At 36.3% G+C, this 110,165-nt stretch overlaps 4 protein-coding genes across 6 annotated transcripts; 2 read left to right on the top strand and 2 right to left on the bottom strand.

Annotated features, from left to right (window-relative positions):
• Positions 1 to 6,390: 6,390 nt before the first annotated feature.
• bpnt1 (bisphosphate nucleotidase 1) lies at positions 6,391 to 23,411 on the bottom strand. Of its 2 annotated transcripts, XM_021468396.3 has the most exons (10): positions 23,343 to 23,411; positions 21,850 to 21,977; positions 21,253 to 21,357; positions 19,202 to 19,309; positions 19,023 to 19,071; positions 16,119 to 16,184; positions 11,589 to 11,680; positions 11,302 to 11,499; positions 7,105 to 7,210; positions 6,391 to 6,986 (listed from the first exon to the last, which is right to left on the bottom strand). In XM_021468396.3, exons 2-10 carry the CDS (start codon positions 21,967 to 21,969, stop codon positions 6,835 to 6,837), a joined length of 996 nt encoding a protein of 331 aa, XP_021324071.2. In that variant the 5' UTR covers positions 21,970 to 21,977; positions 23,343 to 23,411; the 3' UTR covers positions 6,391 to 6,834. The 2 variants fall into 2 exon arrangements, with proteins under 2 accessions (XP_021324071.2, NP_001002354.1); NM_001002354.1 differs by lacking the exon at positions 16,119 to 16,184 and having other exon boundaries at positions 6,605 to 6,986; positions 23,343 to 23,403.
• Positions 23,412 to 26,449: 3,038 nt separating this feature from the next.
• Positions 26,450 to 27,092, bottom strand: saysd1 (SAYSVFN motif domain containing 1). The gene is given in 2 exon segments (NM_001082920.1): positions 26,450 to 26,764; positions 26,848 to 27,092. Coding segments are annotated over 2 exon segments (495 nt in total). The 5' UTR covers positions 27,028 to 27,092.
• Positions 27,093 to 28,408: 1,316 nt separating this feature from the next.
• On the top strand, positions 28,409 to 58,615 carry mysm1 (Myb-like, SWIRM and MPN domains 1). Of its 2 annotated transcripts, none has more exons than XM_073932752.1 (20): positions 28,409 to 28,599; positions 30,800 to 30,872; positions 31,505 to 31,575; positions 31,678 to 31,743; positions 32,680 to 32,752; positions 32,878 to 32,976; positions 37,403 to 37,829; positions 39,468 to 39,681; positions 42,681 to 42,811; positions 42,897 to 43,000; positions 44,578 to 44,655; positions 45,049 to 45,134; positions 46,159 to 46,213; positions 48,566 to 48,616; positions 48,702 to 48,776; positions 48,857 to 49,045; positions 52,741 to 52,873; positions 53,086 to 53,191; positions 55,826 to 55,883; positions 57,111 to 58,162. In XM_073932752.1, exons 3-20 carry the CDS (start codon positions 31,559 to 31,561, stop codon positions 57,429 to 57,431), a joined length of 2,283 nt encoding a protein of 760 aa, XP_073788853.1. In that variant the 5' UTR covers positions 28,409 to 28,599; positions 30,800 to 30,872; positions 31,505 to 31,558; the 3' UTR covers positions 57,432 to 58,162.
• Positions 58,616 to 59,746: 1,131 nt separating this feature from the next.
• On the top strand, positions 59,747 to 94,726 carry oma1 (OMA1 zinc metallopeptidase). The gene is given in 8 exon segments (NM_001423841.1): positions 59,747 to 60,533; positions 63,372 to 63,600; positions 64,959 to 65,132; positions 66,081 to 66,188; positions 73,625 to 73,753; positions 75,807 to 75,881; positions 78,655 to 78,804; positions 94,150 to 94,726. Coding segments are annotated over 8 exon segments (1,545 nt in total). The 5' UTR covers positions 59,747 to 60,117; the 3' UTR covers positions 94,414 to 94,726.
• Positions 94,727 to 110,165: the final 15,439 nt, after the last annotated feature.

Raw genomic sequence — 110,165 nt, 5'->3', positions numbered from 1 at the left:
TACTAGCATTATTCTAGCATGAATTAGCATGTTACTAGCATGATTTTAGCATGAATTAGCATGTCACTAGCATGATTCTAGCATAAATTAGCATGTTGTTAGCATAATTCTAGCATGAATTAGCATGCTACTAGCATGATTCTAGCATGAATTAGCATGTTGCTAGCATGATTCTAGCATAAATTAGCATGTTACTAGCATGATTTTAGCATGAATTAGCATGTTACTAGCATGATTCTAGCATAAATTAGCATGTTGTTAGCATGATTCTAGCATGAATTAGCATGCTACTAGCATGATTCTAGCATGAATTAGCATGTTGTTAGCATGATTCTAGCATGAATTAGCATGTTACTAGCATGATTTTAGCATGAATTAGCATGTTACTAGCATGATTCTAGCATAAATTAGCATGTTACTAGCATTATTCTAGCATGAATTAGCATGTTACTAGCATGATTCTAGCATGAATTAGCATGTTGTTAGCATGATTCTAGCATGAATTAGCATGTTACTAGCATGATTCTAGCATGAATTAGCATGTTGTTAGCATGATTCTAGCATGAATTAGCATGCTACTAGCATGATTCTAGCATGAATTAGCATGTTGCTAGCATGATTCTAGCATGAATTAGCATGTTACTAGCATGATTTTAGCATGAATTAGCATGTTACTAGCATGATTCTAGCATAAATTAGCATGTTGTTAGCATGATTCTAGCATGAATTAGCATGCTACTAGCATGATTCTAGCATGAATTAGCATGTTGTTAGCATGATTCTAGCATGAATTAGCATGTTACTAGCATGATTTTAGCATGAATTAGCATGTTACTAGCATGATTCTAGCATAAATTAGCATGTTACTAGCATTATTCTAGCATGAATTAGCATGTTACTAGCATGATTCTAGCATGAATTAGCATGTTGTTAGCATGATTCTAGCATGAATTAGCATGTTACTAGCATGATTCTAGCATGAATTAGCATGTTGTTAGCATGATTCTAGCATGAATTAGCATGTTACTAGCATGATTCTAGTATAAATTAGCATGTAACTAGCATGTTTCTAGCATGAATTAGCATATTGTTAGCATGATAGATAGATAGATAGATAGATAGATAGATAGATAGATAGATAGATAGATAGATAGATAGGTAGATAGGTAGATAGATAGAAAGAGGTAGATAGATAGATAGATAGATAGATAGATAGATAGATAGATAGATAGATAGATAGATAGATAGATAGATAGATAGATAGATAGATAGATAGATGGATACAGACAGACAGACAGACAGACAGACAGACAGACAGACAGACAGATAGATAGATAGATAGATAGATAGATAGATAGATAGATAGATAGATAGATAGATAGATAGATAGATAGATAGATGGATACAGACAGACAGACAGACAGACAGACAGACAGACAGACAGACAGATAGATAGATAGATAGATAGATAGATAGATAGATAGATAGATAGATAGATAGAAAGATGTAGATAGATAGATAGATAGATAGATAGATAGATAGATAGATAGAAAGATGTAGATAGATAGATAGATAGATAGATAGATAGATAGATAGATAGATAGATAGATAGATGGTGTATGAGCATGAGTCAAACAAGCCAACCCCCGCCTCTCTACGATGTTCTGATGCTGAGATATAGCTGGTGTCATATCGTTGCTAGGTTAGTCTGTTTTGTTGCTATGGAGTTGATTGACAGCTTAGACTGATGATGTATCAAAGCTTCTTGCCAGTATGAACAGTTAAAAACAACCCCCATGTCTCTATCACACTGCAGCATGACAATATCAGTCTGAACCTCTTTAATGGCAGTCTATGGGACAGTTGCTAGGGTGCAGTATCTGGTTGTTAGGGTGTGGCTAGAAAGTTAAAAGGCCATCGGTGATTGGCTGCTGGCTAGACTGAGTTAAATGAGCTCAGCCATTAGTCTGTAGGACAGTTTGATGCAGAGTTATGAGCTCACAAAGTTTGATCCAATGTAAAGTCAATGAGAGTCTTTTGCAATGGAAGTCTATGGGACGGTTTCTAGGGTCCAAAAGTGGTTGCTAGGGCGTGGCCAGAAAGTTTAAAGGTGATCAGTCATTGGCAGATTGATGGTCTGAGTTAAATGAGCCTAGTTAGAAGTCTGTGTGACATTCTGACGCGGAGTTATGAGGTCGCAAAGTTTGATCCAATGTTACGTCTATGGGATTTTTCCGACGGTCCCGGGACGTTTTTCGGGAAACCGAAAGTCGGATCAGTCGGAAAAGATATAGCAACTCGAGTCAGAATAGTTCGGAGGTCTGACCCAAGTTTGATGGTCATAGCTTGAAAGGCCTAGGACGAGATAGAGTTTAATTTTTAGTCTCAGAAGAAGAATAATAATATAGAATAATAATAATAAGTTTAATAGGATAACAGTAGTCTGGCTTGCTACACAAGCCAGCCTAATTATCCATTTCTTCAATGTATAACTTGTACATTCTGTTTAAAGAGCAATGAATAAATGATTTATTTATATATATATTTTTTGTTAGATTACATTAGGTTATAGTGAAAGCATTCGACTGCTTTCCTAACTGTTTCAATTGGGACAAAACTACTTGTGTTTGAAAAAAAAAAAAAACCCCAACCAAGATCAACATCTTTAGAGATTATTATTAATAACTATGTTGATATGTCTGTTTAAACACGCACCCAAAATCCAGACTTTTGCTCCGCTTCAGATCACGAGTACAGAATCCGTTTGGGAAACTGTCTATTTATCACTATGGAGCGCGTCAGCTGACGGCCCTGCACATCTATATGACTGTTTTGAGGATTGAATATGAAGGGGCGACGGCACCTGTAATGAAAAGGAAAGGGAATCGCGCAGTTTTTATGTTTATTTTAAAGTGTTTTCATTCCTAAATAAAGCGAAAGCACAGAACATACTTGATTTTAAGAGCAAAGAGCGGCCCCTAATGGTTCGGCAGTATGGGTTGCGTATAGGGAGGCTTGACTCTTTAAATGTTTATTTATTTGCCACCCTTCAGAAAAAGACTAAAGACACGGGAGAAACACGGGAAAATAATTTTACGGGATGATAGCAGGATAGAACTGAAAAATACGGGAGAATCCCGGGAAAAACGGGAGGGTTGACAGGTATGGCATGTAGCATGTGGGCCAAACATGGCTCGGGTTTGGCAGAGGTGGCACACAATATTTGGGACAGATGTAAAATGTAGTGTTTTACCCAGATGTTAATCAATATGTGGGGCATGGAAGTTTGTCCTATCTTGACCCACATTTAAAAATAATTTTAATTATTTTCAAATAAAGAATAAAACTTCTATCAGGTCGCTTTAAGAAAAACTACGCTCATAGCACACCTAAAGATTCATTGGTTTTTCAATTTCATTGCAAACGTGACACACAAACATATCTGGCCCAGTTCAGGCTCAATTATGCGTTATTATTCTGGCCCAGATATGGTCTATTTTTGGCGCGTGTCTGGAATCCAGACCTTGTCCAGTCATGTACCGGATTTCACTGCAGCATGTAGGCCAAGCAAAAGCTGATTGTGTGGGCCAAAGCTGGGCTAGAGATACTTTGCTACGTGGGTAAGTTCCTATTGGGCTGGTTTAGATCCTACACTGAAATTGGAACTCATTTTATTCCCAAAAAGAACTTCACATTGATCCCATTTCCTATTGCAAATGCAACAAAACTGTAGTTTCATCAGTGGTTTTAGGAACAGTGAACACTTTCCTCCAGTGCGAAAACCACTATTGTGTACCTTCCTGAAACAGATCTAATACCTTCTTCTTTAGACCTGCTGTATTTTTATTTACTTGTCATATGTAAAAGAAGATTTCTGGTACATTATTCAACATCTGTGTTCCAAGAAGGATTCAAGCTAAACAAGCAGTCAGTAAATGATGTATTATGAGTGAACTATGCCTTTAAGTCTTCAAACTGTTGAATAGATGGTCTGCAAGCTGCCAGATAAACTGATAATCCAATATGGGGAGACGGTTCTGATAGTACCTCAGGTAAGCCTTTTTCATATCATGCATTAATAAAAATATGACTTTTTTATTTTTATAGAAGATTTTTAAGAGTTTATGGACTTGTATATTATTAATTTGAAATAAAGATGTCTTCTCATCCAACTTGTGGTCGTGTTTTCAATCAAATGGGGTTGCAAATGGACTTATTTTAATGAATATTGTAAATATACATGCGGTCTGCCTGAGTAAGAGCTTGAATTTAAACTAGCAGATGAATAAGTCACTTTTATAGCACCACACATATTACATACTGTACAATATGACAAAAATATTGTAGGGAGAAATATTTCTCCCTAAATGGATTCTAAATATTGACATTAAGTAGAATCAATTATTGTAGCCCATCCACTGAACCACAATCTAATTCATCATTCATAAATGTTATAGTTAATAATAAAATTAACATTTTAGTGTAATAATTGGTGATATTAAACTCATTTAATTGCTTTACAGTATATGGAAAATACACATTTCATAACACGTTTCACAGCAGAAGCATTCAGATTTCATGATGCAACACTTACACAATCATCACAGAGTGAAGTTAAAAAAGTAAAGACAATAATGACCCCTGTCAGACATTCATTATATATATTAATATGGTCTAAATCAGTGGTTCCCAAACTTTTTGAAAGCATAGCTCCCCTTTGTAGGGCTTTTTCCCCATATGGCAACCCAATTCAACTAAAGTACATCTGTATATATGTATACAGTTGAAGACAGAACTATTAATCCCCATTTATTTTTTCCCCCAATTTCTTAACATCATAGTTTGCCATGATGACAGTAAATCATATTTGACTAGATTTTTTAAGACACTTCTATACAGCTTAAAGTGACATTGAAAGGCTTAACTAGGTTAACTAGGCAGGTAATTAAGCAAGTTATTGTATAACAATGGTTTGTTCTGTAACTATCAAAAAATATAGCTTAAAGGGGCTAATAATTTTGACCTTGACATGTTTTTTTTTTTTTTTTTTTATTAAACCGGCTTTTATTCAAGCCAAAATAAAACTTTTCTGTCTTTCTCCAGAAGAAAACATTTTCAGACATCCTGTGAAAATTTCCTGAATGTGTTGTATCATTTGGGAAATATTTAAAAAAGAAATTAAAAAAAATAATCAAAGGGGGCTAATGATTCTGACTTCAACTATAAAATAAAGTATAGATGAACAAACAACAAGTGACACAAATGGTTACATGAAATTATAATGAATGCATCACAACAGACATAATATGGGGTGAAACAACCCAATCAAAAGAATGATATATGCAAAGACTGTTTTAGAAAATCAGTATTTAAACTTTGTTTTATGTCATATATCAGTGTTTTTTTTCCAGATGTATGTACTTTTTATTTTAGGGTGTCTAAATTTGAAAAAAAAAAAAATGTACAATTCTGTGGAACCAATTTTGGCAACCACTGGTGTAAATCATTGGTTCCCAAAGTTTTTAGCCAAAGGCCCCCAAAATAACAATGCCAGTGACTCACGGTCCCGCTCTATCCTCGGAGGTGGTTAAATAAGAACAAACGGTGCACATACAGCAACAGGCCTATATAAACTAGAGCATGTTGATAACACAAAGTGCAACAGTCTAACAACCATGTATATTTTTATAAGAATGTATTCAATTGTTTAATGTAATTTAACACAAAATGCTTACAGCACAGAACACGTCTATTCTTGGTTTAATTGTGGATCCTTCATGATCAGTTGTAGTTTGTATTTTTTTTTATGCATGCCAGTACCGTAAAGGTGTCAAAGTTTAATAGGGTATATGCCGAGCTAGTGCTGTTCCCATGCTGATACACTTCCGGTGGCCTGTTATTGTGAACTTTTTTCCATTTTATACAGTTCCTTATACAGCATCGATGTTGTAATGTCATTAAAATACATTCAGTTAAATAAACTTTAGCATTTATTTAGTTGCTCAAGCGCAAAACGAGACAAATAGCTGTTTACTCACACGCGCCCGTCAGAATCGGCAGGCTAACGCAGAAGCTCCACTGAATATACTGGGGTAAAATAAATCCTCATATTATAAAGACATGGTGGGGGAAATGTAATTTAATGCAGTGCTTCTTGTACAATCTGAGACCCACTTTAAATCGGATATCACTCAGCTAGTGAAGATCGCTGATTTTTAAAGAAAACAGACCTTAAACGCACCGGATTTTGCATTGCCATTCAATTCGCCGGAAGAGCTTAACCCAGGTTACTGGCAAATTAAAAGTCCTATTAGCATGCTTCGGCATATACCCCATTGGTGTCATAAAAATCAATCTGCTGTGTTATTAATCTTTTAATTAATTAATAAACACCCTAGGGGTCACAATCCAACGGGAAAAAAGTTTGAAAGGCAGATGGCTTTTTTTTTTTGTTATTTACATGTTTTATTTTCTGGATTTTATAGATAAAATATGGTAATTCTAGCAGTTTAATAATATGTATTTGATTTTTAATAGAATGTATTTGAGTTTCACTTTGGGAACCACTGGTTTAATTAATAGATGGTAAAACACGAAACAAGAATTTTTTATTTATTTATTTTTATTTACAGTATAAATGCACATTGGCGGTTTATTTCAGTTACTTGTACCTGCAACATTATTACAAATGACATATTTGTTTATTTGGTCCCCCAATGAAAGCTACTCAAAACAAAATGATTAAAGATTTAAATGAGAAAAAAAATAAAAAATAAACATATGTCATAGCTCTCAGGCACATAGGTTTTGAGTGTGACTGTGTCCATTAATGGTTCAGTCTGTGGGAAGAGCCTGTTGGACGGCCTGCGGCACTCTGCTTAAATAGTACTCATGATTTCTCAATGTTGCCAGAACTCCAGCAGAATTCATGTGCTTCACATTGGCATCATATTTGTATGTATTCCCATGCATGTCTGTCAGTTTACCTGTGTATATATATAAATATATATAAAAACACTCAAAACTGATATATTTAACTTTAATAACTTGTATTTTTAAGTGGGGAGATGCAAATACTAAATAAATAATAGATGAATAAATTACCTCCAACTGCGTGCAGAATAGCCTCAGGTGCACAAGTGTCCCACTTTTTACATCCTAGACTGGCAAACACATAAGCGGAAGCCGTTCCCTCCACCAGCTGGATGATCTAATGAATGAAGATCTGATTAGTTACATTTCGAAGCCAATATTCCCTTTCATAAAACAGAAGGTGAAAACAACCCAGTTGACTGATTACTTCAAACAATCGTGCATCCACTAAACACTTGAGTCTTGGTTGAAAGACGTTTGACTGGCGGTGAAGCAACACAACTGACAACATATGAAACATGACAGTAGTATGTTTACATCCAAAGACGCTAATTAAATTTATGCTCAAAACTGGAATAATGGCATAAATCATTTGTGAATAGAGCACCAATTCCAATTATTAAGTCAAAGAGAACAAAATAGTCACTTCCTGATGAACTGGTGCCAAATATTGAAAATAATTATGGAGTTTTCTACGTTAGGAGAAGCCACTGTGGGCCTTTTTTCTCCTGTATAATAGATTAATAAGACCTCAAAAGACAAAGCGCAATGAATACATGGTGGCTTTCATGGGTGTGAGACCAATGACTATAAAATATGAACGATGCGATATCGCCTTTTCCCATTGAATGCTTGAAGGCAGGAGTGTCAAACTCAATTCCTGGAGGGCCGAAGCCCTGCACAGTTTAGTTCCAACCCTGCTCCAACACACTTACCAGTAGGTTTTAAACAAGCCTGAAGGACTCAATTAGTTTGATCAGGTGTGTTTAATTAGGGTTGGAACCAAACTGCAGAGCTGCGGCCCTTTTGGAGCTGAGTTTGACACACCGGATGTGCCGTGACACGGGACGCACATGACAGTTGAAAGTACAACACACCAGATGCGCACATTTGCATGCGGTTTAAAATGAAACTATTCAGATGGTGTGGCAGAAATATGAACAGTGTCCTGAATCGTGGCTTGGCGCCGCGGACAGCCGCCGACATGCGGCACTGGTGTGTGTACCCTGATAGAAACCTATGTTTAGACTTCTAAAATGCATGCCGCTTCTGGTGTGTATCCCCCTTTTTGAAGGCAAAATGCTTCATGATGGGCACAAACTGTCGCAAAAGACTGCTGAAATTGAGCCTGGCCATGCGCAGAAGAGACTACCAGATGGAGCCAGAGGTGGAATTAAGCTTCCAAGCAAACGCTTGTACGTCAAATTAACCACGCCCCCTGAACTTCTCACTTGACCACCGTTATCTGCACTACAACAAAGGCTTGCTAATGTAAACATAAGCACTTACATTTAAAAAACACATAATAATGATAATAATATACGATTTAAAAACTGTGATGTAAGCTGTTATAATTTAATAAAAGCAATCCATATTAGAAATGCAGAAATAAACGATTTCTCATACACTCAAGCCTGAGCTAGACTATTATGAGCACAAAAATATTCTCTTATAACAGGGTTGTTGGTATTTGTTACAAGAAATAACACTTGTAAGTTTTTTATTTTTAATTACCAATCATCAGAACCATACACACCATAGCTAACGATTTACCATGCGGGAAAAATCGTGCGTCTAAAAGATAAACACAGGAAGATTTCTAAATATCAACAGGTTATTTACACATCCCATCCCTGTACTATATAAAATAATCCTCATCAATTTGTGCAATAAACTTTGCATTATTAATACATCAACTGATGTCTATCAGCTGCTGAATCGCTTGTATATTGTTTATGATTTTTTGCCACCGTTTTCATTTGGTTTATTCCATGCATTCATTATATCTGGCAAAGAGGAATTTAAATTCATTTGAATGTTTATTATGAGTTTTTAAATTAAAAGCCAACGATACATGATGTATATAAATAATATAGAACATTTACAGCTCTATTTGCTATTTAAGATTCGGTTTCTAGAACGTTATTATGAATTAGCAAATTCAGTAGATTAACTCAATAACATGCGGAAACTCAAAATGCAGAGACGTCCTTTAAATCAAGTTCAAATAACCTTGCAGGAGATCAATGTGGAGATAGGCTAGCATTAGTCTTTTCTTCCTAATTATTAATTCAGACCCATAAAGAGAATTACTATGCGTGTATCAGCAAACTAATGAAGCCTGATAAAGTCCTGACCTTACAGAATGAACAGTGTTCCACCAGATCATGTATGTCAGAAAGTATAGTTTACTGCTGAACTAATTTTTTCATGGTAGCAACACTTCTCTCGAAGCTTTCGATGTCTGCTTTGAGAAACGATCAATCAGAACTCTCTATCACGATGACATGCCCAGCATTAAATTACTGGCTAAAAACATACTCTTTACAAAGATGAAGATCTGCACCTATATCAGTGTGATAACCAGTGCCTTAATTAACCAGAACCATCTTTTGGAACATTTTATTGCAAATGTAATTAATCTTTTTTTATTTGGGCTCAAGTCTCCTTCATTAACACGGAGGAGGCAGGCTTTATGACTTGTATTACAGCCAGCCCCAGGGGGCGACCTAACGGCTGAGACCTTGGCTGTTTCTCAATTGCAAAAACGCAGACAACTGACTTGCGTTCTTGTTAAGAACGGTCTTGCCAGGTGTTCCCTGAAAAACGTACTCAGGAGACCATGAGAACGTGTCCTGTGAAAAGTGAACGGGTTTTAAATGGAAAATTATTTTAACATCACAGCATTCATAAAACGATTTACTGTTTTTCCCCTTTTCAAAATATATACTATGCATAAAAACATTATAAATATACGTTGCACAATTAAATAAAACAGATTTTAATACGAATTTCAGCAAATAAACACCCATACATGTTTTTTATTCCTTTATTAAGATGTCCATGGTGAGGTTTACTTTGACCATTTAATTTAGGGAAACTCCTGAGATAAATAAGTTATATCTCTGAACTTCAATAATAAACCTAAATAAAGTGCAGCGCTTCTCACCTCCAGTCGCAATGACTTCTGGGACTTCTAGAGCGAGATTGGTGCTCAAGTCTGCATCGATGCATACTCGATATCAACAACACATCCACAAGAACACGAGGACGCAAGACCGATGAGGAACGCATATTGAGAAACAGCCCTTCACTCAAAAGCAGGCGTGTGGCACACTTGCTTGAGACGCTCTTTGGGAGCGCAAATGCTCAAGACAGTGCTGGAGGTAATAATATAATAATAATTCTAAACCACTGTGATGACATTACGGAGTTGTTTTAGAATAGCCAAAACAACATTTCAGATATCATCTTAGAATGTGGGTAGTCCACTGGTTAGTGCTTCCATCTTAGTTTATGCTCATTTTCTCCTATCGAATGAAAAGTTTATCCTACCCCAGCATTTTCTAAACGTATGAGCATCTTGGCATCTCTATTAAGCATTTTCTTTTTTCACATATCCAAAATGCACATAAAGATAAGTGGTTGGAAAGAGACAACAAATTTAGTGAGTACATTTTTAGGGTGCTTTTACATCTAGACTTTTGATTAGGAACCTGGTGCATTGGCCTAGGTAGCGTGATTCGTTTGGCATATGTGAATCCAGCAATCGCATTTAGATCTGTGCCAAAACAATCGGTCCGAGACTGCCTGAATGATGTGGTCTCGGATAGATTAAAGCAAACTCTGGAGTGGATCCTGAACTATTAACAAGAACTGTTTATCCGTTACGAACTGCAGTCTTGGTTTATCTGTTATTTCTCTCTATAATGTAAAGACTATAATCCAATGGCTATGTATTCGAACGTCTTCCCTCTTGTTTATATTTGGTGACAATGTCGCTTATAATGTCTTATTGCTCATTGTCATAAATTAAAATAAGGATGGTTGACAGCTAAGCGGAACTCATAGCGGGAAAATAAACTGTGGAACTGACCAATATGAGGAGAGTTTACTAACATGTGACTTGTTTTAACTATATTGGTCCATTTACAAACATTGTAACAATTTGAATCCCTGTTTCGGAACAAAACATTCAGTCTACAGGTGCTTAATCTATACTACTCAACGATGTACATTTCGTCATTAAACATAACGTTTTCATAGCCTATAGCTTAAAACAACTTGACAAGTATGTTGCGCTAGTAACAATAAATGTGTGTGCTCTGATCCACTCATCTAACGAATTAACAGTTCAATATCAAAAAGACAGTAATATTAACAATGAAAAATGATTCATCAAAGCAGTACCAAAGGTTATTATCCCACCTTATTTCCAGCTCCGCCCACTCTGATGACATCATGAGGCTCCATTGCTTGAACTGTGTCGATCACAAGTTTATTACTATGCGACCGTGTGGTCGTGATGATTCTTTTACCATCTGGGACCTCCTTGAGTTGAAACCCGAATGCACCCAAACCCAACACTCCCCATAATGTCCGGCCTAGAGTAGCACCAGCCCCCGCCTAATTGAACAGAGAGACAGAAGTTAAGTAATGCCAAACCTCCATAAAATACAGAGCAGTAAAATGTATGACCAATCAATCAGTTGGACCTGGTAGTTGTAGAAAGGTTGATTGATGACTCCAGCAATGGCTGTTCCTGCATGAGCAATACCTATGAGGACTGTCACATGATCCAAGAGCCCTGCAAGCAGACAGCATTACTTGTGTGTTTATTTGTCACTTAAAACATTACAATATTTTAACCCTACTATGATATTATATACAAGTCATGGCCCTCTATTTTATCATTGTAAAGGCAGTATGGAAATTAAGATCTTTAAGGGTGTTTTCAGATCTGTGGTTCGGTTCATTTAGTCCTAATCAAGGGCAACAAATGATACATTGTGGCATTTTCAGCCATTTTTGGGTACTTTTCAATTAGGTCCGAACCATTTGAACAAAACAAAACAAAATGCAGTCATGTGACAAAATCCACATCACTCATTGGCCAGATGTTATTGAATGCATTTCCTAAACTGCTTTTCGATTGGTCAGAATTAACCTGTGGGAAAATGGCGATGGAACTCTCGCAAGTAAACAAACTGGCAGACACAAAATGTCGCTTTTTACTATGGAGGTACAACTGATTGTATCTCTGCTCATAGTAAACTATAGGCAAAGGTGCATCGCAAGTCACTTTTGGAAAAGGCGTAAATTAGTTTTGCTAAATGATTATCTTCCGGAAATATTACCAATGATCCATCAGGTAATGTTTTTCCCCCTCTCTCTGTTAAAAATTGTTGGTAAAGCGCTGTAAACAAGTATTTTTCCTCCACATCCTATAATGCACATTGGACTACAGCATCTGGATTAGTACAAAGAGGCACAGTACTTTTAGTGGTTGGGTTTGTTCTAGTTCGCATCCTGTTCTCACCACAAACAAACCTCTCGAGGGGTTTCCTTTAAAGAATACAGAAACCACCTTAAAGAAGGCTCGGTATGCTTTTTTGGTCCGAGTAATCAAGTAAATCAGTGAACTAAGATGATGTTATTTTGGCACTGTTTATACCTCATTTAACAGATCATAGCAAATCTAGGTGAAGAAGACACTTTCCCATTTACACTCTAAACCAGGGGTGTCCCTGAGGTCACTGGAAACCTGAGGAACTCAGTCCTGGAGGGACAGTGTCCTGCAGATTTTAGCTCCAACTTGCCTCAGCACACCTGCAGGGATGTTGGAAAGCCTTGTAGGAGATTGATTAGCTAGCCCAAGTGTGTCTGATTGGGGTTGAAACTAAACTTTGCAGGACACCGGACCTCCAGGACCGAGTTTGGACACCCCTGCTTTAAATGTCAATTTCACTGACTAAAATGCTAAATTCTATGACTTCAATTTAAAGTCATCATAGAATGAAAGTTAACATTGTTCTTTTTTCCCCAATGATGACGCATATCCACTTGGAACCATCATGAAATGCTCTTGGGCAGATAATGATTTCGTCCTTTGTGAATACAAATATTATGGAGGTCAATGGCTGTTATTCCCCCCTCCCTCTTTGTGTTCAACAGAAGAAAGAAAGTCAAATCGGTTTGGAACAAGTGGGGGATGAGTAGATAGTAGTAGTAGTGCTAACCGTCGAAAAATAAAATACTTTGGTGGACACAACTTTACATACAAAATAAAATTGTACTTTGAATAGAAAGTCACCAAGACCAAGACACCAATTATTTTATGTTAAATAATGATGTTTTATGACTTTATCATAGCACCCAACTGAACGCAGTGCTAAATAAGAAGCAGGAAGACTAGGCTGGACTGCCAAATTCCAGAGTTCAGGAATCGCTGTCACTTTGTTGCATTATGGCTACTAAAAACAAAAAGAAAACTGACACAAATTAACATTTATCTAAATGACACTCTCAGCACCATCTAGGGCTTGTAGACAATTTCCCAAGTCAAATTTAAACATTTTAAAAAGCTCTTTCCAGATTAAATTTACAAACTTATCCAGCACTTAAGTTTATATGCATACTTCATTATAGATGCTATGTATTATTAGTAGAGTATTCTGAAAAAAATAATACTGGCATGTTTGCCTTAAGCACAACAAGGAATTATTGTCATTTACCATCTTAAATGCCATTTACTCACATTTTCAACGTGTCATCTTTAATCATAAATGTACATTTAATTTAATGCTACGCATTGTTTGCTTATGAAGCTGTAATCTCCAAACAATTTGAGTTCTCCCACTGTTTAAGCAAAAAGTGCAGATAAAAAAAAGACTAAATAATACATTAAACACGTGTAGAGATTTATTCATTCATTCATTTTCCTTTTGGCGTAGTCCCTTTATTAATCTGGGGTTGCCACAGCATATGTTTAACGCAGTGGTTGCACCATTCACATAATATTCAGGGCTCAAAATTAAGGATTTACCAAATTTATCTCTGACCACACTAAATATAAACAATTAATTATTTCTTAGCCACAAAATGTAAATGTGTCAAATCAAGTAAAATATAGCTGTATACTATACTTTTTATTTACATATGCACAGTAATCTGCCCTGGCTAAAGGTCCCAGATCACCAGTTAACTACACATAAATAGGGAGTTAATCTCCCATTAAAGCAATGTGATTGTAAAAAATGATTATTAAACCATATTAACGCAAAAGAAAGTAGGTAAAAAAAAAAAAACGTGAAGTAGTGAAAGGATCACACTCACGGTTAACGTTAGACCCATAAATAATCTGTTCAAAGAATGGTTAAAGCGAAAGCAACCATTGCTGCTTACAAAAAGACAAATTTGGAACTCTTGAAAGCAGCAGGACTGTGGGTGCATGTTCATCACTTTTTGTCTAGTCTATTTGAAAGAGAACCGATCACATCAGTTGTGATTCTAGACACAGCCACTTCATGCAAAGAAACAGGAGCGCGCACGCATTTTAAACAGTCACACACATCACCTCAGCTGTTAACGCGAGTGATCATTCTCTCATACCACATTCACCTGCTTTCTATTACTCGCACGAGTTCAATTATTTTTGTCAGTGTGTTGCTTCTTAATTCTAAGATTGCCTTTGCATGCATATTGAACCATCCTTATTGTTAAACCCTGCTTTTAAGAATTATTATACTGGGAAAAAATTTTCAACTAGCCAAAGTGGCAAGTGGAAGTGTCTGTCTTACCCGCCAATGCTGAAATTTACCCACATTTGGTGGGTGTTAGTGTCAAGCCCTGCTGGTAAACACTAGATTAAAATTCAAGCATTTTTAAGGATTTCCAGCACCAGCACGAACCCTGAACACTGGAAGGTTTACTAATATTTTACCACATTTTGTGGAAAAATATGAAAAAGCTCATGCTGTTAAAGCAGGTTTGCAACATATTTCTCCTTCATTCCCCCATCTTTCCCTCATAAAGTTCATGCCCATTCATTTCATCCCTCATAATGTGTCCAACAATTTATAAAAGTTGCATAAACTAACAACTAAAATGGAAGAAAGACACTTACCATTTTATTATATAATCAAAATACACCTCCCAACCAAAAAATGTCACTTTTTTGATTTAAGTATGCAAATATTTAAATTAGTTCACCCAAAATTCTGTAATTAATTACTCATCAATACAAAAATCTGAAAGCTTTGTTTAGTGTCCGAACACATATTAAGATTTAGTTTCATTTAGATCAGGGCTGTCCAAACTTGGTCCTGGAGGGCCGGTGTCCTGGATATTTTAGCTTCAACCACAATTAAACACACATAAACCACCTATTGAAGGTCTTTCAAGGTATACTAAACTTCCAGGCAGTTGTGTTGGAGGAAGTTGGATCTAAATTATGCAGGACACCGGCCCTCCAGGACCGATTTTGGACAGCACTGGTTTAGATGAAATCCAAGAGCTCTCTGACCCTCCATAAACATTTATAGTTGCAGCAACCAAAAACTTTCTCGAAACATTCCATGCGTCTTCAGTGGCTAAATTGTAATCATCTGAAGCTGATGCACACTTTATTCAAAACCTGAAAACACTAGATTAAAATTCAAGCATTTTCAAGGATTTCCAGCACCTGTACAAATCCTAAACACAACAATTTTTGGGCTGTACTTAGCAACAAAGAGTACAAATAAAGAAATACAAAACAGTGCTATTGCTTAAAGATGTAGTGTACCCAAAAATAAAAATTCCAAACCTATTTAAGTTTTCTTCTTCTGTTGAACACAAGGAAGATTACCTAAAGCAGGGGTGCTCAATCCTGTTCCTGGAGATCTACCTTCCTGAAGATTTCAGTTGCAACCCATATCAAACACCCCTGAGCCAATTAATTAGGACCTGAACACCACTAGATAATTACAGGCAGGTGTGTTTGACATGGGTAGCAACTGAAATCTGCAGGAAGGTAGATCTCCAGGAAGAGGATTGAGCACCCCTGACCTAAAGGATGTAAACAAACTAAAAAACTGCCGCTGACCTCCACACTATATTTTTGTTGTAACATTCTTCAGAACTGACATTTTAAACCAATTCAGTGAATGTAAATGGTGAGGAAATTGTCATTTTCAGAGTGAACTATGACTATAATTTTAAGATGACATCTCATGCCCCAAAAGAAAAGCATTAATTCACCGTACGGTTAGGTGTTCTGTGGGGCAGCACTGGCTTCTGTATGTAAACTGGGCTGTACAAAACCCTTGCAGCTACAAGAGAGACAGGAGAGCAAAGAGAGAGAGAGAAATGTGGGAAGAGAGAGCAGATTGCAATGAGACATCAATAGAGGAGTGTTGGATAAATGGAGGTCAACTAGAGGTGGGTTTAGAAAAAAAGAGAAAAACAAGACAAATATGAATCAAGAATTTTTTACAGTTCTGACCAATAGTGCACTGCAGAGGGAAGGGACGAAAACAGATACAGTTGAAATTTCTCAAGTGCTGTTTTTTTTTAATGGAGGGATTTCTTTTCAGCATATTTCAAACATAACTGTTCGATAACTCATTTCTTTTGACTTTGCCATGATGACAGTACATAATATTCTTCTAGTTATTTTGGAAGATAATAGTTCAGCTTAAAGTGCAATTTAAAGACTTAAGTAGGCTTTAGGTTAATTAGGATTAGGAAAGTTATTGGAGGACAGTAGTTTGTTCTGTAGGCAATCTGAAAAAGATATTCTTAATAGGGCAAATAATATTGACCTTAATATAGTTTAAAGAAAGCTTTTCTCCAGCCAAACTGAAAGAAATAAGACTAAGGGCCCTATCATAAACCCAGCGCAATGCGCGACACAATTGTTGTTTGCTAGTTTCAGCTCGGCGCAAAAGTCGTTTTGACGTTTTGCAGCACGCTGTTTAAATAGCAAATGTATTTGCGCTCATGTGTATTCTGGTCTAGAAAAGGAGGTGCTTTAAGGCACATTGTTGGCGCGTTGCTATTTTGAGGAACCAAAATACACTGTTCAATAGACCAGCTAAGAGGAGGTCTAAAGTCCAGCGCAGAGCGCGTTAGTTGTGCGCCTAGCTTAAACATTGCTTAATGCACACAAGATGTACAGCAATACACAAATATCTTTACAAATGGAAAAATAATTGAAGGATTAACATATTACAAAAATTATAATTTTCTAGCCTACATAAATGTAAAAAACATACTTTCATGCGTTCTTTTTGGGGGGCATTTTTAGTTTATTCATGACAATTTGATTTTGTATGTTATTATTATTAGCAGTATTATTTATTATATGCATATTTATATTTGTTGTATTAAAAACAAGCTTAGATTTGCCCACCTGTCAGGTTTAGACCATATGGGGCACAGCATGTGTTTTAGGATATAACTCAGTTGTTTGAGCACACTTCGTTATTATTGTTCATTTAATTGTTTGCCGGAAATTAGAACTGAATTTAGAAATAGTTTTGAAACAAATCTTTGCGCTTTATAAACAAAATTAATTATGTATAGGCTAATGGATGTCTGTGCGTACAACACGTTTCTTTATCCATGAGAGTGAAAGTGAAAGAATAATGAAGAGGCTCATCTCTCATTCCTGTGTTGTAGATGCTCTGTTTAACTGTTTTGTCTCTAGTAAAGCGCTTAATTTTTCCACTTACAAAGTCTGCCATGTAAATAGCAAATGCACCATGGCGCGATGCAACTGACTCCTAAAGGTATTGGGAGATGAGACTCTAATTGGTTTATTCTCAAAACACACCTATAACTTATTAAGAGAATAAGCTGAACCCTGTTAGACCATGCGCGACGGCGCAAAGCGGATTTTCCACTCTTTAAATAGCAAAAGTGGATTTAGACACGCCCTGCGCTTTGCATTTTGCGCCTAGATCATCGAAATAAAGCCCTAAGACTAAGTATGTTTTTCAATTCCAAGAACGCAGAGAACGAACTCGCATTCTTGTGGAGACCAGTATTGCCAAGCTTCCTTGGAAGAACGAACTCGAAAGACCACGAGAACAGAGAACTGGTCCTCTGTGAGAAATGAGGTGCTGCATTCTTCCCCGGTTCTTCACTCATACAGCAAATTATTGTTATTGTTGATGTCTGCATCGATGTGACCTTGATATCAAGAACAGATCCGGGAACTTTCACGCGTCCTCCGTTCTTGCGACCTTGAGTTTTGGAACGAAAATTTGGCAGTTGATGATAATGTTACATAGGAACACAAGGAAGCAAGACTGCTTATTGAGAAACAGCCTAAAATTAAACAAATATAGGAAATACTGTAAAAATTTCCTTTAGTCTAATAATTTTGACGTCAACTGTAAATGTGATTTAAATCTGGTGTGACTCAGCTGAGGTCATGTCAGAGCTTTGTCAGAAAAATGTCAGGTCCAAAAAATAAATAAATAAATAAATTTCAATAGCGCAGCTGTGTATAAAGCACTGCTCACAAAGAAGTCGTGTTGGTGCTATTTAACATACATGTTTGGCTGATCAAGGTCATGTGTAACTAAGAGCATTCAAATAAATTTTATGAGCTAAGTTATTAGATTAGATTCAACTTTACTGTCATTACACATGTACAAGTACAGGGCAACAGTTAAGGTCTAACAAGGAGTGCAATAGCAGCAAGTGCAGAATATAGGCATAAGCTTTAAAGTGCAGTTATGGAAGAACTATGGTGACATTTACACATGAATGTACTATGAACATTAAATACAGGTTGTGTTAACAATGAACAGAGATTATAGGCTTCAAACTTGTCCATGTGGACTTTCATAAATGGAGTGTATCATTGCACACTTATCCATAGGTAGAACAGACATTTTTACGAGGACATCTGATTGGTGAAATTTTGTCAAGGAAATTTTAGGTTTGATCTTTTGACGTGTGCACCGTGCACAGATTTAGCCATCGTTAGCACACGCTATTACGCCATCATCAATTATTATCTTTACTTAAAAAAACTGACTTAATATTTAACCGTTTCATGTATTACTTAGTAAGTGTAATTAAAATGAGAGTAGAAGAAATGACACTATAGAGTCAGACCTGGATGAGAAATGTAGAAAGATCTTTCAAGCGCTCACCTTCCGTATACTCTTTAGTTCCATCGAGAGGGTCGACCCACACAACTAGCTGAAAAATACAGATGAAAATCATTTGAATACCAAACTGTGCTACATACATGTTTATATTATACCATGTTCAGCTAGTCTTTCAGAATAAAACTAATTATAACCAAATGAACATTCTCTTTCTGCCTTACCTCTTCCTCTTTCAGGCTTGCATACTGATCTGGACAGGACTTTTCTAGGATTAAGCTGTTCTGGCCGTTCTCTATCAGGTCATCTTCGACAGTCTCAGCAGGTAAGTCCTGCATGCATTATTATTATTATTTAATCAAAATATATCCAATACAAAATTAAAGTCACTTTTTTGATTTAAGTAAGCAAATACTTACTACTACTAATTACTACTAATATTAGTTTACCTAAAATAATGTTGTTGATTACTCATCCTCGAGTCAATAGAAAAATCTGAGAGCTTTGTTCATCTTGAGAACACATATAAAGATATTTTAGATAAAATCCAAGAGAGCTCTGACCTTCTATAAACTACAAGGGTTCAGAGACATTCATAGTTGCAGAAAAGCAACCGAAAGCCTTCTCAAAACATTCCACGTATCTTCAGTGGCTAAACTGTAATCATCTGAAACTGATAAAGTGTTGTTGGGGGCTTCAAATGATTACAGTCGAACCAAGTCACATGGAATGATTTGACAAAAAATAAGTTTTTGATTCATTTTCTGATAATGGATGAGAAGATTCACCACACAGATGTGTTAAGCACTTTGAGAGTTCAGAAAATTATTATTTTAAAACATTTTATTATTTGAACATCTTGGGACCATTGAAGGATAAGTGTTCTCTAGAATATATTGATTTGTGTGTTGAAGACTGGAACAAGATGAGACTAAGTAATTAATAACATCACTCTCATTTCTGGATGAACTGGTCCTGTAAGAATCTATAAGATCATTACTTCAGTGATTGTTAACTTTTTGGCTTGTGTCATTTAACATTAAATGATTTTTCCTTGAACAACCATGTTAGAATATGCATCTCAGTATCATGACAATTCCCAGATTCATCTGGCTCAAATTGTAAAATTAGGCTTCATTTACATATGAATTGACCACCAATTGTCCTGAACACCACTGGACGAATTTGCTTAAGTACACCTTACAGACTGTTTCCCCTCAGCATCAGGTCTAAGTTTATTTCCATTAAGATGTCTTGACCAAGGCAGAACTTGTATTTATAACAAAAGTATCTCCACATCAACCAACTCTAGTACATACAGGATGTACAGTTAAAATCAGAATTAATAATTGATATAAATTAGTTTTTAGTTTTAAATATTTCCCAAATTATGTTTAACAGAGCAAGGAAATTTTCACAGTATATCTGATAATATTTTTTCTTCTACAGAAAAGTCTTATTTGTTTATTTCGGCTGGAATAAAAGCAGTTTTTAACTTTAAGAACCATTTTAAGGTCAAAATTATTAGCCCTTTTAAGCTATTTTTTTTTTCGATAGTCTAGAGAACAAACAAACGTTATACAATAACTTGCCTAATCACCCTAACCTGCCTAGTTAACCTAATTAACCAAGTTAAGCCTTTTAAAAGTCACTTTAAGCTGTATAGAAGTGTCTTGAAAAATATCTAGTCAAATATTATTTACAGTCATCATGGCAAAGATAAAATAAAACAGTTATTAGAAATGAATTATTAAAATTATTATGTTTAGAAATGTGTTGAGAAAATCTTCTCTCTGATAAACAGAAATTGGGGGAAAAAGTAAACAGAAGTCAATAATTCTGACTTCAACTGTACATTGGTGTTCAGAACAACTGGTAGTCAATTCAATAGTTTGAGCCAGATAATGTGACTTTAAATGTGACCATGAGATACATATTCTAAATTAGTTGCTAAGGTGAAAAGCTATGCAGTGTAAATGTTAAGGTTAAACGAATTGTTGCCAAATGCATAACCAACCAGCATTTTAATCACTGTATTAAAAAATAAAAATAAATCAGAGAGTTTTAGATATTTGTTTACTTCATTACAAAATACACTGTAAATAATCTTGCTGCTTACATTTTTTAAGTTAAATCAAATGGTTTTTTTTTAGTCATCTTAACTCACATCAGTCAAACTGACTAAAAATAAGCTTTGTGTAACTGAAAAAAAAAATGTTGCTATAAATTTTTGTCATGTCATTATTTTACAGTGAAGGCTGAGAAACTTACACACCTCTTCCCCAATAATAGTGAGTTTAGGGAAGCTTTTGGACAAGGATGCACAAATACTCTTCTGAACAAGCCTGTCGGCCAGTGTCTGTAGATCATTGGCTCCTGTCTGTGATGAATAAAAGCATATATAAAAATACAAATATCTCAATCTCAAGTAGGAAATGTTAGGATTAGGTATGCCTCAATACATCAACTTTCTTTTTAACTTGTCACTGAGTGTATTTATTTACCATGTAAATGTGTGTAAATATATTTGTATTCAGTTGTTATATTAATTTCAGTAATATGGTGTACAGTTACAATACAGGTTGTAAAGTAATATTTTAGTAGATATATTTTGAACCCTGATGAATAAGTAACTAAGCCGAAGGAATATTACTGCAGACTTGCTTTGTTTACCAAACAAGTAAATCTAATTATATTTTGCATCATAAACCTTAAATAAAATTGCATTTTTTAAATTTAATATTTAAAGCTTTTCCAAATCATTCAGCACAAATACACATTTTGTCTGCACGGAAATAGCAAAAAAAAAAAAAAAAAAAGTCCACAGATTCTGTGTGGCCCTGATTACAGGACATGTTATTACTTGTCATACCTTTTCAACAATACCGAGCTCTCCACTTTTGAGCACTCTTCGGACAATTGTTCCAGCCTTTTCTGCCACAGCGTGAGCCGAAGCCACCAACCGCATCAACACTGCAGGATTGCTCGCCATTACACCACCTGAAACAGAAAACACACCTCACTGCAGTTCAGGAGACACACACCCTGCAAACAACCAGGGGAAAAGTCACAAGGCAACAGGAGTTTTGCAAGTCATCTTTATCTGATCTGATTTATCTGAATTTAATTTTTTACTTAATACAGATCTACAGATCAGTTTTTTTTTTAACCACATTGGACAAAAACATGTCCAAAACTGTACTTGTTATTATCATTTGAATAACCTTTAAGTTGATCTCTCATTTATGATTATGATATTTACACTTTTATGAGATTTACACTAAAATCATCTGCTCATATTTAACTCCTATAGGAAAAGATTTTAAACTGAAAATAAATTGTAAATACATATCTATAGTTCTAATGTCTAATAGGGTTTAATTTTTTTTTCTCTACCATGATACGTGACTCTGGACCACAAAGCCAGTCTTACGTTATATATTTTAGCAATAGCTAAATACACAAATGGGTCAAAATTATTATATATTTTTTCCTTTTATGCAAAAAAAATAAAAAAAGGAATGATGATGTTCCGTGAAGATATTCTGTACATTTTCTACTATAAATACATCAAAACTTGATTTTTCATTATTAACAAATTCATTTGGGCAACTTTAAAAGCTTTTATTTCAGTATTTTGATGTTTTTGAACACTCAGATTGCAGATTTTTAACATCCTAACAAAGTATAAATCTATGGAAAGTTTATTTTACCAGCAATTTGTATTACTTATGTCTGGTTTTTTGGTCCACTGTAACGTCAAATGTCAAGAATTTATTGACAATTCTCTAGTTTGTTTCATTTCAGTCTTGCTAAGCTAACCCATTCTCAGACTTGAGCGAAAATCCTATTTTTCCTGTAAATTTAATGTTAGGTTTGTTCAAAATATTATCTATAGGTTTAAATAATATCATAGTTAAATATAATAGGTTAAACAATAAATTAAGAAATTAGCCTACACAATGATGAATATTATACATATTCAATTGTGTAGCCTAATTTGTTTCCCAGCACTTGAGAGTTACAATCAGAGACATTTTGTCACATATCACAATGATAAAGTATCAACCCTGACAATACATGAACTGTGGTTAATAAGTAATATATGCAAACGTTGCTGCACTGGTGAAGATCCTGCTAAGCACCAAGACACCAATATCTGTTAAATTACCATGGCCAAAAGCTCACATAGCCAAATTTGTTACTTACAAATAGTAATAGGAGGTAATTTTAAATAACAGTAGTAGCTAAAATCGCTAACAGTTAGTTCAAAGCCATTACTCGGCATTCATTCCTGTATGTCATATAACACTTCAGCGAAGACAGATAATTATCAGCATTTATTCTGTATATTAGCGGTCTTACCTTTAATCCCAGTGCGTGTCCAGCAAATGTGTTGAGTTCAGGTTCAGGTTCAACACTGACAAAATCTTGACAGAACTGCTAAACAGGAAGGCGTCAAGTACAACAGCGTCCTTTCTCACGTGGGGTCTTAGTGCCCGTTGTGTGTTAAGTATTATGCTAGTGAGACACAGATATCATCTTTCACACATATGAGGAAAAACTCAGAGGAAAAACACACATAATTGACATGGTTTAAATTTCTATTCTGCAGTTTCAGTTTAGCTTAAAATTGCAATTTTATTAAGTTATTGGGCCTGTTAATATTATTATTTTAACAACTTAATATTTCCTTGACTTATTTAGGACCCTTTGAAAGTGCAGTTTGTAAATTCAAACCATCGAACTCCGTACGAACACCATTGAAGTCCACTAATAAAATTTACAGAATATATAGAAAATTCCTGAAAATTTGTAAAAAATCTTAATTCAACTGAAGAAAATGAAATTAACATCTTGGATGACAAGGAATTGAGGGAATTGTTACCAAGTTTTCATTGTGTAAGTAACCTTATTCTTTAACTGGCAAACAACACTAATATTTTAGAGCAAAATCAGGTCGAAATGGTTCACTTGGAGTTTGGAAGTGGTAAACAGTCTGGTAAACACTTAATCCACAATGCCATTTAGCTGCTGTATAAAATAAAGTGTAATTCTAATTTAAAGCAGAATTCACTGTATTGTATAAATGTTTTTTGTACTGTAAAGCTTTAACATAATCTACTGCATAGTGATGCAGCAAACAAACGTGAATTGCAAACATTCACATTGCTATGCTCTCTTAACTGCTGTTTTCTCACAGCTGTCATTTAATTGTGTTTATTTACACAATTGCACATATTACATATCAATCTAAACATGGCTTTAATTAATCTGGGAACCATTGGGATTTTCAGTAACAGTATATCACAACTTTCTTTACCCCTAACTTTGAGTACATTGTATACAATGAATCATTTTGCACAAAGAAATTGAAATGAATGTATCATATACAAATGTATTAATACATCTATTATCAATTTGAGTATTTATTTGTTTAGGCAACAATTATCTACTTAAAGTTTTTTTTGTTTTGGTCATTTATGAGTTTTAAAGTGCACATCTTCGAAAACAATGGGCTTTATATGCACTGCTAGAGTTAAAGCCATCTACAAACTTCCAGTTGAAACGAGCTGAAAGACCATTGCAACCACTAGCACCGTCAGTAGCAACAGGTTAGCGCAGAAATTCAATAAAAAATACTAGGGTAAAATAAACTATCATATTTTAAAGACATGGCAGGGGTAGAGTAATGAAGTTTGCCCTGTACGCTTGCAATTTTTAAAGAAACTTCTTTGGTGCAACTACTTCTCAATGCTATTTTTCAAAAAAGGTAATGATTCGCACTTATTAAGTAATTGCTTCATACTGTTTATTGTTACGTTCTTTGGATGATTTAAAAACATAGTTTTTAAAAACATCGTTTTTAAATCATCCGAAGAACGTAAAAAAAAAAAACATCGTTTTTAAATCACCCGAAGAATGTAAAAAGAAAAACAGTATGAAGCAATTACTTGATGTGTGCGAATCATTACCTTTTAGAAAAAAAGATATGGCAGGGCAAAATGGAATCTAATGCAGTGCTTCTCGTCCAATCTGGATCCACTCTCTATCAGATACAGTTAATACCAGAAGTTTCCATACACTGTATAAAAAGGCACATTTAAAAAAGTCAGATATTAATGTGACTAAACCTTTTTTGTCTTAGGTAAGTTAGGATGATCGAATTTGTTTCTGCTATGCTTAATAGCAGAATGATGAGAGATATATTTTTTGAGAAATTGTTATAACTTTTCTTGAAAGTCAGGTTTACATACAATAAGATTATTATGCTTCTGAAAAAAAGTGTCAAGGTTTTGGAAGTTTCTGATTGGCTAATTGACAACATTTGAGTTAATTGGAGCCACAACTGTTGAATTGTGTTCTTTTTTGTTGATTTCCCCATTTTGTCACAAAGGAAGCCCTCAACACACAGCTTCCTTTGTGACAAAATGGGGAAATCAACAAAAAAGACAGATTACAATGTGCTAAATTACACTGGGAAAAAGACAATTTTTTGTAGACGTGACAATTTTGTAATGGAAAGACAGTTCACAGGAAGCCTTTGGTGAAAAATTAAACGTCTGTGTGCATATAGACAATTCTACCGCCATTTGTTTACTCTAAAAATGTATATGCAAATATATTGATGTCACGTGCATGTATATATGTTCAGTCAGTAATATGTATGGACAAGTACTAGACAACAACACCATAAACTAGGATCGTTGTCTGCATGCAAACATCTTTACAAAAGCAAGGAAAAAAAATTAAATTTTGAGGTACATTGTCGTCATTTTAAGAAACTCTTAAAGGAATAATTCACCCAGAAGTAAATATTCTTTCATCATTTATTAAATCTTCACTAATCACAAGCCTTTAAGTTCTTTCTTCAGTTTAACTTAAAAGATGAAATCATTGATTTCCATTGTTGTTTTTTCCTATTATGGAAGTCAATGGTTACAACTTTCTAACATTCCTCAAAATATCTTCTTTTGTGTTCAACAGAAAAAAAAGGGTTTGGAACCATTAAGAGTGAGTAAATTCACCCATTTTCATTTTTGGGTGAACTATCCCTTAATGGGATTTCTTTTTGTCATTTGTTAAATCTGAAGCAACTGTTATCTGTATCCATTCATCACAAATTCCTGTTCTGCAATATTACAATTGAGCTCTAATTTAGTTTGAATAACAAAAGCTTTATGATCATTTATTATGAATAAGTGACAGTCTCAAATTCAATTGCAGGATGTAAAATGTGATTAAACTGTTATTTAGTCATTGTCACTCAGAAGTGCGTGTATTACGTCAATAATATTTAATAGTGTCAATATTAATTATTATTGTGTATTTCTATCAATAAAGTTCAGAATCTGCTTATGAGAATACATCACTTAAAAACCAAGATACATTAATATAATGCAAATAAGTGTCTCGACTCCCAAGCAGTTTTCTTTATTGTCCAGAGAAATTTCCTTTTAAACATGTTGTGTTCATCTATTGGCCATCGGCCTGTATCCCAGCTCTCCTTCTAGCTGTTCGGCTGTTAAAGTTCCCAGGATAGGCTGACAGTCAGGGTTAAACACAGAATATGCACTCATTTCTCCAGGTTGTCTGGGTTTTGGGGTCCGAAAGCCCTCGTAGAGCCAGTAAAATAATGATATGAGAAAAAATGCCAGCCCAAACCCAAGCTCTGCAAAAAGTCCCAACAGCACGAGCCACAGGAGCACTTTTAACAGGGTCAGATGAGGGGCCAGACGATGAAGCCTGCGGCCCAGTGTAGTGTCCAGCAAACGATTAATGTAATCCTAAAATGACAGAAAACATTACATTTGGTCTATCTGATACAATGACACGCATGGTTTTAATGTTTTGAAAGAAGTGTTCAGACCTCTGTGTGTGGAGCCTGAGGGCTGGTGTCTGGCTTCTGCTCAGGTTTGTCATCACACACCACCGGAGGAGAATCGTCGACTTTTGCTTTCATTTCACTCTGGATAACACATTCAGCAGGTTTCATCCCTTCGGTTTGAGCTTTCTTTCGGGCTCTGAATTCAGCCAGCTTGTGCTCCATGTTTCATACCTGAAAATTGACGGAAACGAGTCGAATAATGTCACAAATCTGTAAGTTCACGTGTCAGTATTTACCAGTTTACAGTTTTTACCAGACTTCCGTAATACGTTTTCACTGATCGTCCAATGACATTGTTTGTTTACAATGACGTCAAACGTGTTATACATCTAGGGGGCGCTTGGTGGCTCAAAAAAAGAGCTCCTTCATAAACTCTGATCGCATTTAAATTACTTTTGTTAGTTTAATTTTTGTAGTACCAATATTAAAAAAAGCAACTAAATAACACAAAACACATTATTGTTTAAAGATTAACATATATATATGGAAGCAAGCTCTATTTATTCTCTAGTACAGTGCACAGGTGTCAAACACAGTTCCTGGGGGGCCTCAGCTCTGCACAGTTTGGTTCCAACCCTAATTAAACACACCTGATTAAACTAATGGAGTCCTTCAGACTTGTTTAAAACCTATAGTTCAAGTGTGTTGAAGCAGGGTTGGAACTAAACTGTGCTGGGCTCCGGCCCTCCAGGAATTGAGTTTGACACCTTTGCTCTTGTAGGACATTCTTGATTTTAGTGAATCAGCAACTGAAACTGCTATAAGTGATAAAAAAAAAATAATTTCCTCCAAACTTCCAATAAAAACCCTGTTTGGACAATTAATCAGGGTTATCAGTGTGTAGACAGCTGACAATCGTAATGTATTTGCTTGCGTAATTAGTTGTTTCTTCAATTGTTAATTATTATTTTTATTCTCTTTATAGGCCTGCAGCTTAGTCCTTTATTAATCAGGGGTCGCCACAGCGGAAACTACTAAAAATAACTCAAACATGTGATAAATAAAATAAAAGAATAATAAAATAATACAATAAAGTATCAGAGCTGAATAAAAATAGACAATAAAAGCAACTAAGCTGAAAAGAAAATGAATAAATGAGATTGTAGGTAACTGTTTTGCTTTATTAAATCGCATCAATTTTAATTTTTGTTTTTGCTCCGGTGTAACCCACTGTCCAATGACATCCGGTACAGGTGAATTTGGTAGGCTATTGTCTGTAGTGTATGAGTGTGTACAACAGAGTCTAGATGCAGACATGATGCTGTCTCAGACCCTTCTCGGTGTGTATGAATGTTTCCCAGAGATGATTTGCAGCTGTAAGGGCATCCACTGCGTAAAACATATGCTAGATAAGTTGGCAGTTCATTCCGCTGTGGCAACCCCAGATTGACGAAGGGACTAAAAGAAATTGAATGGATGAATGAATGAATGAACACCTTGAACTAGAGGAGAAATACAATTTTAGAGTATCATAATCGCCCTCCTACCAGTGAGAGGCGCTGTATCAGTCACTTTTCTCTCCATACACTCGCTCTCCTCTCTTGCTTCCGGCACAAATATGGCTGATGAGTTGGATGTTGTTGACATCGAGGGAGATGAATGTGATGAAATCGTCGGGTAGGAGTTTATTCTCTCATTTCCATGTTTCTGGGAAACATCACCGACGCTTGCTTTAACATAATATACTCCATGGGCGAGGGAAAAACACGAGACAGCAAAGCTGACAGGATGAATGTGAGCTGCTGTAACGTTAGTTATGTGAACAGTTATTTGAACAGTTAACTTACATTATTCATATTTCATAAGTTACTTTATTTTAGCATGTTTGTTGCTAAGATAGTATTACAAGCTTATTTTTTTATACTTATGCACTAACATAATGTGATCTGCAAGAACAGTTATAGCACATTAGTCATAGCAGTTTATTTTACTGCTCTTTTCACTACAAAAAAGCTGATGAATATTTTAGAAAATAATTAAAAATCTGCCTTCTTTGTGTTTAACAAGGCGCCTTTACTTTAATTCACCTGCAGTATTAGTATGTTGGGCGAGACTTCACTGAAGATTGTAAAGATTGACTACAATACTTTTAATTCTTACATCTCGACCTAACACTAGTGCGATACATTTACTTTCCCTGTTTAAGCAAAGTATTCAGTATTCTTAAACAAATTGATTACATTTTTTTAACAGCTGGTAAAGTTAGATATAGCAATTTTTGTATGGTGTAATTTTTACTCAGTATAACTTTAGAAACTGTATTACTGTCATTAGACAGGTGACTCTTCATATCTGAGTCTTCAAGTCTGTTCTTAAAGGTCCCGTGAAATTAAAATAAAAAGTTTTAGCTCCAAAACAGTGACATAAATTGAGTTTAGAAATATAAAACTGATATAAACATCCAAAGCTTGCAGTTTGTCACTTCTGCTTAAATGAATCAATGATTCTTTTTCACGTCACCTCATACTTGAGTTTCTCATCAAATCTTCTGTTCAATCAAATGCTCTGTAGTATCTGACATGCCCTGTTAGGTCTAGATTGGATACGTGGCGAAATACACATCAATATATTAGCATTTTTTTATGACACTGTATAACAATAATATTTTTACAGAACTGTGACGGTTGGGTTTAGGGTTGTGGAGGGGGTAAATGTTAATAAAATACAATAAATGCGAAATTTAATAAACAATATAACTAATTCTTGTTTACTTCCGGCCACAACCTTATCTGATCTAGCAACAATCATGCCTTGCCTCCTTCAAGTTGCTTCTCATTTGATGTGCTTAGCTCTGCCAGTAAGAGCGGTTGAGATAGTGATAAAACAAAAACAATATTAGCTTTTTTTTCCCTACACCGTCTCTTAATTTTTACTTTGAGATTATGTCAAACATTAATTAAAAAATGCTATTTTTAAAAGCACTTTACAGGATTTTTAAAACATATTTATTTAGAACGGGTTTTTAGTGTCCTATGTATTTTTTTACATTTTATTATTATTATAATGGTGGGTCTTTTTTTTCTTTTCTTTTTTTAAATTGTACCTTTTTTTTTGATACCTGGCTTTTTCTGATTCCCTTTAACCATAGAGCAGCCAAGAAAAGAAATCACAGTAAGGATCCTGGGGTCTTCCTGACCCCAAACATTTACATACTAATTATATAGGGAAATATACATTTTCATATGATAAATTATACAGCATTTTTACAGTCACTTCTCAACTGCATTTCTGCAGATATTTTGTACTTTTTTAACCTTTTTTTATTACACAAACACACAACTACGCCATCATTTGTCTTATAGGAAATTATATTTTTATTAAAACAATCATTAAAATTCAGATCTAAATATAAATGTTTCTGGATATTGGTTTATATTTTAGGAATAGATTCAAATTAAATTTTATTTGTCACATACAAAGTCAAATACAGAAATTATTACACAACCACTAGTGAGCTTAAAAATAATAACAACATTCATTCATTCATTCATTCATTCATTCATTCATTTTCTTGTCAGCTTAGTCCCTTTATTAATCCGGGGTCGCCACAGCGGAATGAACCACCAACTTATCTAGCACATTTTTGCGCAGCGGATGCCCTTCCAGCTGCAACCCATCTCTGGGAAACATTCAGCAACACAAACACACACTTATACACTATGGACATTGAAGCCCACCCAATTCAGCTGTACAGCATGGGGGAAACCATGGCATAACAATAAGAATCTAAACTACTGCCATCTGAGGTGCAAAAGCAATAAATAGCTTGAATAAAAATATTGGAAATGTATTTAGTTAGATTACCGTAGAGTTGATTGTATTGTGTTGTATATTGGCATTATCAATTTTACATGTAAATTGTGTGGTATTGTGATTTGTGATGTTTTATTCTTTTGTAGTCTCAACAGTGTATGTTTGTATACTGTCTTCACAGTGACCTGAGCAGTGCTGAGATTCTCCAGGATCAGTATTTACAGTCCGCATGGAAGACAAACAGCAGTGTACTGGTATACATACATGCAATAATTTCTAAAAAACTTTCTCACCATTTACATGCACTCAAGTGGGTCTAAATCTTTTATGAATTTCTTTCTTCTCTTGAACACAAAATATGATATTTTGAAGAATGTGGGAAAGAAGCAGTGATTGGCATCCGTAGTAGAAACAAAATTAAAAATTCAGTGGCTGTTTTCCACCCTAAAATTCTTCAGTATATCCTTTGTGTTTAAAAAAAAAAGGGAAAAAAAGCTCAAACAGGTTTGGAACAAGGGGAAGTTTAAAAATGATGGCAACATTTCAGTTTTCTCTTTCTCTTTAATACATAAGAAAGATTTGCCATAATATGAAGGATAATATAAGAGTGTATTTTTTGACTATTACATACATTGCACATTATTTCAAGTTTAAATTTCACAGTTCACATAGTTGTCTTAGATAATCACAATGAGATGAAAAATCAATAATTGTGACAGGCCTACTTGCAATTGAGAAGTGGACCTAGCACCACTTTTTGTAGGTTGTGAAAACCAGCTTCGAAAGGGTGAACCTTGCATTAAGGTCCAAAATGTGCTTCATGAAATGACTCTGGAGCTATTTTTGATGTATTGTTATGTTTGTGTGCATGTGTGTGTGTGTTCAGCCATGGACTCTGGACAGCTCCATCAGCGATGAAAACAGACAGGTCATCGAGAGCATGCTGCTGGAAGAACAGTATCCTTCACTATTCAGAACATCACACCTATGAATCACATCTAATTTACAGACATGACCATTCTTCATTAAAAGCATGTGTTGTTTTCTTAATAAATAAAGGTATTATTTTGCCAGTAAGAAAGCACCAAAGGTGGCCTGGACAAATGAGAAGACTAAAGTCAAAAAGTGAGATTTATTTATTTTTATCCATTTATCTTCATGAATTTGTAAACAGCTACAATATCATTTGAAAGTACGAGATGAGAAGGATTTTTTTTTCTTCAATAAAACAAATTAACAGATTTAATTAGCAAGAACACATTTGATCTTATTTGATCCTAAGTTGGAAAACATGTCATCAATACGATTTAAAAAGGATAAATTATTTATTGTTATTAAATATTGGTATATTTAATATGCTGCTTGTTGAACTTTGTATTCAGCAAAGAGTTATAAAAACAATGTATCATATTTTCCACAAATATATTAAGCAGCACAACTGTTCTTAAGAATAAGAAATAATTAGAGGTTATCCTTTTTTTCAACAAAATAGTATGAGAATGATTTCTGAGAGATTATGTGATGATGAAGACTGGATTAACGTACTGAAAATTCAACTTTATTGTCACAAAAACATTTTTTTAAGATAAAAAATTATATTTTAAATGATAATATTGATAATATGGTGATGCAGTAGGTAGTGCTGTCGCCTCACAGCAAGAAGGTCGCTCGTTCAAGCCTCGGCTGGGTTAGTTGGCGTTTCTGTGTGGAGTTTGCATGTTTTCCCTGCATTCGCGTGGGTTTCCTCCGGGTGCTCTGGTTTCCCCCACAGTCCAAAGACATGCGGTACAGGTGAATTGGGTAAGCTAAATTATCTGTAGTGAATGAGTGTGTATGGACGTTTCCCAGAGATGGGTTGCAGCTGGAAGGGCATCCACTGTGTAAAACATATGCTGGATAAGTTGGCGCTTCATTCCGTTGTGGCAACCCCGGATTAATAAAGGGACTAAGTCGAAAAGAAAATGAATTAATATTGATAATATAATTTTAAAAGCTTTCTCAATTTAAACTTTTGAATGGTAAAATATAGAAATGCATTAATTTATTTATGCTTATTTGTAGGCCACTGGTAAAGAGTTCTGCAGCACAAACCCGTTGGGCGGAAGAGGAAAAAGAACTCTTTGAGAAAGGACTGGTAAACAAAACAAAACACAACAAAAACACACACACACACACACACACACACTAAATAAAAACTTTGAAAATAATACTTTACTTTTATAAGAGGAAATAAATGTAACTTTTTTTTATGGTTTCTAGGCTCAGTTTGGCCGCAGGTGGACCAAGATTGCAAAACTAATTGGCACTAGGACAGTTCTACAAGTGAAGAGCTATGCTAAGCAGTACTTCAAAAATAAGGTATGACTTTAGCCCACGTGACCCAATTTAAAAGACACATTTTATAACAAATAAGGACGTTCCTGTTAGATTGAAACAAATAAATTTTTTTTAAATTCAGAAATTCAATTCTCTATCTGTCATGTTTTTGATTCAATACAGTGCTCAGCATATATGAATACACCATGCTTTGAAAATGAATATTTCTATCCATTTCTCAGTGTATATGGGTAATATATATTGGTGTATTTGAACAAATCAGATCTATTAAACAGATATGTTTATTGAAATAATATTTTAATCACCGTACATCTTTAGAAATGGAAAGATAATACATTTAAATTCAAGCAAAATATTGCAAAATTAAGTTACAACCTACAACTTTTAGATATTTTTTGTTTATTTTTTGTGGGAGGTGTACTCATACATGCTGAGCACTGTATGTGTGGATATTAGGGGCAGTCCATTAACCCTTATTTCTGCAACTTTTAGTCTGTCATTTATTGAGTGATTATGAAACAAAATAGATTTTTAATAATATAAATTATAAATAATTTCTTTTGTTTACTTCTCGTTTATTTATGCTAGGATTTGGGAGATATTGCTTTTTAATCCATTTACCCTTAAAAATCAACATCAACACAGTTAGCTTGCTTAAAATATTGTGCTTTTACTAAAGAAATCACTTTAATACTGATGTAAATAGATGTAAGTAGTTTCTTGAAATAAATCTAGGTGTTAGATGTAGAACGCTGCCATCTGTTGGGTAGAGAAAAAACTGTTGTTGTTACAGTTTTAGAAATAATATGCTGTGACAGTTTGCTGTTAATTGACTAATCCGCCGACCATCAAAGATATAGTTGTTTTTGTTCTCGGGCAGGGCTCGACAATAAGGACTGCCCGATGGCCTGGGGCCAGCGCTCGAGACCTTCGGGCCAGTGTACAGAATGTTACTGGCCCGATCGGGCCAGTGCTGCCTTTTTGCCTGTCAGATCGAGCCAGAGCTGCGTGCTGCGACTGTCTGTCAATTGTGTGCAAATACAATCTTACGGTGCTTTAACACATAAACGTTATTTTTGGAATCTGTCTCGTTTCCCCCGTTAGTGCGGTTTGTTTGGCATATATCTAGCAGTTGCGCTCAGCGCTCGCATCCGCACCAAATCAATCAATCCGAGATCGCCTGAATGAGACAGTCTCTGCCCTATTGAGCGGATCGATTGTAGTGAGAAAACAAAACAATGCAACAAACTAACCACCCAGGCTATGTCACAGTGTATTATGATTGTGTAATAGCCATATATACAGCTATATGACGAGAGAATGATGAGCAGGGCGAGATGTCATTCTTACCGGTAAATGCGAAAGTGAAAGCATGCTGAAATATTACAGAGAGCTGTTTATCCAGCCTGATCTCGGTTTATCTGTTAGGAAAATTGACCGAAGTTAATATCTGATCATTTTTCCATATTTTAATCATATAATATGTTGTGTTAGGCCAGTTGTTTTGTTCATTTCCGCTCTGACAGCTCGAAAGACAGATCAACATTGATCTTCACGATCTGATGCAGTCTCGGCTCATCTGCTATGTCTCTCTATAATGTAAGCCTAAAATGCAGAATTCTAGCCAACGTTTCTTTAATAGATTGATTAATTCAATAGATAGATTTTTACAAAACCTGACAATTGAAATGAGGCTCTGTATAAGAAAGTCTGACCTCTCTGCTTTATATATGGGTTGTTAAAATTAAAGTGCACATTTTTGCTTATAAAATATTCTATACACAACTGGTCAAAAGTTTGGGGTCAGTATAATTGTTATATATGTTAAAATAAGCTTCTTCTGCTCACCAAGGCTGCAATTATTTCATCATAAATACAAATTGTGAAATGTTGCATAAAATAACTGTTCAAAAGTACTTTATCATTTAATTTATTCATTTATTCCAGTGATTTTAAAGATGAAATTTCAGCTTCATTACTCCAGTCACATGATCCTTCACAAATCACTAATATTAATTATTATTATATTTATTAATGGTAATAGTAATAAAAGCAATAATATCTGGAGTAATAATTTTATTTGAAACTACATACAATAAGAAAGCAGTTATTTAAAATGTTGATGAATATTTAACAATTTTTTTTTTACATTTAATAAATATAACCTTGATTTACTGAATAATTTTCCTTAAAAACATTTCAAAAATTACTGTAAATATATATATACTTGAAGTCAGAGTTATTAGCCCCACTTTGTTGTTTTTTTCTTTTTAAAATATTTCCTAAGTTTTGTTTAACAGAGCAAGGAAATGTTGATAGTATGTCTGATAATATTTTTTCCTCTGAATAAAGTCTTATTTGTTTTATTTTGGCTAGAATGAAAGCAGTTTTTAATTTTCTATGAACCATTTTAAGGTCAAATTTATTAGCCCCTTAAGCTAATTGTTTTTCAGACTGTCTACAGAACAAACCATCGTTATACAATACCTTGCCTAATTACCATAGCCTGTCTAGTTAACCTAATTAACCTCGTTAAGCCTTTCACACACACACATACGCGCACACGCACACACACACACGCACGCACGCACGCACATATGCACGCACACATGCACACACACACACACACACACACACACACACACACACACACACACACACACACACACACACACACACACACAGTCAAATAGCTATTAACTTTTTTTTTTAGGTGGGGCCAGTGAAAATTTTGGCCGGGCAAGTAAAAATCAGAACCACTGGCCCGATCGGGCCAGTTGAAAAAATCCTTAGCGTTGAACCCTGTCGGGTACAACATAAAATAAATGATTCAGAAAATGGGCAGCATGGTGGCACAGTGGTTAGCACAACTGCCTCACAGCAAGAAGATCGCTGGTTCGAGCCCTGAATGGGTCATTTGTCATTTCTGTGTGGAGTTTGCATGTTCTCCCCATGTTTGCATGGGTTTCCTACGGGTGTTCCAGTTTCCCCCACAAGTCCAAAGACGTGGTATAGGTGAATTGAATAAGCTAAATTGTTTATAGGGAAAACTGGGTAGTGCAAGAATCTGAACATTATTTTTAACATTATTATCTGTAATCCACATCTTTGGCAAACATTCGAGCTAAGCTTGTCACAAGGATCGATAAATATATTAACATAATATATATATTGACATGACTCCAATCATTTTGGTGGGAAAATATATATCCCCCATCATGTTTATCGCCCGTCTTCTTTGGAAGAAGTTGTCCAAATGACATAAAGCCGTTTTACAAAAACATTTGCATTTTACTGAACATTAAAATACTAAATCTGAATGAAATGTTTTTATCCCTTGAAAGCGTTTATGCCTGTTTCCATTATTATGCTGTTGTATAATCTTTATATAATATATGTAGCCGGCAGCTAGCTCACTGCAACTCTCATATGGTCGCCCACTGAAGCTAAGCAGGGCTGCGCCTGGTCAGTACCTGAATGGGAGACCAAATAGGAAAACTAGGTTGCTGCCGGAAGTGGTGTGAGGCCAGCAGGGGTCTGTGTGGGTCCTAATGCCCCAGTATAGTGACGGGGACTCTTTACTGCTCAGTGAGCGCCGTCTTTCGGATGAGACGTTAAACCGAAGTCCTGACTCTCTGTGGTCATTCAAAATCCCAGGATGTCCTTCGAAAAAGAGTAGGTTTTACCCCGGCATCCTGGCCAAATCTGCCTACTGGCCTCTGTCCGTCATGACCTTCTAACCCTTCCCATATCATAACTGGCTTTATCACTCTCTCTCCTCTCCACCAATCAGCAGTGTGGTGTGCAGTCTGGCAAAATGGCTGCTGTCGCGTCATCCAGGTGGATGCTTCACTCTGGTGGTGGATTATGAGTTATTCCCCCCATTGTGTAAAGCACTTTGAGTGCCCAGAAAAGCACTATCTAAATGAAAGGAATTATTATTATAATCATTGGCATACAACAGTATTACTTATCTCAATCATTTCTGAGACAGTATATTGCACAACAAAAATTATTATCATGATTGATCTGGTCAGTGTTCATTGAAGTTTGAAGTGTGATATTTCTGTTGCATAAAGCTGTACAGTCAAGCATGAAATGGTCCGTACACATGTTAAATTCTGACTTAAAGTTACTTTTATTTAACCAGGATTTTTTTTTTTTACTAGAAATAGCACATGCTTTTTCCAAAAGATAATTAGATGATGTACAAAAGGCATCATGGTGTAAAAAAAAAAAAAAAAAAAAAAAAAAATTATATATATATATATATATATATATATATATATATATATATATATATATATATATATATATATATATATATTTCTCAGCTTTTATTTACATCAAAAACTTTAGATCAGAATTTGCCAGGGATATGAATAATTTCTGTATTTTGTACTGTATATAAAACCTCGACTCTATATAATTTGTGTTTGACCTTCAGCCCAAAGCAGAACCAGCTGCTGAAGTGACCTCCGCTAATGTGACTTCGGTCTCCTCGATTCAACCTCACGTCTCGGCCTTGACTAATGCTGTGCGCATCGAGAGACTCTCTGACGATGAGGATGTCGATATTACAGATGACTTCAGCGACAGCGAGTTACAGTCTAAAAAGCAGCCAGAATGCTCAGTTTCTCCAGACTGCAACCACCACGGAGAACTCAGTCCAAGTTTATCAGATGCACTGTTACACCTTCCATCTGAAAGCACTGCTGCTGACGGACAGGCTGATCCAGATATCAGTGAAGACACAGAAATCCATCATTCCGAAATTGATTCAGAAGCAGTTGAGGAAAGTGGGAATCCTTTTATTAATTTAGACAGCCCAAGCAAACACAGCCTGACTGGAGAGGAGGAAACAGAATTAGCAGGTACATTGACACATCACCTTGTATTAATTTATTCTTTATTTATTAGATTTTATTAGATTTGTAGGACTGTTAAACAAACAGGAACAAAAGAGAAAATAACACAACAAATAATATAAAAAAATAAATAACATTACTAAATCTTAATTTAAAAACATATATACTGTGCATCCGGAAAGTATTGATAGCGCTTCACTTTTTCCACATTTTGTTATGTTACAGCCTTATTGCAAAATGGATTAAATTAATTTATTACCTTAAAATTCTACACACAATACCCCATAATGACAATGTGAAAAAAGGTTTTTGAAATTGTTGCAAATTTATTTAAAATAAAAAATCTGAAAAATCCCATGTACATGAGTATTTACAGCCGTTGCTCAATACATTGTTGATGCACCTTTGGCAGCAATTACAGCCTCAAGTCTTTTTGAATATAATGTCATAAGTTTGGCACACCTGTCTTTGGGAATTTTGGCCCGTTCCTCTTTCTAAGACCTCTCAAGCTCTATCAGGTCAGATGGTAAGCGGCGTTGTACACCCATTTTGAGATCTCTCCAGAGATGTTTAATAGGATTTAGGTCTTGGCTCTGGCTGGGCCACTCAAGGACATTCACCGAGTTGTTGTGAAGCCTCTCTATTGATATTTTGGCGGTGTGCTTTGGGTCATTGTCTTGCTGAAAGATGAACCGTCGCCCCCAGTCTGAGGTCAAGAGCACTCTGAAGCAGGTTTTCATTCAGGATGTGTCTGTACATTGCTGCATTCATCTTTCCCTCTGTCCTGACTAGTCTTCCAGTTCCTGCTGCTGAAAAACATCCTCACAGCATGATGCTGCCACCACCATGCTTCACTGTAGGGATGGTAATAATTTGGTGATAATCGGTGCCTGGTTTTCTCCAAACAGAATACCTGGCATTCACTCCAAAGAGTTCAATTTTAGTCTTATCAGACCAGAGGATTTTGTTTTTTATGGTATGAGAGTACTTCAGTTGCCTTTTGGCAAAGTCCAGGCAGGGAGCGGCTTCCGTCTGGACACTCTACCAAACAGGCCTGATTGGTGGATTGCTGCACAGATGGTTGTCCTTCTGTAAGGTTCTCCTCTCTCCACAGAAGAAGGGTGGAGCTCAGACAGAGCGACCATTGGGTTGATCACCTCCCTGACTAAGGCCCTTAGTCACTTCCCCGATCACTTAGCTTAGATAACACATGGTGAACGCACGGAAAATAAAGGCTCTTGCTTTTCCACTCCTTTATTTCAGACAATGTAATCAGCTTCTCTCCCATGGTCTATGACAAAACTTAAAATTCTGTGCGACTGCCAAGCTAAATAACGTATTTCAGATTTGTAAAAATGCAGACAGTGGCTTTTAGTGGATTTTTTTTCCAAATGTGTAGGCTGAGACACGCATTTCCAATGAGCTTGGTCCAAAATGTTTAACACTTGTGGCTTAAACTGAGTGCCATTGTGAACATGATGTAAGATCATGACAAAATTTGAGGGAAGAATCTGAATGAAAACCCAACACAAGTGGTCACGAGGTTTTTTAAAACACCATTGACAGATGAAAAGAGTTTTTTTTTTTTTACTATAGCAATCCATCAGCATGAGCACAACTGGTTAATGTGATCTTTTACTCCAGATAAGTGTGAATCAGGTGAATGTCTGGAGGAAGAAGTTGAAGACCAAGAGGAGGATGAAGAGGAGGAGCTCAGAGCTCCCGAACAAGAGGTTGAATTGGACTTGAACACAATTACTGAAGAGGAAAAGCAAGCCATCTCAGAATTCTTTGAGGGACGTCCATCCAAAACACCGGAGAGATATCTAAAAATCCGAAACTACATCCTGGACCAGTGGTGAGATTTCAGCTTTAAATGTTTCACGTTCTTCTGCTTGGGTTGAACAAGTATCATTAAGGAGCTACTTTTGTTTGAAATTTGTTTTAGATTTTGCTATTGTACTACATACTAAATATTTCTTTTTTATTATTATTTTGATTTCATACAAAGTTTATTTCTAATAAAACCTAAAAGGTTTTAGTTTACTGAATTATTTGAGTTATTTTTAAAGAGAGGGAATCAGTAAAAATTCTGAAAGATTAAAAGACTGGGTTAATTTATTTATTTGAAAAGTTCATAGTCACCAAGGGTGCATGTAATTAAAAAATATGCTTAAGCTTTTAATAATGTGTGAATACAATATTAATATAATTCTATATATATTTTAGACTGTTGTTTATTGCTGTGATGGCAAATTGAAATTTTCAGCTATCACTTCCCCAGTCTTGTTTAAATGATCATTCAGAAATCTAATATTACTATTAGACTATTTTCTGCTCATGAAAGATTTCCTTTTTAATATCAATGTAGAAGTTGTGCTGCCTATGGTTTTTGTGGAAACCATCATAAATGTATTTAATATATTGTTTTGGAACAATTTAAGGTATTTAATAACTCCTTTTAGCAATTGAAGGCATCTTTATTTAATAAATGTATTTAAAGTCTGTGTGAAATCAAAATTTACAATAATCTTGCTAGTGCACGTTGTTATTTAATTAGTCTGTGCAAGTTAATGCACTAAAATAAAACCCATAAAACTATTTAGTTTGGATTTTGGAATTTTGTGGTCCTTCTCTAATGACGTCAGTTTGATGCTTCAGCCACAATATTTTTAACCACACCGCTCTAACCATTAGTTTGGTATTAGGGAATGATGCGCAAAAAGAAAGCCCTCCTTCCTACTCAATATTCAGTTTCAGTTGGAAGTATGTGTTAGGGTTGGGTTGATAGATAATGCCATCGTCCATTGCCTATGGCCAATAGACAACACGATGCTGTGCCGGCATTGCCGATCCTCCGCCCTGCCCTGCCCCGCCCGCCCCGTCGCAAACCTGCTCGCGAAAAACTCAGGCCCCGTTTACATTAATACATCTTTGGGCTCTATTTTGACGGTCCATGCGCAGAGCGCAAAACGCAGGGCGCCAACGCTTTCAGGGCGTGTCAGGACGCGCTTTTGCTAATTTAAGGACGGGAAATCTGCCTTGCGCCAAGGCGCATAGTCTAAAAGGGTTGAGTTTATTTTCTTAATGAGTTATAGGTGTGTTTTGAGAATAAACCAATTAGAATCTCATCTCCCATTTCCTTTAAGAGTCAGCTGCGTCGCGCCAAAAGCGCATTCGCTATTTACGGGACGCAAAGTAAGTCTAAGTGAAACAAATTAGCATTTCACAAGCAAACAGTCAATAGTTAACAGTTTTTTAACAGAAAACTGTTAAACAGAGCATCTACTGCGTAAGAATGAGAGATAATGGATCACTTTCACTTTTGCTCTTGGATAGGGAAACCTTTACGCACAGACATCAATTAGTCTATAAATAATAATTTTGTTTGTTAAGCGCAAATATTCGTTTCAAAACTATTTCTAAATTCAGTTCTAATTTCCAGCAAACGAATAAATGAATAATAATAGCAAAATGTGCTCAAAAACCTGAGTTATATCCTAAAACACATGCTGTGCCCCATATGGTCTAAAACCTGACAGGTGGGCAAATCTAAGCTTGTTTTTAATAAAACAAATATAAATATGGATACAATAAATAATACTGCTAATAATAATAACATTATACAAAAGCAAATTGTTATGAATGAACTAAAAAAAGCGTCCCGGGATGAAGAAGACATAAAAGCAGTGGTTTTTCATATTTATGTTGGCTAGAAAATAATATGTTTTGTAATATTTTAATCCTTTATATTTATATTCCATATCTATTCTTATTATATCCTATATATATCCTTAATATTTCATTTTTTTTTTCATATGTAAAGATATTTGCCTATTGCTCTCTTGTGCGTATTAAGCAGTGTGTAAAAGAGGCGCAACTGTGCGCCGGAGTTTAGACCGGGTTAGTTTTGGTCTAATGAAAAATCTATTATAGTTTCTCAAAGTAGCAACGCGCCAGCGGTCCGCCTCAGAACGCCTTCCTTTTTAGACCAGAACGCCTATGGGCGCACAAATGAGCGCTAATGCATTTGCTATTTAAACAACGTAGCGCAACGCCTCAAAATGACTCTTGCGCCAAGCTGAAACTACCAAAAGACTACTGCGCCACGCCTTGCACCACACTGCGCTGGGTGTATGATAGGGCCCTTAGTGTTATAATGGCATTTAAGAACAAAAAGGATCCACATCCTTACCCTGTTTTACCTAACATTTCTGAACAGCCCTCTGTCCGATGAAAACGCACATCACGTGACCACACACACACAGCCACACACACTGTCATGCGCTCCTCTGAGCTCCAGAGAGCAGTGCACGTGAGACAGTTTATCAAGTAAGTACCGCTAGTTTGCATCTCACTATAGTTGTTAAACGTGATATTTAATTAATCTTGTCTTTATCCAACGACTCTTCAGTCTTCTGAATCTATCAGCTAATGTGTCACAGCATCAGTACACTGCTTTAGTCTTTTACTTTCACACTTGTACGTAGTAATTTTAGTGAAAACCTCAGATACTGTTGGTTGTGCACCTTTTTTACCGACCAACCTCCCGTGGAAAAAGTGATTGACAGGTTGTAATAAATAATAATTTAACCTTTACCTATGACGACGATGCCATTGTCCATCGCGATGATTCACATTAGACATCGTACGATGCCAAATTGGTCCACATCGCCCAACCCAGAGTACGTGCTCAAATAACTTCTCAGCGACTTCCAGTTCAAACAGTTTTTAAAAGTAACTCTTAGCATACCAACCCATACTGCACCGAACCTTTCCAGTGAATGGAAACGGGCCATTATTGACCTCAGACTTTTGATCAGTACAATAGGTTAAAAAAGTGTTTCTTTTTTTCAGGAGAAGAAGCAAACCCAAGTACCTGAACAAGACATCAGTGCGTCCAGGCTTGAAGAACTGTGGTGATGTGAACTGCATCGGTCGCATACACACCTACCTGGAGCTCATTGGAGCAATCAACTTCAACTGTGGTAAAGCTTATTTCTCAGTCGCTTCACTCCTTTTTCTCTAATTACTTTGCATTTTTCATCCTTAAATGTTCTCCTTCCTCTGCAGATCAGGCGATCTACAACCGTCCGCGGCTGGTCGATCGCTCTCGCCTGAAGGAAAGCAAAGACAGTCTGGAGGCCTATCATCTTGCACAGAGACTGCAGTCAATGGTGAGGCAGAGTTGCGTATGTTTGCATGGACACCAATCATCCAATTTTAATATGATTCAAGAGTTCACACTCAGCTGATGATTGATTATAAAGCTTGTTTGGCATGCTGTCCCAGTAGAGAGCCCTGACCTGATAAGATCCTCAAGCCCGGGGCTCCTTCTCGTTTGCAAGGCAAGGTTGATCTCGAGAACTCCCTTGCTGTAGTAGCTAATGAACAGATAGAGATTGCTCTTAAGAGATAACTACTTACTAGGAGCATGTCTATGGTGCCGATTTGGATTAGTCAATTAACCTAAATTGCATGTTTTTGGAGGAAACCGAGGGGACCTGGGGTAAACCCACATGAGCACGGGGAGAACATGTAAAATCTGCCCAGAACCATTGGCTGGCTTGGTAAAGACTAGAACCAATGAGATTCTTGCTGTAAGGCAGGGGTGTCAAACTCAATTCCTGGAGGGCCGAAGCCCTGCACAGTTTAGTTCCAACCCTGCTCCAACAAACTTACCTGTAGGTTTCAAACAAGCCTGAAGGACTCAATTAGTTTGATCAGGTGTGTTTAATTAGGGTTGGAACTAAACTGTGCAGAGCTGTGGCCCTTTTGGGACTGAGTTTGACACCTGTGGTGCAAGGCAACAGTGCTAACCACTGGGCCACCGTGCCACTCATTTAGGAAAGGAAGAGGAGTAGGGGTGGAAGGGGGTATTCTTCAAAAACGAAGATGGCTGTTTTATTGAACTTTGGGTATTTATGGTGACTTAGAAATTGTCTGATTGGTAATTATAAATTGGCGCCGGCTGCAAGCAATCATAAGCTCATCATCCTCTCTGAATTAGTTTATAAATAATCTTCACTTTAGACAATACTCTGAGTAAGAGTCTACCATGTAAACAGCAATTTTTTTTTCCTGATTCATTTAATCCAATTAAGGTCACAATTGAACTAAACAGAAATTGGATTAAGACATGCGGAGTATGCCGATTTTAGTCGCAATATTGAAGTGCAGTACACCACAATTAAACTATTACCGTCATGTAGGATTTTCACCGTTTTTTCCGACAGAATATTGCATACACATGGCCGTTTGACACTATTCTCTGCACCTACCGAGTCAGAGAATGACCACAGACACCTTCATTGCAAAATGCTGAGTTTTCTTTCCCCATACGGCGTGCAGTATAAAATTCCATTAAAATAACACTCTTCCAGCAGTTTAAACTTGTATCCAATATCTCATTTGTCACGGGGGCATGCATGAAATGTTCATGAATGAAAGTGAAAGTGCCAAACTGCAGTTAAAGCCAACAAATTACAAATGACACTCCAGAGGAAATGTGCATAGCCTAGTGTCGTTAATCGTATTATGTGCTAGAACATGTTAAACAGGATCATAAAAGGACCATTCAAAAAGCAACATATGTAAACTCCTTAATCATATTATTGTCTTATTCAGATTAAGGCAAATAATTAGATTACTGATGTCCCTGTAAACATAATCATTATCAATACTTAATCAACTTTTAGCGCAACTACTTTGGTATTTCTTCATCTTGTTAAATGATTGTTCAATTTTTTTGCAGAGGACGCGGAAACGTCGTATTCGGGATGTGTGGGGGAATTGGTGTGACGCTAAAGATCTGGAGGGTCAGACATATGAGGTAACGCAACTCAAAATGTTTAAACTATTTTCAGAATCAACGTATAATCTATAGAGAATATCTAAAGGTCTGATTGTTTGTGGCGTGAGAAGATTAGAATAAATTTGTAAAATTGGAATTGGAAAAAAAATTATGTATAATAAATATGATTATTGTTTACAGTGGTAGTATTACAGTATTGTTTTATGCATGTATATGAGGAAAAATGCAAAAATTAACATTTAATTGGCATTAAATACATTTTAGAAACTGTTTCGTTATTATAACTACTTTGTAATATTTATATTATATTATAACTATATTATTATACTCTGTTATAATTATACAATATTAATTTAACTATATATTATACATGTTTATTTATTTATTTATTTATTTATTTTTGTCATCCAGCATCTAAGCGCAGAAGAGCTGGCCATCAGAAGAGAAGAAATGAAGAAGAAAGGACCAAGACCATCAAAACTCCCCAAACAGAGAGGGTACACACACACACACACGCTTGCATAACAGAAGCCATTACTGCCCACAACTGAACATCATTAAAATGTAGTTGGTTGTTTAATTAACTTGTTTATGGGCCTAATCAAATCTGTGACATGTTTGGTGGGGGTGGGCGAACGAGGGAGGACTCAAGTGCAGGAACTCAAAGGGGTTAATTAATAATAAAAAAAATAAAACAAAAAGAAAAACTATGCCGAGGGGGGAAATAAAACAAAAGAAATAAACAAACAAACTTGGCTGGGTAGTCTGGCAGGGATTAGGGCTGGAAGACAAGACAAGACAAGACAAGACAACACAAGACAAGACAACACAAGACAGGACAGAACAGGACAGGACAGGACAGGACAGAATAGGACAGGACAGGAAAAGACGATGAAAAAAAAAACGAACTGGCACAGAACAGCAGACAAGAGGAGACTATAAGCAGAAATAATTAACAAACAAACCGGTGAACATAATCAACTAATAATGGGTTAACAAGGAGGGTGGGACTAGACAATAGACACAAAGAAACAACACAAGCCATGTGCTCACGTTAAATGGGAAAGAACTCATTAACCACGCATTCACATCAAACATGACACTAAAGCACACGGCCACAATCTAAATACCAGGCCACGTGCTTTAACAGCACCAACAGAAAACAAGACACGAGTACACGATAAATAAAAACTTACACATGCAACATGCATGTTTTATCTCAGCAGCAACAGAAACCGAAACCAACTAGACTGAGACGCTGAGAATGAAACACCACGCTGCAGACAGAACACACACGAGGGCAAGTAAGCAAGCGCGAACTGAGCCTCCTCTGGGGCATGCGCTCGCTCACTACAAAGACACAAATGCGCATCTCACAGACACAGACCAAAACAGGATGAGTGCCCAGCCCGAGAAAACTTGAGCTGGGCACGACATACAAGATGTCTCGAGCATACAAGACAAGACTAGTGGCTGGATTAACAAGAATCTGTACTGATTTCTTGATTTTGTCCTCCGCAGCTCTTTTGATCCATTCCAGCTCATTCCATGCAAGACGTTTGGAGAGGAAAGACAGGTAATTATCACATTTATTTTGATCATGGCTCTGTTTTTAACATAGAAACCAGTGTTGACTTTTAACTTAATTAAATCAACATAATTAATGTACAAAGAATTGATAAATAGTTTATCATCAGGGTCCCCACACTTCTTGAAAGTACTTGAAAATACTTTAGCTCCAACTTCCTTCAACACGCCTCCCTGGAAGTTTCTAGTATACCTAGAAAGAGCTTGATTAGCTGGTTCAGGTGTGTTTAATTGGGGTTGGAACTAAAATATGCAGGACACCGGCCCTCCAGGACCGAGTTTGGACACCCCTGATTTAAGACATAAGGATTCTAGGCATGGAAAGTACCTAAAAACAAACATAGGTCCTTGAAAGTGCTTGAATATAAAGTTTATATTGTTTTTTCTACAGTTTTACTGAGCTGCTTTTTAAAACTGAATGACAATCTTACATGTAAATCTTATACAAGAACTATGACAAATAATGCACCTGTTATCAATATTTCAGAGATTATATTTGAATAATACCAGTATTGAATTCAGTTAATTGTATTAAAGTTTTTTGAACATGTTTAAAACGGTCTACATTTATGAAAATAACACATTGAAAACAACATCTTTACTGTGATGTTTTAATGTAAATATTAAGTGTAAATGAAATGTTGACTACTGGAAGACTTTCATGTTGCTATACAGTATATGCTGGGGCTGTGAATTTAAAAAGTTGCTCAATTTAAAATTATTGGTGATTTCAAAAGTCCTTGAAAGTCCTTGAATTTGGTGTCCATGAAAGAGTGGGAACTGTATAGTTCATTATGTAGCTGGAATAAAGATTACATTAACATTTTTTTTATTAACTTGCACTGATTAACTGTTTACCTAAAGAATAGCAGTATGTTTTAGTTAGCAAAATAATACATTTATAAATTTAGATTTTATAGCATCTTAACTGAAAAAAGGGTTTTGTGTATTCAAATGTTACAGCTTTAAGTACCTAGTTGGCAGGATTAGTCTATTTAGGACAATTGAATAGTCTGTGTAATTCACACATGCTATTAGTTTTTATGCATTTGTTTAATACTGTCTAATATCATTTGGAATAAAAACAACTTTCAGTTGGGTTTTTCTAAACATTAAACGACTATCACACACACTAAAAATCATGTAATGTTGTCCAGCTTTCTTATGAAATCAATAATCCCCATAATTTGTGTACATCATAGTAAACTAAAACTAAAGTTAATGATAATAATAATAGTAATAATAAACTTTATTTTTATATAGCGCCTTTAAAAGTAGCATATCAAGGCACTTGACTGACAAATAAAATGTGCTGCAATAAAATATACATACAAGGATGAATGCAAAGAAAAAATATAATCATAAATAATTAAAAATACCTAAAATAATAACAGAATAATAGTAATAGATAAACAGCATTTTGTCATTTAAAATAAAAACAAGTTAAACTAAACGAAAACGTGATGTTGTCTTGGCAACTAGCTGAACTACAGTCAGAATTATTAGCCCCCCTTTGAATTTTCTTTTGTTTTTTAAATATCGCCTAAATGATGTTTAACAGAGCAAGGAAATTTTAACAGTATGTCTGATAATATTTTTCTTCTCGAGAAAGTCTTATTTGTTTTATTTCAACCAGAATAAAAGCAGTTTTTAATTTTTTAAACACCATTTTAAGGTCAAAATTATTAGCCCCTTTAAGCTATTTTTTTTTCTCGATAGTCTACAGAACAAACCAACATTATACAATAACTTGCCTAACTACCCTAACCTGCCTAGTTAACCTAATTAACCTAGTTAAGCCTTTAAATTTCTTCAATTCTATAAAAGCTGTATAGAAGTGTCTTGAAAAACATCTAGTAAAATATTATTTACTCTCATTATGGCAAGGATAAAATAAATCAGTTATTAGAATTGAGTGATTAAAACTATCATGTTTAGAAATATGTTGAAAAAAATCTTTTCTTTTAAAAAAATAAATAAACAGAAGGACTAATATATCAGGGGGGCTAATAATTCTGAATTGAACCGTATATGATAATTGCATCCTATTGTATTTAAGCTAATACACTGTAGAAACTAAATCTAAAATAAACATTAATAAATACAGTACACATATTTAAAAATGATAATTAACTTAAAAGATAAATAAAAATAATAAAAATACAATTTCTAAAAGTTATATTACTAATAACGTATTGTAAGACGTACAATTTCAATGCAAAATATAAAAATAAAAAACAGATTCAAAATATCAATAAGCATAATAGGTTTTCACAAGACTGCTTAATTAAAACCTTTTTGTTGCATTGCATTCACACTACTTTTGTCTGTATCATTTCAGGAGCCGTACAGTGTGATTGTTTGTGCCGAGGCTCTTATTGTGATGGACATAGTAAGTATGACACGGTGATGCTATCTGTGTTTTTCATTATTATTTTTTTTTTTTCTAATCAACTAATCATCACATCCTCTTCCAGCATGCTCATGTGTCTATGGGGGAGGTCATTGGGCTTTTAGGGGGAACTTATGAAGAGGAAGACAAGGCCTTAAAGGTCAGTTCATTTATACATTTTGTGAATTAGTGGAGTCTGTTGATTTATTCATTCATTTTAAATGATATTTTTCTGTGTAGATCTGTTCAGCAGAGCCGTGTAACAGTCTGAGCACAGGTCTGCAGTGTGAGATGGACCCTGTCTCTCAGACTCAGGCTTCAGAGCTGCTCGGGGTTAAAGGTCTCAGTGTGGTTGGTTGGTATCATTCTCATCCGGCATTTGACCCAAACCCTTCTCTCAGAGACATTGACACTCAGGCCAAATACCAGGTAATACTTGTTTTGTTATTATTATTATTATTATTATTATTATTATTATTATTATTATTATTATACAAAATTAGGTGCATTAGAAAGTTTTAGGAGCATTATAAAAATGTACAGCTCTGGAAAAACTAGGAAAGCACTTCAAAAAATGTACTGGTTCTCTTGATTTGTCAGATTTATCTAAAATATATGAGTTTAGAGAACAGTTTTTATTTGTGTTTTATTTTATGAACTACTGATAATGTACATGTATTATCATTTAGAGCAGTTGTTTCTCAACCTGGGGCTGGGGGTTACAACCACTTTAGATTGTGTACTCATGAAACTGATACCAATTTAACGATCAACCAAATTATTGACAGTTTATTTTAGCATTTTATTAGTCATTAAAGTGTAATATTTGAAATACCAGAGGTAATTACCTTCTAGCATTTCTGCCTTTCTGTAAGCACCACCTGTCGAAATGGATGCACATTTTCATTCAGGCTGTCTGTAGTTTTTGTTCACACAAAAGTGAAAGTTAGACTAAGGTTTTATGCACGTTTCGAAATAAATTTTTTAAAATTTTTTAATTTTTTGTAAAAATTACACAAAAACATAGTAGATCATGTTTGTAAGTCAACAAACAAATATTTGTGTTCATTTTAAAATTTTATGAATAAAATCTGTTGTGATTATTAAAAACAACTGATTTTTTATTTATTCTTGTATTTAAGTTTTTAAAGGGGTGATAGATCATTAAGGATATTCATTCATTCATTCATTCATTTTCTTTTTGACTTAGTCCCTTTATTAATCCTGGGTTGCCACAGCGGAATGAACCGCCAACTTATCCAGCACATGTTTTATGCAATGGATGCCCTTCCAGCCGCAACTTATCTCTTGGAAACATCCACACACACTCATTCACATTCATACACTACATACAATTTAGCCTGCCCAATTCACCTGTACTGCACGTCTTTGAACTGTGGGGGAAACCAGAGCACCCGGAGAAAACCCATGCATACGCAGGGAGAACATGCAAACTCCACACAGAAACGGCAACTGACCCAGCTGAGGCTCGAACCAGCAACCTTCTTGCTGTGAGGCGACAGCACTACCTATTGTGCCACTGCGTCGCCCCAAGTTTGACATTTGATACAAACAATTAAATCATACATAAATGTACCCACATATACAGATACAAAAGTACATTATAAAATATAATAATTTATTCAGAGCGATGATAGATGATAGTACAAAGCTATTACTGTAACGTTTTGTCCTACTGAAAAGCATCTGAAACCTTTGACACGAAGGGATTAGGTTAAACTCTTCTGACAGAGGATGAGAGCTACAGCTACTAATGTTCTGGGCAATCCATAAAAGCTGTTTTTCACCAATCAATCTGCTAGACCACCTAATAACCTGGCTCAGTCTATTCCTGTTTTTAAGGAACAGACATCAAAACCATGCTACCAGAACGAAATGAAAGCACGATAGAAAAAGAGTAAGCATATTGGGGCCAATGTGAAAAGGTGATAGTTTCCTGAGAGAAAAAAAGCCACTGATGCCCCTTCTTCCACACAGCTTCGCAGTTTGCCCTAAAGTTTACAAAACAGTCAATAATGGTACCCACATATTTGTAGTTCTCAACACATTCTACTTTTAGACCCCTGATAATAGTCACCTCAGCTGCTGTATAATTCATTCTACAATCAATTATCATGTCTTTAGTTTTTGTTGCATTAAATTTTAGATTAGACTCCTCACAGCACTGAATAAAATGATCCACTATGGACTATTTTCATCTTTTTGGAGGAGGCTTACAATCACAGTGCTGTCTGCATATTTCAAAATAAATGTACTCTGACACATGTATGCGTACAGAATTAATAAAAGTGGGGACAACACACACCTCTGGGGTGATCCGGTGAATGAGCACAGGCTTTCTGACAGGGAACCATTTAATCAAACTCTTTGTGTTGTATTGGTTAAAAAAGTCTAAAATCCAGCCAACAAGATTGTTACTTAGGGTGCTTTCACACCTACACTTTTGTTTTCGGAACGTGTCTCGTTTGCCCAGTTAGCGCGGTTCGTTTGGCATATGTGAACAGGGCAATCGCGCTCTGTTCCGCGCCAAAGTAATCGCTCCGAGATCGCTTGAATGAGGTGGTCTCAGCTCGATTGAAACGAACCCTGGAGAGGTTCGATTGCAGTGAGAAAGCGATCCGAGCCTGGTTATATCACAGTGTTTTATGGATATGTAATAGGCTTACGGCTATATGAAGAGAGAATTATGAGTAGGGCGGGAAGTTTCGCGAGTCTCCGGATGCCTGCAAACGAGTGATGATCTCCCGGTAATCTCGCGTCTCCCTCCCGGTCCTCAAATAGGCATCGTCGCGCACCCTTCTCACCCCTCCCCACCGCGTCTCTCCTCAGACACGTCGCGCGCTCGCGCACCTTGTCAATCACCACCAAACCACCACCTCTCCTGACAGCTGAGCGGGACTCTGCAAAATAAACCCTGACACTCTGACCAATGTGAGGAGAGTTCACTCGCACGTGACTTGTTTTATCTCTTTTGGTCCAATTGGAAACTTTGCAGTGTGAAAGCGAACCGCTCCAAGAGCAAAGAGCAACAATGTAACATTTGTAATCTCTGTTTCGGAACAACTGAATCGATTCACAGGTGTGAAAGCACCCTTAGGGTGCTTTCACACCTACACTTTTGTTTCGGAACGTGTCTCGTTTGCCCAGTTAGCGCGGTTCGTTTGGCATATGTGAACAGGGCAATCGCGCTCTGTTTCGCGCCAAAGTAATCGCTCCGAGATCGCTTGAATGAGGTGGTCTCGGCTCGATTGAAATAAACCCTGGAGCGGTTCGATTGCAGTGAGAAAGCGATCCGATCCGAGCGCGGTTATATCACTGTGTTTTATGGATATGTAATAGGCTTACGGCTATATGAAGAGAGAATTATGAGTATGGCGGGAAGTTTCGCGAGTCTCCTGATGCCCGCAAATGAGTGATGATCTCCCGGTAATCTCTCGTCTCAATCCCGGTCCTCAAATAGGCATCGTCGCGCACCCTTCTCACCCCTCCCCACCGCATCTCTCCTCAGACACGTCGCGCGCACACCCTGTCAATCACCACCAAACCACCACCTCTCCTGACAGCTTAGCGGGACGCTGCAAAATAAACCCTGACACTCTGACCAATGTAAGAAGAGTTTACTCGCACGTGACTTGTTTTAGCTCTTTTGGTCCGATTAGAAACTTTGCAGTGTGAAAGCGAACCGCCCCAAGAGCAAAGAGCAACAATGTAACAATTGTAATCTCTGTTTCGGAACAACTGAATCGATTCACAGGTGTGAAAGCACCCTCAGTTGAAAGTGATGTAAAAGTCTTTGGATTAAAATCTGAGGATAAATTGTATTAAATCCTTTACATTACGCTTAACAAGCGGATTCAGTCACAATACAAATTCAGTTTTATGTCTAGATTCTGCAATGCTGGCTACTTTTTTTACATTGTGAAAATGTTTCAGATTCAAAATACAGAAATAAGATAATAAAACATCGAAAAAACATAGTGTAACGTGGTTCTTCTCATTTTGTCATTTTTAACCTGTATGAACTTTTTTTTCCACACACATTTTTAAATTACCCTATAACAGTTTTTGAACTAAGACGGTGGTGTTGTTTGTTTTAATCGCAGAGTTATTTCTCTCGAGGAGGTGCTCCGTTTATCGGAATGATCGTCAGCCCTTATAACCCCAGTAACTCCTCCCCTCAGTCTCAGTCCACCTGTCTGCTGGTCCAGGAGGAGCCCGGACCCTCAGGATCTCACAGTATGTCAATGACTTACAGCTGCTTCAACACTTATTTCACCAGGTTATCTGTGTTCTGTAAATGTTTAATAGTCTTTGTGGAAAGAGTCGTAACTGCTGAAGAATAGATGAGCAGATGTGTAAATAATAAAAGAAGGTCAGCAAAAGCTCCAGTTGAATTTGAATCAGTCTGTATTATGTGTGTGAATATAAGTGGATTATTTGTGTTTTAGAGTTTCCCTATCAGTTCAACATGCAGTGTTCAGCCGAGCCTCCTGATTGGTCAGAAGTGATGAGAAGAGCAGAATGGGTGGTGTTCAAATACAGGCTGTGTCATGGGTAAGTTGTGTGTTTGATGTAGAAGAAATAAATACATGTAAATATGACTATAAAGTAAAAAATAAATAAATAAAAAAAATAAAAACAGGCTGCATGATATTAAAGGCAACATTTTTTTTTATTACTGCTTAGTTCTGTTGTTAGGGGCAATGTGTGTATATAATAATAGTTTAATGTGGTATGTTTCTAACTTTGTTTTATACATATATAAGGAAAGAGTTCTAAGACCACTTGAAAATTCTTAGTTTCTCTGGAATTACAGGATTTATTAAGTAAAATGTTCATATTTCTTTTATTTTATAAGTAAAGGATAATGTACATCTAGCCGGTTGTTCTTACGGAATAAAGGCCAACAGGCTTATTAGGGCTTTAATCTGCAAAAACAAACTAGCTGGATGTACATTATCCTGCTTAGTACACAGGTGCTTGCCCCAAAAGTAAATAGTTAGACACAAAACATTGATCTGAGCTGTAATAATTTACTAGCACCTTTGTTTGAACTCCTTAAAAATGTCTCAAATGGCTGAACGCAGCATAAACTATCCTACCTATATCATCATTCAGTTGGAAGATTGCACAAGAATAGCAGCATGACAGATGATGATGTGTATATACATCTAAATATGTATATTAATATATACACTTCAGTTAAGATGATTTGTAGTACCCAGATGATACTGTGTTATTGGTTTCAGTTAGTTGTCTGGGAATTACATACCATAGAATGTTGTTGTTGACCGATTAGAATCAAGTATTTTAGACAGCTATGTAATACAGGTTTAATAACATTTGTTCCCAATTATTTATTATATTTATAAACACACGGGATGCCACGGTTCTCAATATAATAGTGAACCGTACGGTACGACCTCCATGGTTCAATACGCACTTGTAAATTGCAGTTCTCTCGGTTTTGCGTTTAAATAATTTCTGTGCATTTATCTCCCCGAATTGACTGTGTGGCTCTTAATCCATGAGCTGAGATGCGGAAACTCCTCTCCGCAAGTAAATATCCAATCACTATGCTCTAAAGTTAGGGGCGCTTGACTATCATTCCACACTTTAACATTGTGAGCGGCGGTGAAGTGAGGCTGAGGCAACAAATCTGCGGTGTGAGGACATTTCGGTTTTGCCGGTAATGCCAATAAAAAAAAAAAAAAAAAAAAACAGTGAACGGAAAATAACTGTGTGCAAGTGTTGTTTTACACGTATAACCATGACTGCACATCTGTAGCGCCATCACCCAGCAATATCACTGTCTGAAGGCAGAGTAGCAGAGAAGGTAATAAAGTCCTCCAAATAGCAACAATCCCTCGCTGAATCTACCCAACTGGTTCTGAGAGACACATAAAAATAAAAAAAGGCAGTGCGGGTGTTTATTGCTAAAGATTTGCAACCGTTTTCAGTGATTGGAGATACAGGCTTTTGTCATTTTATAAAAGCACTCGACCCGCGTTACAGACTACAGTCTCCTATTTTTTCAGCACTGAGATAATTAAGATGGTTTATTTATGTTTACTTAAGTACAAATATGTTTATTTGAAATGGCCAATTTCTCTTTATTAACTTCACATGTATGTTTATTTTCAAAGTGTAGGGTTTTATGTGTTTCCCAGTTTGCACTTGGGCCTCCAGCGGCTGTGAGATTTCAGTGTTAATTTTTTGATACAATACAATAGGAACTAGTGTACTTTTCTTGGTTTTTAAGTAAAACAAAATGAGTATTTCAATAAATCGTTTTTATTTTTCTCTCCTTAATAACTTACTGTTCCTATTGCCTATAGAATAAAAAAAAACACGTGTCAAGTCATGAGAACCGAAAACCGTGTTAAAAAACCGAGGTATGTATTGAACCGTGAGCTAACTGTATTGTTGCATCCCTAATATATATATATATATATATATATATATATATATATATATATATATATATATATATATATATATATATATATATATATATATATAATTGTTTTTAAAATTTACTATTTTTTCAGAAAATACATTTTTGCCGTGATTGAAAAATCACCAAATATTGATTCTGAAATCTTGAAAATAAAATCTTCTGAAGCTACAACAATAGTATTGTTCTGTCTAAAATGTAATGTAAACCAGTGATTTTTAACCAGAGTTGAAATGAATTGTTTCCAAGTTCCAAAAAATAAGTGCAGTTTCATTAAGTGAGTGGCTGACTGTAGTATTGGTAACCTAGCAACCAGTCCAAAACCACCTCAAGCGAGCATAAAAAAATTATGATATTTTTATATGAAATTTGACGTTTCCATCTGTCGTTTCTCATATTAACACAGGCTGATGCCAACCTAACTTAACTTCTGTAATAAATATTCAACATCATTGATCAATTACATTTAATAATATATACAGAAATACAAAAAACATTATTTATCATTTTTGTCTCATTTCACATAATTTTACAGTATTATTAATAGAACAAATGTAGCCTTGGTTAGAATGTGTGTTGTGTTTTAAAACCATTTTTAAAAATCTTACCAGCCACATTATAGGATGAGATTTTTTCAATACATGATATTATACATGATAATATAAAATGTCCACCATTTGTCCACAGCTTGCTTACCACTGACGTATGTTCATTATTTTTCATTCTTTCAGGAGTGTACCAATGGACAGGCTTTTTCGAAGAGATTCTTCACTGACTTGCCTGGAGAAGGTAAAGTTTCTAATTCATTTTTGACAAACCGGCTAATTAAATTGCTTGAATATGAAGAAAGAGTGATATGTAAAAGTTTCAAAGATGTTCTAAAGATGATAGCATGAGACCATGAGCGAAATCCTACAAAAACTGAATACTTATACTAATGGTTTACAGTGAATAATTCAATGAATGCTAAAATAGTTTACATATTTATTTGTTACTTTTTTCTGCAAATTAAAAGGCATTTTCTCTAGCATTGGGAATCGTCAGGTATTTTATTAGCATAAAATATTAACTAAAAATTTATATTTTGAAGTTAGTCAATATGATTCCTTTTTGTGTGTCTCAGTCCACATCACAGTCACATTTTAGGATGCTGTTCAATTTATGATGGTAGTAATATTATTATTGAGTAACACTTTCCATTAGTTAATGTTAATGTACTAACTAACATGAACCAACAGCGAACAACATATTTATAACAGTGTTTATATTTTTGACATGTAGCAAGGCAGAGGGAAAACACACACACAGTAGCGTTGTGTTACAAACAGGTCCCCAGAGGTTGATTTATTTACAAAGTGAGTAACGTGAAACAAGGTAAATACGGTGCTTTTCTTGGGGTAGGTGCTCTGGTGCTCCGGGGAGAAGGTGAAGTAGAGTGAGAGTTTGGGTGCTGGATCGATCAAGAAAAAAAATCCTCAATAGGTTTGAGGAATGGAGAATATGGGTGGGAGATAAACAACTAAAAAACATGGGTGGGCAGTAAACTAGTTATGAACCAGATGCACTCTGATTTCTAAATTGCATTTTTGTGTGACAGGTGTTTACTCATGTGATGAGTTAGTATGCAAAGTAGGCCAACTGACTTTACAATTGTGAATGGCAGTGTGTTCCTTGTGAAAACAATAGATTTTCTGCATGAAAATTGTGCAAAATGCAGAGAATTGTGTGTAGTGTTTTGAAAAAAAGTGTGTCTTAAACCTGCAATTTGAGTGTAAAGCAGGAATTGTGCTTGTAGTTCAGCAGAATTGGTTCAGGGGGTTGGTGCATCAGTTACATGTTGTAGTCATTGTGTCTGAAGTACAAGTAATTGTGTGTAAACAATTGGAAAAAAACTGTAATTGCTCAGCTAATAAACATTGTACTTTTTGATTTCACACTAACGTTTAGCACAAATAATGCTAATTTTGTGGAATTAAATTGCCAATTTCTTATTTATTTTTTTGTCTCTGTTCACAGATGCTCTTATCAATCCGGACGGTTTTAGAGAGACTCTCAGAAGTGGACATCGAGACTTTTCTGGTACAGCTAGAAAGCTTGTTCAACACACATTTTCTCTCAGAGACCGGCTCTTCCTCTACTCATCTGTATGAAACTGCAACACAGCCTCAGTTACTGTCCTTCCTCTCCTCTGAGCCCATCAGCAGCAGCGCTACAGAGGAGACGTCTGACGGCCACGATGAACCAAATACCACAGGACCTGACAAACTTGAGCAGAGCTGCGTTGAAGAAGAGCATGACGAGACTGTTATGCAGTCTACCAGTGCAGAAACTGTGTAAATGATAACAGCAAAGCTAACAATTTGACCAGAAGAACGTATCAAAAAGAAACCTGTAGAGAAGTATGTATCGCATCGCACAAACTGTATGAAACAATTTTTATAGGTTAAATATTATTTAGTTTTCATAAAAGTTGATTTTAACCACAAAGGTGCATTTTAAAGGTTTTAAAATTTAAATATAAGTTCAACACTCAGTTTTGTAGACCCATTTTGTATTGCAGTTCGATCACAATTGTGCAAGGACGTTTTTATGGATTGAATATTGGAGTAAAGAATTGACTTTTATGACTGGTGAAAGGTTTTCATGGTTCATTTTAGTCACCTTTCAGCATTCGCAGATAAACACTTATAGCTTTTTTGGATAGTAACTAATGGTGGGTATTGGAACTTTTTTTATTTAATATAGATAACTACCAAATATACTTGTAATTGGATTATATTACTGTTTTAAATATGCTCAGTCAAATGAGGTGCTTTTTTAATGGGTTATGTTATTACATCAAATAATTATTCACATTGAATTTACTTGTTTTACCCTACTTGTTTTACATCTAGAAAGCGTTGGCAGCGTTATGTACTGTAATTGAGGTTTAAAAAAAACATATTAATGTTCAAACATGTTATTAGGGGTTCAATTTTTGTAACTAAACCCCATTATTTGAAGCCCTCCTGAGATTTTAGGTCAAAGTTTCAAATAAATGAATAAAAAGTAATACATATGTGTATAAATATGCTTCAAGAAGTTATTAATGAAAATATGTGCTCTCTCTTTAATAAGTAGATGAATCCCACTCTAATAAGTGTGATCAACTTAAAAGGCATCTGATGAAAATCATCTTTAGTAAGCTGTTTGGACAGAACAGTGTGTAGGTATAGTGTGTCCACAGTCATATTGGAGTGATATAAAGACAATAAGTCTCTTTTTAAAATTAAAATAGGATCCAAATCATTACCGTTCTGAGGTCCACCGCAATGTGATGTGGGAGTGCGGTTTCCCCGCCCACTGTATTGATTGACAGCGGCATATTAGCATGTCTCTGTAGTAACATAATCATATCAACAAAACAGGGCATGTGCGAAGCAACTGGCATTAAAAGATCAGTTAAGCTCTCTGTGATCATCAATCATCATCAAATGTGATCAAGAATGAGTTTTACATATTAAAAACATTTTTAAAACGGTGCATGTTTGTAATGATTACAGCAACTTTACCATCTTTATCACCACAGCTTTAATCCAGGTTTGTGGACGCTAAATCAGGATACCCATACAGTGGTAGATATTAACGTGTATCCTGTTACATGTGTGTGCATAAACAGCAAGGTGTGTGTGCATGAATTTTGGAACGACATTGTGTGTGACACATCGGCTCATTAACTCACAATAAATACATCAAATAATCATTGGGAAAGTTCTCACTGTAGTATTTCTCACAAACGTTACGTGAGATCTGCTTCATGTCTGTCACCGTCTCAGTCAGGGGTGGGCAAACTCGGTCATAGAGGACCGGTGTCCTGCGAAGTTTTGCTCCAACACTAATCAAACAAACCTGAACATACTAATCAGTGTCTTCAGGATCACTAGAAATCTGTAAGCAGGTGTGCTTGATTGGAAACACTGGCCCTCCAGGGCCGAGTTTGCTCACCCCTGGTCTAGGTCTATACAGCTTGAATACAACTGGTCTCTGAGCAAGCTGAGAGAGGATCACGTGAGCTCTACTGGTGCTCCTATTGGCTACGTCGCTCAAGAAATTCGCTCTTCATTTGCATAAAGTTTTGAAGAATTCAGCTTTCGCTTGCTGTCGCTTGCGTAGATGGAGGTCGTCAGAAGTCACTTGCTCTTTGTTTTAATGAACGGTTGCTTGTAGTGTGAATGAGGCTTAAGGCACACTCTGACAGGTGCGTGGGAACAGTGGGTGGGGAGGACTAGCATTAAAGGCACAAGCAACAAAAACAGCTACATTGTGTTCAGAGCAGGATATTCTAATGTTCTGAAAGGTCTTATAAATAATCTGATTGGTGTTTTGAGCTGAAACTTTACAGACACATTCTGGAGACACAAAAGACTTATCTTAAATCTTGAAAAACGGGTAAAGTAGGTGCCCTTTAAAAATCGAAATGCTACAACAAAAGTGTAATTAAAAGACTGTAATTAAGCGAAATTGTCAAATGAGCAACGCATCCAAGTATTGACGAAAAGTGTAAAAATAAACACTAACTTGAAGTACAGTCATAGACTTTCAGTCAGTCAAAGACCCTGGCACGATTACTGACAGTCGGAACTCTTGACAGTCGGAACTCTTGTGAGGGGTCGTTGTTCGCACACGGAGTATTTTAAGTGCCGCACCTGAGGAGAGTTTCGAGGACAACAGTACATTGAATGAAGAACTTCTCAAACCAGACAGATATAAACTTTATAAATAATTAATGAGCATAATTATTGCGCTCTAGAGGAGTTAGCCACACTCGAAGTTTTAGCGATCTAATTGAAATGTAACGTCAGTCGATTATAACACTTATGTGGACTTCACATATCAGCACTTGCTTCAAAAGAGTGACATTAGATATATATTGTGTCATTTTATTGCATAATGTAGCCATATGTGCTTACAACTGTGACTTTGCTGGCCACTATAATTAGCAAACAAGATAAAACTTGAAAATTGAGCGTACTGTAGATTCAGAATGCAGCAGACTTGTATTCGCCTTGTCAAACTCGACATGTTGTCCACTTTAACCTCATTAAACAGGTTTCGGACACATTCAGCGATCAGATGCTGCGCACAGAGACTCTTTCACTGCCGTCCGTCACTTTTTATATCTGCTCGGACTTACTTTATAAAGATAGACTCCTCTTCCTTACCAAAGCTAAAAGGATCTGTCAGTTTCTCTGCTTCATGTGTCAGTCTTAGGTCTTCCAGGCTCGGTTTATGTTCAAGTTCATTCAGGACTGGCGCTCCAGCAGCTCTTCGGGCGCCGGTGGTCTTTCAGCGCACGCGCGGCTTCCACACCTCCGGCAGGCGGAGAGCTTTACCTGCTTTACCGCTGCTATGGATGGTGCTGAAGCCCTTGCAGAAGATCATGGCCATCATACTGGGCAGGTGAGTATTTAAAATGGAGCTTTTCAATCATATGTATGACATAACACCATTGAGAATATGAGAATATGCTTAAACGAGAAAGCCTTGTCATTTTAAAATGTTGAAAGGTCCTGTTATGGTGTAAAAATCCAGTTTACGCAAATAGATCTAAAATATTATTTGGGAAATATTTATTTTCATGTAACTTTTTTTTCTCTCTCAACATAATACATAGTTTAGTTCATGTTGACGTGGCCAGTAAACAGAAAAACAAAACAAAAACAAAAACAAAACAAAAGCAGATAATTTTTTTATAGAAAACAAAATATCTCAGGGAGAAAAAGGACACACAAACTCAGTCCAACAAATGGGAAACAAAATGCTCTTTAGCAAGAAGTCTTCTCATTATAATAATAAACTACTCAGTCCAAAAAATGGAAACAAAACCACAAAAGAAAAAGTTGGGGGAGAATGACTTGAAATAGACTGGCCAGTAGAAGCAGTTGGCAGGTGTAATAGTCAGAACTAGGCCAGTGTCCAGTACATACAGAAAGGCTGGGAATGTTGAGAGAGAGTCCTGGAGTCAAGCACAAATAGGTCAACTATTAACAATGAGTTCACCTATGTTTAATGTTGTAGTGTCAGAAGCAAACTACAATCTGTCAATGAATAGCACAAACAGAATAAATAGGGGAGAAATGAGGAGTAATGAACAAAGACTGGTGAAACAAATCAACTAAATGAATGAGAACGTGGAGGTGAAGAGAAACAATCAGAAGCACAAACAAAGGAACATGTGGCTAATAGCAAAACAGATAGAATCAGCTGATCAGCCTGGAGTCCTGACACGTTTATTCAATGATTCATCTAATTTGTAGTTTTTTGTGTCTTTTGTTCTTATTTATTAATATCAATTAAGACTTGTTTAATCAATTCGCTATTTGTTTTCATTATTTTATGATTATTAGAAGATTTAATATTCATTCATGTGTGTGTTTCTTTTATTCCAGTGATGTTTTAAAATCGATCTTAATTATTGTTAAAGTTGTTAATTATTAAACATTTCAGAAGAAAATATTCTTATTTACAGTATATATATATATATATATATATATATATATATATATATATATATATATATATATATATATATATATATATATAGTCAGAATTATTAGCCCCCTTGTTTATTTTTCTCCCCATTTTCTGTTTAATGGAGAGAAGATTTTTTCAACACATTTCTAAACATAATAGTTTTAATAACTAATTTCTGATAAATTATATCTTTTATCTTTGCCATGATGACTGTAAATAATAGTTTACTGAATATTTTTAAGACACTTCTATACAGCTTAAAGTGACATTTAAAGGCTTCACTAGGTTCATTAGGTTAAATAGGCAGGTTAGGATGATTAGGCAAGTTATTGTATAACGATGGTTTGTTCTGTAGACTATCGATAAACCAATTAGCTTAAAGGGGCTAATAATTTTGTCCTTAAAATGGTGTTTAAAAAATTGAAAACTGCTTTTATTCTAGCTGAAATAAAACTAATAAGATTTTCTCCAGAATAAAAAATATTATCAGACACACTGTGAAAATTGCCTTGCTCTGTTAAACATCATTTGGGAAATATTTAAAAAAGAAAAATTAAAAGGAGGCTAATAATTATGACTTCAACTATATGTATGTATGTATGTATGTATGTATGTATGCATGTATGTATGTATATATACCGTTATATATAGGTAATATGATATTGTGAAATGTAAATTTTTTAAATAACAGTTAAATTAAATATTCGTTTAAAATTAAGTCTGATGGCAAAGCTGAATTTTCACCATAAGTTTGCAGTGTCAAATAATAAATTACTTCATAATGCTTACACTGTAAAAATTACTGACTTTCACACACTTGATATGTACAACATGAAGGAATTAAGTTAAATTGAACATAAAACAACTGTCTCTAAAAGAACCTCAAGAATCCTGTTGTTTTAACTCATTTTATATAAGCAGTTTGAACAAACAGTGAATTCCCTTTTTGAATGTATTTGCTGCTTTAAACATTTCTATTTAATCATAAAATTTCTTATTTTATCATAATCTGTGCTGTTAGTACTTTTATAAACACTGTGATGTATTGCTTTCAGCATTCTTTGATAAATAGAAAGTTTGAAAGGGCACCGTTTATTTTAAACAGAAATCTTTTGTAAAAGCGTACACTATCACTGCCTCCTTTGTATGGAGTTATACTTGCACCACAATTCTGTCCTCAAAAAATAATGTTTTGTGCATGCAAGATGACTTGTTGTGTGCAGAATTGTTAATGTATGCACAATAAGTCTATTATTATTATTATTATTATTGTAATGGCGAGGCAGTGGCCATAATAGTGGCCAGGTCGCTGGTTGGAACCTCGGCTCAGTTGGCGTTTCTGTGTGGAGTTTGCATGTTCTCCCTGCGTTCGCGTGGGTTTCCTCCGGGTGCTCAGGTTTCCCCCACAGTCCAAAGACATGTGGTACAGGTGAATTAGGTTGGCTAAATTGTCCGTAGTGTATGAGAGTGTGTGTGTGTGTGGTGGATGTTTCCCAGAGATGGGTTGCGGCTGGAAGGGCATCCGCTGCGTAAAAACTTGCTGGATAAGTTGGCGGTTCATTCCGCTGTGGCAACCCCGGATTAATTAAGGGACTAAGCCGACAAGAAAATGAATGAATATTATTATTATTATTATTATTAGTTTATTTTTACAAAAAAAAAGTATCTTAATTTTAGGTGTAATCATGGATTTTGAGAGTTAGGTGAGGTTAAATAGTACAATCTGTGACTCTGATTTGGTATGTCTCTCTTTTTGTCCTCTAGGAGCATCAGGAAGTGGTGGGTTGCTCTGCCCGCCAATAAAAAGCAGCTTTTTCGTGAGTGGTCGTGGCGTCGGCGCTGGCACTTTTTGGGAGCTGGGACGGGTCTGCTGTTCATGGCCTCTCTCTTATTCTTCACCCACCTGGATGAATCTCCAATTACAGGCAGGACTCGCCTGCTGGTGTTCAGCAGGGAGAACTTCAGAGAACTGGCGCAATTTAATGCAGATGCGGTAAGACCCCAATCACACTTTAGTCATCTCTGTTGTGTATTTTACAAATTGAGTTGTGTTTCTAATATAGTTAAAGTCAGAATTATTAGCCCTCCTGTTTATTTTCTTTCCCCAATTTCTGTTTAACGGAGAGCAGATTTTTTTCAACATTTTTAATCATAATAGTTTTATCAGTCATTTTACCTTTAAGGACATCATTTGTACCATGGGAAACCAAAATGTACCTTTGGTTTTTAAAGCCTGCAGATACAAAATTGTTCCTTCATTAAAGGTACAAATCTGATCCACGAAGGTACCGCCACAGTGACAAGACACTTTGTACCTTAACAGTGTCAAAAATGTTGAACAAACATTTATTTAAAATGCCTTAAATGTTTAGTTTACAATACCTATAGTATATGTTTTACCAGTTGTTTTGTAATATTGTATTATAGAACTTAATGAAATAATAATAAATTAATGTTTATGTTTTTTTCTTTAAGAAATTATTTATAAAATCACTTTGCGTTGCCAGTCATATTTATTTTATTTTCACCTTTTTTTCTGAGAGTGTAGGAGAAGCTCTGATTTCTTAAGGTGGTAGTATGTCAGATATTACAAATAAAATTGTATTTGCTTTCATAAGTTCTAGCATCAGTCTAACTGAATTCTAGCTTTATCACACAGTGAAGGCTTTTATACTAAGATGTATAAGTAAGTGTGTTTTTTGGTGCAAAGTGTGTGCCGTACTCGGTGTCAGTTTGCACATTTTTAAAACAGCTTTTTTTTCAGATATTTGGATATTCAGAAAAAGTTGTAATTGTGCAAAATAAGCAATTAAGAAAAACAATCTTTTTTTTAACTTGGTGTTTTATTTAAAGGACCTGTGGATTTAAAAAAATAGATGTTCATTTAATTCAGTCTGTTAGTTTTAAGGATCTTTATTAGCTTGTGTGCTCCAAAACAGTGGCAAAATTTGTGTTTAGAAAATATAGATCTGATATAAACACCCAAAGCTTGTAGTCATTTCCGTCTAAATCAATCTTTTTTTTTTCACATCACCTCATACTTCAGTTTCTCAATAAATCTTGACCAATTAAATGCTCTCTAGTATGTAACATGCCTTGCCTCTTTGAGACACTTCTCATTGGTTTTTCATTTGATGCACTTGATCTCCATCTCTTTCACTGGCATAGCTGTGATAAAGTGCTATTGGCTTTTCGATGTCCCACCCTGTCTTCAATTTTAAGTTGAGGTTATGTCAAACATTAAATAAAAAAAAATGCAGATGTCAAAGCACGGGACCTGTAAACTAATTCTTTAACTCAATTAGAGTTTGTGGACTCCTGCTTCTCTTTCTCACTCTCATTTTCTCTCAGTTTATGGAGGAGTTTAAGGATTCTCTGATCGCTTCGTCAGACCCCAGGCATAAGGTGGTGGAGCAGGTGGTGCAGATTCTGGCCCAGAGGAATCAGGACATTGCTGAGATTTCAGCCGTCCCCTGGACAGTCCATGTAGTCGACAGCCCGACCATGAATGCATTTGTTTTGCCTGTGAGTCAATTACACAATTTTATTACAGTGTAATGAAACCTTGCCTAAGTCATTATCCTATCAAATAATCTTCTTTTTTAGAAGTTGCATCTTTTATGGCAACTCTGCTGAGAGTATATCTGATTTAATTTAATTTAATTTAATTTAATTTAATTTTATTTTATTTTATTTTATTTTATTTTATTTTATTTTATTTTATTTTATTTTATTTTAATTTAATTTAATTTAAGTTAAGTTAAGTTAATTTAATCCTAAATTTATTTACTTTTTTGGCTTAGTCCCTTTATTAATCTGAGGCCGCCACAGCGGAATAAACCGCCAACTTATACAGCATATGTTTTACGCAGCGGATGCCCTTCCGGCTGCAACCCATCTCTGGGAAACATTCATACACACTTATACACTATGGACAATTTAGCCTACCCAATTCACCTGTACCGCATGTATTTGGACTGTGGGGGAAACCGGAGCACCCTGAGGAAACCCACATGAACATGGGGAGAACATGCAAACTCCACACAGAAACGCCAGCTGACCCAGCCCAGGCTGGAACCAGCGACCTTCTTGCTGTGAGGCGACAGCACTACCTACTGTACCACTGCGTTGCCTAATTTAATTTAATTTAATTTAATTTAAGTTTATTTTATTTTATTTTATTTTATTTTATTTTATTTTTCAAACCAAACTTAAATAATGAAGATGTAAAGTGTAATTGGGAAATACAGTGAAAATTTCCAAAGCAAAACCTGCAATATATGTGAAAAATAATTACAATTTCACTGGAGGGCAGTCTTCAGCTGTATGTGAACAAATCTTTATATATTTAAAACTCAATACAAAGAGAGCAAAGAATGTTCGTAATTCACAGCAGATGATTGATACCGATTACTAGAGGAGAAAATTGATCATTTCACAGCTGGTTTGTGTGTGTGTGTGTGTGTCTGTCAGAACGGAGAGATCTTCGTCTTCACAGGAATGCTGAATGCTGTAACTGACATCCATCAGCTGACCTTTATACTGGGACACGAGATGGCTCACGCTCTGATTGGCCATGCAGTAAGTCCCGCCCCCACACTTAAAAACCCTATTACAATTTTATCAAAACCTATTTTAATTCAGTAATGAATAATGCACAAAGTAAAGCAAGCAAGAACATGGTCATATCTGTAAGTAATTTTTTCTTTAATTTATTTAATTTGATTTTAATTTGCTTCCTCGTTTTGTATGGCTGCATTTCTATTAAAGTGATACATGAGGGCAGCTGTATATCAATATTCTTACCAGACATGTCTTACAGTTAGTTTGTTAAGAAAGAAGGATGCACAACAGAAAGCCCAGTCTGTTGCACAATATTCAATTTCAGTGCGTTTTAGCAGGCTTGGGGAATAACAGATTACATGTAACAACATTATGTAATTAGGATAATTAGTAACTGTAATTTGTAACAGCAGCGTAATCAGATCACAGTTACATTTTGAAAAAAGGCGGAATATCAGCATTATGCGGAGACCCGAAAGGGACGTGATGGTGGAAAAAAAAAATTGGTAGTGATAGAAAATATATATTTTTTAGTTTTTGCGTACCCTCGCAAAACTGTTGTTCCACAAACACTTCCTGTTCACTTTATACTTGTCAACTCTCCTGTTTTTGCAGGGATTCTCCCGTATATTCATCCTATCATTAAGGCCCAATCCCAATTCAACTTTTTAGGCTTTTCCCTTACCCTTACCCCTCGTTTTGGTAGTGGTGTCCCAATTCTCTTAAACTTGAAGGTGGATGGCTAAGGGGATGGGGATAATAGCCCTTCCAACTGAGATTTTTCAAGACCACACTAGAAACCAAGGGGTAGGAAAATTTCCTAGAATACACCAGCCACAACGACAGCATAGCTGCACCCGGATGTAAGGAGATCCACAAATTAGTATTTTTGTCATTATTATGAATTTTTACAACAAACAAGCACATGTTTTAATATATTCATAACTTCATTTGTGTTTTACCGGCATTCTTTAAAAAAAGGGCAAAAATAAAAAAACACAAAATTTCACTATGTATAATGCCTAATCATAACTCCTCTACAGCAGTTCCACAACATTTTGTCACTTGATGACACTCGAATACCCTGTCAGAAAAGTCTCGTGGCTAAGCTTTTTACAGTGTCTGCTATAATGTTAATATGGTTTTTGGTGTCTTTACATGGATGAATATGGCAACTGTGTAAATTCACAGTATAGGTATGATCTTATTGCCATATTATATCGTTATGATAACATGATTTATGCCTTCAGTGATTTTCTGAAGATTCATTTATTTTCTTTTCGTCTTAGTCCCTTTATTAATCCGCGGTCGCCACAGCAGAATGAACCGCCAACTTATCCAGCACATGTTTTACGCAGTGGATGCCCTTCCAGCTGCAACCCATCTCTGGGAAACATCCATACACACACATTCACACTCATACACTACAGACAATTTAGCCTACCTATGTCTTTGGATTTGTGGGGAAAACCTTAGCACCCAGAGGAAACCCACGCGAGTGCAGGGAGAACATGCAAACTCCACACAAAAACGCTAACTGACCCAGCCAAGGCTCGAACCAGCAACCTTCTTGCTGTGAGGCGACAGCACTACCAACTGCGCCACTGTGTCGTCCATTTCCTGAAGACAAATACCAAAAACTAAAGCAACTGGAATAACTGCAGCAGTCGCCATCGTCTGATCTCATATGAAGTAAGAGATTGAGATGAAATATGATGAAGTGTTGTAGTGCTCTCCTATTTTTTAGGGGTACATTTTGAAGCCCTTTCCCTTCACACTCGGTTTTAAGGGCCAAGGGGAAGGGCTAGAGTTAGGGTTACAAAAATAGAATTGGGTTTTACCATATTTCTCCCATATTTTTTAACCTTATAATAATTGAAATTATTATAAAAATGTCTGCATTCACTATTCATTAAGGCTGTGCATCGATCATCGCCTTTCATATGCAACCTCTGAATCAATGAATGCATGTATAAGCGCTGACTGATGGACACAGTCTGTAAGTTGAACTGATCCCAGATCATCTTCTGTGCATTTAAACAAATATATTTTTCTATCACTTTTCTTCTCCCACATATTTTTTTACCCCACTATCACGTCCCTTCCTGGTCTCTGTAGGATTACAATCGTGAATTTTAAAATTAAATACAATGTAGGGTGAATTCAGGTTATTTAAAGCAGTTTTTGTCATTCAGATAACCAATTGAGCTGAATTCACTCCATATTGGCATTATAATGTCGCTATATTAAGTGCTGCTTTATGAATATATTTGTATTTGGTTCAATTGCCAGTGATGACTCGCGGGAGCCACCTGCTGGTAAATGCACAAGTAATGCAAAAATCTCCTCAGATGCAGAGTAAATCAGTGTTTATTGTTGAAATGATACTGTCTGCAGGTATAGAGAATGGGAATGTGTCAACCATGTAATGCATTCTGGGTATTTAAGACAAGTGTGTCTGATTCACATTAATCTCTGTTGATTTATTGTATCATGTACAGGTGGGCAAATAAGAATTCAGCAATTTTTTTTTTAGAAAATATATTTTAAAGATGCTCTAAATTAATATCAGCTGCATCAGTCAAACATGTACATTATCAGGATGATGAAGATGAAACCAGGGTGGACATTTCAGCAAAACAATGATCCAAAACACAGCCAAGGAATTTCTCAAATGCTTTCAGAGAAAGAAAATCAAGCTGTAGAATCAATGGCCCAGCCAATCACCTGACCTTAATCAAATATAAAATATGAATTCAAGATCAGATTTGATAGACGAGACCCACGGAGCCATCAAGATTTTTAGACTCTGTTGAAGTCTGTGAAATAAAATCACACCTGATCATTTCATCTGACTTCATTCTCCATATGAGAGGCGTCTTTAAGCTGCCATCACAAGAAAGTCTTTAAATGAAGTAATAAATTCATTTCAGTAGTGCAGTGCTTTCTCCTTGTGTCATTCCATTGTTATTACACATCTTTTTTTCTTTTTTTTTTTTTAGATGTATTTGTCTTGTTTAATTTTTATGTTTGTATTTTTGTTTTTTTTTAAATTTCATGTTAACAGCTTCTTATTAAACAATACTTATTTCTCCAGTTACACTTCACCGCTGGGCACAGAATGTTATGGAATGCCAATTTTCAGCTTCTCAGACACATACAGAGCATTTTTAAAGGTGTATACACATTAGTCAATTGTATTTTGAGTCTTTGTAAAATGTTTTCAAAAGATATTACTGTAAAACGATTGTTTCTCTGTTATGATTTCCATTGTGTGCTCCTGCATTTGCCCACAAACATGTCCGACCGCAACTCGTCATGACATAGTCTAGATTCCCGAGCTCTGTTATCTGTTGTCTTGTTGAGGAGGCATTTCTGTTGTGTACTAATTATCTCTTGTTATATTAGGAACAACAGCAAAAAATGAATTTAATTTCTTTATTTTCATATTAGCAGAGTTAATTAAATGGAGGCGAGGCAGTGGTGCAGTAAGTAGTGCTGTTGCCTCACAGCAAGAAGGTCGCTGGGTTACTGGTTTTAGCCTCGGCTCAGTTGGCGTTTCTGTGTGGAGTTTGCATGTTCTCCCTGCCTACGCGTGGGTTTCCTCCGGTTGCTCCGGTTTCCCCCACAGTCCAAAAACATCCAGGACAGGTGAATTGTGTAGGCTAAAATTGTCGTGTGTGTGTGTGTGTGTGTGTGTGTGTGTGTGTGTGTGTGTGTGTGTTTTTCCTAGAGATGGGTTACGGCTGAAAGGGCATTCGCTATACGTAAAATCTTGCAGGATAAGTTGGCGGTTCATTCCGCTGTGGCAACCCCGGATTAATAAAGGGACTAAGCCGAAAAGAGAATGAGTGAATGAGACTTAAAGGAAACCAAAAGTAATCAGATTACAGTTACTGAATACTTTTTTTTTCTCCTAAGTCTGCATTTCAGTATATCAACATACTGAAATAAAAGTCTCAGCAACTTCCAGTTCACACAGACTTTAAATGTAAACATATACGAGTATTACATGGTTTTGGACTGCCTCTGGCCTTTATAGTTGTTTGAGTCACACTTAGTTTGTACCTCCTTCCCAATGTCTCTCTGATTTTTCTGGAACTTAAACACCCTTCATTAGATTGAAGAGCTCGCTTTATCTCTGTTTTGCGTGTGTCATGTTTTACTTTCATCTCTTCTCTTGGTTTAAATGAAGAGAAAGCGGCGTCTGTTCTCTGAGGCACTAAGCGCTGCTAAGGGTTGCGTTTAAAGAGATGTTTTAGTTTCAGAGCTGTTGCATCATTACGCGCTCGTGCGTCTGGTTAGGGTAAAGGAGCTTAACGTTCATTTTAAGGCTAACATAGCGCGGCTGTGAAAAAGTAAAACGTATTTTTTGTTGCACTGGTTTTCTCTCATTTTAAAGGCAAACAAATGCGATTGGACTCATAAATATTTTATGTTTTCAATTTGTTGACTGTTTCATGCATGCTTACGGCCTTTAGGATTAGATTTTGTGCATTTTGTTTTTGATCTAGGCTGCAGTAGAGAGGAAAATCTAATTATTTCTACCAGATAGACTTTAGGAGGCAGATAAACGATTGAACATTTTATTGTGAATTGTTTGCATAAATGCAAGTTCGTTACGGTCCTTTCATAAAGTCCTTTGTTGCAAGCCTCGTCTATAGTGCAGAACTCTGGATGAGCTAGCACATCCTGCCTGAAGATGAAGGCAGGGCGAAGCCATCGCCCTGAGTGGAGACGAGGCCGACCTGGAGGTGGTGGTGATGGGGAGAATGGAGGGAAACTTCCACAATGTCACCTGAGTACAGCGAAACAGATTGTAGATGGGCTTATATATATAGCTTGCTTGGTTGTTATAGGCTGAAAAGATGATTAATATAAATTAAATGAAATCTCAGTCTTCCTGCTAGAACTATAGCTAAAGCTTTTATTTATTAAAATTTTTAAGTCATTTTTGGACTTTTCCCAAGTCCTCCCCATGCTCAATATCTGTCGGAGGCAGTAAATAATTGCAATCTTTTATTATCAAGTGAATAAAGCTTCTGCAGAATTCTGGGCTTTGGAACAGCAGTCAATCTGCGATTGGGCAGTCTGAAGCGTCAAATATACAAAATCACACAGTTTTATAGACTTCTTTTGTTTACTTCTAACAACATTTCTCCAGCAAATAGCAGTCAAGTCATCATCCGTATTGAGGTAGACCGGCTACACTTCAGGTTGTGTGCCTGCACAGAAACATCAGAAGAATACACACACACACAGTCACACACACAAACACACACACCCAGAGCACAGCTCGTACCAGATAGTACTCCCCTCCATAACTTGGCCCCCCCCTGAATTATCAGCCCCCTCAGTTAATTTCTTTCCTCAATTTCTTTTTAACGGAGAGAAGATTCTCAACCCATTTGTTAGCATAATAATTTTAATAACTCATCTCTAATAACTGATTTATTTTATCTTTGCCATGATGACAGTAAATAATATTTTACTGGATTTTTTTTAAGACACTTCCATACAGCTTAAAGTGACATTTAAAGGCTTAACTAGCTTAATTAGGTTAACTAGGCAGTATAGGGTAATTCAGTTATTATATAATGATGGTTTGTTCTGTAGATTATCGAAAACAAAATTAATTAAAGGGGCTAATAATATTGACCTTAAAATGTTTTTCTAAAAATTAAAAAGCCAACATAAAACAAATTTTAATCAACAAATGTCATGTTATAGTTAAACACCGTTAAGTGATTAAGTGAGAAATTTTGCGCTCGCTGCCTTTAACATTAACTTACATTATGCTCACTATCCTCTGCCTGTTCTAACTCCTTTAGTGCAACGGCGGTAATGTGTTACATTCCATGGTGTTTGAATGTATTATTATTTTATGGTTTGTGTTCTCTCTCTCTCTCTCTCTCTCTCTCTCTCTCTCTCTCTCTCTCTCTCTCTCTCTCTCTCTATTGTTTGATTGAGAATATTATCATTGCTGTTGTGCTTAACTTGTTAAAGTTAAAATCTGCTGTAAAAGCGTTTGAAAAAACTTGAACTCAAAACTTTGAAAATTAAGTTTGTGTTTGGAAGCCGTGGGGAGGGTGGTGCCATTTGATTTCTAAAACCCCCTTTTCTCTTGTTTATGCTTAGTTAGGGAGTTGGTGTACATGTCTATTGTTGATTTAATTTTACTTTGTCAGTTTAGACAGTTATACTCCCTAACTAGCTAGAGCAGTGGTCAACAAACTTGTTCCTGGAGGGCCGGTGTCCTGCAGATTTTAGCTCCAACTCTTATCAAACACACCTGAACAAGCTAATCAAGGTCTTACTAGGTCAGGGGTGTCCAACCCTGTTCCTGGAGAGCCACCTTCCTGCAGATTTCAGGTGCAAACCATATCAAACACACCTGCCTGTAATTATCGCGTGGTGTTCAGGTCCTAATTAATTGGTTCAGTTGTGTTTGATATGGGTAGCAACTGAAATCTGCTGGAAGGTGGCTCTCCAGGAACAGAGTTGGCCATTCCTGTACTAGGTATTCTTGAAACATCCAGGCTGGTGTGTTGAGGCAAGATGGAGCTAAACCCTGCAGGGACACCGGCCCTTCAGGACCAGGATTGGTGACCCCTGAGCTAAAGTATACTTTTGTTTGTTGTTTTGGCCTTTCCCCCTCCTGAAGTCTATTTTTGCTTCCCAGTTCTGTTTTATCATTGTACATTTCTGTTAATTAATTCTTCAACTTGTATTTGGTGTGTTGTCGTGAAGGCAGGGGACTGATCCACACTCACCCCAACCAACATTAAACCTTTCAGTGTTGCTCCCACACCTAGACATTTAACATCAGAGACATAACAAATGCTCTTTTTAAAGTGTCACCAACTGTAGGACTAAAACAAAAATAGCATCTATTATGTTAAAATAAAATTAAAGCCACCCATTTTAATGATCTAGTATTGCAAGTGATATATTATATTATTATATACAATATAACTTTAAATAAAGACATTAGCATTTTACTTACTATAAGAGTTCACATGCACACAAATGACTATAACCCTTACAATACAAAACAGACCATATTAAAATAAATAACACATAGTGGCACTTTAACACCTTTTATTAGAATATACGACTGTATGACTATGACTGGCATAATTACCCAACAAATTAGTTTTGCGGCTCACACACGGTCACTCACGGACATGTTTTGTCTTATTCTTTCTGCCCTTCTGTAAGCTGAATGTTGCATTGTAATTACGATTCAGTGTGATTCATTATGTCTCTCCTTGTTAAATTGCTTGTTTCTTTTTTGTTTGTTCTTTCGGCATTCTTCCTAATTGGGCATGCTGTCGGAAAATGGGCTGTAAGAAATGGTTCTTAGCAGCAAAATACAAACAAATTAGCATAGTAAATAAACGGCAAAAATCAACAAAGACAGAAAAGTCTGTAATGATTTTTTTCTCTCTCAGGCAGAGCAGGCCAGTTTGTCTCACGTGGTGGAGCTGTTGTCTCTCGTCCTGCTGACGGCGATCTGGGCAGTCTGTCCTCGGGACAGTTTAGCGGCGCTGGGACACTGGATTCAAGGCAAACTAGTGCAGGTGACAACTGACCTCAATATCTCTTTTTCAAACAATCCACTTTTTCTGAAAATATACTCATTCCCCTAGAGTTAAACAATTGATTTTACTGTATTTTAATCAATTCAGCTGATCTCTGCTTCTGGCTGGAGCACTTTTAGCTTAGCTTAGCATAAATCATTGATTCAGATTAGACCATTAGCATCTAAAAAAAAATAATAATAAAAAGCTTTATTAAAAAAATAAATAAAAGCTTGACTCTTCTGTTATTACATTGTATATTAAGGCAGACAGAAAATGGAAAAATTATAGTTAATAAGCCCATATGACTCAGAATTGTACTCTTATTCTGGTTTAGTAAACAAGGAACTTGACAACAAGACCAATCTGGCATATTTCAAATAATCTTAAATACTTACAACACTTTTTTGAAGTATTAATATGTCAATTCTCACACAGCCACACAGATATCTGCTCTATTTTATAGTATATAAAAACATTTACCATTAATTTAATGTATTTATTTACTTATTTATAAATAAAGGACAGTGGTTCATTGTAATCATTAGCATCAAACTGTTTGGCTTTATAAAATGCAAATGCGGTGTAGATTTAGACACCGTCACAACAAAAAGCAACTTCCTTATTGACTTTTTGTTAATAATAAATGCCAAATTCATTGAGTTCAAAAGGAATTTGGTCGAAGGAGTTCATTGAGTTTCAATTATTTTCCCTATTTAAGGGTTAGTTCACCAAAAAATCATGTATAAGACCTGTCGATGTAAATCCCAAAGTACTTATAGGTTTCTGACTGAGTGATAGGATGGTCATGTACCACTTGATGATGGTCACCTATACACTTTGGGTCAAATACCATCTCTTCTGTTTTCTTAGTATTTATTTTTAGCTTATTTATATCACACCACTCAACCAACTGACTAATTCCTGACTGACTGAGAACACCAATATCATTATTCTCATAAAGTAAACTTAGGATGGCTGTGTCATCGAAATAATTAAAATTATGTGAATGCTTACTTGAACATTTGTTTGTAAAAAGTGTAAAAGAATAGGTGAACTGACACAGTTACAAAAGTAATGCTGTTACAGTATTATATTATAATATAATACTGTATTTGTATTATATTGTATTATAACACATTAATAGTAACGCGCTATTGCCCAACACTGAGGACAACACTAAACAATACATTAAAAGTTTGGTATTATTAAAGATGTATAAATGCATTTCCATGTGTTTTCAGGATTTTTGCAACAAATTAAATTTTTTAGAAGAGCTAAATATTATATTGATTTTTGTAACATTATACTGTCACGTTAGATCATTCTAATTCGTCTTTCCAAAAGTTTAGATTCTTAGAAGAACAAAAAGCTGCTGATTTCATTTTTTATATATTTATTTTTATTATGTAGCTTGTTCACCACAATGATTGGTCTCCGTTTAGGTTCAGTCTGTCCATTAACGATGCAAACATTACTTAAAAATTGATTCCAAAATCCCTGAAAGAGTCTTTAAATGTGAATTATGCTCTTCCACTCGAGCTCAAAGAAAAAGCTCCTCAAGTACTCTCTCGGCACTATTGTAAAACAATAACAGTATCTCAGAGGAGATCTTATTTGGCTTTGTAAGGAGTTCAATTTGAGCTTACTTAAAATTCAGCTACATTTATTTGTCTTCTAAATGGATATTGAATTAGCATTTGCGGAATCGCTGTGCGGTGTGAAACAAAGGGCCTCTTTCAATTGAATCGTTCTTTAGGTTTCTTTTATAGTGTTTTTCTTCCGAGATACAGTGTACTCTCTTGCTCTCTCATTTTTGTAGGTGTTTCTATCCCTTTTGTTTCTTGTTTTTCATCATATTCCTCAATTATATTTAATATGAATTCCATTTTAATAGCTGGCCGTTTTATATCCTAGTCGTTTTGTTCTCCAAATATGGTTTACTTCATTCTGTTTATCTTCCCTGGTTTATCCAATATAACTGCAGCGTGTGCTCTGTCAGAAGAGCTGATTTAACTGCATTTTCTCTCTTGTTCTCTGTCTGTTGTTGTAGTTTTTATTTGACCGGCCGTTCAGTCGTAAGCTGGAGGCGGAAGCGGATCAGGTTGGCCTACAGATGGCTGCAAAGGTATCGCAGACATTATCATTAGATACAACATCATCACAATCATTCAATCATTGATGATCAGTTCAAAAAATGATACATTCATGAATCAAAGGCCATATGTTGTTGCTCCGAGATGCACAAATGATTTGCTTGATTTATTTCAGACTCTTTTTGTTGTCGATTCAGAAAATAAAACGCACATCATGTTATATGTCTGTGATTAAACTTCTAATATATTACTATAGTAAATTACACTTACCGGCCACTTTATTAGGTACATCTGTCCAACTGCTTGTTGACGCAAATTTCTATTCAGCCAATCACATGGCTACAATTTAGTGCATTTAGGCACGTTGACATGGCTGCAGTTCAAAGTGATCATCAGAATGGGGTAGAAAGGTAATTTAAGTGACTTTGAACATGGCATGGTTGTTGGTGCAAGACGGGCTGGTCTGAGTTTTTCAGAAACTGCTGATCTACTGGTATTTTTATGCACAACCATCACTAGGGTTTGCAGAGAATGGTCAGAATAAGAGAAACTATCCTGTGAGTTGCAGTTCTTTGGGCACAAGTGCCTTGTTGATGTCAGAGGAGAATGGACTGACTGGTTCAGCTGATAGACAGGCAACAGCTACTCAAATAGCAACTCGTTAAATCCGAGGTATGCAGATGAGCATCTCTGAACGCACAACACATTCAACTTTGAGATGGATATGGGCTACAGCAGCAGAAGACCACACCAGGTGCCACTCTTGTCAGCTAAAAACAGGACAGCGAGGGTACAATTCACACAGACTCATCAAAATTGAACAACAGAAGATTGGAAAAATATTGCCTGGTCTACTTGGATGGTAGGGTCAGAGATTGCTGTCAACAACATGAAAGCATGGATCCATCCTGCCTTGTATCAACGGTTCAGGCTGCTGGTGGTGGTTTAATAGTGTGAGGGATATTTTCTTGGGAAACTTTGGACCCATTAGTACCAATCGAGCATTAGCACAGCCACAGCTTACCTGATTTCTTGAACATGACAGGGAGTTCAATGTACTCAAATTGTCTCCACAGTCACCAGATCCCAATCCAATAGAGCACCTTTGGGATGTGGTGGAATGGGAGATTCACATCATGGATGTGCTACCAACAAATCTGCAGCAACTGCGTGATGCTATCATTTCAATATGAACCAAAATCTCTGAGGAATATTTGCATTAACTTGTTGAATCTATGCTACAAAGGATTAAGGCAGTTCTAAAGGCAAAAAGGGGGTACAACACAGTACTATTAACATGTACCTAATAACGTGAGGTGAGTGTATACATTTTATATGTGAAGTTCTTAAAGCTATCTTTAAAGGGACAGTTCACCCTAAGATTACTCATTATTGACCCACCCTCAAGTGGTTCCAAATCTTTACGAGTTTCTTTTTTTCTATTGAACACAAAATAAGATATTTTGATGAATGTTAGAGAGTAGTAATCATTGACTTTCAAAGTAAGAAAAACTCATTTTATGGAAGTCGATGATACTACTTTTTTATTTACTGTCTGTATGTTTTTATCTCTTTTAATGTCAAGGTTATGGGTTTGATTCTCAGAAAAGCAAAAACTGATCTTATAAACAATATTATAATGATATTATAAAAAAATATTTTGAACCCTAATATTACTCTATACAAAATGACTCAAGCATGTGTGCATTTAAAAAAAAAAAAAAGGAAAAAAAAATATATAGTGGTTCAGCTAACAATGCAAATTTACACACTATTTACTGATAAGTTGTAGTTATTGATATTTATGGTAGAACTACTTTTTTTTTTTTTACTTACAAAAGTCTTTTATTATCTGTGTTTTTGTGCTGTCATTTTGTTACACAATGGATACTTCTGTCACAGAAAAATCGATTTATTATATTTGTAAGCATACCTGCCAATAATAAATCTTTCTGGTTTTAGTCTAAAAAAATATATATATATATTACAATGGAAGTTAATGGTTACCTGTTTCAAAAATTCTTCAAAATATATTCTTTTGCGTTTATCAGAAAAAACTCAAATAGGATTGAAGCAAGTGAAGAGTAATTAAATCATGACAGAACATTCAATTTTGGTTTTAAATAAAGGTTAAAATCCCATCTTGTGTTTCCTTTAAAAACTGTAATATACTTCTAGGCCTCTAGATGGCACTGTTTCTCTACAATCCGCCCAAATGGCAGCGATTTCTCAGTATGTGGCAGTATCTGATTCACGGTGCTCTTCATGACAGCGTGTTTCCTCCTCATCCCATGCCTGGTATCATTATGGAGAATCAGTCAATTCCCCTCTATCTCTTATAGTGGTAATAACGGGCTGCATGCTGCTCGTAAACGGGCTAAGATCCGGTGTGAAGGACACGTTTCTGCAACAGCTAGACATGCCATGAGTCATGCTAACCTTAAACCACCATCAGATAATAATGTAACACTCTCGTTTATGTATGCGTGTACTGTTTTTGGTGGTTTAATAGGACACAAATGTGTATAATTATATATATTTGATAGAGGTATTTCAATGTTGAGATGGTTTTCCCTTTAAAGTGTTTTCAAATTTGGCACATGTTTTCTGTGAGGGTTGGTTAAGGTTAGGTTTATAATTAGGCCATAAAATATATATTTTTTTCAGTATAAATTACAGTAGGCATATGAAGAGTCTTCATAAACCACCAAAACCAACATGTGTGTGTTTTATCATCTTCATGTAAACTTCTTTTGATGATGCCAGAGCTTTAACATGCCATCTGTTTGCGTGTGTTTCTGTCAGGCATGTGCTGATGTGAGGGCAGGCCCTGTGTTTTGGGAGCAAATGGAGATTTTTGATCAGCTGAGTGGTCAGCCGACCATGCCGGAGTGGCTTTCCACACACCCCTCTCACCAGAACCGTGTCAGACAGTTGGACCGCCTCATTCCTGAGGTAAAACAAACACAACGCTTAAAATGAGGCTACTTATGTAAAATCTTTACAAACCGTGCATCAGGCTTAAACTTAAAGCATAGATGCTAAAGCAATTGATCTAAAAAGAGAGAACCATCAAAGAGCCATCAAAGCCACGGTCTGCTGTAGCAAGCATTGGCACTCATGCATTATTTCCCAGTTGCATTCGCAATTCTATTGATCTGTCCTTTCTCATAATTTCCAGTTCTCCGTCTGGGTCATACATATGCACTGTGGAAGATTATAATAAAGAATCATTTAGTATTGTAAAAAAAAAAAAAAAAAAAAAAAAAAAAAAAATATATATATATATATATATATATATATATATATAAATATATATATATATATATATATATATATATATATATATATATATATATATATATATATATATATACATATATATATATATATATATATATATATATATATATATACATATATATATATATATAYAYATATATATATATATATATATATATATATATATATATATATATATATATATATATACATATATATATATATATATATATATATATATATATATATGTATATATATATATATATATATATATATATATATATATATATATATATATATATATATATATATATATATACATATATATATATATATATATATATATATATATATATATATATATATATATATATATATATATATATATATATTAATACAGTTGAAACCAGAAGTTTACATACACTGTATAAATAACCATTTAATAACCACCGTTCTTGTAACGTACATAACCATTTAAAAAAGTCAGATATTAACATGACTAAACTTTTTCTCTTTTAGGTAAGCTAGGATTATCAAATTTGTTTCTGTTAAAAAGTCAAGTTTACATACAGTAAGTTTATAATGCCTCTGAAAAAGCTCAGCTGATGGTATCAAGGTTTTGGAAGTTTCTGATTGGCTAATTGACAACATTTGCGTTAATTGGAGGCACAACTGTAGAATAGTATTTAAGGAAGACCTCAAACACACAGCTTCCTTGTGTGGCAACATGGGAAAATCAACAAGCCAGAATCAACAAAAAAGCCAGAACAAATTTGCTAAATTACACTGAGAAAAAGAATAATTTTTGGAGACATGTCCTGTGGTCTGATGGAACTAAGATTAAACTGTTTGGCCATAATGACCAGTGTCACATTTGAAGGAAAAAAGGGAAAGATTACAAGCCTAGGAACACCATCCTAACTGTGAAGTATGGGGCGGCAGCATCATGTTGTGGGGCTGTTTTGCTGCAGGAGGGACTGGTCCACTTCACAGCATAGATGGCATCATGAAGAAAGAACATCATGTAGAAATACTGAAGCAACATCTCAAGATATCAGCCAGGAAATTAAAACTTGCCAATAAATCCAAACAGACCATAACCCTAAGAATACTGCCAAATTAGTTAAAATGTGCTTTAATGACAACAGAGGGAATGTTTTGGAGTGGCCATCACAAAGCCCTGATCTCAAGCCTATAGAAAATTTGTGGGCAGAGTTGACAAAGCTTGTACGAGCAAGACAGCCTACAAATCTGACTCAGTTACACCAATTCTGTCTGGAGGAATGGGCCAAAAGTATTGTGAGCTTGTGGAAAGATATCCAGAACATTTGACCAAAGTTATACAGTTTAAAAGCAAAGCTAAAAAAAAATACAAAGAAAATGTGTGTAAACTTTCGACTGTCTAGAAATTAATTAAAAAAAAATATTCTCTCATTATTGCAATTAGCAGATGTAAATCATTTAGGTAATCCTTACAGACTTAAAATAGTAAATGTTTGGTATAATTTACCATTAGATATTTTTAAATAAACTGTTATGTTCCATTTTTAGAGTCTGGTCCTTGAATCTGATTGGCTTATAGTTGTGTGATATTCTGCCATTAACAGCACTGGACCAGCCTCTTCACTCTTCACCGTTGTGTTTTACTCCACCTTCATACAGCAGAGTTGAGGACACTCTACAATTTGTCATATTGCAGCTGTTGGACAACATGATGTACTTTTGAGGCTTTTTTAGTTAATAATGTAGTTGTTTAGGTTGCAACTATGCAGTTTATTTATAAGGATAGTGCCAATTTTAAAATATTTACAATTTCTGAGAGACAGCGCATTGGCGGCTATTAATATTAGCCTGCCATACTGGGTACACCAAAGACAGTTGACTTTGTATATCCACAAGATGCGACACATCCATGTGACAGGACCTCATAATAAGACATTAGAAGATAAAACAGCGTAATTTCAAACTACAGTTGATCAAACCATTACTAAACAGGTAAGTGATATTCTAAGTCGATCTCTCTCTTTTGTATGTTTTAGTGCTGTATTTATACCATATAATTGTAGTGTATTGAGTGTGAGATGGGACTTGCAAATCAGGAATATGTGTTGTGTTGGCAGAAAGAAAGAAGAAATGCCCGCATGTGTTTAGCGTTTTTTCTTATTGCAAACACAACAGCAATCTGGTATTGATTGCACTGCTTTTTTTCAGGGTTAATTATTGTGATATTCCAACAAAGTTAAAAAACTATATATAGTAGTGCTGGGCAAAGATAAATCGCGTCCAAAATATAAGTTTGTTTTGTATATGAGCAATATCACACGAGTAGTATACACTGTATATCGGCACTGGTGGGAGGTGCCTTAGTGCCTTTGTATAGTGCCGATATACAGCCATATCATAGTGTTATGAGTGTGATATTGCATTTATACAACAGTTTGACAGCATAATTGTGCATATAAAAACAAAATCAAACATGGAGGGTCTCAAAAAACCTTTTGTATGAGGAACTACTTTCTTTCGCGTTGGATTCAAATCACACAAACACACAAAGCATCTTTTAAAGATTCTAACAACACTTTAGATCTGTAGTGTCTGCTTGTTGTTGGTTGTATGTGGCCGGAGTAATACACAAAGGGTAAAGAGGCTGTACGGGTGCTGATATTACTTTAATATATCACGGCTATCAGCCAATCAGATTCGAGAAAGAGACAAAACTGTTGTATAAATTTATGTGTATATATGTATGTATGTATATCTATCTATCTATCTATCTATATATATATATATATATATATATATATATATATATATATATATATATATATATATATATATATATATATATATATATATATAATTTATATACACACACATATATTATTCATTCATTCATTCATTTATTTTCCTTTAACATAGTCCCAATATTCTTCTGGTTTCGCCACATCGGAATGAACCGCCAACTTATTTAGCAAATGTTTTACACAGCGGATCCCCTTCCAGTTGCGCACCCGGAGGTAACCCATGCAACCATGGGGAAAACATGCAAACTCCACACAGAAATGCCAACTGAGCCAGCTTGGACTCAAATCAGCGACCTTCTTGCCATATATTATGTCAAAACAAACTTTTATTTGGAATGTGATTAATTATGATTATCCCAGCACTGATAAATAATAATAATAAATAAATTGTGATAATTTCATTCATTCATTCATTCATTCATGCATTTATTTAACGATAAAAGATAATTTACCCTTACTACTTTACTGCAAATAATTATATATATATATATATATATATATATATATATATATATATATATATATATATATATATATATATATATATATATATATATATATATATATATATATAGATAGATAGATAGATATATATATATATATATATATATATATATATATATATATATATATATAGATGTAAATTGTCTATCACTCATTTTTACCACAATTTGCACGCCTTTAAGAGTAACTATTATTATATATTATGTAACTGTACATAAAAATGACCACTTATTCTGTTATATACTTTTAATAATTATAGGTAAGAATAATATCTAGTTGAATTAAAAAAAAAATTAAGATGAATGATAAAGGAACATTTAATTCATGCTTTTTTATTAAAGATTTTCAAATTGTACAAACAACAAAGACAATCAGACAGACAAACAAACAACCCATACACAAGCGCTGCAAATTAAATAAATGTAAGTTTAAAATAGAAAAATAATCATAAATAAAAAAAGAAATAAAATATTCAAAACAAAACAGAAGAAACCAGAACTTTAAGGAAAGTAAACTTTTTCCAAAGGAAGAAAGGCCGACAACTGAAAAATCCACATGGAAATAGTTGGAGTATGTGAAGTAGACCATTTTAATAATATACATTTCTTAGCCTGAAATGTAAGAGTTGTAAACAGAGGTTTGAGCTCTGAGTCTAAAAGGTCTTCAGGAATGTCATTCAATAAAAAAAAAGTGAGGGGGCGAATGATGTATGCTTTTAACGTTTCCTTTGTATCTAAAATTATGTTTGTAGATTAAGCTTGATGCAAAAATGGGACATCTTTCCCTTTAACCCCCTTGCATTAATGTGTTTATATTTGGATAATCTTGAGATTTAATGGAAGGAAATAATTTTTATCTTCTAAAATGAACTGTTTAGTAAAGCAACAGAGAATTCTTTGTTTAGTTATCGTAAAAAGAGGTTCATCTAGCTCGCATCCTTTTTTTTTTTTTTTGGAGAAAGAGCTGTTCTCTGCATTTAAATGAAAGAGTCTGTCCTAGATACACTGTTCTCTGGATTTAAAGACTTCCCATCAAAACACACCACCGGGCTAGCAGACTCATCTCAAATCCAAAGCTAACGAGATGTCTGGAGACCCCTGTGCTCTGGAGCAGCTCCACCTTCAGCACACAGTATTTACAGTCCATGTTCTTTGTGGAAATGAACAGATAAACTCGTCTGCCGAAGGGGAAAACCAAACACAAGGGCTTTAAAAAAGGCCTGCAGGATCTATTCTGATTGCTGGATCCTTAGATCAGTAGTAAAAACCACAGAAAAAGAGTCTTCATGAGTGACTGAGGATAAATAATTAATCGCGTGAGCTGTTATGTGGTACTTAAACATATATGTAGTGCAGCGCATGAAATGTGAGAGAGGGATTTGTTGGAGCGTGAATTCAGCTCCATTAAGATCTTATTTCTGATTCTGAGCAATCATAATTTCCTCTTGTAAGATTGACAACATTTATGATGACAGTCAAATTATCATCCTAATGTGGAAGCTGGATTAAGGTTGTGTTTGTCCATGTCTCTTACATGCAAAGATTTGCTTGACCCTGCTGTATACAGTATACGCTCACCGGCCACTTAGGTACACCTTACTATAGTACCAGGCTGGACCCCCCTCTGCCTTCAGGACTGTCTTGATCCTTCGTGGCATAGATTCAACAAGGTACTGGAAATATTCACTTGGAATTTTGGTCCATATTGACATGATAGTATCACAGTTGCTGCAGATTTGATGCAAATCTTCCGTTCCACCACATCCCAAAGGTGCACTATTGCAGGGGTTCTCAACCTTTTTCACTGCGAGGCCCATTTCTTTCTCGTCAATTTTTGAAGGTGCACCTGTTTGACATTTTCTTTAAAATGTTTGTATGAAATGCTCATTTAAACCTTTGCTTTATATTATATTATATTATATTATATTATATTATATTATATTATATTATATTATATTATATTATTACAGTGCATCCGGAAAGTATTCATAGCGCTCTACACAATCCTGTCTTGGAGGTCTACAGACAATTCCTTTGTCTTCATGCTTGGTTTGTGCTTTGACATGCACTGGCAACCCTGGGACCTTATGAAGACAGGTGTATGGCTTTTCAAATCATATTCCAATCAACTGAATTTACCACAAGTGAACTCCAGTTAAGCTGCTGAAACATCTTGAGAATGATCAGTGAAACAGAATGTATCTGAGCTCAATTTAGAGCCTCACGGCAAAGGCTGTGAATACTTATGTACATGTGATTTTTCAGGTTCATTATTTTTAATAAATTTGCAAAAAATTTCAAATAATCTTTTCTCACATTATGGGGTATTGTGAGTAGAATTTTGAGGAAATAAAATAATTTAATCCCAAAAGGAAAGAATCATACACCGCCCTACATTTTTTCCCCATTTCTGAACCGTTTCAATTGGATACACATCACGATATGCAGGAAAAAAAGGACAATTTTTACTTCCATTTCATTCTGACTTTAAAAGAAAAATCCAGATGATTTAGTTCCTGCATCTGCCAGCAGGGGCTAATAGGTGACACTAACTAGCCAAATACTGAAAACTAGCTTTAACCAGGGCTGGTGCATCATTTTCAGGTTGAGGGCGGCGTGATTGTCATTTGCGTAGAGCGCCAGCTCAGCTTGCTCCGGTCCTGCTTTAACCCCTTACCTTTTTGACTTACTAGTGAAACAATCAGCCATTTTAATTTATCTAAAAGCTACCCTCCCAGAGTTGGTAACAGATGAGCATTTATGGTCTCAAATACATAATATTTGAAGAATTTACAGATTTTTTTGGTTTGTAAAACCATTATTCCCAAACTGGGATTGTGTAAATCCTTTGAAAGTTCCAACCACTGAGCACCATTGTATGGAGACAAATCCGCCATGTTTTATCTCAAAAACCTTGATTCCTTTCGACTGAAGAATGAAAGAAATAAACATCTTCAATGACAAGGGCCTGATAAATCGATCTTGAGTTATCTTATTTTGAAAGTAAGCTAATCCCCCAATATCCTTTACAGTTTACAGTGTAAACCACAAGCACCATGGACACACTCTCTTTGCCCTTCACACACAAGCGGCTCCACAAAATGGCTGTCGATTCAAATATTCGATCCAAATCTGCGGTGGAGGATGGCGTTGTTGAAAGTGTGCATTTTAGTGGTACGCAGGGGCCTTGGTTAACCTTGAGCTTGAACTCTTAGCAGTCCAGCTTGTGTACTGGAACACCGCAGACACTGAATGAACAGATGGGCAGGACACTAATTGTCCATCAGCTGTAATGGGTGTGTGTTTCTGTTAAGTGGAAGTTATTTTTCCCAGGGGAAGTTACTTTAAAACGCCCTCCATCTTTCTCTGTACTCATTCTCTTTAACCTGAGCCAATGGAGAGTCGACCTCCGCCTGTTCACTAATGACAATTACCATAGTGGAGTGTGTGAGTCTTTGTGTTTGTGTGTGTAAGTTTGTGTGTATGGTCTGTGTTAATGTGTGTGCGTGGTGTGTTGGTTTGTGTTTGGGTGTGTGCAGAGGTGGATAGTAACGGAGTTACATTTACTTCATTACATTTACTTGAGTAAAATTATTGAGTAACGTGTACTTTTTGAGTACATTTAAATATGTGTACTTTTACTCATATTCGAGTAAATTATTAAAGAAAAATCCTTACTCTTCGCTACATTTCGCAGCGTTCCTCCGATACAGTCAAAAGATAATAAATATTATCCATATGTTTTGTTTGCAAAAATCGTGAGGCGCCGCATTGTAGAGATTGTGTCGCGAGATGTTACTATAGAGATGCGTCCTCCGCTTTCGGTTGTGTTGAATGATGGCTGACAAGGGAGATATGCGAGTTATACTGCAGTCACGCCATGGCCATCTGTGGTTCCGAGAAGGACGAGCATCCTGTCTGTGTAGTGAGTTTATCGGACCATTTCACCCCGCCTCAAGTTCAGTCTGTTTTCCCGCTAAGATATCTACGACAATACGCTTGTTATGTGTGATGTCACGCGAAGCGGCTTTCGGGTCCAAGCACTCTATTCAACTGAATAGGGAGATTCATGAAATGGTAATAATAAACGTTTACAAAGCGATTTAATACTTTCGAAAATTACGATCGCAGTATATATGTACATGCCTTATATCCGATGGCCAGAAAGTGATAAATATTTTTATAAATTGTTAAATTTTTGTTATTTGTTATGCAGCAAGCCCAGAGATTGTTGTGTACACTATGACTTTATATAAAATGAACTTTAATGTGTGATAGGAATAAAACGCGATCATAAACGAATGATTTCTCCACTCAAATGAATGGCGGCTTCAACCCGGAAACAGTATTACATATGTCACAAACACGTCACCACTTAACAAGCGGATAGCCTGATAAACGCTATACATTAAACTGACATCGGAACATATACATGAATCCCAGCTCCAACCTGAAAAAAGTAGTGGTTAGTGTCAAGATTATCACATTTTGAGCCTTTTTAATGGTAACTATGCAGGCCCATAGCCAAGGGATTTGCGGTGGTTGGAAAAACCCACCCCTCAATGACAAAGGTCCAGGATTTGTCCCATAAATGAGCTCATTTGTCTTATCTTGATCGCTATATCATCATACATAGTGAAATGAATCAATTTAAACAGGCTTTACGACCAAGCAGAATCCTGTAATAAAATTAATTTGAAAACTAATTTGGCTATTTTTTTTTATCCATGAATTTTCAATCAAATCAAATATACTTTTTTACAAGAGGCTAGAAAAATTGTAAAGCTTTTTTATTATTATTGTATTTTAATTTTTATTATTCAAATAGCCCAATTCTGACTGAGGACAGTTGAATGTTCTGGCCAGTTTGTAGCCTAAAGCTACAATAGGCTACAGTTTTTAATCTAATTAAAACTTCAAAAGATTCCTATTTTTTTCTAATGATTTATGTTTTAAAAATAAGTATTTTTTTTTTATTCTAAATCTTTAGGAAATATTTTGTCACATTAAATGATTCATTATGATGACGACCTATCAGGCTAATTCAGCTAAAATAGTGCTTAAAATATCACTAAAATATAGTATTTAAATCTCATACATTGTAAATGAGATGAATAACTGCAAAAAGGTCCACATTTTGAGAAAAAAAAACCCTTATAACAGGCTGGCTACAGGTCTAACCAAGTATGGGATAATGGGATAACCAAGTAGCTGTTTAATGGAATAACAGATTAATCCCAGTACATATTAGTCATTCAGTTTCCCAGAGATAGGTTGCAGCTGGAAGGGCATCCGCTGCGTAAAAACATGCTGGATAAGTTGGTGGTTTATTCCGTTGTGGCTTAATAAAGGGACTAAGCTCAAAAAAAAAAAAAAAAAAAAAAAAAAATCAATGAATGAATGGTTTAAATAAGTTTTGTGAAACTAAAATAAGGCACATTTCCAGCATCACTAAGTGATTATATCTTGTATATCTGACCTGTGCTTTAAATATTAATAAGTGAAAGAGATCATACAAGAAGGCTTTGTATTTTATGTTTTGAACATCTTAAAAAAAACCTTGTGGTTTGAAGGACAGTGAAATTTAACAATACAATAAGTGTTTTGGTGCTGCAGTGTGATTTATTTTTTTTTTTTAATGGTTGTTTTGTAGGGATAGTTTACAGTTTGAACCCAAAAATGACCAAGTCTGTCAGAGATTCAATTAAAAAACAAGTTTACTGAAGATAGTTTACAGTTTTGTCAGCAGGCATCAGCTTTAATACTCGCATAAAGTTTGTCGGCCGATCTGCTTACAATCTCAAAACATCAACATTTATGTACTCACATATCGTCATTAACTGCGTCATACATGTAGGTGTTTTAACCTGAGTGGTTAATACACATTTCCATGTAGGTGCATGCATACAATTCTGAATGATATCTCAGTATCTCAAGCATATTTTAACATCAGACAGCTTCAGAGCTGGTTATAAGAAAAGGCAAAGGCCTCTAGATTATGCTTATTTTCCCAAAAAAAGCTCAGTTGTTTCAAATTCTTCAAGAGTCCAGGTCCACTTAAGAGATCTCCATGACCTCTGACCTGGGAAGGTCGCTGGTTCGACCTCGGCTCGGCTTAGTTGGCATTTCTGTGTGGAGTTTGCATGTTCTTCCTGCGTTCGCATGGGTTTCCTCCACAGTCCAAAGACATGTGGTACAGGTGAATTGGGTAGGCTAAATTGTCCGTAGTGTATGAGTATGAATGAGTTTATGGATGTTTCCCAGAGATGGGTTGCGGCTGGAAGGGCATCCGCTGCGTAAAAACGTGCTGGATAAGTTGGCGGTTCATTCCGCTGTGGCGACCCCCGATTAATAAAGGTAATAAGCCAACAAGAAAATGAATGAATGATGAACTTTACTATGGCACAAACCATGCATTCACACAGGGCTTCAGTGTTGATGCTTGACCAAGGGCGTGTCTAAAGTTGGGGATGACGCGATCATCAGAGCAGCATCGGCCAATGAAATTACTCACCAATCGTCTATTGTCTGAGCTGGGGTATTTGCATAAAGTAATCTTGATTGGCTGACGCTTCCGTTGGCATTTGAAAAGTTGAGAAATCCTCAACTTCTGCAGCGAGCAACGCCGATCAAGCAGTGCCGACAGATCCACACTTTAGTTCGGCAATGATTAACGTCACCCATTCAAAGTGAATTGGAAGCATTGATGCTGATGCCCTGTGTGAATGGGGTGTAAGTTCATCTTATAGTCTAGGCCCTTAAACATTCAACTTTATTAATAATCATAAAGACACAGGAAGTTATTCGTGTTACTCCATCCTGGAGCGGACATCCATCAGAAAACCCACGCCATTAGTTTAATATGTCAACAACGTTTAGGTTGGTTTCTTCTGTATATCCCAGTAAAATAAAAATACAAAAATAAAATATTTATACAGGACAGCTGTATTACCAAAATATATATTTGTAGAATTTATTTCAATATGTTTAAAACAGAGTATGACTTGACATTAACAAAAAACATTTTCTTTTTTTCTTCTGTAAAATAATAACTACTTGTTAGCTTTAAAGAATGAATCAGCCCTTAAAAAGTGTTTTGTCATGCTGATATTAAGTATGTAACATATGCGTCTCTATCGGATAATTGTTTTCAGTAAGCTTTGTTCCAGCCTCTCTTTCATCAAGTGTCATTTGTTTTGTCGAGTTTCCCTAATGGCCTTATTCTCAAAACATTGCACTTCATTGCTTAAAACTGCCATCTTTCCTGCATGATTTGAGTATGTATTTAGCAGCTCAGTCTGATATTTTCTCCAGAGGAAAGATTACTTCACTAATCACTAAAGAAAAATTACTTCACTAATACCTTAAAGTATGTTTGAAATCAACTTAGGCTTATTTTAAGGGCGCACATTGTTATTCTCTTGGTGAACAATTAATCCATGCAATTCAATTCACTGGAAAATACAAATGTTTGTTTTGGTATTCTTCAATCAAAGTCTAACTTTTTGCTTCCTCATTGGGAGTGGCGGTCCTACAGAGATCCGGAAGGGATGTGATGGTGGGGAAAAAATGGGTGGAAGAAAGAAGAACTGAGTGGGAGAATAAAAAATGGGTGAGAGAAAAAAAATGGGTGGGAGGAAAAAAAGAAACAGTGATAGGAAACTTTAGGAATTTTTTTTATATCAAGTTTTTGCGTTCCCTCGCGAAGATGTTTTGCGTTCCTTTGCAAAGTTGTTTTGTGTTATCTCGCAGAACTGGTTTTCCATAAACACTTCCTGTTCACTTCATACATGTCAACCCTCCTGTTTTTGCCAGGACTCTCATGTATTTTACCATTCTATCCCTCTATCATCCTATCATTACGTATTTTTCGATATTTCTCTTGTATTTTGAATCTTAAAATTCACGTTGAAATTAATATAAAAATGTCTGTATTCACTTTCTTTCCATTTAAGCTGTGCGTCGATCATCCCCCAAATGCAACCTCTGAATTAGTGAATGCATGTATACGGACCTGCTTCGTATGATAAACTAATGCTATATCAGCTTTTGTACACGCCATTTAAAGTGACTTCTTTATCATTAAACATATCTCTTTTATCAAACAAGTAAAGAACAGCACATAAATCTCTCGTTTTGTTTAGTTTAATAGCAGAGGTGTCACTGTAAGAATGCACAGATCTATAATGAGAGCTCTCCATTACTTCAGGTACTGTTTATGCTCATTTAAGAGAAAATTATTAGTGTTTAAAATAAAACATGCAGGACAGACATGTTTACATATTATTAAGTGTATTTGTCTGTTTAAACACACTCGAATCCCAAAGTATCCTGCACTTTAGCTCCTCTTCAAATGGCGTGTACAGAAGCTGATCTGGGATCAGTTTATCATACGAACCAGGTCCGTATACATGAATTCTCTGATTCAGAGTATGTATATGAAGGGTGATGATTGACGCACAACTTTACTGGAAAGAAAGTAAATACAGACATTTTTATATTCATTTCAACTTGCTTTCAAGATTAAAATACATAAGAAATATGGGAAAATACTTAATGATAGGATGATAGAGGGATAGAATGGTAAAATACAGAAGAGTCACGGCAAAAACAGGAGGGTTGACATGTATGAAGTGAACAGAAAGTGTTTATGTAAAACCAGTTTTGCGAGGAAACCAGTTTTTTTTTCCCACCATTATGTCCCTTCCGGGTCTTCATACGGTCCTTCTCTGAGGCCAGTTTGATGGCTTCAGCCACAATATTCTTAACCACACCCGTCTTACCATTAGTTTGCTATGAGGAAATGATTCGCAAAAAGATAGCTCCGCCCCCTACTCAATATTCTATTTCAGCTGGAAGTACATCAACATACTGAAATAAGTCTCAGCGACTTCGTTCACGTAGATTTAAATGTCCTTTGTGCAATTCCGAGAGGCGTTATCGATCCGTTGTTATGAAGGTTTGTATGTTTCTCATCAACCCTAATGGAGTTGGGAGGTCAAAGTGCAGGGGTCACAGACAGAATGCAGTAGAGGTCGTTTTCTTTGTCAAATCAATCTTTGTAAATGAGTCTGGATGTCTTTAATGTAAAAGATCCTAGTCGATGTTCATCCACCCATCTATCCATCCACTTCTCCAGACTATCCATTTAGATCGGAATTTAGATCAGTCCTTTTTTTCAAATCTCTATTCCAATCCATCAAGATTTCATGTAACTTCCATCCATCCATCTAAACTTGTGTCACTTGGGTGCAGAAGACAAGATGGAAGGTTTATAGGTGGAAGGTCAAAGCTCATAACATGCTGCATTAAGATGGATGTATTATCCCCCTTTTCACAAGATACTGTATCATATAAATCTGTGGTAAGTTCAATAACGTTAAGCAAGTAAAATAGATTAAAACTATTGTCTCAAACCTGTCCAAATGTGACTCTTTATATGCATCATCTGCCGACCAGAAGTTCGAAGCATCCTCCTTACACATAAACGCAAAGCATAATGGATAATTTCACGTTCTAAGGGGTCGATCATACCTAATGTGCTTTTCTGATCCAAAAACGTGACCACACTGCCTTTTTTGTTGTCAAGAAAATAAGAAGTGCGGTGCACTTTTTATGTCGCTAGGCAATGACTGAGGCTGTACTCACACTATGTACAGTTGCCTCGAACCAGGCCAAAGCACGCTTGTCCCCCCTCCCGTCTCCCCCGACGGCCCAGGCTCACACCACAAACGGGCCTTGGCATGCTTACGTCACCGCTGCTGTGCTGTTCAGTGAGAAGCGCTCTCTTACTCAGCAGCACAGTGGAGATTTCTCTAGTTATATCGTTTCAGTCGTTTGATATGCAGTGACATGCAGTCAAATATTTCGCCACACAGTCCTTAGGGATGCGCTGACACGCAGTCAGATATTTCGCCGAACAGATCCGCCACTTTTGGCGCTCAAAAACAATCATAAAACTCTGGTGCTGCTGGAATGAGGAGGTCTGCTGAAGCCACGCAGCTGTCATGCAGTGAGGAGTTCTCGTCTTTAATAAACTACGGCAGTTTGTGTTCACTGAACAGTAAGAATGATTAATAAATCAATATGAAACAGCCCTGTAAAAGTCACGTCTCGCTTTCAGTTTCGGGCTTTGGCGCGTTTTGCAGTCACACACAAGCGTACCGCGCTAAAGCCCAAGTGAACCGTGCTCAGGCACACCTCTTCCAAACGGGCCAGGGCCGGCCAAGTGAACCGTGCTTGAGCCCGATTCAGCACACTCACACTTCTCAAACGATCCGGGAAACGGGCCTAGGCACGGTACGGATGGCATAGTGTGAGTAGGCCCTGAATCAGCTGGGTGTTGTGCTTGAGCATTGCTGTTGATATTAAAACTTTGCTGTTGGATAACTCAAAACAGTCTCTCCTCCATCTTCAAAAGTTTTGTTGTTGTCTTGACGACACAAAAGATGTGTTCGACTTCATGCAGAAAGTTTAGAAATTTTGTCTGGATTGATGCTGCGCAGATGCTACGTGACTTTCATATGTGTGCTTATGGCTTTGTATTAAATAGGCCTATTCATTTTTTTGTTTTGTTTTTATAACCCTCTTGTTTTCCTTTTTTTTCTCTAATGGGTTTGTTATATGTTTAATTCATAATTCCCTTGTTTAAAAATGAACTATAGTTTGTAGAGACTGTATTCTGTTTTATTTGTACTGTAAACCTTTTGTTGTTTTGATGCCATGTGATCAGTCATCATGACTGCCGCAACTTTGAGGCCCTAAGTGTTTGGCTGTCCGGCTCTGTTTTCAACTCCACCCCCACCTGTGCTCGGCTAATCTCGTTGATCACCAACTGCGGCCGTGGTTCAAGTCGAACGCACCTAATCACTGCAGGCATCTCAACGGAAACCCCGCCTCTGCTTTTGTTTGATTGGACAATAAAAAAGATGTGAGCGAAGTTTCTGCTCAGAGTTTACTTTTTTCAACTGCGAGCTCACATAGAGCAAAAACGTGAGGCGCAGCAGGCTGTTAAAATGCGAGGCGCACAGGGCGTATAAGCAGCCCGCAAAATGCTCACCGCCGTTAGTAAATCATACCAAAAAATTGCCTCTCAACGCAAAAAGCGCGTTCGGTGTGATCGGCCCACAAGAAAAAGGTCTACAGACTATTTTGAGGAATGTAAACAAAAACAATGGTCCCAACGTATTTCCTGTTTTACAATTTTAATTTCTATAGCTTCCGAGAATCCACATATTGATGATTGATTATGATAGCTGGTTTAACATCAAGTCATGGTCGAATTGCTTCTTGTTACAGTTATGAAATAGTTTAATAACAAGCAGGAAATGTTCATGGAATGATGACATGACCACATTGAAATGGTCTATAGGCTGGATTGCCATTTTTTTCAGTATATGAGTAATGTTTTGGTTTAGGATTAGTTTGTTACAATCCAAATTTAGTAAATGTTCTGTAAGTAAAAAAATGCCACCTGTGTCACTGGTTGGACCTAAAGTATCTTAAAATGTATAGAAAGAGTGTTTAAAAAGGTCTTAAAAGGTATCGAACTTCATTATCTGAATCCTGTATATACACTGTTTATGATTCATTGGGATTATAAATAAAAAAGTGACTGGTTTCACCATTATATGCAGGTTGTTTGGCACTCATCTGTAAATTGTGCATAATAGATCTTCTGTAATGCGTGTTATTTTACATTTTGTTATAGGCTCTTGAACTTCGTGCCCGATGCAACTGTCCTGAACTCCCTAAAACCGACCCCCGTGTCGTTTTCAATGAGGCTGTTCGATTGGTTCTGGAAGAAGGCAAAAAAGAACAGATGCTGGAAAAAGAAGAAAAGAATGGTAAAACCCAAACTGGAGACATGTTTCCGTTACCTCACTCTCCTCCTGTCTTGGTTCAGGGGTCTCAGCCTCGATTGGGGGAAGTGCTGGTCTCCGCTGCTTTGCCACAAACTCTGCTTAGTAAATAAGACTTGATAAAACATGACTGACATGGACGAATTCAAGCTTTCCTTTAGCTCTGAACAAGGCCCAAGAAAGATCGTTGGATAGAACCAAATTACTTCGATACTCGGTTGACACCCCTGTTATGATTTGAGTTTGCGTCTGTGTATCATTTGTGTGTGAAGCTTGAGTTTACGTCCCTCCTTCATGCATCCTTGGCAGTGCGGTCATGTTAATAATGGAGCAATTATAAATGAGCTTTTGATTGGATTTAATGATGTTATTAGCATAAGATCCCTATGAAGTTGAGTGCGTTATGATGTATAGTACATTATTCATCAGACATCTGCCTCTGCTTTAATGCCCCCTATAGATTTAGGCTGTGGTTTAACTCTGTTGTATTGCAGATAATACTGCTGAGTTTGAAGCTGCTTGGAGTATTGGACGTTTTACATTATTTAGAGCAGGGGTGTCCAAACTTTTTGGGCCGAGGGCCAGATGCAAAAAAACAAATGTTGTCGCGGGCCAAATTTTACATACATCACACAGACACGTGTATATATATATATATATATATATATATATATATATATATATATATATATATATATATAAATACAGTTGAAGTCAGAATTATTAGCCCCCCTAAATTATTAGCCCCCGTTTATTTTTTCCCCAATTTCTGTTTAACGGAGAGAAGATTTTTTTCCACACATTTCTAAACATATTAGTTTTAGTAACTTATTTCTAATAACTGATTTATTTTATCTTTGCCATGATGACAGTAAATAATATTTGACTAGATATTTTTAAGACACTTCAATACAGCTTAAAGTGACATTTAAAGGCTTAACTAGGTTAATCAAGTTAACTAGTTAAGTTAAGGTATTTAGGCAAGTTATTTTATAACAATGGTTTGTTCTGAAGACTAAAAGGGCTAATAATTTTGACCTTAAAATGGTTCATAAAAAAATTTAAACCGCTTTTTATTCTAGCCGAAATAAAACATAAGTCTTTCTCCAAAAGAAAAAATATTATCAGACATACTGTAAAAATGTTCTTGCTCTGTTAAACATCATTTGGGAAATATTTAAAAAAGAAGAAATAAATCAAAGAGGGGCTAATAATTTAGACTTCAACTGTGTATAGATAGATAGATAGATAGATAGATAGATAGATAGATAGATAGATAGATAGATAGATAGATAGATAGATAGATAGATAGATAGATAGATAGATAGATAGATAGATAGATAGATAGATAGATAGATAGATAGATAGATAGATAGATCATAACAAGAACTGCTGCTTAATTGAATGCATGTAATAGCGACACCCGGTGGTTATTTATTGAATTACGTTCATTTTTGTATAGCGGACCAGATTCTATTGATATTAATAAAAAGCCTCGCGGGCCGCCACAAAACTGATTGCGGGCCGCAGATGGCCCGCGGGCCGTAGTTTGGACACGCCTGATTTAGAGGATTTGTCAATAGCCAGCTGACACTTGTGGTCTTGGCAGATGTGGGAGTTTATTTTAAAGACAATCTGTATGAATGCTTTGAATGTTGGGAAAATATGACTGAAAGTATGAGATATATATAATTATTTATTCATTTTCCTTAGTCTTTACTTCAGAGGTTGCCACAGTGGAATAAACCACAAACTCTTTTAGTATATGTTTTACACAGTGGATACCCTTTCAGCTGCAACCAAGTACGTGGATACACCCAAAGACTCTCACATTCACACACACACTCATACACTATGGCCAGTTTAGTTTATTCAATTCACCTATAGTGAATTGCGCATGTCTTTAGATTGCGGGGGAACACCAGGAGGAAACCCACGCACACTCAAAGAGAACATGCAAACTCCTCACAGAAATGCCAACTGGTCAAGTTGGGACTCGAACCAGCGACCTTCTTGCTTCTTGAGGTGACAGTGCTAACCATTGAGCTACAATGCCAAATATAAATTAATTTTAAAAATAGTTATTTTGTCACATATGCAAATTAATTATGTTCTTTAAGTCAAATCAAACAGCTTTCTGTTGTCAATTATGACCAAAAATTTGTGCATCACTAGGGATTCTAGGTCACTTGATTAAAAGCCTCTCTAGGCATTATGAGCACCATTACCTTTCCCCGACATTTCTCAGGGCAAATCGGCATGGGGATTTCACCCTACAAAAATCCCAAATGGACCCGGATGTGTTGTAACACAGCTGTGTTTCTGGACGATACTGATAAAATGGATTCCTTTTGAAATCAATCAATATCACCACACCTTAAAAAATATTTTGAAGTGACTGATAATTTATTTTATTTTAAAATTATACTATTATTGACAACAAATTGCACACTCATTTTATTTCTGTTATATGACCTATTTCATTGAGGAAATTTGTGTTTTAATCTGATTTACACCAACGCAAAGCTAACATGCGCATTGCATTGCTCGCGCAAGGTTTTTGGCGAACTCATTGCTTTAACTTTGTACAATTAGTAGGGCTGTCAAAATTAGCGCGTTAACGCATGCGATTAATTTGAAATATTTAAGGTGTTAAAAAAATTTACGAGGTTGCAGTTTTTTTTTTATTTCCTGCTGTGGCCGATGTGCGTTTAATGTGCAAAGAAATATGGATAAGACCAAGGAAGTGCTTTTAGAAGGAAAGTGTCAGTATAAAACAATTAATGTAATATCACCAGGCTATCCAGTGTTTCCTCCAAGAGTTTCATGCTATTTCGGGTGTTTTATCTGTGTGTGTGTGTGTGTGTGTGTGTGTGTGTGTGATTCCTAGCAACAAGAGCAAACGCCAGACATCGCTGGCGGTGCCCAAAGTCTCTTTAAAGCATTCTATTTGTATTCTATAGTCTTTGCGGTGTCCATATCCTTCAAAGCTGTTTAGAATTGAATGTTTAGAGATGCTGTGACCGAAGTCTGTGGTCTATAGTCTATGGTTTGTGGTACGTGCCTTTGATGTACTCCTTGGCCACATTGTCCCCTGTTAATGTCAATAGACTGGGCTTTCTTAGCAACTGGCTGAATATAAAGGAGGACTAAGCAAAATTGTTTCTACTTTATAATTAATGTTCTCAACTCACAGCAATACAACTTTACAATGAGTACAATTGTTTGTATTCAATAATTTATTATTATTCTAATTTTCCATTTTTGCAATGCCTGTATTTTGGATTTTTTTGTAGTCCACTTAGAATCCAACATGAAAATCATTTTTGTTTGTTATTAGCATTGAATGTTTTGAAATTCAAATAGCACTTACATGCCTGTTTTTATTTCTGTAATAAATATGGCATTTCGTGATTCCAAAATGTGTGATTAATTAGTTAATTTTTTTTCATCAATTGACTGCCCTAATGATAAGCGAATATTTCGATTCTCATTTCTTCCGTACCTCAACATTACCACAAAAACGGGATTAGTGATGGAAAGTTTGGATCATTGACTCGGACCTTTGAGTATCGTTCAGCAAGGTGAATGAATCTTTTTTTTTCCGAGTCATTTCGTTCAATTTGCCGAAGTATTATTAAGTGAAGTTTCACAAACTCATTTCAAGAGGAGCACGTGATATGATTGATCTCAGCTGGTCTCTCATCTATAATCATTAGTAAGCCAATCAGATCATTTGAAACTCACTATAAATAGCCTGAATAGTATTACTCCATCTTCGTTTTTAAAGGAATCCCGACATCCACCCCATCTCCCCCTTTCCTCCTTCGCTTGGGGGAGCTCTTGAGAACTTCCAGATCTCATATCCCCTTACATGCTCAATGGGAGCGCTGGGCTCAATTATCTCCGAGCTCAGGGTTCTCTCCCGGGACAGCATGCCAAACCTGCTATTATTATCAAGCAATATATGAGTATAAACTCTTGCTTCCAAACTCAAATGCAACTACACCAAACGTTGTTCACTCTACAAACAAGTCATAACTAGAATGGTATAAGAAAGAGAAAATAATCATTTATTGTACATCTGGTTTTTTGTCTATGATTAATGTCAGCTCACCTCCTATGACTGGTCTTCAAATTTGAGTGTTTCGTTCACCTCACACAGACAGTTTGAGCCAAAAGGAGCCTTTAGTTCACCTTTTGAGTCGTTCGTTCATCACGTGACAGCATGTTAAAAGAGATGACTCAAACTCGAGGACTCGAGAAATTAATAGATCAAATCTTTTTTCCAGCTCTAAATGTATATTATTGGCTTCTGTCTTTCACATGATAAACAAACTACTCAAACCGAAGACTCAAATCTTTTTCCAGCTCTTAATGCATATAATTGCCTACTGTCTTTCATGTGATGAAAGTTCGACTCAAACTGAGGACTCAAGAAATGAACAGAACAAATCTTTTTCCGGCTCTAGATGCATCATGATATGATTGACTTTGTCTCGGTTGCAGGTTTGTGCGCTCTTCCGGAGTGTCTGATTGATCATGTGAATTTGTTTTGTTTTTGTAGCCCACATGTATTTGTTTTGGTCACGTGTTATGACGGCACTCAGTTGGTTTGATTAGTTCACCAGCTGAGGCTCATTATCGTGCCTATATATGTGCGACGTTTTCTGTGTTTCCTTGTCAGTTCGTTACGTGTGCTTATGTGTGCATTTGTCTGTGCTCAGGACCGTGCAGAGTTACCACTGGACCCTGTTTTCCTGTCTGATCCCTGCTCTGGTTTCTCCTAGCCCTAGCATCGCACACACTCGTTACATTTATCTTGACTGTGTCAATAAATATTATCTTTTCACTTGCACTTGGATCCATCTGAACATTCACGTGACCAAAAAAAATACACGTGGGCAACAAAAACAAAACAAACCCACATGATCGAACAGACACTCCAGAAGAGCGCTCAAACCTGCAATAGTGACAGGCTTCTGTCATTCGCGTGATGAACAAATGACTCAAACTGAGGACTCGAGAGATAAACGGATCAAAATTTTTTTAGCTCTTAATGCATATGATTGGCTTCTATCTTTCATTTGATGAAAGTTCAACTCAAACTGAGGACTCAAGTAATGAACAGATCAAATCTTTTCCGTTTCTAGATGCACATGATTGGCTTCTGTCATTAACGCAATGAACAAACGACTCAAACCGAGGACTCAAGAGATAAATGCATTAAATCTTTTTCTTTTTTTTTGGCTCTGACTGCATATGGTTGGCTTCTGTCATTCAGGTGATGAAAGAAAGTCTCAAACCGAGGACTCGAGAGGTCAACAGATCAAATCTTTTTCTGGCTCTGACTGCAAATGATTGGCCACAGCAATCTCACGGCAATTCGTAACTTTTATGATTTAGTGGCTAATTTTTTATGAATTCGTATGATCTAATTCATACAATTTAGTATGATTTGCACATCACCCAATGATGGTTGGGGTTAGGGGTGGGGTTAGATACCTTGCCCCCCTTTTAAAATCATACATTTTCGAACGACTGAACTCGTATGAATTCGTACGAATTAGCCACTAAACTGACAAAACGTAAAATACTTATGTTTCCTCGTGAGATCAGGCTGGGTTGGCTTCTGTTTCTTACGTGATGAACAAACAACTCAAAACAAGGACTCAAGAAATGAATGGATCAAATATTTTTCCGACGAATCACTCCTTGAGAGGACTCATCGTTCTCGAGTCATACAAAAGATTCATTCAAAATGAATGAATTGTTCAAGAATGAACCAGCACTACAAGGATACTAAGTCTACTTATGTACCATCTAAAACAACACCAGAATTCAGAACTGGAGCTCAGTTCACCCTCATCCTTTCTATCAATGGTGTCCAATTGTGCTTCTGAAAGTCAAAGTTACAAAGGGTATTTTTTACCCCTAATTAAACCACGGAACCAGCCAATCATGTGTTCAGACTCACTAAAAAGTTCTAGGCAAGAATGTTGCAGCTAAAATCTTTTTGACTTTAAAAAGTATCCACTGTCTTAAATACATCCTGGCATATCCCAGTGGTAATACCTTTATTTTTATTTTTTATTCAACTTAATTTTCAGCTTTTCTTCTTTATTAAAACAAAAACATTTCTGTGTGTGCTGCTGGCAAGATTTTAAGAGGACTGAATTATTTACAACAGTAGCCTAAAACAGTTGCGTGCAAAACTGCATTCAGCACTGATTTTTTGGTTGTGTTGCCTGATTTGCATGATTCGGTTAGTGGATAGTGTGCAAAAACAACAGTCAACATATGCAAATAAAAACCCTATCAGCGGGAGCCATGCATTCATAGAAAATTCCCTACTGTTTTAATCATCTTCAGTCATCTATGTCTTATTTTACAGGTAGGTTTCAAAGCTATTCATTTGTACTTGCTTTCAAAGGCAGAGGGTAAAATGTAAGAAATCCAACCAATCTGCTGCTGGCGCTTCCTCCCCCTGAGGCCACCTTTTATAGAGTGCTGTGCCTGTAAAGTGCAACATGTTTCTGTCTGTCAGACAAATGTGACACTGCACTCTTGGCCTCTAACGAGGGAAAATGGAGGAGGAGAAAAGCACCACGTTGGAAGAGAAGAGTGATGCATTTGCTCTCACTGGGCGGATTTTTGAGCAGGTGGCTGTGTTTGTCCTCTCATCCACCCACGAGCCATTTCCATACTGACTGAAGAAGACCTCTCGCTGAGAGATGTCACATTGGGGTTGATGTTTACGGCTTTCTGTATATGTCTACATTCTGTCTGCTTTAGGGCTGCTTGAAAATGCCTTTCCATAGCAGAAGAGCCATTTAAGCCACACACAGAGTTTGTGAGTTTGCCAGGAGAAAGTGCGGTGTGGGTATTAGCAAGGTATCAATCCTTTTCACAGGTATTTGGGAGATCTAGCTAAAGATGTTGGGTGTTGAAACACTGCATTTGGTTTCTAGCCCAAATAAGCTGGTTTAGGTGATTAATCATTTGGTGGTATCCTGGCTGAATTGGTAGATCATTTTGGTCAGAGGTCTTCCTGCAGAGCCACAGTGTTTCAACCCTAATCACACACATTTACTAGTAATTTTCAGTAATCGTTTAGACTTTGATTTGATTTTTTCAAGAATATTTGATTAGGAATTGTGCTGGATTTGCAGGATGGTGGAACACTAAAAACAAAGCTGCCTACTAAAATTGTTTTGCACCCATGTTCTTGATCACTTAAAAGCCTTTTAACTACAGAGAGCACACATTTTTTATTCCTTTTTGTCTGCTTTAGGGCTGCTTGTAATGCATTTCCATAGCAGAAGAGCCACTTAAGCCACACAGAGTTTGTGAGTTTGCCAGGAGAAAATGCGGCGTGGGTGTTAGCAAGGTATCCCAAAATCGTTCCTTTTCACCTGTATTTGGGAGAACTAGCTAAACCTTTATCTAGTTGTTGGGTATTGAATCACTGAATTTGGTTTGTAGCCCAAATAAGATGGCTTAGTTGATTGGTCATTTGGGCTATCATCTCGTGGTATCCTGGCTGAATTGGTAGATCATTTTGCTCAGAGGTCTTCCTGCAGAGCCACAGTGTTTCAACCCTAATCACACACTTACTAGGAATTTTCAGGTAATCCTGAAGACTTTGATTAGATTTTTTTAGGCATATTTGATTATGGATTAAGCTAGATTATCAGGGTGGTGGACCTCTGAAAACAAAATTGCTCCTAAAATTGTTTTGTAACTATGTTCTTGATCACTTAAGAGCCTTTTAACCACAGAGAGCACACCTTTTCATTCCATTTTGTCTGCTTTAGGGCTGCTTGTAATGCATTTCCATAGCAGAAGAGCCACTTAAGCCACACACAGAGTTTGTGAGTTTGCCAGGCGAAAGTGCGGTGTGGGTGTTAGTAAGGTATCCCAAAATCAGTACATTTCACAGGTATTTGGGAGATCTAGCTAAACCTTTATCCTGATGTTGGTCTTGAATCCCTGAGTTTGGTTTCTAGCCCAAATAAGCTGGTTTAGGTGATTGATCATTTGGGGTATCATCTGGTGGTAATCCTGGCTGAATGGGTAGATCATTTTGGTCCGAGGTCTTCCTGCAGAGCCACTGTGTTTCAACCATAATCACACACTTGCTATGAATTTTCAGGTAATCTTGAAGACTTTGATTAGATTTTTTTCAGGTATGTTTGATTAGAAATTGAGCTAGATTTGCAGGATGGCGGACCACTAAAAACAAAGCTGCCTGCTTCTAAAATTGTTTTGTACCCATGTTTTTGGTAACTTACATACCTTTTAACCACAGAGAGCACACATTTTTTATTCCATTAATGTCCCTAAAAATTGTAACCTTGTTCTTTAAGCAGATCTTTTGATGAAAATGGTTGGTAGAACATTCTTGTCAAGAAGATCTACAGGACAAAAAATATTTAAAGAATACTGAGTACCTTAAGTAGAAACTAGACCAATCAGTTGGTACTCTATTCTGGTAAAAATATTTATAGTGTAAGCTTCTCGATAGCCATGAACTAGCAATAAACTAGCTGGTTCTAAACTAACTTCTCACCTGTTGCTGTTTAGATCTGGCTGTTGACAAAAGGATCCAGTCTTGTGTTTCGTGAACTTTAATATCAATCCATTTTTAACCCACCTGACTGTTATTTGTATGGAATTCTGAACATCTTGATCAGCTTGCTTGGGTAAGTCTGTTTAAAACTTTGTTAGAACTGTTTAGAAAGGTTTAGAATTCAACTTGATAGAGGTTAGGTTCTCCAGAACTGGAATGATGGTCTGCTACCTAACCATATTTCTGAAATCCCTGGTACACCAATTTTAGTATTCCATTAATAGCTTGAATTGAGTGGGCTTGATTGTGTAGATATGCAAACTGTGCAAAGTCTCGGGTACTCTAGAAATGTGACTAGGAGCCACTGTACTACATCACACAGTTGATAAAAGTTTTTTTTTTTTTTTTTTAATAACGTAGAACCAACCAATATGGTTTCATAACAACTTTTCCTTTAAAATTTTTATTTATTTATTTATTAATTTTCAGCCAGACCAAAAAATTCTAATGTATATAAAAAAAGTTGACTGACCATCCTGGGAAAGCAATTATGAGATTCTTGACCAATATTGATGAGCACTAATTTAGAATTATTGCCTGACCAGGTTTTTGTAAGGACTTTGAAGTTGGATGTCATTTAATAAACCAGCTACTTTATTACACAAGAGGGCTGCATTCCAGTCCAAAATATACGCCATCACTCGATAGCTTTCCTTTATCTCATTCACTCAGATGCACATCATTGATTATGTTGCCAATGTGGCCAAAAGCGTTACTTGCAGGATGGTTTATTCAGAAGTGCAAAGTTGAGTGGAACGCAGACAAAGATGCCCAGGTTTTCTCCAGCTGGACCCTTGACCCAGATCTATTACTTTACCATGTTTGGTCCCCATTAGCTGCTAGTCTAGATTTCAACCATCTTGACCAGGGGTACCCAAACTCGGTCCTGGAAGGCTGGTGTCCGGAATATTTTAGTTCCAACTCCAATTAAACACACCCGTACCAGCTAATCAAGCTCTATCTAGGTATACTAGAACCTTTAGGCAGATGTATTGAAGAAGTTAGACCTATGCAGGCCATCAGCCCTTCAGTACAGAGTTTGGGCAACCCGGATCTAGACCAAACTTGGTCCTGGAGGGCTGGTGACCTGCAAAGTTTAGTTCCAACCCCAATCAAACACACCTGGGCTAGCTAATCAAGCTCTTAACCTGCAGTCACACTAGACTTTTCTACTTTTCTGTTTCTACTAGGCTTTTCTTCCCATAGACTTCCATTCACATGTGAATGCTTCACACTGGAAATGCAAGCTCGTGCGTCGTTTCGCGGATTGCAGCGTTGGAAAGTTCAAGCTTGGAGAACTCTGACCTGCGAAATCACATCACTTGACTGCGTGAGACCAATCAAGGATTAAAACATGACCTCTTTGGAAAGAAATTGAAAATATGGACAAAGCGCTCGCTTTTTTTAATGTCTAATCATCTTGTTCAATCCCGCCCATTTCCAACAGAATTTCGCATGCACAAACTCTAGTGTGACTAGAGCAATCTTTCTAGAAAAATTCTTGCAGGTGTGTTGAGGAAAGTTAGAGCTAAAATCTGCAAACCGAATTTAGACACCCCTGATCTAGACCAACAAGGAACAAGCTTCCACATTCCCCCCCCCCCAATTTACAACATCTTCCCACACAACTTCTGTTATTATCCTGTTAAGTTTAAGCTACTGTACCATCTGTGGAAAAGAAAGCAGAACATGTTTTGATCAAAATCTACTGCAATCCACAACTATTGCATAAGGTTGACATAATTATCTATATCTGTGCCTCCCTCCAGGCCTACTTCTGTTATCTGAGTGTACGCTTAAGTGTGCTCCTTTCAGTGTATAAGTAGGACACATCTGTAGATTTTCTGCTGTTTTGACAGTAATTATCTCTTGTTTTTAGCATTTTTATTCAGTCTCTTTGACTTTGTCTTTGTTTAATCTTGCATTATGAATGAATGCGCTAAAATGCCCTTCCATGCTAGAACAATGCATCAATCGTCTGCTCAGCTGGTTTTGGTGCAGAGCTGTTTGTGTTACCTGTCTAAGCAAATGTCTCACCACAGCCTCTGGGGCAGAATTCTGACCCACTTAGTAAAAATACATTTTCTAAAAATCTGTCCGTTGATGGAAGAGCCCTTTGAAGGTATGGCTAGAAAGTGTGTTCGTTTTAAATTCGGCAGCTGTTGCCATGGTTTTGTGACCTAAACCCACAACACTATGTTGAAATTAGATGCAAGCACAACGGGATGCCAGACGAGTGTTTTAAACTCCCCCAAAGCTAACTCAGGAAGTGAACTACTAGGAAATATGCAACGTTTGCCTACTTTTGTTCTGCTCTGTCTGATATTTTACTGACTCTTAACTACTGTATTTCAATAATAATAATAACGATAATAACAATAACTCCTTGCATTTATATACAGTAGCACGTTTCTGGACACTTACAGCACTTTACACTTTTTTGGGGGGAATCTCCTCATCCACCACCAGTGGGCAGCAACCACCTTGATGACCCAATCGCAACCATGTTGCGCACTACACACCAGCTGATTGGTGGAGAGAAGAGTGATGAAGACAATTATATGGGTATAGAGGCCATGATAGACGGAGGCCAGTGGGCAAATTTGGCCAGGATGCCGGGGTTAATCCCCCACCCTTTTTTCGAAGGACATCCTGGAATTCTTAATGCGAGTCAGGACCTTGATTTAAGGTCTCATCCGAAAGCAGTATAGAGTCCACATCCTTATACTGGGGTATTAGGACCCACACAGGCCGCAGGTTGAACGCCCCCTGCTGATCTCTCTAACCTATTTTTCCCATGTGGTCTCCTATCCAGGCCCTGACCTGGCACAGCCCTGCTTAGCTTCAGTGGGTGATCAGGTAAGCTACATTTCTGATGTTACATTTTCACATTAATCACAAGGGGGTGCTATTTGGATATCCAGCTGCATATGACAAGCTCTTTCAGATAAGTATCTTCAAATCTCAATGTTTCATTTTTGCTACATGCTAAGACTGTCTGTCTATGGTGCATCTTATCAGACTCCAAAAACTGCAGCGCTTACAGCTATTATCTCTTTTTTTTTTTATAAAGATATCTACTATCTCACATGAGCACATTCACATGAGCACATTCCCCATACTATTACAGATAAGAGCAAGAAATTTAAGCGTTTAGCCATTGTTCAGAGATTAATGACGCTATGCCACTGTTAACCATTTATCTTAAATTGAATGTGTGTCTGTGTGGTTTTTTATGACGCATGATGGAATATATCTCTCTAATATGTTCTGTGGCTTTTTTTGCATAGCCACGGGTAGAAGTGTCTTTTTAAATACTGAGTTTAACGGTCATGTTATCAATATGTTTGTCTATGTTTCTAGTCCAAAATATCTTAGAATTCTCAAATCAAGAAGCATTTTCTAGTTGTAAAAAGATACGTTGTTTACTAATAAGTCACATACTGTATAAGTCAACTTGTTTAATAATAATTAAAATTAAGTCAAAATTCTGTGTTTTTCTTTAAAACAAGCAAAATAATCTTGTTTTCAGTAAGAAATAGGATTGTTTTACATTTTAAAGAATAAAACTGATGGCATATTTAAGCTTCAAAATGAAAACAAAACTAGCTAGTTGTTCATTTGTCTTAGTCAAATGACGTTTCATGCATAATAAGTATTTATAAGTTTGAATACAGTTTTTTTCTAATCGCTTAAGCACTTTTTTTTGTAACTATTATCTATTTTTGCAAAATTCTACACACCAATAAGAAAACCTTGCACCAAATCCAAACTTCAAGTACAGGGGCCACATGTACGAAGACTTGCGTTGAAATCATACTAAAACATTGCGTATGCACAAAGCTGTAAATGTGCGTACGCAGTAAAAAATTCAGATGTATGAAACACTGCGTACGCCGAATCACACGCATATTCTTTTGGTACATCCGAATGAACGTGAAACTGAGTGCACATACACAAGCGCAAAACCCCTCCCTGCTCCCTCCTTTGAACAGAATGTGAATTGGAGGTGCTGCTTTGGGAGGTAGACCGGAGAAAAACAGTGTTATTTGCAAGTTTGTCAACTGGAATTTAATAACAAAAGAAAAAAAATAGAGTGGGAGAGTTTAGCTGATGCGGTTAACAAAGTGGGGTCTGAACATCGCGTTCAAGTGGATAAAAAAAAAAAAAGAAATAGTGCGATGTGAAGGTGTCCTTAATAACGTGAGTGGTACTCTTCATCACGAGGAAGACAAGTAGCAATTATTAATAAGTCTGTGCATCATATTTTATTTGCACATTTATTGAATGGAAATGTTTCTGATTCACGTATGCAAATTCATCTTCAGATTTTGCTTTTGATAGCATTGTGTGTGCAGTAGATCACTCCGATTATATTGGGAAAAACGACGACTGCTGCAAATTGCGCTTTAATGTTTGGCTTGTCAACTGCATGGTATGGAAACCTTATATACCTGCTAGACATGTTGATAAACCCGTCTCATACAGCTGCCATTGCACGGCTCAAAGACACTTTGTAGATTGCAATTTAACACAACTGCCTCTATAAGAGTCACCAATGGAAATAAAACACTTCTTCCACATTTCTTGTGTGTACGCCAGGCATGAAGTTGGCGTGGACCAGCGCACATTCCCACGTTTATTTCATCGTTAGTGAATCCAAACGTGAGTGTGAAACATGGCGTACGGAAAGTTTTTGTGCGTACGCAGCATTGATACATGAGGCCCCAGGTGTTTATTTACAGCAGGGGTGTCCAAACTCGGTCCTGGAGGGCCGGTGTCCTACAGATTTTAGCTCCAACTTGCCTAGACACACCTGCATGGATTTTTCTAGAAAGCCTGGTAAGAGCTTGATTAGCTAGCCCAATTGTGTCTGATTGGGGTTGGAACTAAACTTTGCAGGACACCGTCCCTGCAGGACCGAGTTTGGAAACCCCTGATTTACACACATCAAAACAAACACAAGTGTTTTTCTAAGTCAAGACACAAAATAGTAATTTCACTGAGAAAAAAAAAAAATTGTGTTGTCTCTCTGGGTCCAGCCACAAAATTTCACCCACATCACATGCAATGTCCAAAAATATCTTCTAGAACACAGATCTCAATTTCAGTTCCTGAAGGGCCGCAGCTCTGCACAGTTTAGTTCCAACCCTGCTTCAACACACTTACCTTTAGGTTTCAAACAAGCCTGAAGGACCCAATTAGTTTGAACAGGTGTGTTTAATTAGGGTTGAAACTAAACCATGCAGAGCTGCGGCCCTCCAAGAACTGGAATTTACACCCGTGTTCTAGAATGTCGTACACAGGCCTGACATGATGCCTGGGCAATGTCCCCACATGCCTCCTCCATTGCCTGTAAAAGGGCTATGCATAGATGGTGATGACGGTCATAGACCTTCCAGCGCCAGGCAGAGAAGAACTCTTCAATTGGATTCAAGAATGGAGGGTATAGGGGAGGAGGTTGAGTTCAATGAAGAGTGGGTGATCTGTAAACCAGTTGCGCACCAAAGCAGCCCTATGGAAACAAACATTGTCCCATATAATGATGTATCTGGTCTGCTCTGGTCTCTGAACTTGGGCTGATTGCAAAGTGAACTAATTATCTAAAACATTTTTCATATGTGAAAGTGTGTCAGAAAGTTGGCAAAATTGTGTAAATAAAAGCCATTTATGTGTATAGTTTTGCTAGGAGTGTGTTAATCATTTGGAAATTCAGTGTAAAGCGGTGGGTTGTGTTTACAGTTCCACAAAAAGAGTGCTGTGCAGTGGATTGTGATACTTACAGCAGTGTTTCTCAACCACGTTTTTACAAACATTGCAAGTTTTAGATGTCTTTTATCTGTCACACCCATTACAGGTCTTATTGGCTGCGTCTAAAACCGTCTACTGCATTTGTATTACAACATACAACTTGGCTGTTAGCAAAGTACATACTATACAATATGAATGTGAGCAGTATGAATAGAACTCAGACGTACTACAGTATAGAGATCTGCGCGGGACTAAATTCTGAATCCCGTTCCCGCCCACACCCGCCAGGTTTTAGCCCGAACCCGACCGCCCTCGCTTATATTCAGCATTTGATGTCCCGCTGCCCGCCCCGCCCCGTTTTCTACCCGCCGCGCCCGATCCCGCTAAAGAGCAGGGGGAGAACAAAACCGAAAACCAATCAGCTATATAGAGTCCAGACAGCCTATAACAAGATGTCTGTATAAACACACACACACACACACACACAGAGACAAAGTTCTTTCTCTCTCATTTGCGCGTGCACTAACACACCCACACCCACACAAACAAACATAAGCACCAAGCACACACACACACACACAGACAAAGCTCTCTCTCTCTCTCTCTCTCTCTCACACACACACAACAACAAACGAGCTAAACACAGCATCGCGCTTTTGATTTCATTTACACACATACATACATGGGCGCAACTGCACATTTACTGATGGGTATGCGGCTTCAACTTTTGCGAGCCCCCCTTCAATCCAACTATAACAGGCAAGTGATCAAATGTGGAAAATATTTCCATCAATAAATTAAAGATATTTTTTTTTCATATTAAAATTATCCATATTAAAAGTTTCAAATAAATATATATATATTATTTGAAACTTTTATATGGATAATTTCAAAAATAGTTTTGGTACAATGGCGCCCCCCATGTGTGGCGCCCCTATGCGCCGCATATACTGCATACCCCTTTTTTGCGCCACTGCATACATACGCGTGCCCGCTCGGGAGTCAAGAGCGATATTGCTAGACGGCCCGCTCCTGTCCCAAATTAAACCCGTTACCGACCGCTTCCGTGCTTTATTAGGAAATTTTTATTTGCAGATGCAGACCTCTACTACAGTATATCTGCAATTTTGTCATGATCATGTGACCTACCTGTGTAAGTTGCATATCTTCACTACCATTTATGAATTCTCTCGCGGGACATCATGGGACAGCATAGCGTCCATCCAATGCACACTTAAGAATCTCGCCAGAAGTAGTAGATCATCCGGGTACTTCCAGCATGCTGATTTTCCGAATTTTATGAATTCGGACATACTAATCGGCTCACATACTGATTTTAGTGTACTATATAATATGGAAGTGCTTGGACGCAGCTTAATGAGCTGATGATCTGAATCAGGTGTGTTTGGTTAAGGAGACATGGGAATGTGTAGTGCTGGTGGTTGAGAAACACTGATTTACAGTATATTTCTTTACATCATT

Source organism: Danio rerio, chromosome 20, assembly GCF_049306965.1.
Source record: "Danio rerio strain Tuebingen ecotype United States chromosome 20, GRCz12tu, whole genome shotgun sequence".
NCBI lineage: Eukaryota > Metazoa > Chordata > Actinopteri > Cypriniformes > Danionidae > Danio > Danio rerio.
This window is presented reverse-complemented; position numbering and strand designations above follow the sequence as displayed.

Coding starts and splice junctions, on each gene's coding strand:
- mysm1 (XM_073932752.1), top strand. Junction 31,744..32,679: donor GAGAAGACTAAAGTCAAAAA/GTGAGATTTATT, acceptor GCTTATTTGTAG/GCCACTGGTAAAGAGTTCTG. Junction 48,777..48,856: donor AGGAAGACAAGGCCTTAAAG/GTCAGTTCATTT, acceptor TTTTCTGTGTAG/ATCTGTTCAGCAGAGCCGTG.
- bpnt1 (XM_021468396.3), bottom strand. CDS start 21,969: ATGGCGAGCAATCCTGCAGTGTTGATGCGGTTGGTGGCTTCGGCTCAC. Junction 19,310..21,252: donor TCACTATTATTGGGGAAGAG/GTGTGTAAGTTT, acceptor TAATGCATGCAG/GACTTACCTGCTGAGACTGT. Junction 11,500..11,588: donor AACCTTTCTACAACTACCAG/GTCCAACTGATT, acceptor CTGTTCAATTAG/GCGGGGGCTGGTGCTACTCT.